Source organism: Zootermopsis nevadensis, unplaced genomic scaffold (genome assembly GCF_977971745.1).
Source record: "Zootermopsis nevadensis isolate Lab colony 2312 unplaced genomic scaffold, Znev_1.0 Znev_ptg000037l, whole genome shotgun sequence".
NCBI classification, from domain to species: Eukaryota; Metazoa; Arthropoda; class Insecta; order Blattodea; family Termopsidae; genus Zootermopsis; species Zootermopsis nevadensis.
The window spans coordinates 3,229,126-3,373,304 of record NW_028259169.1 but is presented as its reverse complement, the minus strand read 5'-3'; the positions used below and the strand labels follow the sequence as shown (position 1 = coordinate 3,373,304).

The 144,179-nt window shown below is 36.4% G+C and overlaps 1 protein-coding gene and 2 long non-coding RNA genes across 28 annotated transcripts; 1 reads left to right on the top strand and 2 right to left on the bottom strand.

Moving 5' to 3' along the window:
• Positions 1–54,563: 54,563 nt before the first annotated feature.
• On the bottom strand, positions 54,564–119,173 carry LOC147871833 (uncharacterized). Of its 25 annotated transcripts, none has more exons than XR_015538251.1 (24): positions 119,020–119,159; positions 116,174–116,333; positions 115,589–115,908; positions 114,061–114,191; positions 112,342–112,539; positions 109,821–109,921; positions 107,488–107,647; positions 106,903–107,222; positions 105,375–105,505; positions 103,656–103,853; positions 101,135–101,235; positions 98,802–98,961; positions 98,217–98,536; positions 96,700–96,830; positions 94,981–95,178; positions 92,460–92,560; positions 90,123–90,286; positions 89,538–89,857; positions 88,021–88,151; positions 86,302–86,499; positions 83,781–83,881; positions 80,692–80,810; positions 77,923–78,131; positions 54,564–59,461 (listed from the first exon to the last, which is right to left on the bottom strand). XR_015538251.1 is itself a non-coding variant. In XM_087359991.1 (23 exons), exons 19-23 carry the CDS (start codon positions 88,032–88,034, stop codon positions 78,027–78,029), a joined length of 537 nt encoding a protein of 178 aa, XP_087216117.1. In that variant the 5' UTR covers positions 88,035–88,151; positions 89,538–89,857; positions 90,123–90,286; positions 92,460–92,560; positions 94,981–95,178; positions 96,700–96,830; positions 98,217–98,536; positions 98,802–98,961; positions 101,135–101,235; positions 103,656–103,853; positions 105,375–105,505; positions 106,903–107,222; positions 107,488–107,647; positions 109,821–109,921; positions 112,342–112,539; positions 114,061–114,191; positions 115,589–115,908; positions 116,174–116,333; positions 119,035–119,173; the 3' UTR covers positions 72,154–78,026. The 25 variants fall into 25 exon arrangements, 18 of the variants coding, with proteins under 18 accessions (XP_087216117.1, XP_087216114.1, XP_087216121.1 ...); XR_015538252.1 differs by having other exon boundaries at positions 77,936–78,131; XR_015538248.1 differs by lacking the exon at positions 54,564–59,461 and adding an exon at positions 72,154–76,841.
• LOC147871834 (uncharacterized) lies at positions 80,746–81,536 on the top strand. The gene is made up of 2 exons (XR_015538257.1): positions 80,746–80,847; positions 81,395–81,536. It is a non-coding gene; the product is annotated as an uncharacterized LOC147871834 (long non-coding RNA).
• Positions 119,174–122,622: 3,449 nt separating the features above from the next.
• On the bottom strand, positions 122,623–126,715 carry LOC147871832 (uncharacterized). 2 transcript variants are annotated; one of them, XR_015538256.1, is made up of 3 exons: positions 126,574–126,715; positions 125,232–125,371; positions 122,623–123,180 (listed from the first exon to the last, which is right to left on the bottom strand). It is a non-coding gene; the product is annotated as an uncharacterized LOC147871832 (long non-coding RNA). The 2 variants fall into 2 exon arrangements; XR_015538255.1 differs by lacking the exon at positions 122,623–123,180 and having other exon boundaries at positions 124,352–125,371.
• Positions 126,716–144,179: the final 17,464 nt, after the last annotated feature.

Sequence of the window (144,179 nt, the reverse complement as noted above, 5' to 3'; positions counted from 1 at the left end):
TCAAGTACATTTTATTCATTACTAAATTAAATGTTCTATTAGCAGTACAGGCGCTGTGCAACAAGCAGACCAAATGGGATCTGATAGGTGACCGGATCGGTTTCCAGTGTCCGTCCGCAGTGACACGGAAAGCTCTTTACTCTTGTGTAAATCGCTGAAAACGGAATTCCTGTTCCCGCTTCCATCATGTGTCACGACATGAAACCTCTCTTGGTGCAATCAATCAGCTTCGGTCAGTAAGAGAGCTGGAAAGGCAACGAGAGGAGACCTGAAGACGCCTTCCTGCCCTCCTTTCGTGCTTACCGCTTTTGTTTCTACCGTCATATCATCAATTTTGGTTTAGCAGAACAGAAACGCCGACCTACGTAACTTCCGAAAATGAAAGCGAAAACTGAAGTTTCTTACACTAAGTAAACAGAACTACAAGAATTACAAATATTTGGCTGAAACGATAACCGTAGACAAACAGCCTCCTATCTACAGCGTGTGTCGCATGATGTTTGCCAGGTGGTAAAGAATCCAGTACGTGGTTACTTTGTGCCACACTACTCCTTTACGTCTTTAAAGGTTTTGATGCGATTTGACATTACGACAGTCATGGGAAATGCTGTTCGTCAAATCGACGGTAAATAAGAAACTTAACTAAAATATATGAGATTTAATTGGTAGAGAGTAGTGTGAGAATTTACATGTACGATTATTCAATTACATTTAGGTCACAGAGTGTTCATAAAGTTGACTTGCTGAGAGAGTAAAATGTGAAGACCAAATATTGAATTTGCTCTATCTCACTCGATCTGCGCTTGGCGCAAAGTCATGTGTGTGTGCACACGGGAGAATATAAGTAGCAAGACGTGGGATACATGACTAATATAATCCACCATACTTACTTCAGGACTTTATTAGAACTTATAAAGTGCATATTTACAACAGTAGATATTCTTTTCCCCACTTAATGGTACCTGCACCTTGTCGTGGTGGTGGGGCTTGAGTACCTCAGTGGCCCCAAGAGCTACTGGTAGGGCCTCCCTAGCCAGATTGGTCGAGGGGGACAGGTCAGACTAAAACAGGTACCGTGGTCCTCCAGGTTGGGGGTTGTCACAAGGCTGACAACCTTGCACCGTAAAAAGGAAGATGTTTCGAAACCTCAATCAAAGCCTCGGACAGACGGACCTAACAGGAGAGGAGAATTGAGGAGGCCATGGTCCGAATACGGACCGGAGAGCCATAGAAGAAGAAGAAGAAGAAGAAGATATTATTTTCAACATGAAACATATTTCAAAGCGGCACAACAAAACTACAATGGAACAGCTCCTACAAAACTAATTTCAATAGACATACAAGTCTCTGTTAAGGAAATTAGTTTTCTTGTCTCATATAATCCATACACTTCACTAATAAAAATATAATACCAGTTCCCTACAATAGGAGCTTTTATAAACAATCGAAACATATATTAACACATTTACTCCCAGACTAGTCAGGTGGCCCTGACTGATCAAAGTTTTGATAATGTGCTGCTTGGTCAGGACTGACGAACACCTCATGAGACGGTGATAGATGAGCGTGGAAGAACGGTGGAATGATGATCTTCAGTGGAAAACCGAAGAATTCGAGAGGAACCTGCCCCAGTGCCACTTCGTCCAACACGAATCTCGCTTACAACCAAATGAGACTGAATCCTGGTATTTGCGACAACAAGCCAGCGTCAAACTGCCTGATATGTTTATGGTGAAGTAACCAGCTGAAGAGATTGCTGGAAAGGTATGAAACCTGAAGTAATTAAATTGTGTATTTCTTAATTTGTATTGCAAATAACGTGCAGTCGCTTATTACAAAACAACAAGACGGTTCAAGCTTTTTTTATCTGTGAGATAAAGCAATGTATCTCACGTTCCAGCAGGGGAGTACATGTACTTCTGGTTCAGAATCCCTGGCCGGAATTGCAGTTAATGACCTTGATATAAGCTGCCTTTTCCGGATATCTGTAGCACTTATTTCTGTCAGATCTACTTACTGCAGCCACATCGTTGGCTTCCCAAAGCCTTGCTCTGTGGTCAGATTCCCATGGGAGAACGGTCAGCCTGTCAGGGCATTTTCTTTTGCAAGGCTCACAGACTTCTTGGCTATCTATGGCCTCTTGAAAGGTTTCACTTTGCCTTCTGCTGCGATACAAACCAACGAAGTAAAGGTAAAGAGAACACGGACCGCCACTAGACATTCATGTTACTTCCTCAGAGCGGAACATTCACAGTTTCAGAAGGTGCAGAGAGCTAGAAGGAGACCCGACTTTGAATACTGAAAACTGAAACTGAAATAAAGCAATATATTTTGAAGACTCTTTGTCAAGTGTCATTTATTCAGTCCTCTTTCTGGCTTGTATATTGCGTTGGAACTATTCTAATGAAGAGATATGTCAGAGATTAAGACGCATGACTTCTATTCCGATTCTCATCTCAATTTCTCGTGGATATATCGTGGCTTACCTCAGAATCCGAAGGTGAATACCATGATAGTACTTAGAAACAGGACACGACGACACCCTTCTGGATTCTTGCCTAATATAGTTAATGAATAAATGTCTATCTCATTCGACGCACTGTAACCTACTGAGATGAATCAGCGCCATTCTTTAATCTATGAATTAATAAAATCCAAGCAAATATCAGAATAGCATGGACTACAGTCCCTGAGAAGTTAAAAATAATGCAGGTAGCTATAAACTTTCGTGTGTTTTATGGAAAATGCATAATCTTTTGCGTGTTCACTGAGTATACAGAATATTTATTTACGTTTCGTTCTAATATCGTATTACCAACGCCTCGGTCTCCCAAGGGGTCTTTACTCATCAGATATTCCGTCTCTAATTTTGTGCAAACTTCTCATCTCTTTTAGGCTTTGTGGTTTAATATTTGCTGTTATCAACAAAGATAAGGCTGCTTGCCATCTGCGTCGCTTCTGTTTTAATACTTTATGTAGCATGAACGCAATTTTATTAATCCTAGACCCTGGCTGTGTGCGTGATCCATAGCCTTGGTACAACATGGCCTGCAGCGATCTCTACAGGAGACCGCCGCAACACGCACCCTTCTCATCCCTGGAAAATTTTAAAACACTTTCGAACCCAGCCACGGTGCTAGGAATATCATCAGCCTTCAGGGGGCGTTTTACTAACTCCTCCTTGCTACTGTTCATGACTCAGGACTGTCCAAATTCTAGACAAAACAAATCTAACTGACTGAAGAATCATCATTAATATCTGTATTAATCGGTGAGATGGGAAATACATACAAAATTTTAGCCTGTAAACCTAAAGAGAAGTCACTACCTGGAAAGATAAGGCGTAAAAGGGAAGATAATATTAAAAAAGAAGGCGTGAATGTGTGTGTGCATTTGGGTTCCAACAGACCAATGGGAACTCTTTTTTTACCGTTGAGTCGCCCTGATGATGGAGGAAATAATTCACTTCAGAAAAGTCGATAAAATTCTACCAGACTGCTACTACGAAACTTTCCAGAAGACAGCCATCTTCTCAATGTATCTTCCTTTTTCCTAGTAGTGATAATAAAAGGACGTGATATGAATACAGGGAGTGACCAAGTATTTTCTGAAGGCTTAAGTATTAAAAGCCCAGTGGTAACTATATGTATCTTCAGTTTAACATCAGTAACGCTCCATTTTTACCTGCCGACTGTATTTATTGATTTTGCGTAATTTTAAGAAAAATGCCTGTTATTTCTGTAAGTAGCATTAACCAATTGATCGTTATAACTGAGACGTGTTGCGTTGCGTTTGCAAGAATTAAACTTCTAAATATTGCTTGGACAAGCTTCAGCTTCAAAAGCTAAATTAATAGATATTGTCTCTTTAGTAAATTGAAATTAAACAAAGAAGTTATATATACATTTTAATAATTCTGAGAAGTCAGCTTTTTTGTTTAATGTTAATTCAGTTTTATTTTTCTTTGTTATTCTGCGTTGTAAAGTACTGCAGCGAATGTAAAATCAAACAAGGACATTTTTTGAGGGGCTGTTTTGTAATAAAACGACTAGACGAAATTATTACGCCCTTTTGCAGAGAAATCTGACACGAATGCAAAGTTTGATACGTCGCCGTCTGGTACTAAAGACAAAATGTAATTGATAAAAGAATTTGTAGGCGGTCCGCGTTGAATTCCATCCTGAAGTGCAAGCGATTCAGAAAGGTTTGAAAACGACTGTTGTAGGTAGACATCGTTCCAAGTTCTTAACTAAACGGCTCTGAGTAGAGGTAAGCTACCGACGTCTTGTCATATTACTGTATCCGCATGCTTTATTTCTCTACGTAATGTAAACGCATAAACCAACACCGGAACTCGGTGTTAGAGAAAATGCACTCCCTTAAAATGTATAATGAAAGTAGACAACGGTTCGAGTATGCCTAATTACATTAGGAATAAAAGCATTATAATATTACATTTACTTTAAAACCCTTTAAAAGGCAAGGTCTTTAACCCTTTTCTGCACTGCAGATGAGTCGTAATTTGAGTTTGTGCAAGTTCACGGTGCTATAGCACTGTAGTAAAACATTACTCATCACGTCTCTCTGAGTAAGAATCTATGTTGAAATGTACATGAAATGACACAACCGTACACCATGAGACAGGTACTTAAGTAATAGTCCTATTTGATAAGGAGTAAACAAATCAAAAATAATTAGTACGAATGAGAGAGATGTGAAGTACATAAACATTTTGATCGCAATTCCTTCACAGACGACAACACATGGTTGATGCCAGGAACATATTAAAATGTATCTTAAGCATAAGTTGAGAAAGTGGATTGGATTTATCTGGCTCCGAATAGTGACGAGTAGGTGGATCTTTTGAAGCCGGTAATGATTTCCAGGATCCATAAAAGGCGGAGAATTTCTCGAGGAGATGAGCGACTGTAAGCTAACAAGAAACACTGTGCTTCATGAAAATAATTTGTACTTGATGAGAGCACAAGGGAGCAAAGCAACATCTTATTCATAACGGCGAAACAGTCCACCATATGCAAAACTGCAAACAAATGTGTTATACAAAAATTACATAAATCAAATAGTCAGAATATATTAATATATTTTCTGTATGCTGAGTGCTAAACTTTGAATATTTTCCAAGGCAAGCAACTACATATTCCACTAAGGCAAGCCGACGAAATGAAACAGTGCTCAGTTCTGAACGTAGCTTTTGACTAACCGGTGCATTCCTGACACTGTTAAGATGGACAGAAGGGTGGGTGGGTGGGGGGGCTGATGTATCCGTCAAGAACTGCGGCTGGAGGAAGCGAATGGTAGGAGTCCGACATAGCAACTTGAACTCTGCTCTCGGTATTCTCCATCTTCAGCATACGAGGTGCGATCGGAAAGTTTCAAGACTGCGCCTATAAAAACCCGTACACTTATCTCAGGTATTAAATTCTTCCATCACCCTCGAAGTAGTTCCTCTGGGAGTGAACACAACGATCCCAGCGCCGCTGCCAAGCCTGGAAGCATCCCTGGAAATCTTTCTTTGTCAGCCTGTCAAGCACCATCTGCGATTCTGCCTGAATCTCTTCTATCGTCTCAAATCTCCTTCCCTTTAGCTGAATTTTCATCTTTGGGAAGAGGAAGAAGTCACACGGAGCTAAGAAGGGTGCGGGATGACGGCCATGGTGTTTGAGGCCAAAAACTGCCGAACTTAGAGGGCGGTGTGAGCTGGCGCGTTGTCATGATGCGTCGCATGTGGAGTTCTTCCTTTAGAATCAGCTGACAGGTCCCATAGCCTATCCCAACAATGTCGCACAAGTCGTTGATGGTACGACGTCGATCTTCGTGAATGGCCTGCCGAATCTTCGTAACATTTTCGGGCGTTGTGCTCGAAGATGGTCGTCCAGAACGCTCGTCATCATCGACAGAGGTTCGGCCATTTTTAAAACGTGAATGCCACACAAAAGTTTGTGCGGACTCCCCAAATGCTTGCTTTAGCATTTCATAGGTTTCCGTAGCCGTTTTGGCGAGTCTTTGGCAAGAGATTCAGGCAGAATCGCAGATGGTGCTTGACAGGCTGACAAAGAAAGATTTCCAGGGATGCTTCCAGGCTTGGCAGCGGCGCTGGGATCATTGTGTTCACTCCCAGGGGAACTACTTCGAGGCTGATGGATGAATTTAATACCTGAGATAAGTGTACGGGTTTTTATACGCGCAGTCTGGAAACCTTCCGATCGCACCTCGTAAGTTAAGAACGTCTGCATACCAAAGACAAACCCTAGAAATCTAAGCTTAGCTAAATGATTATCTCACTAACTAATTTTAACTAGCCAAGTATCTAACGTGCTGACTAATGTCTGACTATGCGTGTGTGTAAGCGTGCATGCATGTATGTTTATGTTTCTACCCTGATGATCGAAACAGCAAGCACCTCTGATACTCCTCCGAACTTCTACCAGACAACGCTGTGCAAGATCTCAGAAGACAATCACCTTCAAACTTTATGTTGTAACAGGTTATTTAGCTGTTTTCTATAAAACCTTTACCTGAGAGTGTTTTATCCAACCATTCATAGCTCTAATGCTATAAGCTAGGAAACTGCTTCCTGTAATCTCATTACCAAAAGCTTCATACACACAGCAAAGTGTACAGTGTCATAAATTTTATCGTACTTCACGATTACTTTCAGTTTTTACAACACTATTCACTTTTATGAGAAAGGAAAGAAAAACTTCAAGAAATGTAGTGGATATCGTCACTTTGTTTCATAAAATTGGTTTCATGTTCTTGGAGATGTAACATCCTCGCCATTCGATACTGCGACACTGACAGTATGACCAGCCCCGGAAAATATGTGAAGTAAGATCCCACATCAACCCGTGCTCTTGGGAAAAAGTATCCTCCCCTTCTGATAAGCCACATTTTCTCTCTTCTGCTGGCCATCTGTTTTTCAGTCACAGTGTTGCCAATATTAAAGCGACTAAGTAGTGATTTGTGTAATAACACGCCGAGCGAAATTGTTCACAGTGGGAAAACAAAAAATACTGTGCTAAGAGTAGGTACAATAGTAATTCAGTGCGTAGTGAAACCATCGTTTGTATAATGTGTGAGACGTACATGAGTTCGACGTATGTCTAATGATAATGATAACGAGGATGATATTAATATTCAATTAAATTATTTTATTTAAGTGTTTGCCAACAGCAAGAAGCCAATAACAGGCAAACACTGGTATATATTATCAGTGTTTGCCTGTTATTGGCTTCTTGCTGTTGGCAAACACGTAAATAAAATAATTTATAATAATAATGAAATAATAAAGAAAAATTCTACAAAACGAGATTAATTAAACTTATACATGAACAGTATTAAATATAACAGCCAAATACAGGGAACCCCAAAAAGAAACAATATTATACAAAGCAAAATAAATGAAGAAATATAAATAAAAACAAATAATCCACCTAGGGAACACAATTGTAAAACGTTAAAGAAATACAAAAAACAGATAACCAAGCTAGATCATCTATAATAATAAATATAATAATAATAACATATATACCCTAAGCTGATATTAGCCAACATCTATGCTTCTGTTGAATAGTAATTCAATTCAGTTGTTTATTCTTTGTGCGTTGACTCAACTGTCGTAAGGAAAATTACAGAAACAACACGAAATAAAAAAAAATCCAAGTGAGATTACGTAACTGTGCTGTAATATAAATGAAAACGCACAGAAGTAACTAGCAGACAGAAAATTACAGTAAAGGAATATGATTTAGCGAAACAAATTTGTTCCCGACTATGTCAAGAAAATATATAATTTTGATGCTAATAATACTTATAACGATGATTATCATCACAGCAGTCTAATAAGAATAGCAGCATCATATGATTCGTGCTGAAGCGGGCCACCAACAAGTTTGTAATATTTTTATTCTCAATGAATTCTGGTTTCTCTGCATTTTCATAGAGACGTAGAAGCCAAACAGTTTGTAGAAGAAACCACGTATTTTTCCACCACGTTTCTGCTTGTCTGCATTTTTTACACAACTGAAGTGCTGAGAGCAAGAAATGTATGTGTTAACAGAATTTGTATTGTACATAGTCTCTTTTTCCATGCACAGATAAGATACGATTGGATCATTATTTCTTCACTTCACTCCACTCCAATTTCTTTTTCCAACTCACACAACATCTGCATGAAAACATGGAATTTTAAAGAAGGACAAGATGGCTTTCGTAGAACACATTTTAATATGCGAGTAAATTAAAAAACATTGGAAAAACAGAGCGTATTTAGTTTGGCCGTAATTGACCACACTGAACAGCCATCAGATTTTATTTACCCGATTTGTTTTTCCCGATTAAAAGAAAACTTAAAGTAACTTCGTTATTCTAAAGCTAAGGTTGATCGAAGTTCTAGGAAAAGACAAGAGTTTGTCGACTGTCCGTTCCGGTCATCTCAGATCCTTCGTGCAGGTATAATTAAAAAGAATGTGTCGGATAATTCCTTTCAAAAGCTAAATTACCTTTACTCCGAGAGCAGCCAAGTGTCGAGTCAGATATTAAACCCCTAACTTAGAACCGCGTTTACGGCAAAGTGCTAACGTGCTGCTTAGTCAGGGTTATAACACACATCACGAGGCGGTGATAAATGGGCGTAGGAAATCCGAAGAACTCGGAGAAAAACCTGCTTCATGACACTTTGCCTACCACGAATCTTATGGAATAATTTTGAATATTAAACCACAACATTATAGAGGCAAATAGAGCTTATGGGCAGGTCATAACTAATGAACTGACCTAGTTTTACCAACTTCGACTATTGTTACATTCCAAATTGAGATCATTTTGACGCCGTATTTTTAACTCTTAACTTCAATGTTTCAAAGCACCATCTCTGAACGTTTAATATGACTCAGACTAGGAATATTAATAGCAGGCTAATGCATCTATTATCATACGTATTGCTAAGGAAAAGCCAATCTAAATTTTGTTGGCAATGATGCACTACCATAAGGTAGTTTGTCCATTGACTTTTTATTTTAACAAAAAATCAAAATTGGAAAGTCTGTACGTTTCTGTTATGGGCCCTGTCGTCGTCTTTAAGCAAGACGGTAACTACTCAGCAGTGACCTATAGATAAAGCTCTTCCTACAGGCAAAGTCATTCATACATACGTAAATAAATACATACACGTATTTATACATTTCATACACGCACAATAATATATACATAAATGCTACTATATACAGCATGTACAGCCAAAATCTCACTTATATTTTCTACGTTAATTCTACTATTAGTGAGAAATACATAATGTTTCACTCAATCCTCCCTTATAATGCACAAGGAGGATATATTTGTGTTGTCATAGAAACAGTGTTGTGGCTTTGCTAAACTTTTCCAATGTTTTGTGCCCTGGCAAACAATGAAGTCCGCGTCTTGGAGGTCACTATTGATCCTCCTGTGTAGATGACGAATGACCATAATTAAGAGAAAGAGCCATCCATATTTCTGAGCTTAGAAAGAAGTCTGAGGTGATAAGTGTTCAGTAGATTCTACCTAAGCCAGAAATTTCTCTTAGTCATCCCGTAGGATATTTCACACTGCGCAGCCATCTTAATCTTTCGACAAATAATAACAGGTCCGTTTTCATCAAAAATTTTCAGCGAGATGCTCACATTAACACCGAAGTCCACGGAGAAGAGGATTTTTTTGAGAAGCTGACAGTCGCTCAGCGAGTGAAGATCTCCTCGCTATCAGATTCAGTAGAAAATTTCAACTTGAATACAAAACTTCCAAGCAAGATGGTGAAGAAGATATGCCTCCACGTTCCTCTTACGGACTATCTATTCTACTGATTAAAGTAAATATAGTCAGAAACCACTCAATCAGAATAAAAGCTCCCATGCAAAAGCTTCTTTTGTCATTCACCGATTAGACCCAAGTCTGTTCCGAATTCATGGAAATGTTTCGAATCGCCTGCCAATAAATCTACATACTTCTAATATTTTAAAAAATACAAGTTTTGGGTATCTGTCATCGCCCATTGTATTTGAAAAGCCTGACTATAATAGTAATCTCCTCTTACATTTGTTGAGAAAATATTCTGGCTCCTTTTTATTATTTCAGCTTCAAATTTTGCCGAATCCGGTATATAATTAAAAATTTAAATTTCTTTGCTTGGATTTTAATAATAGCCTTTTTGTTTTAACAAAGATTTTACATATAAAGGTGCTGACACTATTATAACTTTATAAATGTTAAGCCTGTTTCTTCCCTTACTTCTTTCTATGTTCTGTTTATTACAGTCCTTGATGTCTATGTATAGTATTTTAATGTTTGCTTTATAGTCAGCTTTGTATGAAACGTATTCTTAAGAGTCCATCTACCGGGTTGGTCATAGAATTATATTGGTTTAAAATCCGCTTTATAACTGATGTTCTTAATTCCTGGTTATGAATCCATCAATATTTTTTCCCCAAAAGAATTCAGCTTTGGTACTGTTTTAGTCAGTATTGACTTCCGGTGTGGAATGTTCCGAATACATAACTCTTGTACTCGAAGAAAATGATACAAAATGACGAACAGTTTATAAATATTAAACCCAAAAGAACAATAAATATTACTTATTCAGATGCTGAGGAACTGTAGCGACTTCTATATTTAGAGATGCTGTGTGTAATAGTAACAATATTGTCGGTATCTGCAATGTGCTTGAAACAAAGCATTTCGGATATACAAGAGATTTATTTATTTCCATGCAGATTACGTTAAAATGCGCATTAAATAAAAAGCAAATGTAAATAAAGCAGTCAACTGGAAGGGGCATGTGTACATTTACGAAGAAAAAAATTTCCATTAGTTTTGATTGCATAAAATTACACAAAATATGACGTACATGAAATAATGTCCTACTATAAATGGGCCTGCATTACGAATCACCGTCTGCTACTTGTTACAGTTCAGAGTGTTTCTACTGGACAAATTTTACACTGATTTTGCAAGAAATATTTAAACAAAAGACTGGTTAGCAGTACTGTTTCGTACTTCTGAGGTCCCAGGTTCAAATATATCTGCCGAGACAGTTATCTCGACAGAACTTGTAATGGTTCCCATCAAATGCAGTGATCGGACTTCAAAATAGGACTCTGCTCCATGAAGTTTGTAGAAGTAAAGTAAACATCACGAATTTTCTCGTTATGTAATTGTTTCTATCTGTCGGATAGTTAATCTCTTTCGTGCATAAAGTTTGTCACAAGTTAAAAGCACAGTCAGTAATGGTCTACTAAAAACGTTGCTAGTAACTGTGACACAATGAGTGAGAAGGGGAGTACATTTCGAAATACGTTAAAGAGTCTCTCGTAATTACAAAAATGACGGTACACAGGATGGAACTTAATGGCCATACGGAGAAGAGAGGTAAACACAGATAACTGTTTTAAAACGAGACAGTAAAATAACACGAAAACACAAAGACGAGTAACATTACGGGAATGAAGCCACAGAACCCGAAGTTCTGAGTTCAGAACGACAGGGAAAGAGGAAATTACAATGAGGACATCCAAGTGGAGAGAGGAAGCTACGTGAAGTGTAAAATGAAAGAATTCTAGAATGACAATGCCTTGACATCGTAAAACGCTGCTTGTCGTTTAGAGCTTGTTGGGTATTCATTTTTATTAATTAAAGCTTCAAATAGGTAATGGAAAAGACACTATAAACAATCCCGCCAAAATGTGTTGAAATCGTGCTGCTACTAAAGTGGCTAGTGACGAAATTGATCATTAGGCTAATTAACGACGATGCTTTACCTACAGAGATTTTAAAGCTTTAATGGAACAGAAAGATGGTCATGGAGGATGATTAGGCAAATACCTGGAAATACCTTAACATGGAATTCGTATGGAGGGACTGAGGAAAACTACGAAAGATCTCAGAATTGTAACACGGCGACTTTCTGATCATGACGCAGCACAGCGGTCGCTTAATGGAATGAATATTGAACGCTACGCAGGTGACTCTATCGGGCTTTTACAAGTATAGAAAAAAATATTTCATAATGAAATAAATGAAAACAGACTGTACCTAAAGAACTGAACACGCATGCACACAGTCATCCACAAATTAGAATTTTTCGTCATCGGCAGAATCTACTTCAATAAACTGAAATTTAATTTGTTATATGTCCAGATCATATTAAAAAGTCCATGGTATGGAGACAATTTGGATGATAGATTTAATGTGATAAATCTAGAGAGGTAGAAGAATTGTAGAGGGGCAAAGGGCCCAGGGGGAAGAGAGTTGGGCCTGCAAGTAGAAGAGAAGTAATGGATTTGAGGATGCATGGAGAAGCCCATCCAGTTGATAACACAGTGCAGAGTCAACGCGCTCCATTCTACCTCACTGCTCCGTCGACAAGTGTTTTTGCTGTAAACGGATTGGTCCAGCAACGTCCAGTGGCGTGCCACGTAGCTGCCTGGTTAAATGTTTCGTTATACTTTGTCGGAAAGTATTGAAACTACGCAAATAAATAACAAATTGCTGTCTGCTGGGAGAATAAACGTCATATTCATTCGAACATGTTTATACACATACATAAATACGTAGTCTGGAGAAATAAATCGTTCACTTCCAGTAGGCAAATCAGCTCAAGAATGTTAGATTAGGTCTAGGTATAAACAAATTAAAATAACCGCAGTAAGTGTGCATATTACCCACATAATGTATTTATTTATTTCTGAAAGGTTATCAGTGATTATGTTCCTAATAGCGTTAACAAACTGATGTTGAGGTACGTACTGAATGTTTTGGTATTATTGGAGCCAGCTTCGACTTCAAAGGATTAATTTGCATCACTTGAATTACGAGAAAATACGGATGAGTGGGAAACTCGACAGTCCTAATATTCTATTATTTTATTTCGACTGTCTTACTAAAACAAATCTTAATCTTATTCACGTTGTGTGTTATACAACATAAACGTTCGTAAATAAGATTTTTAAACGATATAGGTATAAAAATAGTTAACAAAACAAGTTCTTACAAATTAATGAAGGTGATGGGATTCAGAAAATATTTTAATATTAAAAATTCCTTTCAATTACTATGTCGCGAAAGACTTTTAGACAAAATTAAATTAGATAAATATTTGTTTTGTTTAATTTTTTAATTTTTATATGGCTGGAATTCATACTATAATTTATTTAGTACACTTATAAATTCTTTGCTTTTAAAATTATTATTCTTAGAAGACTAAATTAATATTGCTGCTGACATAATTTAACAGCCTCCAAAGATCCTCATTCCGCTTTCACAAAGACACATAGGCCTCTGTTATTGCTGCTGAATGTAAAGTGTTTTATACTGTCTGAGATTCAATTTCGTTTTATGACGTATATTAGTACGTACATATATACACACACAAGCATAGGGAATGGAATTGGGGATGAGGGGGTAAGCAGAACGTAACGTTGTTTGCAGTTCTTTACCCAGAGACTGGAAGATGCACTTAGCAACACTCCTCTTTTGATAAAACAGAATTTATTATACTTTTCAGATTCAATAGGATAGATAATACTCGAAATTTAATAAAATAAGAGACATAAAGTAAGTTGATGGAAGGATATGAAAAACTGGCACTAATTTGAGAAAGTGACTTTTGGTAGGACTAATCGATATTGTGTTGTGTTATAGCATCATATTCCTTTTATGACTTGGTACTATATCTTTATTAGCTTAACCCCCTCACACCATTAAAGGAATGGGCACTTTAGAGGCTTCACAAATTGAATGAAAGCTTCACTCTCCATAAAAAATTCAGATTTAATTTTGCCAATGAGGTTAAAATAATATTTTATGATACCTTGTATCATCTAACGTAGACATGAATTTCAGACAATTCCGCTGTCAGCTCTCCTCCTCTGTCCTCTCTGTACAACCTTCACAATGCTTCCTTTTAACAATTACGGTCTGACTATTGTATTGGCAACTCAGGCATATATCAGAGCATATAACTGTAAAACAATTATCACTAATGAGCTTGAAATTCCTTCAAGATTAACATTCTCATACTGGATTTTAAGTCGTTACCACATGCAATAACTAGAAAATTGATTTTGATGTTTGCATTCACATTCCTGCCTCTCATACTGAGGGATACGTCCTTTTTATATTACCTTAGTTTAATTCTGTTGGGTTGAAGAGTCACGGACTTATTCCCGAATAGTTACGAAATCGAACATGACCTCGGCCTACTGGTGTTATTGTCTCTCAATGTAATCCATCCGTTTCCGATACAAAGATTCCATCTACAATATACTCAACAAATAATCAAACTATGTGTAGCAGAAACCGATGAGGGACATGGAGGAACCATTAGAGTCATCGATTATGGTCGTGTACGTCTCTGTTATTTGAAACTCCAGTGAAAAGATATTAAGGAGGTACTATGCACGCCCCCATTTCATATTCCCTATAATTTGATGAAACAGATCGCCCAGAACTCACGATAAACAACAAAAATACTTTGTAAGGATTTTATTCTGGCGTCATTTTGTATTCAGAGTGAAACCAGGCACTGGAACTAAACCTTGAATCTTTTCACAGGAAGAATGAAATACCACAAGAGGTTCGACAGCAATTGTTTGCTGGGGGATAAAGGGAAGGTTTTATAAAAATATATTTCCCTTCTTGAGTGGTTATACAATGGAAACATTGTTCTCTGATCTCTTACGAGCTACAATATGGGGGCTAGCCACACATACAGAATCAGAGCACAGAAATGTGCACATTATATTTTCTATGAACTATTTCTATCAAAATCGCAACACCTCATAGTTAAAACTTGTTTAATCATTTGAAGCACGAATCTCATGTAAGCAATATTTAAAAATACAGTTTCTGCCTCAAAGAAAACAATACGTCTCCATTACAAAGATCAAATGACTAATGTTGTTCACGGAAATAATAGCTGTTTGTTCTGAGAAACATACCCATAAATAAGTTATGTAGACAAAATGCAGTTACTGGATGTTAAAGCGGGAGGTATATAATGAAGAAACAGGAGGCTCTAGGAAAACGTACGGTACTCAGGTTTCATTAAAGAAAAATGCCTTGTTTCGTATTTTCTGAACCATATAAATAGCACACAACGACAGCTACTGTACAGAACAAGGATGCATGGGACTTTTTTAGAGTTCAGTTTCTCAAATAATTAATTTGCTAAATGTCTCAAACGATAAATTCAAGTCGTACCTTTACCTCCACATGAAAACTCTTAGCATATTAATAATAAGCATGCTGTAATACAGCGGTCTAACTAAATCATCCATAACTGATGTTTTTCGTAGTTTACCCCATTTCCTACAGTAAAATGCCAGGATAGTATATCAAATCTAAAACTTCTTGACGATGGTGAAGAGTCAATTGAATAAAAATTTTCTTGGATATTATCCATCGTCTAGTAAATATAAAACGTAAAACGACGTTTCGGAGATGGGACTCTATTTCCGTCTTCAGGTTCCTACTCAGTTGGGCCCACTAGATAGAGATAATCCCTATCTCCGGAGATAGGGATTAGTGGGCCCAACTGTGTAGGAACCTGAAGACGGAGATAGAGTCCCATCTCCGAAACGTCGTTTTACGTTTTATATTTACTAGACGATGGATAATATCCAAGGAAATTTTTATTCAATTGACTCTTTACCATCGTCAAGAAGTTTTAGATTTGACAGTACTTAATGTTATATTTGTTGTATGATGAATTCTACCTCATTACAGACTGCAATGAAAAACGACAGAACGGTGTAATATAATGAAGTAAAAGGGAAAAATTAAAAATAAACGAAAGGCCCAGACATTTGATGAGAACATAAAATGTTGAATCTTGTCTGATGACATAATTGGTGTAATTTTTATGTCACAACGTGAGTTGTACTGGACAAGAAATTGGCTAAATGAATGCGACTGGATACATTACAGACGTAAAAATAATTGTAGTCCATAAAATGTATTAGCAAGCTGGCGATGATATAAAAAAGAGTATACACAGATTAAAAAGTTATAGCTTACTATCTTATTCATTAAAGTAACAACACATGTTTATGTATAATTTTGAATAGAATAATTGCATAAAGAAAACTTTTCAAAAAGTACATGCAAGAATTTATATTTCTTGAAACGCTTGTGTCTATATAGGAAACTAGCTGAAACCCTGGATCAATAGTTATACCACGTACTGATTCATTTGTGACATAATTCCCACTGCATTAATTTTTCCAAATACATGCTCAGTTTCGCAGTAATCATTTTAATAATTTCTAAAGCAAGCTGTGTGCAACACAGATATACAGCTACGTTTTGCGATCCATATTCGCACATTTTAATATGTATATTAACAATTATTCACCAGTTTCCGCTGTCAACTGGTAATCTAACTGCAGATTTTGTGAGGCAACCACCACCTAATGCTCATACGAGTGAACGAAACGTTAGCTTTTCGTCTTCACGCGAAATAAAATTCTCCACAATCACGTTTTGACAATTCAAATATGGGACCCAGAATCTGCGTATAAATCAATTTGACCGTGTGGAATGAAGAGTTGCCATATTTGGTCCTAAAATTGCATGTCAAGTACCGAGAAGTTTACGTGCGAACTGAATGCCAGAGTAACAATGTTTTCTCTGCTAACACAAATTCTAAAGATGGAACCAAACTTCCATACTGATAGGAAATTTGTGCGTTAATACGACTAAGATACGCATTCAGTTCTTAGTTTGTTTTATAATATAAACTAAATTAGTTAAGCCACTAGGAGCTGTTTCTATCTGAACACGTAAAAAGTCAAATGCACTGATACATATATATGCATAAAACCGAACACAAATACATACACACATACGCGCCTGCATGCTGATATTCATAAACATGCGTTCATATATACTTACCTATACTGTTCAGGTAAAGAAAGGAAGAATCAGGTTTGTAACTTTGCGTGTTTAATGGTGAACATCAATGTGGCGAAAGATATAACTTCGCCATCCGGTCCGATGCATTGCTCTCCTCCAGCACGGCGTGTTACTTCAGTGCCTGTTTTATAAACATGACATTAAAATACACTCTGTGGTATTTGCTTCAGCATGGGAGGGATACGAAGGTTTCTTATGGCTATAATTATTTTAATCTTAAACACGACTAGGAAATGTCCATGCTCTTGATCAAACACTCTTAAAAACAAGTTTACAGCAAGATAAATCAAGTATCTGTGCTGAATGAATAAATAAAAAAAAAAGCGAACTTATGGATCAATTAACGCAATGGAACAGAATTATTTTTGAGAAGCTATTTTTCTGTCAACCTGTCAAGAAATTCCCCATATCATTTCGAGATATCAAACCAGGGCCTCAAATCACAGCCACTCGAGAGGCAATAACAGAGAGTGGTTCTCACAGAACACTAAGGCCCCTGTAAATCGGAAATGAAGTAGAAACTAACTAACTAATTAACCAGATGGCTTACCGAATCCGAAGGTTCATCACCGAATTAACCAAAGCCCTCCACAGGTACTGAATAAAAACACGTGGCTGCTATCAGAATATCCATTACCTGCTCATAAAGAAATGTATTTAGCTAAATATCAATCATCTTCTAAATTTTCCACTTCTTATCACAGAAACTTACTCAGAAACTATATTTTTTGTTATCGGACGTAACGTTAATGAAACCATGTTTCCACGTAATTTCAAAGATACTGAAAAAAATACTTTTTAATATCGTGTTAAAGAATTATTAAAGTATCGAAAATGACACATAAATTATTTTATAAACAGCCTTCGGAACAGAATCATGATCTTAACACAGGTTAAAAGCCTATCAATTCTATGTGGAATTAACTTGAAATTAGCCATTTAACATCGTCATTTTACATGTAGAAAGTACATAGTGTTGAGATGGAACATTAATATAAATAATAAACAGGTAAAGAATTGGAAAAAGTTGGCTGTGTTCAATTTCCAAATGTCTTCCCGACTTTAGCCTGGACGTTTTAGAAAATCCATTAGGAACATGAGTAAGAATAAACAATTATTTGCTCAGAATATGCAAAGGCGGATTACAAACCACTGCACAGTAACTTCTGTACCAAAGTACTCATAATATTTTTATATAAAACTTACTATAAGTTATCTTACTTTTGAAATCTCTCAAATATAAACGTTACCGATCTCAAACTTTGTAGAATGAAACATTGAATAGCAATGCAAATAATTTTTTTTTAACGTGGATTGAAATTGCAGGTAAACCAATTTTTATTAGGCGGGATGACGAAGGTTCCTTGCTTTTTTTATGAAGGATGATATTGTGTTTGTCTCCAGATATACGACCGAAGTAGTAAAATTTAATATCTGCAATACCGGAAGACATTTCAATTCTACAGGACACTGACGGAGGAAACGGTTATAATGTTTAATGGCAGCTGACGTTTGCTGTATCGTAAATGCTGTAACATTCTGATTGATTCAGACGTTTAATTTTGGTTTATGTAAAAAAAATTTATCACTACATTTTGCGCTTGAAGGAACTATGAGTAGCATTTCGTGAAATTCTTGCTATTATACATTTCAGAATACTTATCTTCCTGTTTTTCCTTCCCACGTAATTAGTTTGTTGTAATTTATTTAAAGACGCTATCATAAAGTGAGACTATATTCTTCCGAATGAAAGGCTGATTAATGAACAACTGATTTGAAAGGATGCGGATGGAAGAGATTATGACCTAATCATAAGATCATATTCAGTAAATTGCCTGGAAAGGCAAGGCGAGGCGAGACATTTGGAATGGGAGACTATGTTAGCGACCTACTTACACTTTTCGGAAATCAATTTTTTTTTTAATTAAAGTTTCTGGTTCAAGATATTATCTTGAAAACAAAATATATTTAAACCTACAACTTTCTGAGATCTCAGGTATTCACGTCTTTGAAGAGGATTGTGATTTCCTGCTTTATGACTCCGTATAAGGTGGTTACTAACGTTACGGAGAAACAACTGCAACCATCTTCAGGTTATAAATCACAAGATGGAAACTTTGGTAAGCAACTACAAGACTACACGGCTACATAACCTACAAGATCACAATCTGATAATCTCTCCCTGCGAAATGTTTCTTCCTAGATTATTGTATCTTTTAAACTTTTCTTTTTAACTAACGTTTTTAGTTTATGTTCTAAACTTGTTTGCCAACGAAGGGAGAACAATCTTGGATGGTAATTAAGCCGCACATTTAGTAACGTGGTCTTCAAAAGCTTTGTTGGAAGTGGGGCGAAGTTCTTTCGCTGCCCCTACTTCGCCCAGCACACACTAAATCACGGCACGGGGAAATGACTGTGTAACACTTCATCTGCAGCAAGTAGCACGCCTTAAAATCCACTGCGTCAAGACAGGAGACGTTCATAGTCGAAATGTCGCTGTAACGATTAGCATTTCGGTTTTGCGTTTTAAGTGCCCTGTGTTCCAATGTTGCCATGGTCACCGGCTAATGCGACTGAGATTTTTCGTCGTGTTTCTCAGATCAACAAATCAAATGCTGGGATAGTAGCTTGAAGTAAGCCAATAATTTTTCTCTTCACATATTTCCTAATTAATAATATATCGACGCTACTAACCTTTGAAGAGTGACAGAGCGCCGTTAAAGAAATCGAGAATCAGTTGTATGTGAGAGGTCACAATTCGAATGTGGTCGGATGTCTGCTATCGTGCTTTTCCTCAGTCAGATAATTGCTGGGACAAATACTAGAGTGGCCACATCAAGGATCTTGAACTGGTCTGGATCATATATCACACTCAGGGAAATAAAAACATGTTATAAAATTTTCGTCAAGGAAATAACTACTTGGATGACATAGGCACAGATAGGACGGCAATGTTACAATGCATTTTAAAGTAGTAGGATGTGAGGGTTTGTGCTGGATTCAACTGGCTCAGGATGAGGACCGGTGTCTAGCTGTTGTAGAAGCTGTAACGAACCATCGGATACCATAAAACGGAGTAAATTTCGTGACTGACTAAACAACGATTAGCGTCTCAAAAAGGACTGTACCTCATTAAATTAGTCCGTTGCGTAATTTTGAACATTGATCGTACTGACAGTCCAATTATTTCTTAAAATCTTGCACTTCATGTATAAACGCACTACGCAAAGTAATTCTGGCGTATGGAAGAGACATGATCTGGTTACGTTTTGTGTATGTGTATATCATTATACTAACACAGGCATCATTAAGCCTACAAATATACCTGTGACTACTATTATATTTCACGTGGGTAGAACAAAATTGTGTGTTTTGTTTTACTCCATAGACCTTTATACTTTTCTGGGATTATGCACACAGATTGTTCATTATAAATAACTAATTATGATTTATTATATTTAATATGTGATTGTGTAACTCATACATCAGAAAGCCATCGCTTGTAGTCTTATTTAAACAGTTCGATCTTAATATTTTATGAAAATACCATACAGAACGATGTTTGAACACCTCTATCCTACATCAAATATGACGTAACATACATCAAAGATATATGCATCAGCATTCGCCATATCCCTGCCCCCCAAAATCTACATATTTCGTACATAATTTATTAGTAGTTTATTATCAACATATCATCATAACACATTTCATAATGATTCATGTTATCGGAGCCAAAGTAAGAATACATTTCGAGGGGAACGTGTTGTTCCGTTTCATCCTAACTAAATAACTGCATGGGGCACAGTCCTACTTTAAACACTAGTGGTAGCTTAGCTAGTCAAAACATTTTTTTTATGGAACCCTAAGATTTATTACCGGTAGAATTTTAGGTTCTCAAGGCTGTCTTCTGGTTGTAGTGCCGTGCAGTCTTTTTCAACACATCGCCCTGATGATGGAGGCAGTAAGGACCTCTATAACGTCGGTAAACTTCTATCAGACTACAAGGCGATATAACCCAAGAGAAAGCCATCTTTAGGTGAATCCAGTGCATATTTTCTCAACCAATTTAAGATCCCTTTTCACATTATCCCCATATTTACCCTGAGGTCGCCAATTTTTTTTCTTCAGATTTTACCGTCTAAAGTTCAGTACATATTTCACAGCTCTCCTATACGTGCTTCATGCACTTAAAATTAATGGCCAAAGATGAAGCTGACCACTCACATCTATCCATTACAAAGTTTAAGAATGAATTTTACCCTCACGATGTAGGGACGGCTTTAATATTATCATTAAAGTTATTTCAAGACTACAGACTGCTATTTTGTTGAGTGTGGCGAGAATTTGGGCATCACACAACCAAGCAGTAAAATGAAACGTTGGTATACTCCCAGAAGCGAACTCCTTAATTAAATCTATGAAGCTTAATTACATGTTTCATTTCGATGCATGAAAAGCACTGGATGATCCGACTTCATGCCCTACATGGAAGGGGCGGGGAAATGCTGGTGTGCAGAGAGCGAATCAAGAGCACGTGTATATTTAATAATACCACAGGCCATGTGAGATTTCTTACTTTCAACTGTTAAGTACTAGAACTAACAATTCAAAACTGTGCTGTTAATTTCACAGGCACCGAAACACTAGCCAGCATATTAACCTCTGTGTTCTCTTCATTGTACTGCAAGGATCGAACAGTAAATTCCAGGACATTGTTTTTCACTGTTGTACTTGGAATGGAATGACCAGACTTGGTATATACTCTATTACATAGGGTACGTCCGATAATGTATGGGAGAGTATGAACTTTAATATTATTACATTGCTTCATTACTGTTAAAGATAATAATGTAGCAGGATAACGCTATATCATTAAATTCTTCAGTTACATGCAAATCTCTAAATATTCTGTCTGTGTTTGGAAACAACCTTTTATCCGTAAAATAAAATTTTATTATATTTACCCTTTTCCTGCCCCTTGCTATGACATCTTATACGGTTTAATGCACAGATCGATCTATTTTTTATTTACGTATCTTATCGTAATGCAGCGACATATTAATAAACAATAATATTAAGGTTTTTCAATGTCACATAAGCCTATTTATGTTGTTAGAACCTGAATTTTATAATAATTAAAAACAGTTAAGCTTTAGTTTCTTGTAGAACAACTTTCGTATGTCAGTTACGAAGTAAAAGTCTATTTCATTTTTCACTTTTCATTAAGTTTATTAAATATGTACTGTGCGTAGGAAAATAATATAACATACAACTAGTTACAAACATGACCTAAGAACTTATTAAAAATTGTATTAAAATACGCAAGAAACTCTGTAAAAAAAGGGCAAAACACTGAGAATGTGTCCGTAAGTAAAAAAAATCTCACAAATGTTTCGCATAGTTTCACTTTCTAGTTCTATTTTAAAACATTTCTTCTACTCCACATGCAGTCAACAAGGCCTACTAATTGGCTCAGAAATGTCAGAGATACGGAACATAATAAAGAGCCTGTTCTTTATGAGGAATGTTATCTTTTCATCAGAAATAAGATGACTCTATTAGATTTCTTTGAGTTACACCCATCTTCTTGCATGCTAAGTTTATTACGCAGGAAAGTCTAATAAAGGCTCAGTCATGTGTCGGCTCGCTGTTTACTGCCATTCTAAGAGCAGAAACTCATTTACTTATGAATGCGTTTATTGGTTGAATTTACACTAAACTCATGCAACGAGTTCTGCATCTTTCACAGACTAACAAAAGGCCTATCCTGATGGTCCAAGAACTCGCAGCACGAATGGGAGATATAAGACATCTACCCAGAATGATAGTCTAAAATCTTAAAGAGAGAAGACCACTAAAATTGCATTAAAATTGATCATAAATGAAAATGAATTAAAGATGCGAATTGCATTCATAAGGTTCAGTACAGGCCCCAGAGGACTGTTGTAACAACAAGCATTCGAAGGACATAACTTAATTAAAATGGTTCTAGAAAATCTGATTTTACCCAGCAGATCAATTCCACTACTTTGACGTAATGCCAAGTTTCATAGGTCTATCTTCTCATAAAAATCGCAACCTGACTATATTCTGAGTCATACAAATCCATTCTGCATAACAAGATATCTATCGCAGATCAATTTTTATATTAACAACCCATTTAAGTGCAGACTCTCATGTTGCCTCTCCTCCTGTGGCTTTCACACCAAAGTTTTGTACGCTTCTATCATTTTCGTCAAAAATACCCAACCCCTCACATTCTCCCAAATTTGGTCATGTCAGTAGTTAAACAGCCGGTAGAGAATACAACTTATGAAGGAACTAATTATACAGTTTTCATCCTCTTACATTCTTCTCTTACGTTCAAATATCGTTGTCAGTATTATCTTACAAATAATGTACACAAATTCAGTATGATAAATTATTGATTAATTATTTATTAACTAATCTGTTTTAACTGCATAGGGTTTATTGTCAAATAAGGTAAATATAATAGGAAATAATTCCTCTTTTAGTGATACACACAAAGTGAACTACTTTCTTCCGAGACCAGCCAAATGTGGGGACAGAGTTCAAGAATGAAGCTTAAATAACATCGTTAAACAGGCTAAGAAGCAACCCTTAATGTCTACAGTTATACAGAATAAAAGGCAGTCATTGATTTCGAACGAGAGACAGAAATACAATTTTGTGATATAAGAAGAAATTCTAGTTTCAGTTTTTTACAGAATAATCAATGCTTAGAAGTTAAACTGTGAGACATATCGAGTACAGCTGAAGTAGTATTATCCGGTGTTTCACTTGGAGATATACTTTATTACGATGCTCCGCGACACAAATGATAATGTATAATCTGAACCATCGATTTGGTTCGATTATAATCTAAAAATATCGGAATTTAATCACTAACTGACTTACTGTGTCATCACAGGAGAAGTGGAATCAGTTTTGAAGTCTGAAAACCCGAGTTTCCTGCAGACTATCGGGACTGAATTTCTATTCCTTGCTTGTGCAGTTCACAAGTCGCTAGTGTCCTGTTTCAGCATTATCCTTCAGTTCGACCTCTGATTCTACACAGGAAGTTAAGACACCTTCCTACACTACAAGCCAAGTCAAATATTAGCTTTCGCTTCAACCGAACCCTCCCTTCGTCGTTTGTTGACTTGTATCTGTTTTTGAGTCTACGTGGGATAGTGTTTGGAAACTAAAGGTAAATACCCTTCTTACTACAACATGGTTCCTTCATTTGCCTCATTTTCTTCACAGTTCTGCAATAGAAAAGCCAGTCTGGATACCACTGTCTGATACAAGCGACCTCAGCCCTTTAAGATCTGAGTTACATACACCCTATCATATGGACTCACGGGCTGACGGGTTATAATTGAGGTCAATTCATTGTCAGCGCAGACAAAGCAAACAAGTATGATAGCATTCATAACAAAGTGCAGTGCACATGGTAAATTATATTAATATCGAGTAACAATTATACAAAACAAGTTTGTGATAAAATGTTCACGGGTTAAAGCATCCTTAACAGATCTATGTTTTCGTAATGCAAATTACGTTGTTCATACGGATATTTGCCGTCCCGCAGCAATCTATTTGATTACCACTTTGGATCTATGATTCGTTTTAAATGTATGTGGGTATTGTGTTCAAGTGCAGAATTACAGAGAACAGTAAACCGTTTTTATGGCAATTCGAAGAACGAAAAATGACTAAAAAATACCGCAACTCTTTTCTACAGTACGAGAATTAAAATTTGCTTTATTGTTGAGAAAACGAGAAAACATACCTGACTGCTGTATTAGAAAATTCTTTCAGGATTTAAAACTACATATGCCGTAGGTAACGACAAAGGAATTTCCAGTTGTACTTTAAATCTCTCTTAGTTAGTCTTTGAGACAGAAAGAAATTGTCACTGGAATTTTGAACCCACATTCCTGAACAAGGAATCTGGTTCATTACGGATTTTTCTGGAGTCTCTTTCCTATTATTTCGAAATCAAAATTTTTATTTTGTGTGTGTGTCTAGAGATAGCCTGGTAAGCCGCGTCAAATTTAAATGATAGGCTAAGTTACAATAAAAAATATGGAAGGAATTTGAATTTATACTTTTCACATATGTTATTAGTTAAAGAGGATAAGATGGATCGAGCAGCGGGCATAGGGGAGACGCATACAAAATTTTGGTTGTTAATTCTGAAGGGAAGAGACCATTCGGAAGATCTAAGCGTACATGAGAGAATGCTATTAAAACGGAACTAAGGAAAATAGAGTTTGATGGGTGTATATCAGATTTATATGCCTCAGGATAGGGGCCGGTAGCGGTATCTTGTGAAGACTGTAATGGTCTTTCAGGTTAAATACAAAGCGGAAAATTTATTGACTAGCTGAGCGCACTATTAGCTGCTCCAAAAGGACTCTGCTGGATGAAGTTAGTTAGTTAAGAGGAACTGATAATAAATATTTTAAAATAAAGCTAGGAATAAGTGTCTGGAACGATAAAACAATCTGGAATAATATATTTAAACTACTTTGTCTAATTAGGAGCATATTAATTTCATGTAACGTACGGTACCTTTCAGTTCTCCAGCTTTGTTTCACACCGAGGAATTAGGGACTATAAATCGAGATGTAGAAGATTTGAGGGACGCGTAGAACGAAAAGTGTACCAGAAAGTAGACACACGATTTTGGCTGGAAAACTTGTGGAAGAGGAGGACATTATAACACCTATGTAAGATCATCGACTACTTGGTAATTGTAAAGTACAGAATAAGTGGCACAAATAGGGGGAGGGAGGGGGGATAGAAAAATGCACACAAAGCTGTACTCGGAAAATCTGAAAAGAGGAGGCGACTTGTGAGATTTAGGCGCAGGAAATACAACACACATTACACAAGCCGTTGTTGAACTTGGACCATATATTCTGAGGGCCATTAACATCAGAATGTCTGTAAATTTACACTGTGTACTCTGTCAGACTGAAGCTTAGACACGCTTCTTAGTTTGCATACTTCGCTTCGTTCAGTTTGTTTAATCCATCATATTTATCGACTGCAAAATCGCAAGTGTGGGAGAAAGGTTCTGCAGAAACATTCTATATATTACAGGATATTAAAAGAAAAGATAGTTAAAAAGTAATTCGTAAAGTCTTAGAAGGATTTCAAATACAATTTTGCGGAAACAAATAAGAGAAGAACATAAAATCTAATACTGAAACTCACAATTTTCTAATCGCTGTAGCTTGAATTCAAGTAGTGGATACATTCACCTGCTGCCTCTTACGTAATCTACTCATTCTATCAGTACACATAATTGACAGCTTGAAACAACAGTGGATGGAAAGAGAGAAACTGGTTATGGACAGTAACGAGGCGATATATATCTGAGGTAGTATTTCCTACAAATACATTTGTGAGGTGCTAATTAGGTTAATAATAAGGAGTACGCCCATTGACCAACGAAAGAACTGACGATTTTCGTTGAATAAAGATCTTTTACAAAGAAAATAGTGAAGTTTCCAACTAAATAACTTGTCATTTATGCGTCATTGAACCGAAGGTTTAAATAATTACAAACATTAACTTGTCACGGGAATCCCTTTTATAATGCTGATACCTTGCACTGGCAGTGACAAATGACTGTGAACCAACGTGGAAGGATGGGAATTTTTGTTTTCATGATTATTGCTATTAAAGGGCAAAGATTCTCCGAAACTTTAAAACAACGTCAAGAAGAAGTATGGAGGATTATCGATAAAGTTTCGAGCATTCTTAAAACCAGGCACAAGTGAGTCGTCTGCTTCGTATCTGGCCACTTTACACTCGGAGAAAAAAGCCATAGTCAAAATTTTGTACGCATTTCTTTTCTGAAATTATTGTTACGAAAGAGAAGCTTACACACTTTACACCACCAAAGGATTTAGGATATTGAGATGTATTCATTTTTTCGAATGTTGCGTAAGTTGTCATGAAATTTCAGACAGTCGGTGAATTGCACAGTCTTCCACCATTTGTAGTTCCAGCAGAATGCGATTATAATGGTATACATGAAGACACTACAAGTTCTTTCGAGAAAAATAAAGAAAAACGAGAAAGGAGGGAAACAGCCTGTGGCTTTTTAACTGTAGTCTTACTCGTGTTTTTAACTTGCTTGCCTGTTTCCTCCGTCGGTCGCTGAGCAATAGTCTTGCCTTGTTGCATAATATCTGATGTGTCTTTTTTTCTTCTTCTAAGCTTCTTTAAAAACCATCTTATTTTCGTAATTTGCTTTAGTACTGGTAAAAAATGTAGCCTTTTGTTGCACAACAACACAGCGTTTCTGAGACAGCGGTTATATAACCCAACGTTGTCGCAATAAAACCAAGCGCTGAACGCCTTTAATACTCAAGTGTGCAACTGGGGATGTTAAAAATAGACTGCTCAAAATACTCCTGTGTAATCTTATATCCATTATTTACCTATAGTTTAAAAAGATTATTAACTCTAGGCGGACTAATAAAATATTTGATATTTTAGGTTCTCATGGCGGCGAGTTTGAAGATGGCTGTCTTCTGTTTTTATTTGCTCCATGATGACAGGATGATGGAAGCAGCAAGTATCTCTGAAACGTCTGTAAACTTCTACCGGACTATAAGGTGCAACAAAACAGAATGAATCCATCTTAATAAAACTTTTCGTTTGCTGAAGAACGAAAGTTCACTGAATGTTGTGGAATTACGAGATTACGTATAAATAAATCAGAAGATTGTCAGCAGTGTTATTCCAGTGAAATCCGGCAAATTATTACATCTTATACCAGTCTTCATTGCTTGATCATTCCTTACGTTTCGTTGAATATCACAGAAGAATTATATTTCTTAAGCCTAATATCTTCAACGGGACTCGAGCCCAGGACGAGTTTTCGAGGTTATGTCACTTGACACTTAATCTCCTCGTTGAAGGGAACAGCTTTGGCCTTGGCACCGTTCTTTTATCTTGCTTAGTTTCCAAACTATATAAATCATATTTACCGGGATTCGAACTCAGGACATTTTAGGAATTTTGACATTGAAATCTTTTCATGGTTTTATGGCAAAAGCACGCCAGTTTCTGGTCTGAAGGAGCAAGCAGACTGAGTTTGGTTGAAATCGGCCTATCCGCTCTCTAACTATAAACGAACTAGCATACAAACACAATTGAAATTTAATATAAAAAGATTTACGGGTCTTTGATTCTGCGCTGTCGTATAGGACTGCACACGGTTTCATTAGAAACACCATTTATACACCACGTAGGTGCACGCGATGTTCATATCGTACGATGTACATCTTATATATAATAGGACACTGTTTATGATTACGCGTGCATTTTACACATGACTGCCCAAGTTCTCAATTAAGATGCAAGATGGCAAAACATTTTATTTTACAAGTGTTGCTACATTTAGGCAGGCGGAGTTTTAAGATGCTTTTAAAGAAGATAAAGATACGAAAGGGAGAAACAATATTAAAACACGGAATTTTAGTAAATTTTTTGTGTTTCCTATTGTACGTAGGTCCATACGATGTATATATTTATGAATATTTGCCCTTCACGTAAATTTTTTCTGTTTATTGCACTCCGACAACTAGTTTGATGTACCTCCATGGTGACAGAAGGCTTCTGCTCTGCGCTATAACATCTGATCTCAACGACGAAACACAAACAGATCACGGAAGTAGGGGGAGAAATACAAAAATGTTACAGGAAACTAGCAGATGATCATCAGACTCTCCGCGAAAGAAAAGAAGCAGACTTGATGACAGTTTGTTTGGATATGCGCAGGTGATTCAAGTAACGACGTCGTGATGATAAAGTCACCAGTAGAACACTCATGTCTACTGATGGCATCTTCGAAAGAGGCCAAAATCTTTTGCGTTTCCGTGTCCTGCACAAAAACCTGACATTAAATATAACTCCCCACAGAACTCTCAATGGAGCAGAGTAATTTTTGAGAACCTCAGATGTTAAAGATCTTCCCAACCCTTTATGGAGACAAAATGTTCATTACCGTGATCACAAAACACTGCTACTAGTCAGTATAATAAGCGATCTGAAGCACCACGTCACAAAAACGCACAGGGGGAATGGAGGCAAATTGAACGAATTCTTATTTTCGTGTTAGAGGACATTTGGGGACAAATATCACGCTCCGGTATTTTGATATCCGTAGAAGCAGATCCCTGCTCACTTTAATAATAATAAATAATTCAATTCAATTATTTATTATTAGTGTGCTATATCAACAGCCAGAAGGCAGATTACACATACAGGACAAGAGATTAGCATACGAAAACAATAATAAATATAGAAGGTAATAACAAGCAGAATGTAAAATAATAATAATAATCCATTATGAGGATCAGGGACATGCAAATACAAATATGCTTGAAATTTCCTCTATTATTTGCTAGGCAAAAGCAGAGAGTGGCGAGAAATGGTTGCTTGTCTCGACCGATATGTATTCATGGGTTACTGTGTGCAATGCCTCCCCATTCTGCATCTTATCTGTTGGATCAACATACAAAGTTCATTTCCCATCTGCAATTCATTATTACAGTGCTGTGTGGTAGGAGAGGAGAAACCACTAAAACGCAAATAGACACCAGAATGGTTTTCCGTTGGATGACAAACGTGGTAATTGGTAGGAAGAGGGTCCTTTTCTTGGCATAAGTGCAAATATGCTGTTCTAAAAATATCTTCACATTTATGAGCCATAATGCTGTGAAACAGAAGATGTTCTCGTCTGATGTTGTGATTCGTCTCAACGACTACAAAGCCACGTCCATTCTTATGGGTCTGTGGGCATGTTTGCTGCAGCCATAAGAATGCTCGCAAAATAGCTTCTATTTCTATACTGAAAATTTACGTAATCATTACTAATAGTGGGCAACCAGGCCACATAACAGATGAATCAATACCTTTCTGAAATTTAGAATAACAATACAAAATAATAGAAATGAAGCAAAACATTATTCCAACAGAAAAGTACACGTGTTGTTAACCTAGGTACTAAACGAAGTTAAGGGGCCAGGTTCAAGCTCCGATCGCTTTAACATGAAGAAAGTACCCACGGTAGCCATTGAAAATGTTCCGGATAGTTTAGGATAATGATGATGATGATGATGATAATAATAATAATAACTGATAAAATAATATAATGACCTGTGTTCGTCACGCTCGACTGTTTGAGTGTGCCGTTCCAGCAATGTGGAAATATTTGAAATTTCGTTCTGACGACGGCAACTCTGGAAGTAAGAAATGAAAGTGAAGGTATAGTGGCACATGTGGTATGGTATGGCAAGAGTCTGAAGTCAGGAGGACTGTTTTGTGTTGATGCATTTGGCAGTCACGGTGAAGATTTTTTTCACATTTAGTTTACTTTGTAAAATATTATAAATTTTGTCTTTCAGTGTGATTTGCAAAGATCATGTTGCAATGAAATGTATTACTGTTCAGAATAAGAAAGTTTCATTCAAGTCAATTTTGACGAATCATACAACGTTAGTATTAATAATAACGATAAATATAAAAAATAATAATAATAATGTAAAATTCTGGAGGATTTAAATTAGATGCGAAGATTAAATTTCGTAATTACCTTAGCTAATGGGAGCATCTGATACTAAATCTATTCTAAAGAATAAACTTAGGAAATGTGAACTCAGTACTGTGTAGAAAACTTCCCGATGGCAAACATTCTGGTAAGAATGAAGGAGCAGTGCTGTGATATAGTTGGTTCAAGTCTTGTAAGACTGCTTTGATGTCAACTCCGCAGTAGAAATCCCTTTACATGAAATACAGAGGAAAAAAGTGTGCTAGCGTGTGGTTTCTATATTTGTCGTCGTACAGGGAAATCTGAGATGTACTTTAAATACGTACAAATATTTTACTTCTCTGTACGAATTATACGTTCGACAGAGCTAAAATTATAGGCCTCTGGGTTTCTCATGTTTCGCTGGTCACAAAGATTTTTCCTTTTCTTGGGGAAAATCAAATAGAAAAGATTATTTGGAAAGTATTCTTTTTGGATCGTGTTCTATGGCAATATGAAAGCAGAGAAATAAAACCGGGTTAAAGTTATTTCTGACGTAAGCATGCAAAGCGAAGTCTGAAATGTGCCCTTCAGTTTCAAAGACAGAACTACTACACTCAAAAGGAAATTTTCATGTGTTTCTCTACTTCTTATCCTTATTCTTCAGAATTACAATAACTGTCATTTGCAGTACATTAACATATAAGCAAAATTTGTTGCGAAAATTTCCTTAAGGAAAATAAATTTCTTACGAATGTACTTGAACACTGACTCGACCATAAGAACTGCGATAAATGGATCGATATGACATGAACGAAATGAAACAGAAACACACACAACATATTAACATTTAGTTTCGGGCGACGGAGAAAGTGGTCCTCGTACAATTATACTAACTTCCAAATTTCTACGGATTTCAAGTTGTCACTGCGGTGAGTGTGGTAGAAGTTTACTGGTGTTTCAGAGATACTTCCTGCCTCCATCATCAGGCTCTGAAATGTTGGTATACTTCTACAACACTACAAGGCGCTAAAGACCAACATAGATTGGACAGACACATTGTATCAAATAAAACTGAAATTCATCGAGTAATTTTGACTATAAATCATGCAGACAGACGGACGGTCACATCATGCATTTACTTCTGGTAAGTTGTAGAAAAAGAGTCAATTTACAGGCAGGAACATTGCATCACTCCAGATCTAACATTCATACTGATGCAGTGTGTTTAGACACTCGTGGCACAAAAACAGAAATTACATATTTTTTTAGAATGGAAGCAATGTTAAATATCAGTTCACTTTGACTGTTCATGTCGATTGTCACTGACACTGTAAAGTCGTAAGATTTGAGGTTTTCACAGTTGTAAGTATAAAGATTTCTGTCTCCTGGGTTGTTGAGCTGTGTAGTCTGGTCGATCGCCCTGATGACGGAAGCAGTATGACCTGTGAAACGTTGGTTAACATCGACCAGACTACACAGCGTTAACAACCCAAAAAACAGAAATCTTCATATTCATCGCCCTGATGATGGAGGCAGTATGACCTCTGAAACGTTGGTTAACATCGACCAGACTACACAGCGCAACAACCCAGAAGACAGAAATCTTCAAACTCATCGCCCTGATGATGGAGGCAGTATGACCTCTGAAACGTTGGTAAACATCGACCGGACTACACAGTGCAACAACCCAGAAGACAGAAATCTTCAAACTCATCGCCCTGATGATGGAGGCAGTATGACCTCTGAAACGTTGGTAAACATCGACCAGACTACACAGCGCAACAACCCAGAAGACAGAAATCTTCACACTGTAAAGTTACTTACTCACTATATATTACGCAATAAAATTGAACGCAATTTTTCAATATATGTATTTTGGCTTTGTATTTGCTTTTATTTTAGATCGCAGAAGAGACACAGAAAACAGTTACAATTTTTAACAAAAAATGGTGTTATTAAAACACTGAAAATATTATGAAATTTAAAACCTATCATTAGAAATGACCGCAATATTAATCACAGATTTAATATAAATAAATGCAATGGAAAAATCCTGAATGTAGATGGGGTTTAGGAACATGCAAGTATGTCTCTGATGATGTTTTTGATGGTGATCATATGTTGCACGGACATAACGCGAGTCAAGTTTCAATCAACTCTGAACAGAAAGAAAAGTCTGGCGCAGTGTGTTTAGTCTACAGAGAGATAGAGTACTGAAGCTGGAGTCAGAGCAACAAACAGAAATCTACAATACTGACTGGAAGAATTATCCGCGTTGATGTGTCCAATATTTGTCTCTCCAGCTGCAAGAAGAATGAATTCTCATATCACACAACCAAGAGTTGCATCGTCGTTGTAGCTCTTTATTCGATTCTAGGATGGTACCTTATGCCCTTTTAGGAACAAATACACCGCACATTCTATTGTTTTTCACGCTTATGTAACTTTATAACTACAATGCATTGACAAAAGCACTCAGATAGTCAAGAATGTGCCTGCTTCAAAAGAACGTGAATGTTCATCGCAGTGTTGACATAAGCCAGCAATCCGATCATTGTAGTTACGTTTTAATCTTAGTGTTCATGTGGAAGAGTCGAATGAAAGTCGATACCGGAGACAATGCAGATTTAATCCTTTGAAATCCCTATTGTCAAATGATGTTAATAAGACGGCCCGCGAACGCCTGAGTTGGGAGAAACGTGTTACTGAATATAGGGCCATGAAGTCCTGTTTGTTTGTAAATCCTCGAAAAATAATCAACGTTTGTTGAGGTAATTCGAATTTTGAATGTAAAATGTCAACTTAATTATCGCAAAGCTTGGGATGTCACTTCGTCACATTATATTTTGAACAAGGAAAGGATTCTGGAAATCTTCCACGTTAGTTCCCGGACACTGCGTGTATATACTTGGCCTTGTATGTTTATTATTTTACTGCAACCCGTGAAACTTTGTATCAAGACAGATAATAATCACAATTTTTATAGTTTAAATATTAAATGTGGCGACTACGCACAATTTTGAGGTTAAGGCTGTCAACCTGAACTTACTAAAAATCAATAGCTGTTGATAGTATGTATTTATATGAATAATTTAGCTTGCATATTCAAATACATATCGTTAGCTTTATCCATTTTATACACATTGAAGGAAAGAACTTGATGTACATTCTTCCTACTTAAACACTCCATGGGACAAAGTCACCAGTTAATCATGAAATTTCTTGCCTTTAATGGGACCAAAATGTTCATTGTCGTGTTCACAAGGGCCAGCCATTGGTTGATATTCTACGTAAGATGAATCTAGTATACATCATCACACTCGTCTTCCATAATATATATTTTACATTATAACTGAATCCTTCTATCTATGCTTATGTCTCCCAACTGGTCTCTTCCCTTCAGGTTTATCGGATAAGTCCAGAAATGAAGTAATATTGATACATTAATCCTGTTTTAGGGGGAGGATTATAAGACTACAAATGAATCAATGTATCAAAAAATACTTTGACTATAACAATACTTTATGAAATAACAATATAAATGAATGAGCAGTATTAATTGGGGAAAGGAAGAAGAAAGACAAAAAAATATTGTTATAAAATTCAACTGAACAGGTATTTTCGGGTCACTTGATGTACTCTGCGATTTTTTTTTTTTTGCGATTTATAAATGCACAGATTTCGCTAGTCCAATTAGCACTGTCACAAAGCGGGGACAACGGAGCAAACATTGGGCACAGAGATGTGTTCGTTATGCTATTGTTTCAGACTTGTATGTAAAAGGACTAACATTTGAATGTAACATATTTTAAGCTACTATCACATTAACGACTGCAATTAAGCGTAATTGGATTCGGCCTCCTCATTAACAGTAAATGATAAAAGTCAGACAAATTTAGTTTACATTTGGATCCAACAGGGAGAATAAAAGAGACAAAAGTAGACAGGTGAGTGAGCTACGGAAAGCTGTAGTATAGAGACACAAAGTAACGGAAAATACGAGGTTCTGAGAGCAGACAAGAGATGACGAAGAGAGACTCCACAATAAAGAGTTGGCTTTCTTTCATGAGAAACTCAGGTAGTATTATTTTTCTGTGGTTCTTCGTCAATTACACCTTCCTAACTTAACCTTAGAGTTTACACTTTTATTTGGCTTAGATGGTTGGATCGCACTGAAATGAAGCAGAGTGTGGACTGGTCTGAGTGAAAGGATGTAGAATAAAGCGGTCTTTGCCTATTTTAAGGCAAATTTTTAATGTGTGGTTTAAGGCAGTGATATTCAAGCTTTTTTGTTCGCTTACCCCCAGATATAATTTATCTTCAACTTTTTACTCCCAAAGTTGTTGGTGTATAATTCAAGTTATACAGAGTATACAATCCGCATCTAAAATAAATTAAATTACTGATTATTCAGTGTTTATCATAAAATAATATTTCTTTTTTAAATTTCACGTACCCCCTAAGATGTCTTCGCGTACCCCCAGATATAATTTCTCTTCAACTTTTTACCCCCAAAGTTGTTGGTGTATAATTCAAGTTATACATAGTATATAAATCTAAAATAAATTAAATTACTGATTATTCAGTGTTTATCATAAAATAATATTTCTTTTTTAAATTTCACGTACCCCCTAAGATGTCTTCGCGTACCCCCAGATATAATTTCTCTTCAACTTTTTACCCCCAAAGTTGTTGGTGTATAATTCAAGTTATACATAGTATATAAATCTAAAATAAATTAAATTACTGATTATTCAGTGTTTATCATAAAATAATATTTCTTTTTTAAATTTCACGTACCCCCTAAGATATCTTCGCGTACCCCCAGTTGAATACCACTGGTTTAAGGTACTGAGGAAAACAACTAAATGCTCTTAATAAGTTTATCTGGCTTCAAGACCGAGATTAGAGGTCGGGTTTCCCGCATAGGAAGCTAGGCGATCTGTCAATGGATGCGAGCAACACCAGCTGGAGAAGAATAATGCTTCGTATCGTTCATTTTGATTTATTGTTATAGTCCCCGTATCGTTCTGCCTGTCAATACAACAATTTCAATAGACGGGATCAGTACATAAGCAGATGGAACGGAAGCATTACTTTTCAGAACGAAACAAAAGTAGAGGAAAATCATGAACACCGACCATTACTTTGCTACATACTTCTGTGTACGACGATGGAAGTATTTGTTGTGTATACGATTGTTTTACGACGCTGAAACAGCTGCTGAAGCTATGCACAGTCGAATGAGGTACACTAGAATAATAGCGAAGAATGACAAAACAAGTAAGAACCAGTTGCCTATTTTACTACGGCACTGAACCAAATTTGACAGGAAGGAATAAGGAAAACCTCGAAAGTCATTAGTTACAACACATTTTTAACCAGTTTCGAAATGAGTACATCTTACGTACGTGAAATAGCTTATTTGTAGAAAACAGCTTTACTGAAAGACAAACTGTCGAAATTAATGCTATCGTTAACAACTTTAAACATCTATATAATACTAACAAAATTCTATTCCTACCTTATAAAATACGCTTTCATTACAATTGATCAATTGACTAATATTATTTATTGAAATAATCGCTGTTTGTTCTTCGAATCTTAAGAAATCTATATGCAAATACAATATGTGGGCAAAAACTGCAGATTTATCAAATGTTAGGGTATTCAGAACATACAGTTACGTCTTGAGAGATAGGAAACACGATCAATAGACCCCAGCAGACGACATCACCTTCAAGAAAGCAAACTAACCAACCAATGAATGAACAATTCACTTTTATTATTTCAGGAATAGGAAACATATTAAAAGCAGAATTCTAGGTAAAATAAATGAGATCGTTCCTAACAGTAGGATGAATAATACGTCCATTTTGGCATTCCTAAGAAGGATCTGAAGAAAATCATGGATATTTCTCAGGGATTCGATATGGCAGTTCTCGAAAAGGGTGCGTTGTATTATATACTGTGTCATTTGGGTCGGCGCAGTCCATGAAAAACCTTGATGCCATCTCGTGCGCCTTGCAGCTGTCATTTGTCCATGTTCATCTTGAACATAACCTTGCTTGCTCTGTTTTTGTGCATCACAGGCGAGTGTTGCAAGCTGCGATAGTAAAAATCACTTACAGGCCTATCTGGTGTTGAAACGGTCGTTACAAATTGTGTACCAGTTTCATGTAGGCCGAGATAAGACGAGCGAATGGAATATATCACGACTGTGCCTTAGTGGCGCGTGCTTCCTCCAAGATCTGTTACTGCTGAGGGCAACGTATGGACCCGATAGAGAGAAGTTTGGGTGGGGGGGTGGGGGGTGTGTGTGAAGGGAACTGTATAACGAGGAGCTTCATAATGTGTACGAAAGCATCATAAAATCAAGGAGGTACACATGGGAGAACATTGTAGCACGTATGTGGGAAATTATATAATAAATTAACAAAACTAACCAACTCCATGGAGCATATTTCTGCTTTAGACACTGATAGTAGACCTACGCTCAGCATGTCAATAAATTTCTTGCCTTGTGTGGAAACGGAAGGGTCATTACTATTTTCGCAAGAGCCCACCACATTTCGCTATTCAGAACCAAATATATCCAAGCTACACTCCTTCGCCTTTCTCATCCGGATGCAATTTAATATTCTTCAAACCTACTCCTAGGTCTTCCCAGTGGTCTATTCCCTTCAAGATTTAAAACCAAAATCTTGTAATCATTTCTCAGAGAGAAGGGCCACTTGAGAAGTCTAAGATTCGATGAAAGAACAACAGTGAAAGGGGATATTAAAATAAATCTTTAGATTTCATAAAAAGAGGATAATTTGACTCTCATTAGTCGTTCTGAGAGTCAAATTATCTGTTCCATAGAACTAGTTATGAGGCAAATAATTTTATCACTTTGATTTCTTTGAACAGACTATAGGCCTATGCTCTCCATGTTACAAATGTCTTACATGGAAGTCATATGCCTTAATGTATTCAGTACATATCCATGTTTACGTGTCTGAGAAATTTGATGATGATTTGAGTTTTACGTAAAGTGAACCAATACTGTTCGAAACTACAGCCTACAATTCTGTTTACCCTCACTAACCGCTGCTTCGGGGCCAGTTTTATAGTCTGGTTTTAGAATACGCGAAGCTGTAAATAAGCGACATTAGTTTCACTTTAAACAATGCTGAAAATAATGTTGATGTGTCACTTCGCAAGTAAAATTTACAGCCCAGTGAGAGTGATTAATCTTCCTTAAATTTCGCCTGTTTATCATTTGTTGTTGTGAGGCAATTTATTTAAACCATCTTCAAGTTGTGTTTGCTGATTCCGGACGAGATTGAAATTTAACAATCATATTTTACCTATATCATCACATTACATCAAGATAAGAACGCGCTGTCTGCCTGCAATTGTCTTCTCGCTGTACACGCGCTTGCTTTGCGTTATCGGACATCTCTACCTGCCAGTACCAAGTTTCAGCTTACATACCATGTAGTTAAAACCCTTTGTCTCCCCAATTGGAAGAACAACGATCGAATCTAGTCATCGTTCAACCTGTCCTCTTGTTTCATGTTCACTCTGCGTCTTCCTCGGGAAGATTTCGCAAACACGACCATCGTGACACGACACTCTTCCATCAACTGCTGGTGGCAATCGAGAGAGTACGAAGGTGGAAGGTAACGAAAGGTTAATGTCTGTTGACCTCCGCATGCAAAGGATTCGCTGATTGTGTTTCTTTTTTCAGTTTATGGTCTTATGTACTCAGTGCCTTGAAGTTGATGTGTTTAAAACTTTGCATCCCACTCGTATGTGTTATCTGCTTTAAGAGTTATTAACATTACATTTTGGTATTTATGGGTTTTGTATTATTCTTATTGTAAACAGCATTGAGCAATTTACCATTGTAATGGAGAAGTGTTTTCTTTGTGGTACGGACTGAATTCTTAAATGTTATGTACACGAGCTGTGGCTTCGAAGGAATAACGAACGAATGATTATTAAAGATGTTAGTGAGTTCATTAGGTCCACTCTCCTATCAGAATTCTTGTATCATTTCTTTTTTTCCCCTCTAATTGTCCACTCGTACATTATTCTTTACCTTGTTTCTGTGATTCACCAACAAATTCCTTCTTTATTTATTCCCTTATACTTCTTTATTTCTACAAGTGGCATACTATCGCATATTCAGTTACTACGATACTGGCGTGGGTGGAACCTAGGGTAAGCATTGAACCTACATATATCCCTTTGAAACATAATAGAGAAAAAACATGTTATAATATTTATATATACCTTATGAAAGCAGGTTGCAAAAAAGCTGTTAATGCCGTCAGTAGACACAATTAAAAAAATGGGCGCATTCGTAGTCTTGTTACTTCCCCCCCTCCCCCCCACCACATCTTAAAGGAATAGCAAAGGAACAAATTAAGTTTGTGATCCGTTATTCTGTAACTTGCTACCGATCTTGGAAATAACTTCTTCTATTCTTTTCATTGGCTAGTTTTGTTTGTAACGATCAAATTCAGATTCATGTAGCCCTTAAAGTTTAATATTCTTATAATTCCATACAATTTTAGCAAGGTTGTTTTTGGAATTTCTACAGTGCAGTGAACTTCATTGCTTGACACATCCGTTCAATGTCATTCCGTGTTATTTTAAAACAACTGCATCTCAAATAACATGTACTGCTTTATACCATGTCCGCTAATCACAATTTATAATTTCTTAAAGCATTTCATTGCTTTATTCTAAACAAAATTATTTATATTTTTGAGGCAAAATTTTCATGTTGTTTTAATTTGCTATACTATGCCATTTATAAATTGTTCTCTGCAAAGCTCTACTGTATAACCAACTGAATGAAATATGTACTAATGCCATTTAAGTAGAAGTGTTTAGATAATTCTGACTGTCGTTTTCTAACAGCTTCATCAATATATATTAAGAAGAACAGGTGAAAGACATAATCCCTGTCTGACATCTTGATTTATTGATGCTATTTTATCGCTTTATTTATTTTTTATTCTTATTCTCAGCGTTAGCATCTTCGGTAAGTTCCTATTAGCCCGATAAGAACGAGTTTAACTTTGTTAAGTAGCCTACTGGACTAGCACGGAACAGGAATGAAATTCCTTTGGGTACGGTACTGGCACTGGTTTAGAATGTGACGAGATAAATGAACAGTCAGTGCTATTGCACTCATATGATTGATGGGGGTGAAATATGGGAGTGGATAATATCACGTCCGTAAACTATGTACAGAGAAGTATTTGAAGATCTTTTTAATATCTAACGGGAAAGAACACATCTCTAGCTAATCCTGTAATAATAATACAGGCATTATCCTTATATTTAACAGACAAAATTGTATAGTATTTATACGTCAGTAACCAATATACATGAAACTAACCATTAACCAACTTCAACTACGTATTAAAACGGTGTATTTGTAAATAAAACAAAAGTTGAAAAGTGTACCGGAGGAAAATTATTTAAAATGATATCTTTACAACTTTTCACCTCTGACTGATATTGTATTTCAATTTTTTAATACTAATATTATTTAAATAGTTGCTGAATAGTGTATGTAAACGTGGAGAATTTACGAACAAAATTAGTAGTGTAAAATCAGGCTCTGTTTAATTAAGTATTTAACAGCTGTCCAGGAGGGATAGATTAGCGGTTCTCAAGTCGTGGCCCGTCTCTTTGCTTCATACGGCCCGCATACATTCTCTGATACTGTATCATTGCGCAAGCTGAAAAATAGTAAATAATCAGTTTTACGTGGATAATTAATAAACATGAAATCAACACATTTGTTAAGGTAAACTGAATAATATGTGACCCCGTTTGCGGTAAGAATTTATAAATAAATTGCTCTGAGGTTTTAATAAACTGTCATTTACAAATCGGTAGTGCGCGATGAGACAAAAAAACAGTGCGTGTCCCCTGAGGGATTCAACAGGTACAGATTCCCGATAGAAGCCAGACATTTTATTTGCTTCCTATTTTATGTAATTTATTGCCGATACAAATTTATTATTCCATATACAGGATCATTTTGCTATGCAGATAGCGATCATTATTGCTTAAAAATATTGAACTGCCTATCGAATAACGTATGTAAACCATGAGAGAATCTGAATGAAAGGCTAAAACGAGAATCAGGCTTTAATAATGACCAAAATTGACTCAAGTGTAGAACTACGAGAGTGTTTAAACTGCAGTTAAACATTAATCGTTCCCTTGAATTTTATTAACAATAAAGAGAAAAAATATTTTCAGTATAACAGGCGGGTTTTTTTTTGTTATATCAGGTATATCAACACACTTTCTGGCGTCCTCTCAACACTCTACTTCATCAACTCCTTCTTGGTAATTTTGCTAATGTTACTGATGTTTACGTTTATTTATTCCAATTACAAATCCACAGTTACAAAGCTAACAGATCCGAAGAGCGTGCTGTAAACTTATAAATTACTTTTCCCTTTTTTGTCAGTGTTTTAAATGAAAGCCGTAGTAGACCTTAATGAAAGGCAAAACAAACCACTAAGAACCGATGCTTATCCAGTTTCATCCACAACCAATCCTCACTTGCAATTTCACAAAGATCCATCTTAATCCTGTTCTCCAATGGCCTTCTCGGTTTCCCAAGTGGATTCCCCGCAAAGTTCTGTATGCACCCCTCTCCTCCCCTGTCCTATCAAAGCCACACCGTCATCCCATCAGTCTCTTAAAATTTACTGTATCGAGAATAACAATTAACGAAGTTACTTGTACTGTAATATCGTAAATATGATCACTTAATTCGTCCTTCTTAAGTCTAAATATTTCTCAAATAAATTACGTGTGTATATATTGTGGTCGTCTGGGTTGCGACATCGTATACAGGGTATACACAAAAGAATGGTGCGGTTTCAAAAGTGCCCACTATTGAAACCGCACCATTCTTTTGTGTAGGCAGTGTATAATTTTGTAATTTGATACCAGAATTTCAGAGAAAAGTATCGTATCCATGTTCAGCACCCTGAAGACCATAACCGACATATTCACAGGTCAAACAACCTCATATCTCACGCTTTTACTTTGCGTCGAGCCCTCAAACAAACCAAAATTAAAATAGCACCACAACTAACGGTGTAGACTATTCAATTTCAAATTTCGTCGAAATCTGTTCAGAAGTCTCATGTGATCTTTAGGTACGCGTATGTGATTGAAATAACGATGTACTCTGACGACGTCACAGGCACTGGGAAGGGAAACCATCGCTTTTCAAGTAGGCCCATTACGTCTGATGCCCTAGAAGTCTACGTGCTTGGACAGTCTGGCCATAAAGCTCACGGGAAGCGCTTGCTTTGGCACTCTACAGCGAACGAAATGTTTGTTGGACATTTAGATACCGCACATCAATCAGTGTCTTAGTGAAATGGACCGAGTTCGCTCCTGACTTCCAACATTGTGGCCTGTCTTTCCCTCTCGGTATTGTTTCCCAACATTTATTGCACTGAAAGTGTTTGAAACAGGTCACGAACTTATAAATCTACCCCAATAATAAATTATGTGAATTAATCATTCTCAATATTACATTTTGTATGATGCAGATGAATTTGCCAAGAAAACTGTTCGATACTCCACTTAATTCCCACGAAAAGTCAACTAACTTCCAAGAAAAACAGCAAACACACTCTGATATTGGTTTCATATACAGAAGGCAGTATTAAGGTGAATATTTTAGAACTGCAATTTTTATAATGGGTTTTCCGCTGTCTTATAAATTATCTTAGTACAATAATAACATAATCTGTCGCTTATAGGTAAAACACAGGAACTCATAAAACCGATTTCTTTTTATGTCTTTAACGATACTTATTTATTTATAAAGGATAGGTAGCTTGCAAGAGTTGAGATAAGAAGGTAGTCAGCCATTACTAGGAAGGTAATATTAAGATGGTATGGAAGTGTGGACCGAATTAACTTTGCTGTGGAAAGGGGGCAATGCCTGGTTTTTTAAAAATAACAATAAAATTTCGAGTTCTGTGAAAGGTGGGTAATTTCGTGACTAGCTTAGCGACTAATAGATTTTAAAGGACTCTTCTTCATGGAGTTAAACTTCATGTAACTGAGAAATTTATTTCCCGAGCTCACATGTATCGTTCTGCGTGGGAATACGTTCCAAGGAAAGATCTTTTGCTCCTCTTGTAATGTCACGATTCTCAGAGTTAATGTCTGTCTGTCCATTTCGCTACGTTTATTCATCTACTTCCATTACGTCTGATTGTGTACTTGAAGCAGACGTTATAGGGCAAAGGCGCCGATAATAATGATGTTATCTTTATCGTCCTGCGCATTCAGTCAGCGCCGTGTTGCGAATTATTTGCGTGCCAAATCGTGATTCCCTCACTTTCTCACTTCACGGGCGTGTAGCGTGTGCTGCAAAGCGCCTTCCATCCGACCACCCAGTCACAGTGGGATGACGAGAATAACGCAAACGAAAAGTTAATCATCGCTTTTGTCACTTTCGTGAAGCTGTAAGCACACACTTTATTTTCCTTTGTGTGTTACTACACAGTGGAAGAGGAAAGAGACGGGTTTTCGACCTGACTCATGTGGCCTGCATCAGAAACGTATTCCGTGAGGAACCTGGTTTCAGTCCCGACTGCGATATCATACCACGATATTTATTAATTTTTTTAAAAAAAAATGTCTAGACAGTATATTTAAATATGCCACGACCATGATTTACGAAACAAAATAACCAAGTTTCGTATTTACAAATATTCTTCGGACAAAATGGATTTAGCGCGGAAACGGTTATAATGTAACCTTAGTCCAGGTCAGCCATGCCCGGCGGCAGGAGCGTGTACGTATATCTTCTGCCAGAGTCCACTGTGCCCTTAAGGTGCTTATATTAACAGTTTTACACCTAATTTACGCCGCGTAGAATCTACAGTATGTCTTTCTCACTGTAAAGTATTCAACAAGTAAGGCTATTGTAGAAATTTTGCATGTGCCACTGTTGCACAGATATCCATTGTCTTGAGTTATGACTCATAAATGCACAAATTGTAGACGTCAGCGAGAAATAAACTTCATGCCCAGTTTAAAAACCCCACAGCAGATTTAATGTTACTCATTATATGCAGAAGGAAGCATATATAAAAATATTTACAGAATTATTGCTCTGAAGTTTAATTTACGTGTTTTGTTTGGATCTCATTTTATATTCAAGCCAATTTGTTTGTTCTAGAACGAAAATTCCTGCAGAAATTATTTACAGATTTTTATGCACAATTCCAGTCGCTCACATTTTCTCCAAAGACCTTGTATGTAACAACCAAGAAGACTGTTTTACGTAAAAATATAAGATTGGAAATTCTAAGACCTACACGGCTGTAGAATTAGAAAGGGGCTAAAGAAAACTGCACAATGAGAAGCCTCTTAATTTTGAACTCTTTGCCAAATATTATTTGGGTGATAAAATCAAGGATGAGATAAGGATACGGTGTGAAGGACAGATGTCGGCCATCTTGTAGACTTGTGTTCTGGAAGCAGTCGGTTAGAATTTTGGCCGTTCACCTATCTATTCTGATAATTTTTCGTGATTCTTCTCAGTATTTCTAAGTGAACGCCGAGATTGTGCCTTTCAAACTGTTTACCTACTCAACATCTATCGGCATCTTCCCGTGTGATACATGCTGTGTTACTAGAACCCAAACAATAACATTTGAGTTTGAAAACAAGGTAGTCAGGCTAAAATTTTTTGTCGTCTTCATCAGTCCCCCAATAAAATTCTATGATACCAACTTAAAAAAAATGTCTGCGAAGTTTCCTTTCACATCCTTTTAAATTCGCCATTCGCGACAAACCTTCCATATTGAGCATCTATTTGAATATTATAAGAATAATGTACGTCTTTTAATAGCCTAGGAACCAGTCAACTTTTTAACGAATGACAGCCTCGTGTGCTACTTAAATTTATTTAAAATCCGGCAACGCTGGACACCAGCGAAGACAATAAGCAATTTAGACAGGAGGTAAACTACAGCTGGAGGGAAGTTTTATTCGTGACGGGGACATTCAACCTTAACATTGGGTGTCAGTCTCATTACGCATTTAGAACTGTAACTGTAACGAGTTGAACCTGAGGTTGACTTCACTCTTTAATTTCGTAGAATAAGGCATGTGCATTACTTACAGGAAGACAGAAATAAGACGCAATCATTCTGTACCAGAAACGTTTACTGTTAATGATATTTTAATTTTGCAATACGACAAATTTAAACGAATATATCCCACTATAGTCATTTATAATCTAAACCTCAGAATAAAGTGAGTTATGAAGCAATTGTTGAGTTTTCATTGTAAAATTGAGTGTGATGAAAAGCAATGAGTTTCTTTTATTGAATACTATTTAAAACACAGTTTAAAAGCTAAAAATGCATTTATGGACAAAATTCGAAATCTTGAACTCTCCAACCATATTAATAATTAATTTTATTATGAGTTTGCAAGGGACTGGGTGTATCACCCCCTCAGTATGGTACATCATCTAGTCCAGTGGTATTCAACCTGGGGTACGCGAACCCCCGGTGGTACAATAAGACATCTTAGGAGGTATGTGAAATTTAAAAAATATATATATATTATTTTATGATAAACACTGAATAATCAGTAATATAATTTATTTTTTATTTTGGATAAATGCAGTCCAAACACTCATATAGGCCTACTATTAAACTCCTCTTTATGAAAATTTTCCACACTCCTATTAAGTCATTTTGTACTTAAACTGTTGTAACAATAAAAGTTAAGCTGGGTTTCGTCTTATTTCAGTCAAACTATAGGTTAAAGCTTACAAGCTTACAATGAGTGGAGTTTCGAGTGAAGAATATGTTTGCGTTGACTGACGGACATAACATGGAATAGGAAAACACGTAATTACTTGTTACCCAATCTTCACTCCTTTGGAGCGTCAATGACCTTCTGAGAGTAACACTAGAGCGAAGTAGCCCAGCATTCGGCAGAGAAGACGACAATGATTCTGAGTACACTGACACGTTCAATGGCATCGTGGATTCACGGATAAATGGATTATAGGTTATTTAACAACGCTGCATAATCCGAAGAATTTGCTTAGCGTCGAATGATAAGAGGAAAAATTGAAAGGACTATAAAAAATATGGTGATTTGTTTGAATGTAACGTTCATATATCGATATTATACTGGAGCGACTGAAGAGAATTACGGAATCTACAATCAAGACAGTTGATGGTCCGGTCGAGATTAAAACAGGGCATTCCCCGATTTCAAGTTAAACGCGTTACCACTTGAGCGAATTTAATTGGTAACATTCAACTGGCAAAGGAAAATTAATTTTCTTATAACAAAGATAATGTTATTTTAATTTAAGTTTTAAATAAAACTAAAAGAATAGTTTATATATGTCTAAATCATGTATCAAGACAATACCGTATCACCCATCTATAATGAAATTAAGAGTGCTTTACAGGCTGTAGTACAATCAGGGGCAAGAGGAAAGAATCGAAAGTGAAGACTTACACGAGGTTGGTCAATTATTGGTTCTTAGCAATTTCACAGGACAGGAGATTTAATTAATTGTTCCGAAGAAATGACGTGCTGCAAGATATGCTTGTGGAGATGGATTTGAAAGAAGAGGACACGAAGGAAGATAAATGTGATAAACACAAACCTTGAAGGAGAGACAGAAAGAGATTTATTTATAGAAATGATGAAATTATTAAAGGTAGAAAGGAGGAATGTGAGAAGAAAAAGCGAGTTGAAAACTAGAAAGAGGGAGAGAGTAAGAATTAAAAACAAACACAAAGAGAGAGAAATAGAAAAAAAAATAGGTAAAAACAAATAAAGAACAGAAGAAATTGATATTACATGCTTCGTGTGAGTAGACTGTAACAGAATTAGGCGGTATTTTAATTATCCTATCTACTGAATTAATATTAATAGATTTTCTGCTGTTCATCTAGTCGTGTACTTTCATAACATTTTACTCTGAACTGTACTTACTTCGACCCACGTTTAGAAGTTATTATTCATAAATGCAGAAACCTTCAAATTTTAGCACCGATACGTTTCTGAAGGGACTTAAGGTCCATTGGAAACAAATGAAGTCTGAGTTGGTACAAAGCGCGCAGAGAGGAAGTAGGGACAGAAGACCTTGTCGGATGGGAAATTAATAAACCAGAAAGGAACTGAATAGAACTATAAGAGGGAATATGAAATGAGGAAAAGATAATCCATATATCAACACGAGACGTTATAAGAAGAAGAAGAAGAATTGTTCTGACTATGTAGCGAAAGCAGATTAATATGACAGAATGCTATTCAAACAAGGTTAACGAAGCGAAAAATCAATTGTTCCCGGGCGATTATCCATTAAACTAGAACAGCGTGACGAATTTGTTTTGCCAGAAGAAAAGCAGGTTATAAAATATACATATCCATACCAGCGGGTCGGTGGTAGTAAGGAATCAGATACCAGCATTCCACTGTTTTGAAGACGTGGCGTGACTCAGTGCAAACCGGACAGATTCTATTTAGACCAGTCTTACACAGCGAACAACGCGCCTGGTTCTTGACCAGCTGTCCAGCCATATTATGGATGATTATTAAAAATTATCTGAGAATCACCATTGCATACCAAAAGTGGAAAGAGATACTTTGCTACATGCAGGACTATATTGTAGATGCGATTTACCCAATATTTGTCCTAACAGACAAAATCATGGCGCTCCCTTAATCAAACAATCTCCGTCTGTTATGTTCTTGATCACTCAGGTTTATTTTACGGTCACGTTTTTATGACCACTAAACTGATAACTGTAGAGATCGGTTTCTATAGAAGGCAATTATCGACCCTTCCAATCTTGGTCGATCTCTTCACAGCTCATAAAATCTGTATCGGGCATCTTCTATTATTGACAAAATATTGAATAATATTTGGTAAGCACTTATTTATATAACCTCTCTGAATAAGTTTTACTGAACATAACAGGACCGCAGATTTTATCTGTGTGGTATTAAGTACCTTTTCCGGATCAGATGTCATATAAAGACCTCAAGTTTATTGCTATTATTATTTTTTCAATTGAGGTTTAGCAAATTTATTATAACCGTTATATGTATATACATAGCATTTTCTGAACATGAAATGTTTATAAGACATTATCTTCTATAAAGGAACAAACAATTTATGAAAGTTGTAATTATAAATAAGTGTTCATCATTTTGAGAAGTTAGAAAACGTATAAACATACCATTACAATTCTGATTTTTTCACAAAAAAGTACCCTTTGACTTTTGTAAATGGCCGGTTAAATTTACTGGGTGGTAAATTAAACTCTGAAAATACTAAACTTTTAAAAGCTTCGTTAAATGACAGAAGAAACAATCACGCCTGCAGTGTACTCAGGAACTTTGCTTTGTTTGCTAATTTATTGATGGACGCCATATTAACTGGATAGGTTATAAATCTAATCAAAAAAACATGACAAACTGGTCATAAATAATGAGTCGATGGGTATTTAGAAGGCGGCACCGCGTTGCTTAGCAACTCAAAGAATAATTGAAAGTAACATATCAAATGCTTAGTATGATAGTGAAGTCGCTGCACTCAGTTGAGTTTTATGTTATCAGGAAATGGAGGTATACCTCCAGGCATTCTTAAACTAGCGAAAGGTGTAGCGCGCGTTATTCGAAATTCGTTCAATACTTTTGCAGATGAAACATATGGACAGACGAACATGTAATCCCTCCACATCATGCTTTAATTTTACATACTTTATGTAAAAATCGCAAGCCAGATAGTAATAAATATTTCAAGAATGAGAACATTTGAACAACGTTTATGCATCGAGATATCAACATCAAGGTTACAGAGCTACACAGACTACGAATACAAAATTAAAATTGCTTGCAAAGAACACTTTTTGAAACTATTTACTGTACAGAAAATATCTTTCCTCTGTGGTCACACACTTGTGTTATGTTTCAGTGTTAAATGCGTTGTTTGGATCGGGCAGGAAAGACACTTCGTGTGTAGGCACAAGTCGTGACCTGCGTAAAGACAGCATTGAAACGAAATAAGATAAAAAGTGAGGGAAGATGAACGATTGATGTAACTGAATGGAAGCTATGTGGAACGGAAGAGAAGTAAATCAGACGGAACCAAGAGATGCTGCGATGCTGATACTGTGAGGCGTGATCCTTATGAAGTTACATGATACAACAAAATAGAGGTGAAGGCATGGGATTCGTCTCACTGAACAGGTACAAATTAACATTTACGAATTAGACAGGCATAGAGTTTAATATATTAACATGGCTTGCTGCATCCATCATTAGGGCAATCGCGCTGATGATGGAAAATACCTATCAAATGTCGGTAAACTTCTACCAGACTACACGGCATCTACAACCCAGAAGACAGACATCTTCAGACTCTCCACCGCAAAACCTCAAATACCTTCACTAAAAGTTACTCGTCATTTAAGCTGGATCTCTGCGAAGTGAAACCAGAGTCTAACCGCCTGAGCTATGACTCGGTTATTTCATGAAAATAAGGCAATGTGGCGGAATCTCACATGCACAGATAACGTGCACTTTTTTACTGTGCTTGGTTTCTCCCAAATGTCAACCCATCAAGATACTGACTTTCGTTTCTATTTATCAATAAATTAATCAACCAAACAATCAGTTGTTCAGCAAATCACCATTTCTCTCATACAATTTATAATCCACGTTTGACTTCAATACTCATTTTTTAGGTTTATAACTTTCTAATGCATTGGATAAGATTAAATTCTTTTGTTAATTAGATTACATCTTATAGACGCAGACCCTGAGGCTTCGAAAACTTTGCGCAACATTCTTTAATGTAATGTAAAGTTGTAGACAGTGTTCATTAGTCATTTCGATGTTGACATTCTTTTAAAGACATTCAGTTTACGTAACAACCCATGTTCAGTTTACAATATCATTACTGCTTCATTACCATTTTCTGATTAAGTGAAGATTCACGTTTGACAGCGTAGGACTACGCCCCAACACCCAAGTATTGTGGTTTATCTCAATCCTTCCTCATTCCATCATCAGCCTAATTGTCCTTCGCCTTCATTAATCACAGCTTCAGTAGCAATAGGATGCTCTTCTGAGATGATTCTCTCCATAACGTTTCAAATAGCATAGATAAAGCAGAGGAAACAAAGATGTCAGATTTACATAATTACAATCAGATTGGTGACGCAAACTTGGGTGGTTAAAATAAGCAATCATATATAATACATTGTGTAGTCTGGTAGATATTGGCCGACGTTTCAGAATAGTTTACTGCCTCTATCACGATGGAGCCATATGAGCTTGTAACTCAGTAGACTTATCCATTATTCTGCCTGTGAACTTCACTGTGTACGAAACATACCGAAACGTATTTACATTTCATACAAGTGTCTATAAAACGTTACCAACACAACAACAAATCATACGACTGAATATTCAATTACTCGCCAACACATACTAAATAACACGCTAAGCTGCAATAGCACAGGTAACGAGCAGTGCAATTACTCTGAAGATAATTGGCATCGATGTTTCTGTGTCTATAACTAGAAATAAATACAAGCACGTGTGAATGGTCAATCACTATAGAAACCAATAATGTAAATGCTAGAAAGATGAAGATACATGAAGTTTAATTATATATTGCACATTAAAATGAATAATTAGCTCCTCGCCAGTGTAGGGAATGCCCCTTAGTACCAAGTGCTTAGGCTTGGTTGAACACCAGAACTTTCATTGATGCTGTCAGGAACAAGTATATCGACGCCTCTGGTGGGATCTGAATCCCGGTCTTTCATGTTGTATTATTCTCACATTTTAGTGTATTCGATAAACGAATATCATCCACCGTTCTCCTCATTAAATTCACAGAGAGGTTTGCAATTTTCTGTTTTTATATCTCGTCCACGTAACGTCCAAGTTTCAACAGAAATTTTGTCCAAGTTTTGAATATTTCAATACTAACAAACTGGATAACAACTGTGCTACAGGTTAGTATAGGACATGTGGAGTTGAAATCGAAGTGATTTTTATGACAGTGTACACAAGTACGACTCCACTGTAGAATCTTAATTGCCATTTGTGGATCACATTGCAGTGGTGTTATTAGGGGAATGGAAAATATCAAGGGTTTTTCACAGTACAATAATTTGAATGATATACTTTAATCGATTATTGAGCTTTAAATACTTTCAGAAGTTGGAGAACGAATCTGTAACTATCGAAGATTAAACTTCATTTGAGATGATACATTCTTATATGAATATGAAAGTGCAGTTGAACTTGAACCTCTTAAACTGTTTCTATTTAACTTCATCTGTCTGAATCAATGGCTCCCGAACACGATGAAAAGTGATCCAAATTAATAAAGGTGAAGATGTTGAACCGTGGATTCTCGTAGAAATTGGCCGACGTTTCAGAGGCATTGTCCCGGCATCTGCCTGGAAAATAACGAAATATTTCAATCAGCACAGCCAGTATTTAAGCTGATAGTTGACCCCAGGACCTCCCGTGCACGAAAGAGGAGTGCTAACAACTCAGTCGCGATGTTTGCTATTAGCAGACATAATACAAATTTTAACTAAATTCTCAATAAATCTTGTCATTGTAAGGACAAATCAGGTCGCATTGTGACCCTTTCAACTTAAAAGACAAATAATGTGCAAAGTAAATTCGTTGATAGATAATTTTAATAACGACATTTCAGCCTTAGGATGGATTGCGCTACTGAATGGGTCACACACCAAAGGGACAAAGCCTGAGTTACTGAGGGCTGAAACAAAGGACAGAGGTGGTACAATAGAGGCTTCTGAACAATACGAATGGAAGGCATTCGGCAGAGGAAAATTTGACACCGGACAATAGTTGACATGAATGCTTCTTTGTGGGACAGGCCGGCAGAAATGTCTGTTATTGTTGCTGTTATTATTATCATTATTATTATTGAAGGGGCAGGATACAAAGTAGTGGTTTCAGGAGTTTATAGCCTAGGCGTTCAATAGGATATATATAGTATTTATTTATAGTTCAAGAGCTAGAACATGTTACTTTTCTGCATTTACAGAAATTTTATGGAGCTCATTATGTGCTATAAATTGTTTTTATGTGAAAAGTGATACTTTAATTCAAAATATCTTCATGCAAAACAATTTAGTTCAATGAAAGTGGGCTAACAAATTCCTTCCTAAAGAGCTAAAAATCAAGATAGTCAACAAATCTCCCACCTTTCATAATAAAAGGTTACTTAAGCAACATATTAATATTATCCTCCCAGCTGCTCTGGCAGATACAAATGATGTCATCCTTTTGGGTTTCTGACAAATACTGCAAACGCATTTTTCATCTCTTGATTTACAATTAATGCTACATAACCCCCATTTCAACCTACTTGACTTGATAACTCTAAAAATATTTCGTAAAGAATATACATTATGAAGCTTCTCATTGCGTAATTTTGCCTCCATATTCCTCTGGCTATAACACAGGCCTACCAAAACAAACTTCATGAATATTTAGCAGCTCAGCACTGCGTGATATTAATTTTGCTAGCAGCGTTGGAGTAGCCTAAATGCAGTATTACGGTCCAGGACTTAAATAAAGGTTAGCAGCCTGGATTCTATCAAAAGAGACTACAGGTCTGCCTTATGCATGCCAGTTTTACGAGTTTTATTAGTGATAAGAGGGCTTCGATACTTTATATACGGGGTTGTTGTGCATGAAAGGAAATAAGTAGATCAAGTTTGATATTTGGAAGCTCAGAAGGCGAAGAACGGATTTGAGTAAAGATGACGCTCTCTATATAGAGGGAATGAGGATGTCTTTTACGTATTTTTCTAAAACGTTTCGTGACGAGGAAGAAGAAAGAATTTTTTGAGTATAAAATAGATTATTGTTAAAGATGAGGTTGTTTATAACAAAATGATAAAATGCTCTAAGGTAACAGAATTGAGAAATACAGAATAATACTTTTATAACGCTGGATATAAGTGAGAATTGGAAGGGAAACGGTAGATTTTTATTCTCAGAAATAATATTTGTTCACTAGAACAGAAATTGTGAATTATTTCCCGCGATAAATTTTAAACATAAACTGTTTCGATTATTGTTATTGTGAAGTATATGTTTAATTCCGTTGACAAAATTTTGTCTTTTCTATACTACATCCTTATAATTTGTAGTCAATATCCCATAGTGGACAATTCAATGCTACTCCTGCCGTAATAATAAACCACGCAACATAACACCTATAATACCTCTATCATCAGCTACACATACCGGATATATTGACCTTTATCCATGATTACAGATAAGGTCGCACACTAAACCCCATTCACTACCAATTTATTTTGGGATTTAGAATTTTTTCTCTTTATTTTTTATAAAATTGTACACAGAGAAGATTAGCCGCTTGTTCTGGTGTTGTTGTTAGCAACATGTGCTGCCATGGTGCAGCTGGGTTGATGCGGTGGTTTTGTAACTAAAATCGATGCCTTGCCCCATAATACTGGACAACATACCGCGCACAGATTTCGCCGCTGTGTAATCTCCTGATGTTGTGTTAGCGCCGTTACCTGAGTTTTCCACAGACGTGACCTATATGTAGTTATATGAAACCCAGTAGCTTGGTTTCTAAGGATATATTAGGTGTAGGAACAGCGAACAGTGACGTAGTCTATTGCAGTAAGCCTCCTAGCCAAATATTAGGTCATCTTCAGGATTTGGATTCTCTGCAGGTTTTCATACTATCAAAATTTTACAACTTTTTATTTTTTATATGAACAATTTATTTTATATTCTATGAGACAGTAGTCATTACACTACCCTAATATTCAAAAGATCCCAGTTCCATTTCAATCGCAACAACGAATCTTAAAATAAATAATACTGTTACTGTCACGATAACAGCCAATCAGGTTTTCATGTGACTACAATGATAACCAATCAGTTTCGATCACAAGACGAACCAGCTACAGAAGTGATGTGCATTATTACCTAGCACTGCGTAATTAATGTGAAAAGGAACCAAACTCTCTGACAAACAAAAATGAAAAGTGAAAACTTTCATACCGAGCCATATATATTCTTCCTTTCACTACTGTGTCCTCACTGAGGCAACATGTTCTGACAGTTTCATGTCCCTCGAGGTGCTATCGCTCGCTGGCAGACAGCCCATACAGAATTAACTCAATTTTCTTATTATAGTGTAAAGGATTCAGCTACGGCTTTGTACTGAACAGAATATAGGGCCACTGGACTACAGATGGAACCATCTTGAATGAAAGAAATCTCTGATCTATTCTATTTCATAGATTTATTTCCAAAGAAATCTGGAAATAATGCCCTGGAAGAGAACATAATTGTGAAAGGAACTTTCTATCCCTGATGTAGCTGCACTCCATCTATTTCCTTTCTAGACCGGAATTTAAAAGTTTCGATATTTTGTCTGAGGGCGTTCATTGATTGAGCCCACTTGGAAGAACGTCGATACTATTTCTTGACTATCTCAAGTAATTAACTAACTTTTCCATCTTTTATGTAACCTGAAACTGCTTCGCCATATTCATAAATGCCGGCCATTGGTCCCTGTAAAGAGCCAAATTAATATTGTCCACAACCTCACACCATGTTCTTTTAAGATCTGTTTTTATATTGTCATCCCATCTACTCCTAGGTCTTTCAAGCCCCTTGCCTTCAAATTAAAGAACATAACAGACAAGAGATCGAGTATCAACTACTGTATGAAATACGTGCTATCAGTCTTTTACCTAGCTCAAAGATCATAAAAATAATTTATCGCATTGCAGATACAGTGGAATTCATTCTGTAACGTTTTTAAGAACGCAGGAAGAAACTATATTATTTCCTCTGACACAAGTTTTGTTGGAAGTAGGAAATATTTTTCGTTGACTGAAGTTTTTTATTTACCATCTGCTGCAAACAGTGAAAACATAATGCATTCCATAGTAAATTACATTTTATTTTCGTTCTCAATTACATAACCAAAGGTTGAGAAAGCGTTAATTGCACGAGATGTGCAATTTTTTATTATTATGTCGTAGCCCTGAAATAACTTTTAATTAGAACTCTAAATTCCCAGAATTGTATTTAACAATGAATATTATCTGCAGCCATTTTAAATTGTGTAGTTGAAAGTGATTCTAAATAAAGGAAACATTCTTTAATAAAACAACACTACAACTAATACAAAACATAAGGCAAGGTAACAATCAGTGCATGTATTGTCAGAAACCTTTCAAAAATCATATGAAATTTGTTGATCTTCTGGGTTGGAGAGAGACTAGGCCTAGGCAGGATGGGATACTGATATTAAGATAAAACTTCATGAAGTAGATCCGGAGGATGTCAATTGATTCATGTGAATCAACACAGGAAACAGTGGCAGGCTCTGAAAATGCAGGCGGAATGTTCCTCTGAAATGATGGTATCTACCCACAAGTTTACATTACGTTACACCCCCAGAAGACCAAAATGAACACTTTCAGAAAGCAGTTTTGACAGTTGTAAATTGGCTGGAAAATTAGTAATTTCCTGCGCAATCTATTTATGCCTAATCTTCGTTAGGAGATTCTTTTTTTGGGTTTATGCATAAACCGAACAACTACACTGATTCTACTGACTCGTACTTCAATATCCGATAAAAGCGGTCCTCTAAATTTTTACCGCACGTAATCCGTCAACACACACAAAGAGATTACCGTTCACTTTGCTCTTGGATGACACACATTATCTGCAGGTGAAAACTTTATCTTCTTAAGCATAACGTATTATGATGTCATGGTTGGAAATCGCACACACCTACGTTCGTCCGAAATGTTGGTATCTACCTAAAGCCGAAATGGCGTCAACCCATGGGATCTGTATAGATCTATTAGCATAATGTCACAAGGTTGTAAATAGTTATTAAGATTGCCTTAACATAATGGTCATCGTTTGTTGCTTGGGAAGTAAGCCCGTAAGACATTAAACTGTTGAAGTTTTGTGTTTACGTGTTCTTGCTATCTCTACTGTGTATTTTATAAGATTTAATTAAGAAACAAACTCATTGTCAAAATAATTCATATAAAGAGAAAATTATAAAAGAGAAATTATGACAATAGGTCAATGTGATACACGTTGCGTCGGACTTACGTATTCTGAGAGTTATCGCTTCTATGAGTTATGTTTCCCCATCATTATCCTCGTAAAAAACTTTTAGTTTTTAAAATGAGAGTCAACAGTAACTGAATGCAATAAATTTAAACACGAATACCAGCAGAGAACGTAAACATCTGTACGGTTAGAGCAGTTAGACAAATCACCAATAGAACTGGTGTTTGAAGTATGAGGAGAAATATTTGTAATGAGTAGTAATGAGTTCTGGGAACTTACGACAACTTCTCTTCAGCGATCTGCTGAATGTTTGAGACAATGGTCAATTTATTATACCAGTGGAATGTAGAACACTGATTATTGTCAGGAATGTATTTATTGCGCACAAAGTTTACGTAGTTGTCTTCAGTCGCGCCTTCTCTTTAGCAGCTTTCATTTCCACCACGTATGCTACATGTCCAACTCATCACAATTCCTTGATTTAATCGCAGCAAACATATTATGGAAACAGAACAAATTATGAAGTTTCTCAGTTATTTTATTTTTCCATCACAATGCTACTTCCTGTTTCTCAGTCAGCACTTTTTTTATTGTATCAGATGCTGTGATCCACATCTTGGAATGTTTTATTTTGTTTCTGTTTACTGTCTCTCTTTATAACACGGATCGACTCTTAACCTTCCACCCCTTCCATTTATCACGTCAAGTCAAAATGAAAGACACACACACGCAAGGAGAAACAAAGATAGAACAAAGGGAACAAAACAACAACTAACAAAAAGTATTTACTTCCAAACCTAACATGTATCTGATGCCTTCGGAGAGACCAACCGTTCAACCAAGAAGAAATCCAATACCGTGAGACAGTGGACAGTTCTGTCGTTCTGAAATCTGCCGGTGAGAGGGCGAAAGAGAATGAAAGGTTGTAGAAGAAATGAAATTGATTTTTCTTCATTCTGTCTTCATCTTTTTTTATTATTTTCTGCACTTTAAAACCTTGCCGAGACATTTCTTTCATTACAACACCCATCACGTAGTGCACCAAAAATGGTTCACTCTGAGAGTGCCTCACAAACTTCACCCTTCACCCTACATTCCACTCACTGTAGGAGGATACTTTTTGTTCAGGACCCGTCAACTCTTTTGAGCGCGATGCTGAATGTGACGGCGATTCCAAATGTTTGGCGTCGTACTAATTCCCTATTGCTTCTTTCAGTAGCCCCTTATTCGAAGACACAGAATATGGCCCAAGTCGTCCTGTCATTGCCTTTTGTTTAACATTTACTGTTTACCACATACGAATTCATATCCTTTGCGAAAATACATCTATGCTTGAAATAAAACATCTGAATTACGAGTACATAGGATTTGTGAATTTCAAGGCGAGTACAATCAATAAAATATTCTCGAGCAATCAGCCGCGTTAACTGGTTACAGTAATAAACCGACGTTTCGTTAACCAACTCTGTTCTGATGCGACTGGATACCTCGGAAATCGCTTGGCGACAGAGTATTCTTTCAGACTGACAAAGAAGTAGAAACTTTCTTTACGTTCAAAGTAATTTTTATACAAAAATTTCTTATTATTCTTCTCGATAGAGCAATAGTTTCTTTATTTCACTGCAAAACCACTGAATGTTGTTTAATCCTGATGCTGCTTGTCTCTCTGCTGTGTACCTAGCAACCGTAGAGAAGCGGTGTGTAATCAGAGAGAAGAGAGAATGGTCTTTACTTTTCAAACACGGAGCAGGTACTCTTGGTAGGTTGCTGAATTCGTTACTAGCCATGATTACAGAGAGCAGGCGAGCTCTAATCTGTCCTAATTGCTAATTATGCAAATCAAGGGGGAGGAAGAGACCTGGAGCATTTCTCTCCTTCATCCATTCCAGTTATTCGTGCCCTGCGTCTAATTCTCTCCCCTTCGTGATAGACTAAAGCCGGTAATTGGTATTTCCTTTACTACAGAACTTACTGATCTACTACTTATGACTGGTTCAGGAATGTATTTTGTGGAATACCGAATCTGGAGTTAAACTGCTTTATGGCTTATAATTGAACATTAAATTATAGCTTTACATCTTACATATCAGTTCAGAGACGTTTCAGGTAAAGTGTTTAAATAAAGTGGCTAAAAGCTAAAACCCACCTGTTGAAAATGTACTATAACTTTGTTTTATGTTCAAAGTTCATTAAATATTTTAAGAAACACGCAAAAAAATTTGAGGGTGAGAATTATTCGTAATAATATAATTGTTTGAAATATCTTAATATCAGGCTGAATGAGATAATTAGTGTTGTTAAGAGGACACAGAGGGCTGGACCTGTAGATCGGACGGAGAGGTAATAAATGCTTACTCATATTTAGTATATAAAACTTCTGGAAAGTGGCTTCTTGGAAGACAGTAAGTTATCTTGACGGAATATAAGTACTAGACCATGTAACGAAAGAATACTGATTGTTAGTCATATTTAAGAGATAATTAAGCTGAAGTTTCTAACTATGGCAAAAATTCTCATAATTCGACAAGCTAGCTGCCTAGCCGCATCAATTATATTTGTTGTATTTCTTTAAATATATGTCAAATTAAAATGCCTGAAAATGTGCGACCTTGGCGACCTGGAGAAATTGGCGACTTATGTTTTGTCATGTCGGGTATGGTTAGATATAATTAGGATTACAAGAGGCTTGGTAAGACTTGATCAGGCTTAGTTAAAATTGGTCATGTTCGGTCATGTTTGGTCTAGTTTGGTCCGATTATTTTGGTTTGGTTTTTGATGCATTAAGTTAGATAAGGTCAAGGCAGGTTGTGTTGCAATATTGCATAGGCTACTTTACGACTTGCGACTTTATTAACAGCGACGTTTTTAATGACTTTGGCGGCCTGACGATATTGGAGACCTAGTCGTCTTGGTGAAATTGCGACCTTCGCGATCTGGTGAATTTAGGGACTTTTACGACCCGCCAAACTTGTTGCAATTTCTTTTGTACGGTTTCCTTACCGAAATTACAAAACCAGCGTTGTTCGTGATTGCAAAACAAGAAGAGATGAACATTATTAACAAAGAAGTATAATCCGTCTAGTCCCTCAGCGTGAAAATCCTGAGTAACACCTCTGGTGGGAAAAGGAAGAAAAACGCGATACAGGAAAAGACGACGCACTTGCTGGATGAAGGTGAGAGGGGTGTGCTGAAGAAGAGGATAAAGTATAAAGAGATCGGTGACAGCAATGTAGGAGCAGAGGAAAGGGAAATGAATAATCGGATCCCATTTTCTGTGTGACGCCAGCCGCGTCCCTCCTACCAATCCGTTCCTTACTTATTTCTACCGACAGTGGCGGATTTGTAGAGTAGGCTACTTTTGGAAGTGGGTGAAAGTAGCGTCTATTGTTTCTGTCTGGATGCAAGCCACTGAAAGCGTCGTGGTTTATTCGATTGACAATGATTTGAAGAGCTGCATTACTATTACATGTCTCACAAGGACACAGTGAATGGAATACAACCAGGTTCATTGAATAAAGCTATTACATAATACACGTAAGCTCACTGCGTCCTTCAAAAAAATGTAAAAAAATTCGTAAATATAGTAAACGTAAAAAGCAGTCCCCCTACACGGCACGTAGGTCGTTTTGGGGGGGAGTGGAGGTGCAGCTCCTACTCATTCTTGACCTCGGCACTAGGTGGGGGTGAGTGGTCAGCATCAGGTACAATGAGAACCACTGAAACTCCAATATTTGTGAAATACACCTGAAAGCAGACCATATATAACATATTAATGGTATAATAAATCAGTTGCTACAAAACATCATCAAAATATTCTTGTCATTAAATATCTCAAGAACCAATATCTTTCACACACTAAAAAATGTATTAGTAAAGCTATGAATTTGAAATACCAAATGGTAGAAGGATGTATATTAGAAAATGCCTTAGCACCATGATATGGGAGATTCATCGAGGTGACGTTAAATACTTCCTTAATCTCGATACATGAAGCAGAAATGATTGGATCCACTCCTCAACAGCTTTTCTCCCCGGATAAAAAGTCCGTGACCCCACTTGTTGCAAAGGACACAGAATTGTTCCGGGATGATTGATACCGAAGAGCAAAATTCGAACCCCATTCTTCCAGTTCGTAGCTTTAGACTTTATCAGTATCCGTCGAATGTCTGTCTGTACGCGGATAGGACGAGAATAATCTTTGCCCTCACCGGGAAAGTAGCTTAGTAATGGCTGAGCTACCCTGAATCTCGATTATATTGATATCTGGAAAAGATAATCAGCCAAAGCTTAGTTTTTGGAGACCCCCAATTTCGAAACTCAGCACAGACATTTACACAGGCAAAAACCGCTTTCATTCATATCCTTTACAAACCATAATTTTCTGTCATCCTATCATTTGATTCAAAACGCTACATAAAAGAACTCAGTAAAATAAACAAAGATATAGGGAATACCACAATGACGCTTTGACTGTTCACGAATTTCCATAAGAATAATTATTCAGTCATTCAGTATTTAAAATATGCTTTGTTTTCTGTCAAGTTACATTACAACTGCTGTAAAAAATACAATAACAAAAAATACAGCGCCATAAAATGTTCTTAGTTTGGAACATAAATTTCCGGTAGAAGGAAGCCGGTAATCGGCTTTCCAACTCCCTAAGTCTATACGTATTTTCACACATTAAAGTTATATATATATATAGAGTGTTACGGAAAACACCTACTTTGCAGTGAGTCAGTTTTACATACACAATTTTAGTGATTTAATTTAATCTCCGATAGAGCCAACATTCTGAACAAAGCCACCAGAAAATAAAATTGTTTTTGTATTTAAATTATTTGTTATGTTTTCTAATACTGTAGTGGTTGTTTTGGGAACGGTATATTAATAGAGATCTCATGAATCTATACAGGGTTGTGACTATGTTCCATTAATTACATCACATTTATTTTGCACCTAGTCCATATTATGATATATTTAATATAAGACAACGTGCCGTATTAAGATTTTATTCTACTCCAGTCTTTAAGATTTGGCGTAGACCTTACTGCCTAAGGGGAAAAACAGCTGAATAATATAAAACGGATCTTACAATGTGATGCTTGAAGTTGTGGATTAAATTAATCTGATTTAGAATATCATGGATTAGCAGATAATGAACCTTCTGGATTATAAAACATATCCTTGACCAGATATACAATTATCTTTCAAAACTGGCTCTGTTTCATGAAGTTGGTTAGCAAAAATTGTATTCAGATTATATTACTGCAATGCTTACATTTTAGAATCCACCACTGAATTCTTTACTGACGTTTACCTCGCTTTGCTACGCATACATGAATGGAAATAAAAGATAAAGTGGAAGAAACATTCTATTATTTGTTTGATATGAAATAAACGGCAAACGATCATCACGACAAAAGAGAAAAGACGACTTCATACTGAGTACCTTCTAGTCTTTTTACTGTTATCGAAAAGTTTCACAAGAACTCTCGGAACGGAAATCACGTTGCAGGTGACGGAAAAATTAAATCTTCAAAAACAGAGATGGGGAAAGTTCATCTTTGACGAAATAAACACCGAGAAACAATGATTTCAAAAGTAAGATATCAGTCAGAAACAGAAGCGGTAAATAAGCATCAGATAAATAAACATTAATATTAAGAGCAAGGCTAAATCAAAATCAGAAAGAGTTTCGAAGTTTTGAAGGCGGTGGAAATACTGCATCATCTGTGACATTGTGTAAGTGGTTACAAACGTATCGGAGGAACGTATCGCCTACATGTGCAGGGTATAAGTGATACCTCCCTCAAGATAACAAGGCGTTGTGATCCAGAAAATCACATGCCATAAAATTGAAATAGCCAGACAAAAATTAATGTAGGGCTGTCATACCGAATTTGAACGTGATGTTATGTTATTCCGATGCTGTGACCAGCAGGCGGACGAACGTGAATAATGTAATAGCCTGTGTCATGTTCAATTTTAGTTTTGAAACAAACATATAAGCCGTAATTTTATTGCAGAGTTCAAATGTAGCTGCAGAGAACTTGGAAATACATGACTCCTTTGGTTTACTGACTGAACAGTCTCTTTTAGGTCGAATATTATTAAAATACATGGTACGCAGTATTTACACAGTCGTTCATAATACAATTCTTCAAATTTTTAGTTTATTTTCTTACGCTTGCTAAAATGAATATGTTTATAACACAGAATGAAAATTACTTGAAATAAAGCGATCATAAGTAGTTCAAGGATCCGGTCAGGAAAGCTAGCAATGGCTGGGTTTCGTCGTCACCCAATATCTGGTTGGATGATCATTCACCTCTGCTTAGGCATGTGAACGTGAGGCCAGCAGTCAAGCTAGTCGGCTTTGACTCTCTGGTGCTGTTACCCCACGGATTTAATTTTTAAGTAGTTCAAGGAAATATTAAGGCATTTTATTGGTGCGTCTGAGGAAGATAAAAAAGGTCCCACTAGGATATACGAGGTGCGATCGGAAAGTTTATAGACTGCGCGTATAAAAACACGTACACTTATCTCAGGTATTAAATTAATCCATCACCCTCGAAGTAGTTCCCCTGGGAGTGAACACAACGATCCCAGCGCCGCTGCCAAGCCTGGAAGCATCCCTGGAAATCTTTCTTTGTCAGCCTGTCAAGCACCATCTGCGATTCTGCCTGAATATCTTCTATCGTCTCAAATCTCCTTCCCTTTAGCTGAATTTTTATCTTTGGGAAGAGGTAGAAGTCACACGGAGCTTGGAAAGGAAGTTGGGGTCGGTTCTTGCAAGATCTTTGAGCTCCTGACAAACGATAAGTCGATTCTGCTTCTGGTCTTCAGACAGGATGCGTCGCATGTGGAGTTCTTCCTTTAGAATCAGCTGACAGGTCCCATAGCCTATCCCAACAATGTCGCACAAGTCGTTGATGGTACGACGTCGATCTTCGTGAATGGCCTGCCGAATCTTCGTAACATTTTCTTGGCGTTGTGCTCGAAGATGGTCGTCCAGAACGCTCGTCATCATCGACAGAGGTTCGGCCATTTTTAAAACGTGAATGCCACACAAAGGTTTGTGCACGACCCATTGCGGACTCCCCAAATGCTTGCTTTAGCATTTCATAGGTTTCCGTAGCCGTTTTGGCGAGTCTTTGGCAAAATTTGATGCACACGCCATTCCGAAATCGCAGGAGGGTCGGTGTAATGCACTACCAAAACGCCCGTAACTAAGAAACAAATGCTAATTCGATGATGCCGGCTGGCACACTGATTCACTATGAATGTAGGCCGCACCCCCTAGCGGCAGAAGCTCGTACTACATCCGGTTCGCCCTCTATTGACACAGTCTTGAAACTTTCCGATCGCACCTCGTAGACCTCCTACTAAAAATCCAATTCGGCACTTTGCAAATACTAAGCAATAAATTTAACCTCCGGTCCTCCACGTCAGAATCATATCGAAATCTTCTCAATTTTAAAATCGTATATACTTAAGTAATTCAATCAGATGTGAAGTTTTCACGGAGAGAAAAAGTTGGCGAGTCGCCTCTTCCACCATAAAGATGGAGGTAATACGTTCCTCTGACATATTGGTAACCACGTACAGGACCCCAAGGCTTCAGAACCCAGAACACTATAATCGATAATTCCGTCAGTGTCTTCTACGTATATTACAACATGACAAACGTGATCATAAAACTAGTATTACAATTATACAACACAGTTTCTAGTAGCCATACTTTCTTTGATATATTTAAGATCGTAATGGCGGCCTTTGAAGTTTTATTTGCAGCACTCCACATTTAAAGGTGGAAGGAGGACGTCGAAACTTAACAGGGCTGGTTTCGCTCTTCCCCCCATAACATCGTGATTCTCACACTTTATTGAGCAGATGACAAAGAGCACGTTAGAAATCCCTTCCTGCATAAATCCAACACCCTCTTAGATCCTATATTTCAAAGCAATAAAGCCGAGATAGAAGTGGCAAGATATTGTGAAAGATAGTAACCTTCCTTGTGGATCTTTACGAGATATAAAAATTTGCATGATCTTATGATTCAATAATGGGAAGAAATCTGGTACTCTTATTGTAAAATTACCATATTTCAGATTTCACTCGTTTTCAGAGGTTCTATATTATAGAGATATCTACAGCATCAGTACTAAAGGAGAAATGGTGTAGATGCCTTACTAAACTTTGCGGTCGTGTGTGGTTAAAACTGCTGCTTTGTGTTCTGGAAGTCTCGGGATAAAACATCGCCCAGAGTAGTTGCTTGGTGCTGTATGATTTCAGACTGTTCACAAGAATTAAAGTTCCACTTAAAAGGGTATTTATTATATTATATTATATTATATTATATTATTATTATTTAGTGTTCTGTCTGACGACAGGTCCATATGAACAGGATCCTTCCATCCTTTTCTCGGACTGGGACCTGCTCATATACGTTCTTGGCAGATGATCCAGAAGTGGTTTGCCATTGCCTTCTTCTGTGTGTGAATGGAGTAATTGTTAGGATGCCACGGAGAAACCGGGGAAGAAGCCCCCGGAGGAAAACTCCGTGTTGCCTAGACCACGGCTTTGCCCAACACAAGTTATAAATTCGGGCACCACCGGGAATCGAACCCGAGACCCCAGGATTACAAGGCCAGCGTTATAATATATAATATTAATAAATCCAGGAACTATGTTTGGAGCAGAAAATAATATTGGGAAGAAGAATCACAGAGAAGACTAAATAGTATTTGTGATAACTGTTATGCCAGTCGCAAATACATGAAAATGAACGTATACCGTTGGAAAGTTTACAACGTATGACAGCTCAAACAAAATTAATTCCATGGGGCATAGTCCTCATTGAGAAGCTATTAGTACGTCCAGATATTCAAGAAACACCTTAAAGGTTTGTTAACGTGTTCATAACAACCCACCACCTGGCTCTGTCCTGAACCAGTTGGCCTTTGTGTTCAGTAAAGCGGGACTTACTGAATGCACCTCATGTATTGAACACAATTCAGGTTTCTACAATCTGGGCGTGGTTAAATTCCTTAAATAGGCCTGTAAATAAGCACGTGTTCAAATAACTAACAATACAAGTATTTTTAATTGTTGTATTTTACAAAATCATTTCTAGATACTGTCAGAATAAGACACTAATAAACTGTCTCGCTGATTTATTAAAGCCAGTGATTGAACTGTACAGTTATTCTGTAGCTGATGAACCCAACATACAGACTTATGTTTTTAACAGTCAGATTTATATCAACAAGTGTCCATGTAATAATTCATTTCTGTCATCCGTTAAAGATTAAGACCATATTTTTCTTGTTTTCTTTTGCTCATTCGTACATGGACCAACATACTGAATGTCAGATTTCAATCTACTCCTCTATATTTCAAAACCTCACAGTTCGTCTGTCAGTCTGTCTGTACACATGCATTACCACTCAACATTCGAAAAAACATCTCAATTTCTCTATTACAAGCACCCCCTTGCTAAATTATTAAAAGATCTTTTTTTGGAATCCAGCATAAAATTTAATCAAAATTGGGTTAATTCTCGAGTTATTTGTTTATTTGTATAAAACAATACGATTTCAATAGCGTGCCGCTATATTTCGAAGGCGCTAAAAAGATTGGTTTATGAATAAAAACCTTAATAGAAGAATGTTGACTCCTATGAGCAAAATACATGTGTCTAGATTACGTAGCATTAAAACACCGTTCAAAAAACTAATAAGCTTGAACCCTTAAGCAAGTTTCACCCTTTTGCGAAGCAGTTAAAACAAAATAACTCTTAGCGAAAACATGAAAACAAAAAATGATATATAAACCATTACACATGCAGAGAAGAACAATTAGTCACGTCCAGACGAAAGGGGCAAGCAGGAAAACAGGAACGTTGAATATTTATTCCTTTGTTGGTCAGCTGGACGCACACAGTACCACCCCCAGAGAAAAACTAATGTCCGTTAAAAAAAGACTTAACAAACCGTTAACGCTGAGTTATCCTGGCAACTGCAGAACAAAAACTAGCAGTCAGAGTTTTCTCGCTTGATTAACAGAATATAACAGCTGACAGGATGACGACCTGGCCGAACAATGTGACATGGTAAATAGGGACTTCTGGTGGTCTAACGGATTCGCCAACTCTGGTCTTGCTGTGCGGTAGTAGAAAGTCATGTACCTCCATCACTAACATCCTAGTAACTCATTTTGTTTTTTTATACAGTAACTGCTTGGAACACAGTATGATGTTTATTCCATGGAAGAATAGCGCATCTGTTCAGTTTCAAGAAACACTGTCGACCGATTCCTAGGATTTTATCGTAACACAGAAAACGAAGTAATAATTATTGAATATCAGTAGATTACTGCGGTATGATTATTACTTACAGTTCTTCCCCCCCCCCCCCCTAAAATATCTGCCTCACCGTGTCAACGCACAATGAACATGTATTAAACCGTGCCTGGAAATATTTAACTGAATTAAAGTGACTCAAGACAGGCTCCCATGGCGAGCACCTTTGGCCACGGTAATGAATCTTTATGTTTCACAAATGCGGGGGAAATTATGGACTATATAAAAAGAAATTAAAATTTCAAGAAATCTATGTCGAGAGCATAGAATGACTATTTGATTATCTGAACATTGGGAGAATATGGTTTTCTGATCAGGTCATTTTGCTTACATGAATAGCAACTACCTTAGCTGCAATAAAGCGGGAAGAAGGTTCATTACCGTGTTCACAACAGCCATCCACTGGATCCTGTGCTGAGCCAGATAAATCCAGTCCACATCATCATATCTTAACCCATTAACTTTCGTCTCATTATTTTCCCCCCTCCCCCCACTAACTCCTAGGACTCTCACGTATTTCAGACTTTTGGCCGAAATGCTTCTCTCCTCTTCTCGTTTCTTCTCTTCTGTTTGGCAAGATTTGGCTTCAGTCTCCGTAAACATGTTTTCACGCTTAATTAACTTTATAATGGAATTCTGTATTGTCAGTTCAATTTTCTAAGACAGTGCTACTGTTCAGCACAAAGAAGTTTTATTCTCGTCGATTCTGACGGATAAATAATACGATGGTAATAGTTATAAGAACAAATTTCGCTCTGAAAGCAAAGTCTTCCTACATTTAAGCGTGAGAATTACGCTAAAATATTTACTATGTATGTAGGAGACATTCCTGCTTCCTGAAAACAACAGTTCGTCCTTTGCTTTGCTTATAACAGCGTAGGGACGCCGGATTTAGGGTTAAAACCTTTGAGCCTGTGGATTAAACTACCAGATGGAACAAGACCGACAAAGAAAGAATGAGACAGACAGTGGCATGACTACGTACAGGACTTTCTTTACATCTCCTAAGATTATTCAATCTCAAAGAATTTTTTTTTTTACTTTTCCTCTAATATAAGAAATATCTCTTGGTCTTTTCTTTTCTGTTCTGGGACCTTTACATCAGCTTCGATACACTCCGCAATGTAGAATGTCAATAGAACTCACTCGGCGCCATTAATATCGAATGCGACCTCCCACACAAAAGAAACGAAAAACAGGAAAAGATGAACAAAAGAAATCAACGTAATAGGAGACTCAACGTAGTTTTCCGTATTCTTTCTCTCTTCCGGACTTCACCTTTATGTTTGTTTCCTCATTTTTGCTATCGTCTCACGCTTTGCACCAGAATTTAACATCTCAGTCTGCCTCATCATATTCTCGGACTGATGACCGAAATCTTTGACCCTACAAACTTCTCGCTGGACCTAACGTATCATGACGATAAAAGTGTACATACCAAGCATATACAGGACGTTTTATTTTAAACGCAAACCTAACTACTACACACGAACATCATCGCGCACAAAACCACGAAACCAATGGCAATACTAATTATTGCAGTCGTATCCCGTTGTTAAAACCGATACTCTACTTTAATTCGCCGTGATATCAGCTGTTTTATTGCTAGGAAAAATGTTGTCTTATTAGACACTCGTCAGGATACGCAATGCTAAATGCTTCACAAAAGAAACAATGCATTTCGATACGAATTAATTTTAGAGAACGAGCAGACGTTCTGCTTGTCAATACACCAAGCTGACCCTTGTACAACTTCTGCTCAAGTGGCTTGAGAGTCGACTTAGTAACAGGAGTGACCTTGGCTTCAGTGTCACCGGGGTCGGACCTATACAGCTGAGGATTCATATTCCGTCGTTTTACTCAGTCATTCCAGGAAAATGCCGGAATATTGTCTTTCATTAGGCGAGGACCATATACTTTCCACATTATATAATTAATTAATAATCCGTCAATTAACGCTATACAATCTGATATGACAGCGTCGTTAAACAAAACTATAAATCCTCGTATATAAATAGAATACATATTTTCATAGATTAGGCAGTGGGTGTTAGCTACAAGTGGGTTGAAAAAATTCCTGACACAACAAAAGAATGAAGGGAGATCATTTTCGAATTGATGGCAGAAAAGGAAAACTTTTCTAAATAAACCGTACGTACGCAGGAGAAGAGAGAAAAGAAATAGGTTGCTGCGTTCGTTTGATGAAAGTATAAAACAAAAGAACACAGTATTCAAATATAGGAATGTGAAGAGACATCACTTATAAAAGTAAGTTTCGTAATACCTGATGGTGTATTCCACATTCCTAAACGCAGAAAGTAACAGCTTGTAGGCAACTGGATTCTGTAAAGTAGCCTGTCTCTTTTCTTTCGTGTATTAAAGAAAAATGAGTGAAGAAAGACTCTTTTTTTTTATACATTTCAAACCATAAGCAAGGGCTTCAGATATTCTCAAATGGCTCGTTTTCAAAGTATTCAGCTACAAGAACTCGTAGAAAGAAATATCACGTTATTTTTCCCATAAAATTTTAGTGTTTAATGCAATTCTTTTCTCGCACGTTCAAACCATATATTCCATAAGTGTAAAGACAAAACTACACTTGTTCATTAAGAACGAGTCAATAAAAATATGCATTAACTGGACAAGCCCCTTCTTAAAATATCGGAATTAAAATTGTTGGTTGAAATAAAACGGGGGAAACAGTCTGCAGAACGTACTGGGCACGGGGAATTAATATTTGGTAGGAGACCTGATACCATCATGTCTCATCCTCATGTTGCGAACGACCAGCAAGGGATGATCGTACAACTTGAGCGATTGGCAGAATGCTAACAACTGCTATCAGCATAACACCAACGTGTTACGTAATATTACATGGGACTTCGGACTTAGATTTATTTAAAACAACATAAGCAACGGAAATGAATGTTTAAAAATAAGGTAAGAGGGAGCGAAGTGGATTAATCTGGCTCAGGACTAGTGACATACTTTTCTAAACGCGATAGTGACCTTCGGAGTACAGAAGGGCAAAGAATTTCTTGACTAGCTGTTCTACTATTAGTTTCTCAATAAGGACTCTCTAACCATGTAGGCTCTTAGTTAATTTGTAATATTCAAACCTTTCTGTACAACTTCGGCCATTAAATTATAGAAAACAAGTTGTATATTATTATTATTCAGTGAAATCCAGTAGTACGTCAATGTTTAATGAAAGCCTAATTTATACAAAAACTTTAGTGAAATTGAATAAAACATGAAATACCGGCCGTAGAATCCAAAGGACAAGAATACACTTATCTGTCTGGTTATCTCACAGATAGATGCCATAAACGAACGACTTGGACAGAAGGCGTCTAACACGTATAAGGAAAGGCAGACTGTCTTGTTCTTACAGGAAACACGGAACGTAAGCAAGAAAGGCATCTTCCCGATGGAATGAGCTACCAGGACAGTTCTATTTCCGACTGGGATGGGGGAAGGTTAGGCCTGAAATAACACTGGCGACCGAGCCTTCTGCTTCTATATATATACATATATAAGCTACAAAGAAGGACGATCCAAAAATTCATCACCAAACTCTACCGGATTTGCAGTTGTGTACGACTTACGACATATTTATGACCTGAGCTGCCATTTCACATCCTTTTAGTTTCATACTGCAGTTACATGAAACGTTATAACAATATAAAAATTTCTATCGTAACTGAGTTCATTATTATGACAATATTAAATTTTCTACTGATGAATGCATTGTTATGACAATACATAATTCTCTACTGTAACTACATGAAATGTAACGATATTAAGTTTTCTGCCGAAACAACGTGCAGTGTTATAAAAATATTGTTTTATTCTGTAGCTGCATGTAGTATTATTACAGTATCAAACTAAATTTACTCGTATGTCGAACACCGTGTCTAGAAGATGTAGTGGCACAGCTCCACGACTTCCTTCCTTCTTTGGATAGAATTAAATTACCAGTTTGATATTAAATCTGTTTAAAACTGCGAATTAAGCCCCGAATATTAAACGGATAGGTGGTTTCTAGACCTTATAATTTGTATGGTCGTGATGGGTGGTGAAGACCGTGACTTTTGGGACTTTTCGTATTAATTTCCCAAGAAGGACTCTTCTCAAAGGACTTAGCTAGCTAGTTAACTGGGCTGTTAACTCTGCATCCAAAAGTTCTTATAATTATCTTCGTATAATTTTTTGTTTATGTGAGAAAAATACTTCAATCAAAAGCGAAGTCGCAGACATAGACACAGAAATAGAATTTGTATTATTAGTCATTTTAATTATATATAGGCCCGCAACTGAATACGACGGACTATGCATGGTATATATTTATGTTTATGTATCGTACCGCACGTGTTCAAACATAACCTATTTTTGGACGTTCGTAGAAAATAAAGCAAATAATGATATTGGCCTCCACGTGGACGCAGTTAGAAAACGTCAAAGCGGATATTCTGCCTAAAGCCTCTCTAACAAACGCCGATGTTTTCCGTCGATTACATGGCAGCGTTGCAGGACCAGACCTTCAATACCAAGAATTTCTTTTGGTTGGAAACTTTTTGAAAGCTGTATGTCTGGCGTTAAACTGAACGAGTATTTTGTTTAACAGGTAACAGAATTGATCAGTCTTTGGCCAAGTATTTTTAATATCATAATTTAAATTAAGTTTGTTTTGATGTATCGGAACATAATTTGTCCTTGTATTTCACTAAATATTTACCATTCAAATAAGCATATTTTAAGAGAACCATATTTTTGTCACAAACCAATTCTTTTAAGAAAAATGTTATGTTATAGCATCAGAAAATGCAAATACCATTACGAAATTTTCCCAACATTACTGTGCAGCGTACGTTCAATATCAAATTTCACTGAAATAATTCAGTAGTTTCTGGAATGAAGCAAGCGGACAGACGGATACGACCTTTTCATAAGAAGTTACTTTTATTAACTTAGTGAAGGAAAACTGTAAGTTATCGTTACATATAATGTCGAAGTGACCCAAATTGCAGCATGAAGGCGTGATCATGAAGTCAGTATTGATTGTTCTGTGTTCCATTCTCTGTAGAATGCAACATACTTGCCGGGGATATGGAAGCTGGAAAATGTTTTGTTTGTTCAGGAAGAAAAATTGACAGTGCAAAAGGATTCATTTGTCTCAGTTTGTTAAACCTTTCAATTGTGTTCTTTAAGAGAGACTATTGAAGTCTAGCGGGCAACGCGAGCGAATTTTATGGGTTGAATGATAACTAAAGTCACAATATCTGTCAACATAAGTCAGAGTCATTTCTCATAGGAATCTCTGTTTTTTCTGTACACAGATTATATAATGAGAACGCATTATGGTAAAGTTCAACCGAATGTTTAGTGACAAATTTCGTTTTGGTCATTATCGATTGAAATGAAATCCCAAGAAACCAGTTGACATGTTACGTGACGCATTTCCGTTTGATAGAAATAAGTAATGTACAACCGAAGACAGGCATCTGAAGCTCTGTGTGTAAATGGAGTATAAAGAGACAGATTGTGTATAAACATACGTATGTTATACAAAGTAATCATGAACCTTTCTCCAGCAAAACACGTTTCTTATCAGCAGAATATCACAGAAAAACTAACAGTGTTTATAATCTTCAGCGTTTTACAGTATAAGATTTATTATGTGAGAAATAATTGCAACAGATTTAGGTCATTAATTGAATTAAATATACGGATTAATAGCTAATCGGACACTGATAGTAAATTAATAATAGCAAAATCAGTGATTTGTTTCTGTACATTTTCATGCTTACTTTAAATTGTCCACATATAAATACGAACTTCCGCAACCTTGCAGAGTTTGTAATTAAAAACATGTCTCATATGTAAACTATAAGCATGTGTGTGTGCTTAAAGAAAACTTTAATAGCAAAGTTTATGATTGGTTAGGTTCCATTCCTCTTCATACTTCATGGCGCTGTGCTTACAATGAAACAGCAATAGGTTAGGTTAGATTAGTAGCTTGTAAACAAGACTGAATAAAACACAGAGGAAATAAAGCGAGTAAACGATGTAGAAACAACAGAATTCTTTTATTATTTAAGTTAACCTGTGCATTACGCCAGCAATACAAACATTTGGAAGCTAACAAATGTATCGAGTCGAGGTAAATTAGATCGGAATTACTAGTAACAACCATTCTAGGCCTAATGTGTATTTTGTCGATGTGGACGTTATAGAACAGTAAACTTTAATAATAAAAGGCGAACATATGATGTCGAGTTTATGTGTTGCGTTACTAACACACCGTTTTGGTTCCTATGACAAAAAAGTGTTGAATGATTCAAAAGCTTCCAGTCAAAATATTGCCCACAATATTTTTAGTCCTGAAACAACTGGGAAATTGAATTAATTATAATGAAGTTAACTCACTCCATTTGCATGACGAATGTAACACAGGTCACTCTGTGTATGATAGTATCTTATAGTTCATGTCAGAATGTAGTATATAATTGAAGGGAAGAGAGCAATAGTGGGCTAAGCCACAAAATTGGAAGAATAAAAGAAATGTATTCATAGTATCGTCCCATATACTTATATAGAGGCAGGCTAAGTTACATGCTGTTTGGTTTCTTCAAATTCGTGGCTTACATAACATTAATAAGTGAAATTAAGGAACCACGTTTAAATTCATCTATGTTTTCCTCAGTTTTAATAATGTGCATGTTAGCCCATTCTTGTTCTTAGATATAGAGTTGTTGTCACGTGTATTTAACTTTTGACAGTGTTATTTAACAACGGCTTGTCAAAAAATCACAACACGTTTCTTGAAATTATAACTGTGATAAATATTCAGCACACCAAAATTTCTCGTAAGCGGCTATAGACGTCTTTACCATTTTTGAATCTTTTTCTTCACTGTGTTTGGATACTGAAAATCCCGTTTTAAAGTTCCAAAATTATACTAGCGTTTTAATAAATTCTATATGTTCTTTTATTAGAGAATTATATATGTACGTGTATATAGGATAATATTAAACAGGTTCTTACAATATGGTGTGAACTGGATTAATTGGCTCAGAATAGAAGCCGGCCTGTTGTAAACACAGTAACTAGTTTTATCGTTTCGTTAGTGAAAGGGAATTTGTTTTCTAGCTGAGCGACTATCAAGTTTCTTAGGATCTTGCTACATGCATTTGCTAGAATTTGATGTGAGAAGACAGAAACGTTGTGTAAGGCTTTCCACATAAGACCGAAACAAATCTAATCAGTGACAAGTCTGCACAAAATTAATGCAGATAGATGTAATAACCACACTTCAAATTTCAGCAGTAACAAGTTTATGAACTATGTAAAAAAATTAGTTGTGTATTCTTTTATTGTAAATCAATAAAATTAGAATTTCGAATACAATTATCACTAAAGTAATATGACTTTCGATATTGTGAACCAAATGAACTGTGAATATAATGACGCTTACAGTATGAAACGAGAGGGTCTTCAAACACGAAGTAAAACCTGTATATTAAAATCACCAAGAACAAAGTTCACAATGTGATTATAAAAGTTAAAACTTTGGTGAATAATAACACAGAAGTGTGGAAGGGGGCAGAAGAATAACAAGACATGAAGGACTAACACGTCAAGCAGATATTAGAATATAAAGTAGAAACAAACGCAACAAAGGTATCTTAATATAACTCTCTTGAAGTCGTGGAAAACTGTAACTTTCATTTACACTTCAAACAACTTATTTCCATAAGGACAACAAGCAATTAGAAAAGGGATTCTCTGACAACATATCGAAAAGATTTCACTTTGTAAGAACTAATGCTGATCCCGCGATGGTCTAGAACAGATGAAGTATGGTTTTGAGGACTGGAATTCCGTCAGAAATTGTATTAATCCTACTAATCTATTTGTTTGTAACGTAATAAAAGTGAAAAATGTCAAGTAGCATGTAACACGTTTTCGGAAATGCGTACAAAATTTGTTCGGGAAACCTGAAAATAAAAGAGATCACTCAGCTGGCTATACGTAGACAGAATAAGGGTCTATTTATATAGGAACGTAAAGACAACGACACGAGCCCTTGCCGATTTTTCAGAAAATATTATTCAACGTTTTTTAATGCAATTGTTTATATTGACTCCGAGCTCGTCCGTTCCACGAACGAGTCTCGCCCAACTTACGTCTCCAACGATATTTTTCCTAAAACAGTTCCATTGAAAAACGTTGAATAATATTTTCTGAAAAATCGGCAAGGGCTCGTGTCGCTATCTTTACGTTCCTATAAAAATAGACCTTGATATTTTTAAAATGGTTGTTCAAAGACACGATTGAAATCGTGGATTGGGTTATTCTAGCTCAGAACACGTTAATGAACCCTCAAGTTTCGTGAATCATGGGAAATATCTTGATCAGCTGAGCAACTGTCTGCTTTTAATATCGAATTTTCTTGACAGTTTTATGAAAAGTTACCTTGAAAGAACGCAGGAACTAGTCCGCCCTTCATGACTGAAGTACACCATAAAACAACCCTGAACTTAAAACAAGCAGCTAAATTTGCATCACCGTCTTTATTTCTGTAGAGATGTTGTTCATGTGAAATGTTGGGCCACAGTTATTTAGTCACTCTCATAGAATGGGGATGCTAACCCTAGTTTAACGTTAGACGCAGGTGTGGGTGGAAGAAGGGTGAGAAGGGAGGAAATCTAGACAATTGCCTCGTTGTGGAACAGCACAGTAGTCAGAGCAGTGCTTGTGGGAGAAACAAAATGCCGACTGGTTGATGTCAGAGTGCAGGAACTGACTCATTACAATAAATGATCGGATTAGCTCGTGGTGCAGTTGCTATGTCGCATGCCTTCTCCTTCCACACTACACGAGTTGGAATAAACTTCTCAGTTTGAGAACTCGGCAACTCTGTCATTGCAGTAAATAGTTAACCAAACAATTTTCATACTTCCAGAATTACTAATTTCGATATTAATTTAACTCGTCTGACTTCAGACAATTTAAGAGGATTTAAGAGTTCGAGCAAGAGTTGAAACATGTACACACATCGTACAAATGTGTAACTCGCTATTTTGCATGCGTTTTTGGATAAAAGGTATTTTTATTTTTGCTGATACAGACTTGAACGAGGCAATTAAATAGTTTCATTACATTTTATGTCTCAGTCATTTGACTAATGTACCCTTAATCAAATTTAACTTATTTACGTCAACAACATACTTTATCTACCTAGGTTGTTATATTCAATATGGGCCAAAAAGTGGACTAACTGCCAAATTATCATGATTTTGACGATGGTGCCACATCTTTTATCCTTCATACGACGTAATACTTACAAGGCAAATTAATCCTAGAGTTAACATTACGCTGATTCACGTGACATTTCTAATGAAATTCACTTCAAATACCAGTGTCAATGATTTCTGATAATATTCTTTAAGCAACTTATTTATTGCATCTGTGACATAACATCTGTTTCGTATTGAAACTAAGTATTTTCTCCAACAGCAGAAAGATAGACGAACGCCGAAGTGAATGGTATGTTTTCAAAGTTATTTGTATCACGTTATCAGAAATGTTCCAAGTAAAACCTAAATATTATTGACTTCCATATTTTGTCTTGAGTTGTTGTTCTTTTCTTTCGAGATAATCGATAAATTAGATTTAAGCTTCGTGTAACTAAATTCACGAAGCAGAATTCCTACTTAAGAACATAAGAGTCGCTCAACTAGCCAAGAAATTCCTGCCTTCTGTTAACAGTAACTTATAAACTAAAAATGAACTGTGAAATTTAAAATAAGAAATTTTGTAATTGTGGATAAAAGTAAGAAAAACGAGTTAATGTTTCGGGCACAAATTTCGAAAATACATCTTCAATTGCTCTGTACGATTGGTTATGGAGTGCACTTTTCCATCCTTGTAAATTGATACTGTTTTTTTCTAACAAGCTCCCTTGAAAGAGTAGGCGTAAGTAATTTATGAGGACGTCTTCAGATAAATTATTCTTACAAAAATAAAAGCACTGGATGAACTTCAACAAACGACAAAAGCAAAACAAATTTGCTTGTACACTTCTTTGTTAGCAGTGTTTTATCTGTTCTCTTCCACACTCCATATTCATGTGTAGTTTCGTACGTATACTGAACTTTATAAAATACTGCCTCCTCCCACGTCGTACGTAATTCACAATAACCACACCATTTACGCTACGAAACAAATAACTGAGAAGACACTTTTTAACGTAACATTATAGAAACAAGGCAGTATAGAACCTCATGACTTACGTGGATTAGTTAGGGCACGTACCGAATGTGATGTCCACGATTAATATTAATGCAAAGAGCAAAACATTGTTATAGACATACAATTGCATTTTCTAAAAATATTCTTCATATTAAAATCCACTGTGCCAGTCATTTACCATCAGCTGGCTGAATTTTCTTGCTAAAACTTTGTGTAACCCTGGAACTGGGAAATTTAAGGCTATTAGAAACCAATGTCTGCCGCTGTGAAAGAGAACTGTTTCGCTGTGTAGTCGAATCCTCTCGTTAGATACTATATAATCTTAGCTATTGAAAATATTAATAATTTGTAGGTACAAGTATCTTTTATACAATTATTAAGTACCTTTGAGAAAAATTTAATGTCTCTAGTGGAAGTTTTGAAGCTGTGTCCAGGTACTGAATAAGTTTCTACAGAAGCAGCAGCCTGCTCTGGATTCAGTTCCACCACCAAGGGATTGGCCTCAACAGAAGAATCATTTGAGATATTAACGTCGTATAAATTTTTTTTACACGATATAAACAGAATTTAAAAATTTATTTTTAAAAAAACAACGACTGTTTGTGTAATATCATATTCGTTTCGAGGAACGAAATAACTCGAAGTAACTCTTACTATTACAGTTTAAATAATTAAGAAAAGTCCTCACGAAACACTGTTTTCTTTCGGACAACATTTCAACGTGAGATTGAAAAAAAAAGTATTTCCAATTTGATATCTGAGATTTTGGATGTCATAAGAATATGGAACGCTATCCTCTGGATTACATTACAGAGCAGTCTACGTTAGGTTACCAATGTTCAGAGATAGAAGGCAATCGTCGTGCTAACGTAGCTTTATTACATTTTAAGTCACACCATACTCATTTATTGAAACGAATTTATCAATAACGTCGTAATCATTTTTCTATGCATTGCCAACAAAACAGCGCATGACAATTTGCATGTGTTTTTAGGATTTATGTGGTGGTACACTGGTAAAGAGAATTACTGTGGAATGACATTTCATCCGACACGTCGTGCCACTTTCCACCCAAAGGAGACTGAGTGGTGTTGGCCATTTATAAACCTTAGTGACATTCTTATTTTCTCGGACCCTTATAAATGATCGGTGACTAGAAACAGAAATTTCAAAGAAAAAGGAAAACAGACAGGGAATTTCTTTATTAGTTCAGAAAACTGTTAGCTTCTCAAGAAGCCCTTTGCTCCGTAGCAGTGAGACGTGCGTCATCTTCACAAGTGGATAATTACATGAGAATTTCTATTACGAAAGTAATTTGCTGGTAATGGAGCATCAAGAAGATAAACTCCAGGTCCATAAGTCACCTTCTAATTCAGTTATTTTTAATAGTTTCACGCACGTTATACAAAAATATTAATTTTCGACAAAAATATTCCTCTCATATACACAAAAAATACTTGGGACAGGTTAATTTCAGTCTCACACAATAATTTTAAGTAATAAATACCTAATATTATGCAAGCCTGGAAGTAAGGTGGAGAAAAGTGGTAAATTTCCAGATTAATTTCAGTGAATTACTTACGTATGTAACTTACAGCCTTGGTACTTCAGAAATTCCTGTAAACGCTCTCTGTCCTCTTTCTTCTCCATGTCAGTCAGTAAATCATACGGCCCCTCCTATTATCATTATTCAGTGTTCTGTCTTACGACTGGTCCATTGCTCTGCCCAAAAAGAGCTCTCCAGTTTTCCCTATTCTCAGCTTCTCGTTTAAATTCCTGGAACTTCATCTCCTGTACAGCAGCAAAATTATTTATTTAGTTCATTCATTCATTTCATTAGGATTTAAAAGCTGAGACTAGATATAATAAAAAATGATATATTTTTTCTGTCCGTGTAGCAAATGAATATCTTGAATTTAGGTTTATTCTACGGTGATAAATATATTTGCAGAACAGGTTGAACAAAGATCTTGAATCTCTCGCATAATGCCTAAAATTTTATTTAAAGTCTTTTATTTCGAGACTTGTCGGAACAAAAGTTTCAAAGCTAATTTACACTAGTGGCTTTACGTGCAAGTTGCATCCTCAAAATTATAATTTGGATAGTAATTTTGAAAACACAGTCACAGTGCATTCCTGTTGGATATTTCTGATTCTCAGTTTATTTCTCAGCTGTACAGGTTATGGGATAATGAGTACCTATAACGAGTTGAGGAGGAGGAGGATATGGAAGAAAGCAAATGTGGCCGATTTTAAGGCAACTGTCACAGGATTCAACTGGAAGGACTACAGAACTTCAAGAAAATATAAATACGTAAGAACAGTCTGACCTCAGGCATTTAAACCCAGAATCTTCAAACACAAATATAAATAAAAGTACCAAATACTTAACAGTATTTGATTTATGATTTACGGAGTAAGATATTAAATATATAACATTTAATACTGCGACAGTTAGTAAATAAAACAGTTATAGTAAGAGACAACTACAGTTCTAAGTTTGAAAAAAAAGTTAATGAAATACTAAGATTTCCATGTATCTGTGTCAATTCAGAAAAAATAATATCAAGTTATGGTAGGCGACATACAGAAAAATTACATTCTTTTATGTCCAAGAAGAACAAATTTTTAATAAAAATAATGAAATGAGATGATAATGTTGCGTCATATTGTGTTGAGATATATACTTGTTCAATTTTATCAGTCTAAACACAATAAAATATTATTATTAAATATTAAAATATTATTACAATTAACATTTAAATATTTAAAATATATTAAAATGATGCTCTCAATCTAAATCGAGCATTTCAATGGAGAGCATCATTTTAATATATTTTAAATATTTAAATGTTAATTGTAATAATATTTTAATATTTAATAATAATATTTTATTGTGTTTAGACTGATAAAATTGAACAAGTAAAAATAAGGAACTCAAGTTTATCAATGTTTCAAGCCACTACTTTACTGTCCACATCTTTCTCCGACATACTGGTATCTCAAATTATTACATCTTCGTAAACCGCCTGTGAATACGATGGCTCTTGGTGGTCGGGAGTTTAAATTCATGAAGCCTCGTGGACCAAATTCAAATTTATTCTGGCATCACAGAAAAGATTTCTGCTGCACTGAGGATAACAATATCCAGGCAGATAAGACGTAAAATATTACCAAGCTTATTATCCCAGATTGAGAAGAAACATAGGAGTAATATTCCTATTAATCAGATATTAACAAACCTTAAATGGAACCTAACGAGGTGAATATATATTTAGAGACAGAATCATTTCACAGTAGAGTAAGAGTGTGATGATGAATTGTAAGTATATTGTTTACCATATGCGTGCAAGCTGTCAACCTTCATTATTTTCCCATCAGACTGCGCCCTGTCTTCCGTTGTTTTCTTAATTAAATTTTTGAGATGATAAACTTGCGTCATATTGTGATAAATATATATTTGTTTAAATCTTGTCCGTCTAATAACAATAAATTCTTATGAAATATTAAAATATTACAATAATTAACATTGAAAAATGATGGTCTAATGTAAATCGAATATTTCAATAAAGAACATCATTTGATATATTTTAAATATTTTAAATGTTAATTATTGTAATATATTAATATTTAATAAGAATTTATTGTGATTAGACGGACAAGATTTAAAATATATATTTATTATATCACAATATGACGCAACTTTACCATCTCATTTTATTTATTGTTATGGTTTGATGCTAACAAAATTGAAGAAAGTGTTTTCAATTTATTGATCTGTCGTGATAAGATTACAATACAAAATATTTTATTCTCTTGTAAAATGCGGTCATTAAAATAGTCTGACTTAAATGGAAACTGATATGGCACAACAATTTATTACGAAATCATGAAACGTCAAACTCGATAAAACTTCGTTCGTCCATTATCGAGCTATTTCATGTGGAATGAATAACGCACGGCTTAGACGCACATAACACCACATAATTTGCCAAGAAAGATTAAAAGAAACCCCATGAACCTGGTCTCCAGGCTCAGATTTGAATGTAGGATCTCCCAAACATGAAGCAGGAATCATATTTGGCTGTGATACTTAATAATTCCTTGTTACGTCATCTCTCTCAGGTTTACATAATCCCCTCAGAACTTCATTTTTGGTATGTTCTTCCTTCACTGATATAAAGCAACAGTTAAGTAATGTGTAGGTAAAATATTTTAAGTACCAGTAGAGTTGACCGCACGTAAAGTTAATAAATGAAGGTGCCGAAAGCTCGTAAGACCTTAAATGCTCGTCAGTCAAACTCTTTGCATACCTGAACCTCAACTCATTTTCTCGAAACACCTTATTTACCTGGCCACCATTTCTTTCTCCTTCAAAGATGCGGCCCCTACGTTGCTGGCAGCAGTTGCCGCAGAGACGAAGTAATTTCTGTGAGTGCCAAAATATTTTTCCATCGATGGGAGCACTACCTGTAAAAGAAGATGAACAATTTATATTTATGAGATGGTAAAGTTGCGTCATATCGTGATATAATAAATATATATTTTAAATCTTCTTATTAAATATTAAAATATTTAAAATTTATCAAATGATGTTCTTTATCGAAATATTCGATTTACATTAGACCATCATTTTTTCCACGACATGTTTCAGTTCCTAAAAGAACTATCTTCAGGTGAATATAATTATATAAAGATTCAAATTAATAATAACTTAAATACAATTTCTATATATTATTTTAGCGTACATTTTTATCAGACATTTTTCTGTCCGTGTAGCACCTGAATATCTTGAATTTAGGTTTATTCTACGGTGATAAATATATTTGCAGAACAGGTTGAACAAAGATCTTGAATCTCTCGCATAACGCCTAAAATTGTATTTTAAAGTCTTTTATTTCGAGACTTGTCGGAACAAAAGTTTCAAGGCTAATTTACACTAGTGGCTTTACGTGCAAGTTGCATCCTCAAAATTATAATTTGGATAGTAATTTTGAAAACAGAGTCACAGTGCATTCCTGTTGGATATTTCTGATTCTCAGTTTATTTCTCAGCTGTACAGGTTATGGGATAATGAGTACCTATAACGAGTTGAGGAGGAGGAGGATATGGAAGAAAGCGAATGTGGCCGATTTTAAGGCAACTGTCACAGGATTCAACTGGAAGGACTACAGAACTTCAAGAAAATATAAATACGAAAGAACAGTCTGACCTCAGGCATTTAAACCCAGAATCTTCAAACACAAATATAAATAAAAGTACCAAATACTTAACAGTATTTGATTTATGATTTACGGAGTAAGATATTAAATATATAACATTTAATACTGCGACAGGTAGTAAATAAATTAGTTATAGTAGGAGACAATTACAGTTCTAAGTTTGAAAAAAAGTTAACGAAATACTAAGATTTCTATGTATCTGTGTCAAATTCAGAAAAAATTACATGAAGTTATGGTAGGCGACATACAGAAAATTACATTCTTTTATGTCCAAGAAGAACAAATTTTTAATAAAAATAAGGAAATGAGATTATAATGTTGCGTCATATTGTGTTGAGATATATACTTGTTCAATTTTATCAGTCTAAACACAATAAAATATTATTATTAAATATTAAAATATTATTACAATTAACATCTAAATATTAAAAATATATTAAAATGATGCTCTCCATCTAAATCGAGCATTTCGATGGAGAGCGTCATTTTAATAAGTTTTAAATATTTAAATGTTAATTGTAATAATATTTTAATATTTAATAATAATATTTTATTGTGTTTAGACTGATAAAATTGAACAAGTAAAAATAAGGAACTCAAGTTTATCAATGTTTCAAGCCACTACTTTACTGTCCACATCTTTCTCCGACATACTGGTATCTCAAATTATTACATCTTCGTAAACCGCCTGTGAATACGATGGCTCTTGGTGGTCGGGAGTTTAAATTCATGAAGCCTCGTGGACCAAATTCAAATTTATTCTGGCATCACAGAAAAGATTTCTGCTGCACTGAGGATAACAATATCCAGGCAGATAAGACGTAAAATATTACCAAGCTTATTATCCCAGATTGAGGAGAAACATAGGAGTAATATTCCTATTAATCAGATATTAACAAACCTTAAATGGAACCTAACGAGGTGAATATATATTTAGAGACAGAATTATTTCGCAGTAGAGTAAGAGTGTGATGATGAATCGTAAGTATATTGTTTACCATATGCGTGCAAGCTGTCAACCTTCATTATTTTCCCATCAGACTGCGCCCTGTCTTCCGTTGTTTTCTTAATTAAATTTTTGAGATGATAAAGTTGCGTCATATTGTGATAAATATATATTTGTTTAAATCTTTGTCCGTCTAATCACAATTTAAAATTTAAACACGGCAATACTTCCAGATAGTTGGAACTCTCAATTCTGGCTGATACAAAAACATTCATCCACAAAAAGTTCATATTAAACACGACGTACATATATAGAACAACTTCGAATATGTTATTAAAATGGAATCTGGAAGAGAACATCATTGATATATGATAAACATCTGACTAAAATACAATAATATATAAAAAAAGTTGCATTTTTAGAAATTATGTTCAAGTTTATATAATTTTAATTTTATACACCTGAAGATAATTCATCTAAGAACTGAAACACGTCGTGAGAAAAAAATGATGTTCTAGTGTAAATCGAATGTTTCGATAGAGAACATCATATGGTATTTTAAATATTTTAAATTTTAAATTGCGATTAGACGGACAAGATTTAAACAAATATAATTAAATTTTGTCAAAATTCTTACAAGAAATCCATCCAGATAAATTCTGGCCTAGTGTACCACTGAAATAGGTTTCTTTTATTTATTTAAGACCATATTAAACACTCCAATGTGATAAGAGTTCATTTCAGATATCAAATCATCATGGAAAATGTGGGCATTTCTGTATCGTGAATTGACAGGAAAAGATCAAAAGTTATTCATACAGCTAACTCAGTCTAGAAATAACTTCACAGACCCTGCGTCGAGGCACGAACAGTCAGGTCGTACAACACGACTACAAAACTGAGGGTTCGGGGCTAAAGAAACCTGAAATAACTGAAAATAAATGTAAAGTAGTTACGTATATAAAGACAGATTTTTACAAAAACTCTACGTTCAGGTAAATGGGTTCATTCTCAAGAACAGAGCTTTCATTTGACATTCTAAGCTTAAAAATGCAATAAATACACTGTATTTTGTAACAAGGATCACTTTATATACACGCGCGTAGACCACGGGAATTTAGATGTCGTACCTAAAACATTAATGGTTTAGTTGTATGCTAGTGGCCAGCTCGAACGCACATAAGCCATAATGCAAGGCCAAGAAAGGTTAATATTTAAATGCTCTCTCTTCCCAGCTTTTATCTCAAATTATTATACACATACAAAAATTACCTTTCTGAAACGATTCATCCCAAGTCCCTGGATCAATCGTGATCAGCGACTTAACAACATCCTCAACCAGCAACGAACGGTCCACCAGTTTCAGCGAGGGCCTGAAATAACATCGAACATTTTCATCAGTACACGCACGGCTCTTTATAAAGAATAAATCGAACCAAACCATTCAACAAATGCCCAAGTTTATACAATTTATACGCAGTAGTCTCTTGTAACTGGTCCCACAAAAACTATCCTTAATCGCCCTGATGACGGAGGCAGTATGACCTCCGAAACGTTGGTTAACATCGACCAGACTACACGGCGCAACAACCCAGAAGACAGAAATCTTTATCTTTAATTGAATTTATTGAATACGTAAATATTCGACTTAGAAGCAATCTGATTGGCCATATGATACAAACATATCATTTATTAAAATTTTTATCATTAATATAAAAATGGGACCCTGTGGAACCAAGGGATCACTGTACTTGTATTCAAACATGCAGTTTAAGAAATATTTTATCCAATTTGTTGCTTTAATCCAAACAGGATTCAACTGTAACTGCGAGAATAAGAACCAATCACATCACAGACTTCAATAAATTCGAATCCCAATATCAAAAAAAATGTAATCCTGATTCAGCATTATAAAGTTTTTACGTGCACGTGTGTGTACGTATTTTCTCTTTTTTCACAGAGTACAACAAGTTTAACAACATTTTATTAGCAAAACAGAATTCTAATAATATTTTCTATTCTTCTTACAATAATTTAAAAATGTACGTCTGTCATATTCATCTGTGGTCTTAACTGATTCTGTTTTTAGGCAGCGCAGATTATGGTCCATTGCAGGATCTTCATATAATTCCTTTAACTCTGGACCCAACGGGACGATATATTCATTTTTACAAACCTCCCCGAAAGACAAAATCATTACTTGAGGTGATTACCTAAAACTCAAAATTTAATTAACATATACTACAGTAACTTATGAATATACAATCAAATTAGGCCAAACAGATGAACACAAAATTTTTAAGACTCGACACTGACAAAATAAGAATCGTATGGAAAAACACAAGACTAGTAAAAGATTAGCAAAGTTATGTTTTATAATTATGCGCTGTGCTGCTTCCAATTCCTATTTGCACACTTAACACAACGAAATGTCTACAAAGTCAAACTACAGAAGTAAGATTCTACTGCTGTGGGGTCTGTGAATTCTCTTCCATCTTGTGTTCGGATTTCTTGTCGTAAATATCTGAAGAAGATTTGTAGGTCTGAAGTACGTAAAAATACGTAAGGAGGATAAAGCACCATGTCAGAACTGATATAAAATTTACAGATGAGAATTAAAATTCATTTTAATTACAGCAGAATGGGATTCAATGAATTTAAGACAAGCACGCAAAAAACATTACGCAACACTTAAAAATGGATAATCTGAATAACGACGAGAAGAATCTGTTTACGTAAACTATTATAAAATACAGTTTAAAATTATAAATTTAATTATGGCACTAATATCGTATAAGTATTAGGATGAGCAAAGCAGCAAGAACTACTCGCATCGCCGTAGCATGTGATTCCAAGTGAAGCAGATCATAGAAACCCTGTCGCAAGGGCCCTGACATATAATAGTTGTTTCTGGTCCACATGGAGACAGAGGGCGTGAGCTGCACGATAATTGGACTGGTAGCGGAGCGCGGCGTACAAAGTGAGAGTGTGGGCGTGAGAACCGTAAGACAAAAGCCTCTTAGGAAATTCTATTATATTCCAGTGGTATTAATCAGCCGAGGCAAATATTTCGGAAACGCGTACACTACAATATTTATACTCAGATTCTCTACATACGAAACTGTAATCCTGTCACCTTTGAAATGAAACAGCAATGAGCTCTCTAGCCAAATAAGACTCTTATTTGCTACAGATTTCTGGGTTACGCTGGGCGAACTATTACGTTTTTCCTCGAGGTACAGGTTATAATTTGAAAGGCGATCATCCCATAATCAATTATGCTGCAAGGGGCTTTAGTATTTCATCCATTCTGTTAACCTGCCAGAATATCATCTCCAGTGCGTAAGTTCCTTCAACCGCAGTAACAGGCTCTAAAATTAATGACACCAGATTCACTTACTAAATTGTGGGTTGTGAAAGATAAAGCAGTCTTTTTTTTTAAATTCGACGTCTTTCAGATTGTCATTTCTTGAGAGACAAATTTAGAAAATGTTTTCTTTGGGGTATTTTCAAACTATTAGACTAAACATTTTGTAAAACTAAAAGTAAAGCTAAACTGCTACGGGCCACGTAGGTGCTTGGGGGGGAGAGGAGGTGTAGCTCCCACTCGTTCTCAACTCAGGCACTAGACGGAGGCAAGTAGTCAGTGTCACGACCTGGCCGCGCCTTACTCCTGGGGAAAGGACCCCTGGTACCCATTATCTGTCATAGTATCGAATGTGAACAGAAAGGAAGATCGTGTGTGTCCTGCATCATGAATATTTATCGTCCGTCACGAGGTGTTCACATTTACCTCAGCATTCGTTCCGTCTCAATTAATTCCAAAATATCGATGCGTCTGTCTTCTTCTGGAATGTGAAGTGCCGACACGGACACAGCGTCTTCACACAGCGTACTCCAACCACGAATGTCTGACAGCTTCGGGGCGTGCACTTGCAGAGATTGATTGGGTACTCGTGCCCACTGATGAGGTTTTAAGTCTTGGTGGAAACTTAAAAAAAGAGAGAAACAATGATTTATTAAAAATAAGCATGTGGTCACAAAAGTTCTGGCCGACGGACACATGTTCTGAAGGAACTGTATAAAAATAAGACCTGAAAGTGACTGATTACATTCATTATTTTGCTTTGGTAAATAATAATGTTTTGCAGACTTTTATGTCAGAATATAGAAAATTAAAATAATTTAACGCATTTAGCCAGGTTTAAAAAAATATTGGATGACGTATCTGTTAAATATCACATTTGTAGTTACAGAAAATCCTGTCCATCTCCTCAGTATGTATTAAAGTAACAACACACAATACATATAATAATAATGAAGGAATCTGAAAAATGCCCTACAATCTAGATTATATAAATAAATTATGCAAATGTTAGTGCAAAATTCTGTACTTGGTTTTGTTCTGTAACTAAATTTCTGTCTGCATCTCTTTACAGTGCCGACTCATTTTATGCAGCATATCACTTGAAATAGAAGACTAATCGAAAACCTGTACATGCAGCAAAAAGTCAAAGTGAGACTGGACTCAGGAGACACCAACAGCATTGAGATAGGTAGAGGTGTAAGACAGGGATGCTGCTTTTTAACCTGTACGGGGAATGACTTGCCAAGGAAGCTCTGGAGGGAACAGGAGACTTCAAAATTGGAGGAAGAGTGATAAAGACTGTAAAGTATACAGACGAATTAGTAGTATTGGCAAAGGAAGAGGAGGAATTACAGAACATGATGGACAAGTTAGTGGAGACAGGTAGAGAGTATGGAATGGAAATCAACATTGAAAAATCAAAGGTAATGAGGATAGCACCGAGAGCAGAACCATTGAACGTTGTAATTGGAAACCAACAGATGGAGAATGTGGAGCATTTCAAGTACTTCGGAAGCATAGTCATGACGGACGCCCTATGCACCAAGAAAGTAAAAGCAAGGATAGCCATGGCCAAGGCAGCTTTCGTCAAGAAGAGGATACTTCTCACTAGCAAGTTGGGCTTGGAGATGAAGAAGAAACTAGTGAAGTGTTACGTATGGAGCAGAGACTTGGACACTCAAGAAGAAGGAACAGAAATACCTGGAGAGTTTTGAAATGTGGTGTTGGAGAAGAATAGAGAAGATCAGGTGGACGGATCGAGTGACCAACGAAGAAGTATTGAGGAGAGTCAACGAGCAAAGATTACACGAAGGAAAGCCAACTGGCTGGGACATATTATGAGAAGGAATGGGTTACTGAGTGACATCATCGAAGGCCAGGTTGAAGGAAAGCGAGGGCTGGGAAGAAGACTGATACAGCCAACCGACGACCTTAAACAAGGAAAAAAGATGACGTTCCAGGAATTAAAGCGAGAAGCCGAGAATAGGGACAACTGGAGAGCTCTGTTTGGGCAGAGCAATGGACCTGTCGTAAGACAGAACACTGAATAATAATAATAATCACTTGAAATTGGTAATGTGACTTAAAACTTGATACCTCTTAAAAGCAACTAGTGTATATAGACCTAACCTAACCTAACCTAACCTGTGGTATAACATGCCTCTCAGAGTTCTGAAGCAGTGCAGCTGAAAGTGGCAGGGTGGTTGATGTCCTACCCAACTCTATCTGCAACACTTCCTTGCTCGTTGCTGCCACAAAGATGTTTCAGGTTCCATCTATCAAAACAACGTAGGAGAAGAGAAGTTTACACAGTACGTTCACATTTCCCACTAAACACATCAATAAATTCACAATATCTTTCAGAATATGAATCTAATATACGCGTAACATTCCTTCCAATTATAAGAATTCTTGTGAACAATATCTTGAGAAACTTTCGAAGTTACAAAGTACAATTTCCTGATCAATGCGTATTTTACTTCAGCGTCCTGTATGGGTTTTTAAGAGACGTACGCTGTTTTATCAAAACACATGCACATCATAGCATAACACTGTCGGTTTTAAATTGGTCCAGTTGGAGATACACAGATTTATTAAATATTTCAATTTCCCTCAAAAAAACATAATTTATTTCTGCTGCAATCTTGGCAACCTCACCGGGACACCATTTTGTTTGTGGACGTCTCACCCCAAACCACATAATAAGGGAGAAAAATACTGTAAAGGGACCAACATTTTATAATTTTTATACTACGCTAGAAAACACTACACGTCGGAACATTAAAGAAGTATCATACGCCAAACAATTTCATTACCAAGAGAAATAAAATCCTTCTTTCTCTACATAAAGCTAGATTTTGATAATTTCAGATTAGATTATGAGAATGAGCAATTTCCAATCATAATTTTAAAAATACTTATACTTTGCCCAAATTTTCTTAAAATAAACTCTACTGAAATAATAAATGTCCTTATTCGTTATGGAAATGAAGGGAAATCGTAAGCGTGAAACTGTAATACGTCAAGGATCTATTTTGTTGTTATTAATCGTTAAAAACAAACTTTCTGTTAATACTGTCACATTCCCCGTGATGCCCCTTTGCCTGATGAATCATGAGTCACTTCATCGTAGAGTTCGTCAGCACGGACCACGTAGCAACTCTGACGATCGATGCTATCGTAACAAAACTTAATAGTTTGCTTTCAAATTTCATAATTTCAAAGCTAAAAAGTATTAATACCAGTGAACAACGAGGAGGAGTCTTGTGAACGAGGTAACGAATCCCACCTCATACGTTTGTAACGCAGCCAAGATGGCATTACTGGTTGTGGGGAAATTAGAGGGTATAAAGTTGGTATGGCTTCTAATTGCATGAGAGACATACCAAATTTAGTGATAACACAAAATGAATCTAAAATAATTAGTGGGATGTACACATGTGAACTAAAACCGTGTAATAATAACATAAGACCACCTTTCCTTACAAAAAAGAAAAGCATTCCAATGTTTCTAAATTCAAAAGACTATAAACTTAATTACGTATACGTAACAGCTCAGTTTCAATTGGAATAAACTTAAATAGTTTCTTGTAACGTTACGTAAGCCATCGCTATTGCAGAACGTGGCAAGAAAATTAGAACACAGAGGATTACGTTGTCACCTTTCAATAATTCTGTCATCGTCATCCACAATCATAACAGAAGCCTTGCGGACACTACTCTGATTGAAATCCTTGCTGAAGAAGTGATACTGCGTTGTTACCCAGCCCACGTACACATGAGTCGGGTCCTGTCCAGGGAAGATCCTTACACCACAGAAGTACTCGTTGATGAGTCGAATATCTCGTTGCCAATAGATTCCGCTCCTGAGACAGCTGGGACAGACATTACTTTTGGACTTCTGTCTGGGATGGCAGGTGGAATAATTCTCGAGTCCATCCGAAAGCAATCTGTTTACTCGTTAATTAATTTATATTTATTACTGAAATAAAATTAGCAGAATATGAAGTAACGCACAACTGAATAAGAGGGCAGCTTAGCCCCCCAACTGCAGAATACCAAAAGAATTAGAGACAGTACATGAGAAATTTTATACACAGAGGAACAAAAGTCATATCAAAATTAAACACCGTCTGTAACAAGCCCTGAAGATGGATAAGGAAGCCAAAACATAACCTTTTATTAAATAGAAGTCGAATGGATATTTCATGTACCTCTTATTACAACCTTATTGTATAGAAGCTCACCTGCGAGACCCTCGCTCGTGGTGTCCGCACATGTAGTCTACTAGTGCGGCCCATGCCAACTGGTTTTCTCTCAGGACTGACATCTCCATCCATCCATCCATCCATCTGGAGTTCTTCCCTTCTTCAGACGACCATTGCTTGAATCACGTTTACGAGAGAAGAATCTATGATAAAATTTATATTTTAAAATAATTCGACAGTTCCAATTACATGTCAATTCTACTTTCAGCTCTTATGTCCATGACTTTGTCCTTCCTATCGAAAAGCAACGACAAGATTCAGAAATATTGGTGGCCGAGAAATAGACATCCTGAACCGAATAAACTTGTCAATGTTGCTCTTGAAGTACCTGCTACATAGGTCACAGTCAAGACAGGTTATTCTACGAGATGTTCTAACTGTGAGATGTTGCAAAATGTGCGACAGAAAGCAGTAGACAGACACGGATCGAGGACGAGTCCGGCAGAGACATAGTGAGGCATTCGCCGAGGTTGGCATGCATCCCTTGGTGAGAGTTTTGAAAAAAAAATTCAAAATTTTTCGAAAAATCAAAAAACGATGGAAATTGTCTGAAAAGCTCACAACACCCAAAAATTTTGAAATTTTTGAAAGTGGAATTTTTCAAAATTTCTTGGTTTTGTGCGCTTTTTGGACAATTTCCAGCGTTTTTTGATTTTTTACATTTTTTTTCAAAATTTTTCGAAAAATCAAAAATGTTTCAAGCCATTAAATTCCAGCCACTACTTTACTGTCCACATCTTTCTCCGACATACTGGTATCTCAAATTATTATATCTTCGTAAACCGCCTGTGAGTACGATGGCTATTGGTGGTCGGGAGTTTAAATTCATGAAGCCTCGTGGGCCAAATTCAAATTTATTCTGGCATCACAGAAAAGATTTCTGCTGCACTGAGGATAACAATATCCAGGCAGATAAGACGTAAAATATTACCAAGCTTATTATCCCAGATTGAGAAGAAACATAGGAGTAATATTCCTATTAATCAGATATTAACAAACCTTAAATGGAACCTTACGAGGTGAATATATATTTAGAGACAGAATTATTTCACAGTAGAGTAAGAGTGTGATGATGAATCGTAAGTATATTGTTTACCATATGCGTGCAAGCTGTCAACCTTCATTATTTTCCCATCAGACTGCGCCCTGTCTTCCGTTGTTTTCTTAATTAAATTTTTGAGATGATAAACTTGCGTCATATTGTGATAAATATATATTTGTTTAAATCTCGTCCGTCTAATCACAATTTAAAATTTAAACACGGCAATACTTCCAGATAGTTGGAACTCTCAATTCTGGCTGATACAAAAACATTCACCCACACAAAAAGTCATATTAAACACGACGTACATATATAGAACAACTTCGAATATGTTATTAAAATGGAATCTGGAAGAGAACATCATTGATATATGATAAACATCTGACTAAAATACAATAATATATAAAAAAAGTTGCATTTTTAGAAATTATGTTCAAGTTTATATAATTTTAATTTTATACACCTGAAGATAATTCATCTAAGAACTGAAACACGTCGTGAGAAAAAAATGATGTTCTAGTGTAAATCGAATGTTTCGATAGAGAACATCATATGGTATTTTAAATATTTTAAATTTTAAATTGCGATTAGACGGACAAGATTTAAACAAATATAATTAAATTTTGTCAAAATTCTTACAAGAAATCCATCCAGATAAATTCTGGCCTAGTGTACCACTGAAATAGGTTTCTTTTATTTATTTAAGACCATATTAAACACTCCAATGTGATAAGAGTTCATTTCAGATATCAAATCATCATGGAAAATGTGGGCATTTCTGTATCGTGAATTGACAGGAAAAGATCAAAAGTTATTCATACAGCTAACTCAGTCTAGAAATAACTTCACAGACCCTGCGTCGAGGCACGAACAGTCAGGTCGTACAACACGACTACAAAACTGAGGGTTCGGGGCTAAAGAAACCTGAAATAACTGAAAATAAATGTAAAGTAGTTACGTATATAAAGACAGATTTTTACAAAAACTCTACGTTCAGGTAAATGGGTTCATTCTCAAGAACAGAGCTTTCATTTGACATTCTAAGCTTAAAAATGCAATAAATACACTGTATTTTGTAACAAGGATCACTTTATATACACGCGCGTAGACCACGGGAATTTAGATGTCGTACCTAAAACATTAATGGTTTAGTTGTATGCTAGTGGCCAGCTCGAACGCACATAAGCCATAATGCAAGGCCAAGAAAGGTTAATATTTAAATGCTCTCTCTTCCCAGCTTTTATCTCAAATTATTATACACATACAAAAATTACCTTTCTGAAACGATTCATCCCAAGTCCCTGGATCAATCGTGATCAGCGACTTAACAACATCCTCAACCAGCAACGAACGGTCCACCAGTTTCAGCGAGGGCCTGAAATAACATCGAACATTTTCATCAGTACACGCACGGCTCTTTATAAAGAATAAATCGAACCAAACCATTCAACAAATGCCCAAGTTTATACAATTTATACGCAGTAGTCTCTTGTAACTGGTCCCACAAAAACTATCCTTAATCGCCCTGATGACGGAGGCAGTATGACCTCCGAAACGTTGGTTAACATCGACCAGACTACACGGCGCAACAACCCAGAAGACGGAAATCTTTATCTTTAATTGAATTTATTGAATACGTAAATATTCGACTTAGAAGCAATCTGATTGGCCATATGATACAAACATATCATTTATTAAAATTTTTATCATTAATATAAAAATGGGACCCTGTGGAACCAAGGGATCACTGTACTTGTATTCAAACATGCAGTTTAAGAAATATTTTATCCAATTTGTTGCTTTAATCCAAACAGGATTCAACTGTAACTGCGAGAATAAGAACCAATCACATCACAGACTTCAATAAATTCGAATCCCAATATCAAAAAAAATGTAATCCTGATTCAGCATTATAAAGTTTTTACGTGCACGTGTGTGTACGTATTTTCTCTTTTTTCACAGAGTACAACAAGTTTAACAACATTTTATTAGCAAAACAGAATTCTAATAATATTTTCTATTCTTCTTACAATAATTTAAAAATGTACGTCTGTCATATTCATCTGTGGTCTTAACTGATTCTGTTTTTAGGCAGCGCAGATTATGGTCCATTGCAGGATCTTCATATAATTCCTTTAACTCTGGACCCAACGGGACGATATATTCATTTTTACAAACCTCCCCGAAAGACAAAATCATTACTTGAGGTGATTACCTAAAACTCAAAATTTAATTAACATATACTACAGTAACTTATGAATATACAATCAAATTAGGCCAAACAGATGAACACAAAATTTTTAAGACTCGACACTGACAAAATAAGAATCGTATGGAAAAACACAAGACTAGTAAAAGATTAGCAAAGTTATGTTTTATAATTATGCGCTGTGCTGCTTCCAATTCCTATTTGCACACTTAACACAACGAAATGTCTACAAAGTCAAACTACAGAAGTAAGATTCTACTGCTGTGGGGTCTGTGAATTCTCTTCCATCTTGTGTTCGGATTTCTCGTCGTAAATATCTGAAGAAGATTTGTAGGTCTGAAGTACGTAAAAATACGTAAGGAGGATAAAGCACCATGTCAGAACTGATATAAAATTTACAGATGAGAATTAAAATTCATTTTAATTACAGCAGAATGGGATTCAATGAATTTAAGACAAGCACGCAAAAAACATTACGCAACACTTAAAAATGGATAATCTGAATAACGACGAGAAGAATCTGTTTACGTAAACTATTATAAAATACAGTTTAAAATTATAAATTTAATTATGGCACTAATATCGTATAAGTATTAGGATGAGCAAAGCAGCAAGAACTACTCGCATCGCCGTAGCATGTGATTCCAAGTGAAGCAGATCATAGAAACCCTGTCGCAAGGGCCCTGACATATAATAGTTGTTTCTGGTCCACATGGAGACAGAGGGCGTGAGCTGCACGATAATTGGACTGGTAGCGGAGCGCGGCGTACAAAGTGAGAGTGTGGGCGTGAGAACCGTAAGACAAAAGCCTCTTAGGAAATTCTATTATATTCCAGTGGTATTAATCAGCCGAGGCAAATATTTCGGAAACGCGTACACTACAATATTTATACTCAGATTCTCTACATACGAAACTGTAATCCTGTCACCTTTGAAATGAAACTGCAATGAGCTCTCTAGCCAAATAAGACTCTTATTTGCTACAGATTTCTGGGTTACGCTGGGCGAACTATTACGTTTTTCCTCGAGGTACAGGTTATAATTTGAAAGGCGATCATCCCATAATCAATTATGCTGCAAGGGGCTTTAGTATTTCATCCATTCTGTTAACCTGCCAGAATATCATCTCCAGTGCGTAAGTTCCTTCAACCGCAGTAACAGGCTCTAAAATTAATGACACCAGATTCACTTACTAAATTGTGGGTTGTGAAAGATAAAGCAGTCTTTTTTTTTAAATTCGACGTCTTTCAGATTGTCATTTCTTGAGAGACAAATTTAGAAAATGTTTTCTTTGGGGTATTTTCAAACTATTAGACTAAACATTTTGTAAAACTAAAAGTAAAGCTAAACTGCTACGGGCCACGTAGGTGCTTGGGGGGGAGAGGAGGTGTAGCTCCCACTCGTTCTCAACTCAGGCACTAGACGGAGGCAAGTAGTCAGTGTCACGACCTGGCCGCGCCTTACTCCTGGGGAAAGGACCCCTGGTACCCATTATCTGTCATAGTATCGAATGTGAACAGAAAGGAAGATCGTGTGTGTCCTGCATCATGAATATTTATCGTCCGTCACGAGGTGTTCACATTTACCTCAGCATTCGTTCCGTCTCAATTAATTCCAAAATATCGATGCGTCTGTCTTCTTCTGGAATGTGAAGTGCCCACACGGACACAGCGTCTTCACACAGCGTACTCCAACCACGAATGTCTGACAGCTTCGGGGCGTGCACTTGCAGAGATTGATTGGGTACTCGTGCCCACTGATGAGGTTTTAAGTCTTGGTGGAAACTTAAAAAAAGAGAGAAACAATGATTTATTAAAAATAAGCATGTGGTCACAAAAGTTCTGGCCGACGGACACATGTTCTGAAGGAACTGTATAAAAATAAGACCTGAAAGTGACTGATTACATTCATTATTTTGCTTTGGTAAATAATAATGTTTTGCAGACTTTTATGTCAGAATATAGAAAATTAAAATAATTTAACGCATTTAGCCAGGTTTAAAAAAATATTGGATGACGTATCTGTTAAATATCACATTTGTAGTTACAGAAAATCCTGTCCATCTCCTCAGTATGTATTAAAGTAACAACACACAAAACATATAATAATAATGAAGGAATCTGAAAAATGCCCTACAATCTAGATTATATAAATAAATTATGCAAATGTTAGTGCAAAATTCTGTACTTGGTTTTGTTCTGTAACTAAATTTCTGTCTGCATCTCTTTACAGTGCCGACTCATTTTATGCAGCATATCACTTGAAATAGAAGACTAATCGAAAACCTGTACATGCAGCAAAAAGTCAAAGTGAGACTGGACTCAGGAGACACCAACAGCATTGAGATAGGTAGAGGTGTAAGACAGGGATGCTGCTTTTTAACCTGTACGGGGAATGACTTGCCAAGGAAGCTCTGGAGGGAACAGGAGACTTCAAAATTGGAGGAAGAGTGATAAAGACTGTAAAGTATACAGACGAATTAGTAGTACTGGCAAAGGAAGAGGAGGAATTACAGAACATGATGGACAAGTTAGTGGAGACAGGTAGAGAGTATGGAATGGAAATCAACATTGAAAAATCAAAGGTAATGAGGATAGCACCGAGAGCAGAACCATTGAACGTTGTAATTGGAAACCAACAGATGGAGAATGTGGAGCATTTCAAGTACTTCGGAAGCATAGTCACGACGGACGCCCTATGCACCAAGGAAGTAAAAGCAAGGATAGCCATGGCCAAGGCAGCTTTCGTCAAGAAGAGGATACTTCTCACTAGCAAGTTGGGCTTGGAGATGAAGAAGAAACTAGTGAAGTGTTACGTATGGAGCAGAGACTTGGACACTCAAGAAGAAGGAACAGAAATACCTGGAGAGTTTTGAAATGTGGTGTTGGAGAAGAATAGAGAAGATCAGGTGGACGGATCGAGTGACCAACGAAGAAGTATTGAGGAGAGTCAACGAGCAAAGATTACACGAAGGAAAGCCAACTGGCTGGGACATATTATGAGAAGGAATGGGTTACTGAGTGACATCATCGAAGGCCAGGTTGAAGGAAAGCGAGGGCTGGGAAGAAGACTGATACAGCCAACCGACGACCTTAAACAAGGAAAAAAGATGACGTTCCAGGAATTAAAGCGAGAAGCCGAGAATAGGGACAACTGGAGAGCTCTGTTTGGGCAGAGCAATGGACCTGTCGTAAGACAGAACACTGAATAATAATAATAATCACTTGAAATTGGTAATGTGACTTAAAACTTGATACCTCTTAAAAGCAACTAGTGTATATAGACCTAACCTAACCTAACCTAACCTGTGGTATAACATGCCTCTCAGAGTTCTGAAGCAGTGCAGCTGAAAGTGGCAGGGTGGTTGATGTCCTACCCAACTCTATCTGCAACACTTCCTTGCTCGTTGCTGCCACAAAGATGTTTCAGGTTCCATCTATCAAAACAACGTAGGAGAAGAGAAGTTTACACAGTACGTTCACATTTCCCACTAAACACATCAATAAATTCACAATATCTTTCAGAATATGAATCTAATATACGCGTAACATTCCTTCCAATTATAAGAATTCTTGTGAACAATATCTTGAGAAACTTTCGAAGTTACAAAGTACAATTTCCTGATCAATGCGTATTTTACTTCAGCGTCCTGTATGGGTTTTTAAGAGACGTACGCTGTTTTATCAAAACACATGCACATCATAGCATAACACTGTCGGTTTTAAATTGGTCCAGTTGGAGATACACAGATTTATTAAATATTTCAATTTCCCTCAAAAAAACATAATTTATTTCTGCTGCAATCTTGGCAACCTCACCGGGACACCATTTTGTTTGTGGACGTCTCACCCCAAACCACATAATAAGGGAGAAAAATACTGTAAAGGGACCAACATTTTATAATTTTTATACTACGCTAGAAAACACTACACGTCGGAACATTAAAGAAGTATCATACGCCAAACAATTTCATTACCAAGAGAAATAAAATCCTTCTTTCTCTACATAAAGCTAGATTTTGATAATTTCAGATTAGATTATGAGAATGAGCAATTTCCAATCATAATTTTAAAAATACTTATACTTTGCCCAAATTTTCTTAAAATAAACTCTACTGAAATAATAAATGTCCTTATTCGTTATGGAAATGAAGGGAAATCGTAAGCGTGAAACTGTAATACGTCAAGGATCTATTTTGTTGTTATTAATCGTTAAAAACAAACTTTCTGTTAATACTGTCACATTCCCCGTGATGCCCCTTTGCCTGATGAATCATGAGTCACTTCATCGTAGAGTTCGTCAGCACGGACCACGTAGCAACTCTGACGATCGATGCTATCGTAACAAAACTTAATAGTTTGCTTTCAAATTTCATAATTTCAAAGCTAAAAAGTATTAATACCAGTGAACAACGAGGAGGAGTCTTGTGAACGAGGTAACGAATCCCACCTCATACGTTTGTAACGCAGCCAAGATGGCATTACTGGTTGTGGGGAAATTAGAGGGTATAAAGTTGGTATGGCTTCTAATTGCATGAGAGACATACCAAATTTAGTGATAACACAAAATGAATCTAAAATAATTAGTGGGATGTACACATGTGAACTAAAACCGTGTAATAATAACATAAGACCACCTTTCCTTACAAAAAAGAAAAGCATTCCAATGTTTCTAAATTCAAAAGACTATAAACTTAATTACGTATACGTAACAGCTCAGTTTCAATTGGAATAAACTTAAATAGTTTCTTGTAACGTTACGTAAGCCATCGCTATTGCAGAACGTGGCAAGAAAATTAGAACACAGAGGATTACGTTGTCACCTTTCAATAATTCTGTCATCGTCATCCACAATCATAACAGAAGCCTTGCGGACACTACTCTGATTGAAATCCTTGCTGAAGAAGTGATACTGCGTTGTTACCCAGCCCACGTACACATGAGTCGGGTCCTGTCCAGGGAAGATCCTTACACCACAGAAGTACTCGTTGATGAGTCGAATATCTCGTTGCCAATAGATTCCGCTCCTGAGACAGCTGGGACAGACATTACTTTTGGACTTCTGTCTGGGATGGCAGGTGGAATAATTCTCGAGTCCATCCGAAAGCAATCTGTTTACTCGTTAATTAATTTATATTTATTACTGAAATAAAATTAGCAGAATATGAAGTAACGCACAACTGAATAAGAGGGCAGCTTAGCCCCCCAACTGCAGAATACCAAAAGAATTAGAGACAGTACATGAGAAATTTTATACACAGAGGAACAAAAGTCATATCAAAATTAAACACCGTCTGTAACAAGCCCTGAAGATGGATAAGGAAGCCAAAACATAACCTTTTATTAAATAGAAGTCGAATGGATATTTCATGTACCTCTTATTACAACCTTATTGTATAGAAGCTCACCTGCGAGACCCTCGCTCGTGGTGTCCGCACATGTAGTCTACTAGTGCGGCCCATGCCAACTGGTTTTCTCTCAGGACTGACATCTCCATCCATCCATCCATCTGGAGTTCTTCCCTTCTTCAGACGACCATTGCTTGAATCACGTTTACGAGAGAAGAATCTATGATAAAATTTATATTTTAAAATAATTCGACAGTTCCAATTACATGTCAATTCTACTTTCAGCTCTTATGTCCATGACTTTGTCCTTCCTATCGAAAAGCAACGACAAGATTCAGAAATATTGGTGGCCGAGAAATAGACATCCTGAACCGAATAAACTTGTCAATGTTGCTCTTGAAGTACCTGCTACATAGGTCACAGTCAAGACAGGTTATTCTACGAGATGTTCTAACTGTGAGATGTTGCAAAATGTGCGACAGAAAGCAGTAGACAGACACGGATCGAGGACGAGTCCGGCAGAGACATAGTGAGGCATTCGCCGAGGTTGGCATGCATCCCTTGGTGAGAGTTTTGAAAAAAAAATTCAAAATTTTTCGAAAAATCAAAAAACGATGGAAATTGTCTGAAAAGCTCACAACACCCAAAAATTTTGAAATTTTTGAAAGTGGAATTTTTCAAAATTTCTTGGTTTTGTGCGCTTTTTGGACAATTTCCAGCGTTTTTTGATTTTTTACATTTTTTTTCAAAATTTTTCGAAAAATCAAAAATGTTTCAAGCCATTAAATTCCAGCCACTACTTTACTGTCCACATCTTTCTCCGACATACTGGTATCTCAAATTATTATATCTTCGTAAACCGCCTGTGAGTACGATGGCTATTGGTGGTCGGGAGTTTAAATTCATGAAGCCTCGTGGGCCAAATTCAAATTTATTCTGGCATCACAGAAAAGATTTCTGCTGCACTGAGGATAACAATATCCAGGCAGATAAGACGTAAAATATTACCAAGCTTATTATCCCAGATTGAGAAGAAACATAGGAGTAATATTCCTATTAATCAGATATTAACAAACCTTAAATGGAACCTTACGAGGTGAATATATATTTAGAGACAGAATTATTTCACAGTAGAGTAAGAGTGTGATGATGAATCGTAAGTATATTGTTTACCATATGCGTGCAAGCTGTCAACCTTCATTATTTTCCCATCAGACTGCGCCCTGTCTTCCGTTGTTTTCTTAATTAAATTTTTGAGATGATAAACTTGCGTCATATTGTGATAAATATATATTTGTTTAAATCTCGTCCGTCTAATCACAATTTAAAATTTAAACACGGCAATACTTCCAGATAGTTGGAACTCTCAATTCTGGCTGATACAAAAACATTCACCCACACAAAAAGTCATATTAAACACGACGTACATATATAGAACAACTTCGAATATGTTATTAAAATGGAATCTGGAAGAGAACATCATTGATATATGATAAACATCTGACTAAAATACAATAATATATAAAAAAAGTTGCATTTTTAGAAATTATGTTCAAGTTTATATAATTTTAATTTTATACACCTGAAGATAATTCATCTAAGAACTGAAACACGTCGTGAGAAAAAAATGATGTTCTAGTGTAAATCGAATGTTTCGATAGAGAACATCATATGGTATTTTAAATATTTTAAATTTTAAATTGCGATTAGACGGACAAGATTTAAACAAATATAATTAAATTTTGTCAAAATTCTTACAAGAAATCCATCCAGATAAATTCTGGCCTAGTGTACCACTGAAATAGGTTTCTTTTATTTATTTAAGACCATATTAAACACTCCAATGTGATAAGAGTTCATTTCAGATATCAAATCATCATGGAAAATGTGGGCATTTCTGTATCGTGAATTGACAGGAAAAGATCAAAAGTTATTCATACAGCTAACTCAGTCTAGAAATAACTTCACAGACCCTGCGTCGAGGCACGAACAGTCAGGTCGTACAACACGACTACAAAACTGAGGGTACGGGGCTAAAGAAACCTGAAATAACTGAAAATAAATGTAAAGTAGTTACGTATATAAAGACAGATTTTTACAAAAACTCTACGTTCAGGTAAATGGGTTCATTCTCAAGAACAGAGCTTTCATTTGACATTCTAAGCTTAAAAATGCAATAAATACACTGTATTTTGTAACAAGGATCACTTTATATACACGCGCGTAGACCACGGGAATTTAGATGTCGTACCTAAAACATTAATGGTTTAGTTGTATGCTAGTGGCCAGCTCGAACGCACATAAGCCATAATGCAAGGCCAAGAAAGGTTAATATTTAAATGCTCTCTCTTCCCAGCTTTTATCTCAAATTATTATACACATACAAAAATTACCTTTCTGAAACGATTCATCCCAAGTCCCTGGATCAATCGTGATCAGCGACTTAACAACATCCTCAACCAGCAACGAACGGTCCACCAGTTTCAGCGAGGGCCTGAAATAACATCGAACATTTTCATCAGTACACGCACGGCTCTTTATAAAGAATAAATCGAACCAAACCATTCAACAAATGCCCAAGTTTATACAATTTATACGCAGTAGTCTCTTGTAACTGGTCCCACAAAAACTATCCTTAATCGCCCTGATGACGGAGACAGTACGACCTCCGAAACGTTGCTTAACATCGACCAGACTACACGGCGCAACAACCCAGAAGACGGAAATCTTTATCTTTAATTGAATTTATTGAATACGTAAATATTCGACTTAGAAGCAATCTGATTGGCCATATGATACAAACATATCATTTATTAAATTTTTTATCATTAATATAAAAATGGGACCCTGTGGAACCAAGGGATCACTGTACTTGTATTCAAACATGCAGTTTAAGAAATATTTTATCCAATTTGTTGCTTTAATCCAAACAGGATTCAACTGTAACTGCGAGAATAAGAACCAATCACATCACAGACTTCAATAAATTCGAATCCCAATATCAAAAAAAATGTAATCCTGATTCAGCATTATAAAGTTTTTACGTGCACGTGTGTGTACGTATTTTCTCTTTTTTCACAGAGTACAACAAGTTTAACAACATTTTATTAGCAAAACAGAATTCTAATAATATTTTCTATTCTTCTTACAATAATTTAAAAATGTACGTCTGTCATATTCATCTGTGGTCTTAACTGATTCTGTTTTTAGGCAGCGCAGATTATGGTCCATTGCAGGATCTTCATATAATTCCTTTAACTCTGGACCCAACGGGACGATATATTCATTTTTACAAACCTCCCCGAAAGACAAAATCATTACTTGAGGTGATTACCTAAAACTCAAAATTTAATTAACATATACTACAGTAACTTATGAATATACAATCAAATTAGGCCAAACAGATGAACACAAAATTTTTAAGACTCGACACTGACAAAATAAGAATCGTATGGAAAAACACAAGACTAGTAAAAGATTAGCAAAGTTATGTTTTATAATTATGCGCTGTGCTGCTTCCAATTCCTATTTGCACACTTAACACAACGAAATGTCTACAAAGTCAAACTACAGAAGTAAGATTCTACTGCTGTGGGGTCTGTGAATTCTCTTCCATCTTGTGTTCGGATTTCTCGTCGTAAATATCTGAAGAAGATTTGTAGGTCTGAAGTACGTAAAAATACGTAAGGAGGATAAAGCACCATGTCAGAACTGATATAAAATTTACAGATGAGAATTAAAATTCATTTTAATTACAGCAGAATGGGATTCAATGAATTTAAGACAAGCACGCAAAAAACATTACGCAACACTTAAAAATGGATAATCTGAATAACGACGAGAAGAATCTGTTTACGTAAACTATTATAAAATACAGTTTAAAATTATAAATTTAATTATGGCACTAATATCGTATAAGTATTAGGATGAGCAAAGCAGCAAGAACTACTCGCATCGCCGTAGCATGTGATTCCAAGTGAAGCAGATCATAGAAACCCTGTCGCAAGGGCCCTGACATATAATAGTTGTTTCTGGTCCACATGGAGACAGAGGGCGTGAGCTGCACGATAATTGGACTGGTAGCGGAGCGCGGCGTACAAAGTGAGAGTGTGGGCGTGAGAACCGTAAGACAAAAGCCTCTTAGGAAATTCTATTATATTCCAGTGGTATTAATCAGCCGAGGCAAATATTTCGGAAACGCGTACACTACAATATTTATACTCAGATTCTCTACATACGAAACTGTAATCCTGTCACCTTTGAAATGAAACTGCAATGAGCTCTCTAGCCAAATAAGACTCTTATTTGCTACAGATTTCTGGGTTACGCTGGGCGAACTATTACGTTTTTCCTCGAGGTACAGGTTATAATTTGAAAGGCGATCATCCCATAATCAATTATGCTGCAAGGGGCTTTAGTATTTCATCCATTCTGTTAACCTGCCAGAATATCATCTCCAGTGCGTAAGTTCCTTCAACCGCAGTAACAGGCTCTAAAATTAATGACACCAGATTCACTTACTAAATTGTGGGTTGTGAAAGATAAAGCAGTCTTTTTTTTTAAATTCGACGTCTTTCAGATTGTCATTTCTTGAGAGACAAATTTAGAAAATGTTTTCTTTGGGGTATTTTCAAACTATTAGACTAAACATTTTGTAAAACTAAAAGTAAAGCTAAACTGCTACGGGCCACGTAGGTGCTTGGGGGGGAGAGGAGGTGTAGCTCCCACTCGTTCTCAACTCAGGCACTAGACGGAGGCAAGTAGTCAGTGTCACGACCTGGCCGCGCCTTACTCCTGGGGAAAGGACCCCTGGTACCCATTATCTGTCATAGTATCGAATGTGAACAGAAAGGAAGATCGTGTGTGTCCTGCATCATGAATATTTATCGTCCGTCACGAGGTGTTCACATTTACCTCAGCATTCGTTCCGTCTCAATTAATTCCAAAATATCGATGCGTCTGTCTTCTTCTGGAATGTGAAGTGCCCACACGGACACAGCGTCTTCACACAGCGTACTCCAACCACGAATGTCTGACAGCTTCGGGGCGTGCACTTGCAGAGATTGATTGGGTACTCGTGCCCACTGATGAGGTTTTAAGTCTTGGTGGAAACTTAAAAAAAGAGAGAAACAATGATTTATTAAAAATAAGCATGTGGTCACAAAAGTTCTGGCCGACGGACACATGTTCTGAAGGAACTGTATAAAAATAAGACCTGAAAGTGACTGATTACATTCATTATTTTGCTTTGGTAAATAATAATGTTTTGCAGACTTTTATGTCAGAATATAGAAAATTAAAATAATTTAACGCATTTAGCCAGGTTTAAAAAAATATTGGATGACGTATCTGTTAAATATCACATTTGTAGTTACAGAAAATCCTGTCCATCTCCTCAGTATGTATTAAAGTAACAACACACAATACATATAATAATAATGAAGGAATCTGAAAAATGCCCTACAATCTAGATTATATAAATAAATTATGCAAATGTTAGTGCAAAATTCTGTACTTGGTTTTGTTCTGTAACTAAATTTCTGTCTGCATCTCTTTACAGTGCCGACTCATTTTATGCAGCATATCACTTGAAATAGAAGACTAATCGAAAACCTGTACATGCAGCAAAAAGTCAAAGTGAGACTGGACTCAGGAGACACCAACAGCATTGAGATAGGTAGAGGTGTAAGACAGGGATGCTGCTTTTTAACCTGTACGGGGAATGACTTGCCAAGGAAGCTCTGGAGGGAACAGGAGACTTCAAAATTGGAGGAAGAGTGATAAAGACTGTAAAGTATACAGACGAATTAGTAGTATTGGCAAAGGAAGAGGAGGAATTACAGAACATGATGGACAAGTTAGTGGAGACAGGTAGAGAGTATGGAATGGAAATCAACATTGAAAAATCAAAGGTAATGAGGATAGCACCGAGAGCAGAACCATTGAACGTTGTAATTGGAAACCAACAGATGGAGAATGTGGAGCATTTCAAGTACTTCGGAAGCATAGTCACGACGGACGCCCTATGCACCAAGGAAGTAAAAGCAAGGATAGCCATGGCCAAGGCAGCTTTCGTCAAGAAGAGGATACTTCTCACTAGCAAGTTGGGCTTGGAGATGAAGAAGAAACTAGTGAAGTGTTACGTATGGAGCAGAGACTTGGACACTCAGGAAGAAGGAACAGAAATACCTGGAGAGTTTTGAAATGTGGTGTTGGAGAAGAATAGAGAAGATCAGGTGGACGGATCGAGTGACCAACGAAGAAGTATTGAGGAGAGTCAACGAGCAAAGATTACACGAAGGAAAGCCAACTGGCTGGGACATATTATGAGAAGGAATGGGTTACTGAGTGACATCATCGAAGGCCAGGTTGAAGGAAAGCGAGGGCTGGGAAGAAGACTGATACAGCCAACCGACGACCTTAAACAAGGAAAAAAGATGACGTTCCAGGAATTAAAGCGAGAAGCCGAGAATAGGGACAACTGGAGAGCTCTGTTTGGGCAGAGCAATGGACCTGTCGTAAGACAGAACACTGAATAATAATAATAATCACTTGAAATTGGTAATGTGACTTAAAACTTGATACCTCTTAAAAGCAACTAGTGTATATAGACCTAACCTAACCTAACCTAACCTGTGGTATAACATGCCTCTCAGAGTTCTGAAGCAGTGCAGCTGAAAGTGGCAGGGTGGTTGATGTCCTACCCAACTCTATCTGCAACACTTCCTTGCTCGTTGCTGCCACAAAGATGTTTCAGGTACCATCTATCAAAACAACGTAGGAGAAGAGAAGTTTACACAGTACGTTCACATTTCCCACTAAACACATCAATAAATTCACAATATCTTTCAGAATATGAATCTAATAATAGCATAACATACGCGTAACATTCCTTCCAATTATAAGAATTCTTGTGAACAATATCTTGAGAAACGTTCGAAGTTACAAAGTACAATTTCCTGATCAATGCGTATTTTACTTCAGCGTCCTGTATGGGTTTTTAAGAGACGTACGCTGTTTTATCAAAACACATGCACATCATAGCATAACACTGTCGGTTTTAAATTGGTCCAGTTGGAGATACACAGATTTATTAAATATTTCAATTTCCCTCAAAAAAACATAATTTATTTCTGCTGCAATCTTGGCAACCTCACCGGGACACCATTTTGTTTGTGGACGTCTCACCCCAAACCGCATAATAAGGGAGAAAAATACTGTAAAGGGACCAACATTTTATAATTTTTATACTACGCTAGAAAACACTACACGTCGGAACATTAAAGAAGTATCATACGCCAAACAATTTCATTACCAAGAGAAATAAAATCCTTCTTTCTCTACATAAAGCTAGATTTTGATAATTTCAGATTAGATTATGAGAATGAGCAATTTCCAATCATAATTTTAAAAATACTTATACTTTGCCCAAATTTTCTTAAAATAAACTCTACTGAAATAATAAATGTCCTTATTCGTTATGGAAATGAAGGGAAATCGTAAGCGTGAAACTGTAATACGTCAAGGATCTATTTTGTTGTTATTAATCGTTAAAAACAAACTTTCTGTTAATACTGTCACATTCCCCGTGATGCCCCTTTGCCTGATGAATCATGAGTCACTTCATCGTAGAGTTCGTCAGCACGGACCACGTAGCAACTCTGACGATCGATGCTATCGTAACAAAACTTAATAGTTTGCTTTCAAATTTCATAATTTCAAAGCTAAAAAGTATTAATACCAGTGAACAACGAGGAGGAGTCTTGTGAACGAGGTAACGAATCCCACCTCATACGTTTGTAACGCAGCCAAGATGGCATTACTGGTTGTGGGGAAATTAGAGGGTATAAAGTTGGTATGGCTTCTAATTGCATGAGAGACATACCAAATTTAGTGATAACACAAAATGAATCTAAAATAATTAGTGGGATGTACACATGTGAACTAAAACCGTGTAATAATAACATAAGACCACCTTTCCTTACAAAAAAGAAAAGCATTCCAATGTTTCTAAATTCAAAAGACTATAAACTTAATTACGTATACGTAACAGCTCAGTTTCAATTGGAATAAACTTAAATAGTTTCTTGTAACGTTACGTAAGCCATCGCTATTGCAGAACGTGGCAAGAAAATTAGAACACAGAGGATTACGTTGTCACCTTTCAATAATTCTGTCATCGTCATCCACAATCATAACAGAAGCCTTGCAGACACTACTCTGATTGAAATCCTTGCTGAAGAAGTGATACTGCGTTGTTACCCAGCCCACGTACACATGAGTCGGGTCCTGTCCAGGGAAGATCCTTACACCACAGAAGTACTCGTTGATGAGTCGAATATCTCGTTGCCAATAGATTCCGCTCCTGAGACAGCTGGGACAGACATTACTTTTGGACTTCTGTCTGGGATGGCAGGTGGAATAATTCTCGAGTCCATCCGAAAGCAATCTGTTTACTCGTTAATTAATTTATATTTATTACTGAAATAAAATTAGCAGAATATGAAGTAACGCACAACTGAATAAGAGGGCAGCTTAGCCCCCCAACTGCAGAATACCAAAAGAATTAAAGACAGTACATGAGAAATTTTATACACAGAGGAACAAAAGTCATATCAAAATTAAACACCGTCTGTAACAAGCCCTGAAGATGGATAAGGAAGCCAAAACATAACCTTTTATTAAATAGAAGTCGAATGGATATTTCATGTACCTCTTATTACAACCTTATTGTATAGAAGCTCACCTGCGAGACCCTCGCTCGTGGTGTCCGCACATGTAGTCTACTAGTGCGGCCCATGCCAACTGGTTTTCTCTCAGGACTGACATCTCCATCCATCCATCCATCTGGAGTTCTTCCCTTCTTCAGACGACCATTGCTTGAATCACGTTTACGAGAGAAGAATCTATGATAAAATTTATATTTTAAAATAATTCGACAGTTCCAATTACATGTCAATTCTACTTTCAGCTCTTATGTCCATGACTTTGTCCTTCCTATCGAAAAGCAACGACAAGATTCAGAAATATTGGTGGCCGAGAAATAGACATCCTGAACCGAATAAACTTGTCAATGTTGCTCTTGAAGTACCTGCTACATAGGTCACAGTCAAGACAGGTTATTCTACGAGATGTTCTAACTGTGAGATGTTGCAAAATGTGCGACAGAAAGCAGTAGACAGACACGGATCGAGGACGAGTCCGGCAGAGACATAGTGAGGCATTCGCCGAGGTTGGCATGCATCCCTTGGTGAGAGTTTTGAAAAAAAAATTCAAAATTTTTCGAAAAATCAAAAAACGATGGAAATTGTCTGAAAAGCTCACAACACCCAAAAATTTTGAAATTTTTGAAAGTGGAATTTTTCAAAATTTCTTGGTTTTGTGCGCTTTTTGGACAATTTCCAGCGTTTTTTGATTTTTTACATTTTTTTTCAAAATTTTTCGAAAAATCAAAAATGTTTCAAGCCATTAAATTCCAGCCACTACTTTACTGTCCACATCTTTCTCCGACATACTGGTATCTCAAATTATTATATCTTCGTAAACCGCCTGTGAGTACGATGGCTATTGGTGGTCGGGAGTTTAAATTCATGAAGCCTCGTGGGCCAAATTCAAATTTATTCTGGCATCACAGAAAAGATTTCTGCTGCACTGAGGATAACAATATCCAGGCAGATAAGACGTAAAATATTACCAAGCTTATTATCCCAGATTGAGAAGAAACATAGGAGTAATATTCCTATTAATCAGATATTAACAAACCTTAAATGGAACCTTACGAGGTGAATATATATTTAGAGACAGAATTATTTCACAGTAGAGTAAGAGTGTGATGATGAATCGTAAGTATATTGTTTACCATATGCGTGCAAGCTGTCAACCTTCATTATTTTCCCATCAGACTGCGCCCTGTCTTCCGTTGTTTTCTTAATTAAATTTTTGAGATGATAAACTTGCGTCATATTGTGATAAATATATATTTGTTTAAATCTCGTCCGTCTAATCACAATTTAAAATTTAAACACGGCAATACTTCCAGATAGTTGGAACTCTCAATTCTGGCTGATACAAAAACATTCACCCACACAAAAAGTCATATTAAACACGACGTACATATATAGAACAACTTCGAATATGTTATTAAAATGGAATCTGGAAGAGAACATCATTGATATATGATAAACATCTGACTAAAATACAATAATATATAAAAAAAGTTGCATTTTTAGAAATTATGTTCAAGTTTATATAATTTTAATTTTATACACCTGAAGATAATTCATCTAAGAACTGAAACACGTCGTGAGAAAAAAATGATGTTCTAGTGTAAATCGAATGTTTCGATAGAGAACATCATATGGTATTTTAAATATTTTAAATTTTAAATTGCGATTAGACGGACAAGATTTAAACAAATATAATTAAATTTTGTCAAAATTCTTACAAGAAATCCATCCAGATAAATTCTGGCCTAGTGTACCACTGAAATAGGTTTCTTTTATTTATTTAAGACCATATTAAACACTCCAATGTGATAAGAGTTCATTTCAGATATCAAATCATCATGGAAAATGTGGGCATTTCTGTATCGTGAATTGACAGGAAAAGATCAAAAGTTATTCATACAGCTAACTCAGTCTAGAAATAACTTCACAGACCCTGCGTCGAGGCACGAACAGTCAGGTCGTACAACACGACTACAAAACTGAGGGTTCGGGGCTAAAGAAACCTGAAATAACTGAAAATAAATGTAAAGTAGTTACGTATATAAAGACAGATTTTTACAAAAACTCTACGTTCAGGTAAATGGGTTCATTCTCAAGAACAGAGCTTTCATTTGACATTCTAAGCTTAAAAATGCAATAAATACACTGTATTTTGTAACAAGGATCACTTTATATACACGCGCGTAGACCACGGGAATTTAGATGTCGTACCTAAAACATTAATGGTTTAGTTGTATGCTAGTGGCCAGCTCGAACGCACATAAGCCATAATGCAAGGCCAAGAAAGGTTAATATTTAAATGCTCTCTCTTCCCAGCTTTTATCTCAAATTATTATACACATACAAAAATTACCTTTCTGAAACGATTCATCCCAAGTCCCTGGATCAATCGTGATCAGCGACTTAACAACATCCTCAACCAGCAACGAACGGTCCACCAGTTTCAGCGAGGGCCTGAAATAACATCGAACATTTTCATCAGTACACGCACGGCTCTTTATAAAGAATAAATCGAACCAAACCATTCAACAAATGCCCAAGTTTATACAATTTATACGCAGTAGTCTCTTGTAACTGGTCCCACAAAAACTATCCTTAATCGCCCTGATGACGGAGGCAGTATGACCTCCGAAACGTTGGTTAACATCGACCAGACTACACGGCGCAACAACCCAGAAGACAGAAATCTTTATCTTTAATTGAATTTATTGAATACGTAAATATTCGACTTAGAAGCAATCTGATTGGCCATATGATACAAACATATCATTTATTAAAATTTTTATCATTAATATAAAAATGGGACCCTGTGGAACCAAGGGATCACTGTACTTGTATTCAAACATGCAGTTTAAGAAATATTTTATCCAATTTGTTGCTTTAATCCAAACAGGATTCAACTGTAACTGCGAGAATAAGAACCAATCACATCACAGACTTCAATAAATTCGAATCCCAATATCAAAAAAAATGTAATCCTGATTCAGCATTATAAAGTTTTTACGTGCACGTGTGTGTACGTATTTTCTCTTTTTTCACAGAGTACAACAAGTTTAACAACATTTTATTAGCAAAACAGAATTCTAATAATATTTTCTATTCTTCTTACAATAATTTAAAAATGTACGTCTGTCATATTCATCTGTGGTCTTAACTGATTCTGTTTTTAGGCAGCGCAGATTATGGTCCATTGCAGGATCTTCATATAATTCCTTTAACTCTGGACCCAACGGGACGATATATTCATTTTTACAAACCTCCCCGAAAGACAAAATCATTACTTGAGGTGATTACCTAAAACTCAAAATTTAATTAACATATACTACAGTAACTTATGAATATACAATCAAATTAGGCCAAACAGATGAACACAAAATTTTTAAGACTCGACACTGACAAAATAAGAATCGTATGGAAAAACACAAGACTAGTAAAAGATTAGCAAAGTTATGTTTTATAATTATGCGCTGTGCTGCTTCCAATTCCTATTTGCACACTTAACACAACGAAATGTCTACAAAGTCAAACTACAGAAGTAAGATTCTACTGCTGTGGGGTCTGTGAATTCTCTTCCATCTTGTGTTCGGATTTCTCGTCGTAAATATCTGAAGAAGATTTGTAGGTCTGAAGTACGTAAAAATACGTAAGGAGGATAAAGCACCATGTCAGAACTGATATAAAATTTACAGATGAGAATTAAAATTCATTTTAATTACAGCAGAATGGGATTCAATGAATTTAAGACAAGCACGCAAAAAACATTACGCAACACTTAAAAATGGATAATCTGAATAACGACGAGAAGAATCTGTTTACGTAAACTATTATAAAATACAGTTTAAAATTATAAATTTAATTATGGCACTAATATCGTATAAGTATTAGGATGAGCAAAGCAGCAAGAACTACTCGCATCGCCGTAGCATGTGATTCCAAGTGAAGCAGATCATAGAAACCCTGTCGCAAGGGCCCTGACATATAATAGTTGTTTCTGGTCCACATGGAGACAGAGGGCGTGAGCTGCACGATAATTGGACTGGTAGCGGAGCGCGGCGTACAAAGTGAGAGTGTGGGCGTGAGAACCGTAAGACAAAAGCCTCTTAGGAAATTCTATTATATTCCAGTGGTATTAATCAGCCGAGGCAAATATTTCGGAAACGCGTACACTACAATATTTATACTCAGATTCTCTACATACGAAACTGTAATCCTGTCACCTTTGAAATGAAACTGCAATGAGCTCTCTAGCCAAATAAGACTCTTATTTGCTACAGATTTCTGGGTTACGCTGGGCGAACTATTACGTTTTTCCTCGAGGTACAGGTTATAATTTGAAAGGCGATCATCCCATAATCAATTATGCTGCAAGGGGCTTTAGTATTTCATCCATTCTGTTAACCTGCCAGAATATCATCTCCAGTGCGTAAGTTCCTTCAACCGCAGTAACAGGCTCTAAAATTAATGACACCAGATTCACTTACTAAATTGTGGGTTGCGAAAGATAAAGCAGTCTTTTTTTTTAAATTCGACGTCTTTCAGATTGTCATTTCTTGAGAGACAAATTTAGAAAATGTTTTCTTTGGGGTATTTTCAAACTATTAGACTAAACATTTTGTAAAACTAAAAGTAAAGCTAAACTGCTACGGGCCACGTAGGTGCTTGGGGGGGAGAGGAGGTGTAGCTCCCACTCGTTCTCAACTCAGGCACTAGACGGAGGCAAGTAGTCAGTGTCACGACCTGGCCGCGCCTTACTCCTGGGGAAAGGACCCCTGGTACCCATTATCTGTCATAGTATCGAATGTGAACAGAAAGGAAGATCGTGTGTGTCCTGCATCATGAATATTTATCGTCCGTCACGAGGTGTTCACATTTACCTCAGCATTCGTTCCGTCTCAATTAATTCCAAAATATCGATGCGTCTGTCTTCTTCTGGAATGTGAAGTGCCGACACGGACACAGCGTCTTCACACAGCGTACTCCAACCACGAATGTCTGACAGCTTCGGGGCGTGCACTTGCAGAGATTGATTGGGTACTCGTGCCCACTGATGAGGTTTTAAGTCTTGGTGGAAACTTAAAAAAAGAGAGAAACAATGATTTATTAAAAATAAGCATGTGGTCACAAAAGTTCTGGCCGACGGACACATGTTCTGAAGGAACTGTATAAAAATAAGACCTGAAAGTGACTGATTACATTCATTATTTTGCTTTGGTAAATAATAATGTTTTGCAGACTTTTATGTCAGAATATAGAAAATTAAAATAATTTAACGCATTTAGCCAGGTTTAAAAAAATATTGGATGACGTATCTGTTAAATATCACATTTGTAGTTACAGAAAATCCTGTCCATCTCCTCAGTATGTATTAAAGTAACAACACACAAAACATATAATAATAATGAAGGAATCTGAAAAATGCCCTACAATCTAGATTATATAAATAAATTATGCAAATGTTAGTGCAAAATTCTGTACTTGGTTTTGTTCTGTAACTAAATTTCTGTCTGCATCTCTTTACAGTGCCGACTCATTTTATGCAGCATATCACTTGAAATAGAAGACTAATCGAAAACCTGTACATGCAGCAAAAAGTCAAAGTGAGACTGGACTCAGGAGACACCAACAGCATTGAGATAGGTAGAGGTGTAAGACAGGGATGCTGCTTTTTAACCTGTACGGGGAATGACTTGCCAAGGAAGCTCTGGAGGGAACAGGAGACTTCAAAATTGGAGGAAGAGTGATAAAGACTGTAAAGTATACAGACGAATTAGTAGTATTGGCAAAGGAAGAGGAGGAATTACAGAACATGATGGACAAGTTAGTGGAGACAGGTAGAGAGTATGGAATGGAAATCAACATTGAAAAATCAAAGGTAATGAGGATAGCACCGAGAGCAGAACCATTGAACGTTGTAATTGGAAACCAACAGATGGAGAATGTGGAGCATTTCAAGTACTTCGGAAGCATAGTCACGACGGACGCCCTATGCACCAAGGAAGTAAAAGCAAGGATAGCCATGGCCAAGGCAGCTTTCGTCAAGAAGAGGATACTTCTCACTAGCAAGTTGGGCTTGGAGATGAAGAAGAAACTAGTGAAGTGTTACGTATGGAGCAGAGACTTGGACACTCAGGAAGAAGGAACAGAAATACCTGGAGAGTTTTGAAATGTGGTGTTGGAGAAGAATAGAGAAGATCAGGTGGACGGATCGAGTGACCAACGAAGAAGTATTGAGGAGAGTCAACGAGCAAAGATTACACGAAGGAAAGCCAACTGGCTGGGACATATTATGAGAAGGAATGGGTTACTGAGTGACATCATCGAAGGCCAGGTTGAAGGAAAGCGAGGGCTGGGAAGAAGACTGATACAGCCAACCGACGACCTTAAACAAGGAAAAAAGATGACGTTCCAGGAATTAAAGCGAGAAGCCGAGAATAGGGACAACTGGAGAGCTCTGTTTGGGCAGAGCAATGGACCTGTCGTAAGACAGAACACTGAATAATAATAATAATCACTTGAAATTGGTAATGTGACTTAAAACTTGATACCTCTTAAAAGCAACTAGTGTATATAGACCTAACCTAACCTAACCTAACCTGTGGTATAACATGCCTCTCAGAGTTCTGAAGCAGTGCAGCTGAAAGTGGCAGGGTGGTTGATGTCCTACCCAACTCTATCTGCAACACTTCCTTGCTCGTTGCTGCCACAAAGATGTTTCAGGTACCATCTATCAAAACAACGTAGGAGAAGAGAAGTTTACACAGTACGTTCACATTTCCCACTAAACACATCAATAAATTCACAATATCTTTCAGAATATGAATCTAATAATAGCATAACATACGCGTAACATTCCTTCCAATTATAAGAATTCTTGTGAACAATATCTTGAGAAACGTTCGAAGTTACAAAGTACAATTTCCTGATCAATGCGTATTTTACTTCAGCGTCCTGTATGGGTTTTTAAGAGACGTACGCTGTTTTATCAAAACACATGCACATCATAGCATAACACTGTCGGTTTTAAATTGGTCCAGTTGGAGATACACAGATTTATTAAATATTTCAATTTCCCTCAAAAAAACATAATTTATTTCTGCTGCAATCTTGGCAACCTCACCGGGACACCATTTTGTTTGTGGACGTCTCACCCCAAACCGCATAATAAGGGAGAAAAATACTGTAAAGGGACCAACATTTTATAATTTTTATACTACGCTAGAAAACACTACACGTCGGAACATTAAAGAAGTATCATACGCCAAACAATTTCATTACCAAGAGAAATAAAATCCTTCTTTCTCTACATAAAGCTAGATTTTGATAATTTCAGATTAGATTATGAGAATGAGCAATTTCCAATCATAATTTTAAAAATACTTATACTTTGCCCAAATTTTCTTAAAATAAACTCTACTGAAATAATAAATGTCCTTATTCGTTATGGAAATGAAGGGAAATCGTAAGCGTGAAACTGTAATACGTCAAGGATCTATTTTGTTGTTATTAATCGTTAAAAACAAACTTTCTGTTAATACTGTCACATTCCCTGTGATGCCCCTTTGCCTGATGAATCATGAGTCACTTCATCGTAGAGTTCGTCAGCACGGACCACGTAGCAACTCTGACGATCGATGCTATCGTAACAAAACTTAATAGTTTGCTTTCAAATTTCATAATTTCAAAGCTAAAAAGTATTAATACCAGTGAACAACGAGGAGGAGTCTTGTGAACGAGGTAACGAATCCCACCTCATACGTTTGTAACGCAGCCAAGATGGCATTACTGGTTGTGGGGAAATTAGAGGGTATAAAGTTGGTATGGCTTCTAATTGCATGAGAGACATACCAAATTTAGTGATAACACAAAATGAATCTAAAATAATTAGTGGGATGTACACATGTGAACTAAAACCGTGTAATAATAACATAAGACCACCTTTCCTTACAAAAAAGAAAAGCATTCCAATGTTTCTAAATTCAAAAGACTATAAACTTAATTACGTATGCGTAACAGCTCAGTTTTAATTGGAATAAACTTAAATAGTTACTTGTAACGTTACGTAAGCCATCGCTATTGCAGAACGTGGCAAGAAAATTAGAACACAGAGGATTATGTTGTCACCTTTCAATAATTCTGTCATCGTCATCCACAATCATAACAGAAGCCTTGCGGACACTACTCTGATTGAAATCCTTGCTGAAGAAGTGATACTGCGTTGTTACCCAGCCCACGTACACATGAGTCGGGTCCTGTCCAGGGAAGATCCTTACACCACAGAAGTACTCGTTGATGAGTCGAATATCTCGTTGCCAATAGATTCCGCTCCTGAGACAGCTGGGACAGACATTACTTTTGGACTTCTGTCTGGGATGGCAGGTGGAATAATTCTCGAGTCCATCCGAAAGCAATCTGTTTACTCGTTAATTCATTTATATTTATTACTGAAATAAAATTAGCAGAATATGAAGTAACGCACAACTGAATAAGAGGGCAGCTTAGCCCCCCAACTGCAGAATACCAAAAGAATTAGAGACAGTACATGAGAAATTTTATACACAGAGGAACAAAAGTCATATCAAAATTAAACACCGTCTGTAACAAGCCCTGAAGATGGATAAGGAAGCCAAAACATAACCTTTTATTAAATAGAAGTCGAATGGATATTTCATGTACCTCTTATTACAACCTTATTGTATAGAAGCTCACCTGCGAGACCCTCGCTCGTGGTGTCCGCACATGTAGTCTACTAGTGCGGCCCATGCCAACTGGTTTTCTCTCAGGACTGACATCTCTATCCATCCATCCATCTGGAGTTCTTCCCTTCTTCAGACGACCATTGCTTGAATCACGTTCACGAGAGAAGAATCTATGATAAAATTTATATTTTAAAATAATTTGACAGTTCCAATTACATGTCAATTCTACTTTCAGCTCTTATTTCCATGACTTTGTCCTTCCTATCGAAAAGCAATGACAAGATTCAGAAATATTGGTGGACAAGAAATAGACATCCTGAACCGAATAAACTTGTCAATGTTGCTCTCGAAGTACCTGCTACATAGGTCACAGTCAAGACAGGTTATTCTACGAGATGTTCTAACTGTGAAATGTTGCAAAATGTGCGACAGAAAGCAGTAGAGAGACACGGATCGAGGACGAGTCCGGCAGAGACATAGTGAGGCATTCGCCGAGGTTGGCATGCATCCCTTGGTGAGAGTTCTGAAAAAAATTTCAAAATTTTCGAAAAATCAAGAAACGATGGTAATTGTCTGAAAAGCGCAAAAAACCCAAAATTTTTGAAAAAAATTTGAAAGTGGAATTTTTCAAAAAATTTTGGTTTTGTGCGTTTTTTGATTTTTTAAAAAATTTAAAATTTTTAAAAATTTTCGAAAAATCAAAAAACGATGGAAATTGTCTGAAAAGCGCACAAAACCCAAAAATTTTGAAATTTTTGAAAAAATTTTGAAAGTGGAATTTTTCAAAAATTTTCGGTTTTGTGCGCTCTTTGGACAATTTCCAGCGTTTTTTGATTTTTCGAAAATTTTGAAGAAATTTCAATTTTTTTTTCAAATTTCACCCCACCTGATGCCATGCAGGACAGATCGCCGTCGGACTGTGTCTGATGTACTGTGACTCTAACAAACGCGGTCTGTGCCTCACACGGTCTCTATAAGCCGAGATGCTGGATGCAACACGTAAGGCAGATACCGAGACGGGCATGGCAGGGCACAGGTGATAATTCACTGACTTCTCACCAGTGAAGCTCACGGTCATGCCCAGGGCAGCCTATATGGGATTTGTGGGGGACAAATTTGCATTCGGACTTGTTTTTCCCTGAGTTTTCCAGTTTTTACCTGCAAATATCATTTCACTGACGCTCCATTTTCATTCATGTATCATCTGGGGGTGGCCAATGGTCCAGTTAATAGCCACAGTCCCACAGAGAGACAGTCATGTCATTGTACAATATTCCCAGCTATCATATAAACAATGTTTAATGTGAACCAAATTATTTCTCTGAGAATATTTTAAGCATTCTCTTAATGTTTAATAGCACGTTTTAGTAACAATATAACATTTAATTATTGTGGGCTTCTAACACACTTTCATGCAAATTATGACAATGACTGCCATCTTCATTGCCATGAAAAACTCAAATCTCAGGCACAAATTATTATTATTCTCTATAAAATAAGCAATGTATTGTGTTGTAGGTATAGCATACTTGAAAACATGCATAATCTATGGCAGCAAAATTCACGTGTTCCATTAACGAATTACGTTGCTTTTGTGCACCCATTAGACCATACGTGTCAATGACATTCAGTACTAAAACATGTTTCAAATAAACAAAATATAATTATATAATTATTTTCTAACAATTTAGGTCCCCTTTCTGGACAATGTAACTGCATGGATGCAGGGAGCATTGATAGTATTTTGGAGATTCTTAACATCTCCAACTCCAAACTAAAGCTACTTCCTCAAGACGCTCGTTGATACAGCACAGCCTAGATTTCAGATTCTCATGGTATTAAAGATGTGGAATGCAGTCATCTGGTTATAAAATCTTATAGCCTTACAGGGGTTCAGAGGAACATAGCACCTCCACCTTCTGAGCAGAAATGTGTATGAATTCCATCTTTAACAAGTGATATGCTCCCCTGGGACATTATTAATTACTTATAAGACTACACGGTGTCACAACCCAGAAGACTTACATTACAAGTACATCCAACAGTGGAAACCGGTCTGTTCAATTCAAACCGTAAGCAGTTACTTTGTCTTAAAGACGTTACATCACCACAAAAGAAGATCAGATTAAGAACGAACTGCCACGAGAGCTTGAACCGACTTCCCTACTTTCAAAACAGTCAAACCTCGTACACCGTTGTAAAACCCAGATGAAAAAGGACAAAACACATTTGTTTAACAAAGAACAGAAACCTATTATGGTAAATAAGTAACAATTTCGCATATGAAATATCACCAAAATTTGAACAGTTCTTATTAAGAGCCAAATAACAATAAAAGATTTGAAAAACAGGAATCAACAAAAGCAATAATATCAATGGTTAAACATTTTTTAAAATGCATCAGTCAAATATTATTAATTTATGTTGTGTGCAGTAACTACGTAAATAAAAACAAATTTTTTAAAATAAATTCAATTAGTTACAAATAATATTTTTTATATAAAATGACCACATCGGTTCTCTTAACGTCATAAAGCATATAAATTAAAATTTTTCAATCTTTCGGCCTATGACCGTGCCACACCGGAAATACGATTGATATTAAACGTGCGACAAAAGGCAGTTCCACGTTCTTCAAATTAAAACATGTCTTTATGTGCTCGTACTGTTCTGAGACATCACGTCATCAAAGTAATATAATATAATTTCATTTTGAGTTACAACAAATACTTTTCTATCAGATAATATATGCAGTAAGCGCGAAATTCAGTCGACTGCCTTTGCAAATGCACATGTAATTTAACCACGTTTAATAACAAATTCTTAATTATTTTCAGAACAACCACGAATACCTACCTCGTTCTAACGTACCATTCATTTGTGCATTTTCCAGTTTGTCGTATGTGACGTTCCGTGAGAGCGAGCCTCTCCTCGGACGTCCGGACGGTTTATGCTTCAGTTTGCTTGCAGAAGGTTCTGGTGATGGTCCATTCATTATAAGTTCATCTGCTTCAACACAGCATCTTCTGAATAACCACGCTGGACGCCTAATAGAAACAGACTTGAAGTAAGCCAAGACTCTCTTAACTACAGGGTTATTACACAAGACCATATGGATAGTTCTGAAGCCACGAGTGCGTCATTAAACTCGTTACAAAGAAACGAAGGTCTTATTAATGGACAAGGCGAGTGCTGCAACCTGTATCCTGCACTGGTAACTACTGACAAGTGTGAAGACAGTTTCTTATTCCCAGCAAATCACTCCTTGATTTGTATTTATAAAATGATTTCATTTATGACTTCTCAGCTCTATAAAGAAACAAGTGTTGATGAGATTTCACTCCTTGGTTTTCCTTCTTTGTCACTTTTCACACACTCAGTTCAATGTAATTTCTCTAGAACAGCATTTTCAGCCCAATGCGGCCATCATCAGGTTCAATTCCCCGCATTGGGGATCATATCCATCGATTAATGTGATTCGTAGCATATAAATCACATCCTGTGTCAGTTGTTTCAAAAGGCAGTTTGATTATTAGTCATCAAAATACAACAGAAATGGTCACAGAAGATCTACTGTAAAATGACTTACGAGACATCGCTCTGTAGCTACAGAAATCAAAATAAGGTCATCGCCGACTCTCACTTTCTCACCCAAACTTGAAATTAGCTTATTATTAGTATTCATATGCTGACATAACACAATTTGATTCATCAAATGATCTACTAAATCATTACAGCATTTCCTTAGTCTTCATTTGAAACAATTAAGAATAACTCCAGCAGCTACTGTGACATGATATATAACCAAGTTTTATTATACAATAAAATCCTCTCGAACTATCCACAAGCGTGGAGATGACTTAAGGAAGAACAAGAAAATGTAACTGACTCCTAGGTTGCTTTTATGGTACAGGTATAACATTGTAAAAATGTTAAAATATTGAAAAGAACAGAACTGGCAAGACTGTATAATGTATATTTCTACTATGGTAAATACAACTATATTTCTCAATATTTTCCTTATGCTTCCATAATCAGGGCAATGAGTGATCATCAGTTATGGATCACAACACTTAAACATTTATTTAATTTATAAATTCTATTACCTTTATCATTCGTAACTGAACCCCTTCATCTGTTTGTGGGCCACCGAAACATACACATAAGATATTTTCCTGGAGTAGCTGAAACAGGAATATTTCCAGCTTAATGTCCATAAGCTATGAGTTTCTGAAATGAATAAGTTTGATTTACAAATGTATGTAGCATGAGAATAAAATCTGTACTTTGCAAAACACGCAAGTTACGTACCTGAAGACAATCTGCTCTGACATGCCAATTCAAATGGAAGAAAGTATTTCTCTGCTGTAATGATATTGGCTTCATCATTCTTTGGTAATGGCAAGGCAGATGATGGATTAGGGGCATCCTGACCTGCACCTTTCAGTTCGTTTCGTATCTACAATGTAAGGTTATGACAATTAATCAGGAAAATTAACCAAGATTAAGAGCTACTACAATTAATGAAAACTTGACATAAAGATATCAACTATTCAATTACATGCAATGCAAAACTACTTACAGTATAACCGCCACTTACTGTGTTCAATCAAAGTATTTTTAAATAAATTTTGTTAATATAATTCGAAACAGAACGAGCAACTTACCAAGCACGTTTCAACCGGGAGTGGTGCTACCACTTTATATCTTGGTCGCTGAGTATCGTCTCTAGAGCCCTCACAATAAACATTTCTTTGGTTTAAAAGTCCTTTGCATCGTTACCTAAAAGAATAACAATAACATTCTTCAAATGTAACGTACTAAATAATATGAATCACTTTACGACGACATTATTCTAATCAATAAAGACAGGCAGCCATTTTGAACGGAACTAATATCGTAGTGAAATTTGAAACTATTGTTCCTTAATTCGGCAACTATTCTCAATATCACACTGATGGAATTTAAGTACTGTAACATGTATGTTTTTCATAATGTGAAAACATATGTCTTAATAACACGCTTTATTATACGGTCAGATTGTCGATTTACTTTCATTACCAACATTCAAGCATGGAAGTTCCTTTTATTTTAACTAATGTTTCAAAGCAACTCTTTCACAAACTAAACATTTTCTAGCAGTTATAGGCAAAGTGGAATATCTGAAATTCATATAACTCAATATGTTGTCTTGCGATATTTCACTTAGTGAGACATTATCCCTAAAGTATATATGCTTTCGTTTACCACGTTGGTCACAGTGGATGGTGACCTTACGTACGAAATAAACATTCATGTTTTAAGTGTTAATTCTATAAATGATTATACATATCATTGTATAATATATAGTTACGTATGTACAGGATGAATTACATCTTGTGTGAGGTACACGAAATCTGTCCTGGAACTGGAATTTTTTGTAACAGAATTGGCAGTACTACATAAAGTTTGCATGTGTTGACAAAATATGTCTTAGAATATTACAGTGAAATTTATTGTGTTATAGTTTGAATTTAAAACACAGAACGTATTGGTTATTGTAGGTTGTACTGGAGACATGAACATTGCATAGGTCAGGAACAGAGGTGAAGGAAAAGCTTTCACCTTTTCAACTTAAGTTATGCTAGTTGTGGTTTGTTACCTTCCCCTTAAAGTTATTATGACAATTTCCAGTGTTATGAAACCTTACTTCGAAGCTTTTATGACCAAATTCTGCCTTAAGTGAACTGTCTTTCTGTTGGGTTTTATTCTAAATAAATCAAGTTATTTATTTGCTACCTTGTGACTGAATTCCCTACTGACTCATTTAGAATTGTAAACTGTGAATACTACAAATAAATTTGTCGTCCTTAATTTTACAAGAAGCCCAGAGGAGAAAGCTGTTCCAGTTGTGAAAGTTATTGCAACTCCAGAGATAAAATCAACCGAAGAGTCTGGGATTGTCCCAGAAAATGTATCCAAATCAAAGACGACGAATGAAGTCAAGGGGGAAGGTAAGTTCTCTTCCTTTAAATTATTTAAATTTGTTCTGTAGCATAAGAATTTAATATTTCGTTACTGCCTCAGGGTATTTATATGCTAAGTCTGTAGCAGAAGCTGTGTGACTTCAATATAGAGATAGAATTTTCATTGTGGGTTTATTTGAGTCGCTATTACAAGTACATTGTTTGGTCATGCAAGGGGCCACTCATTTAAAGTTACAGTGCCATAATTTTATGTTGAAAGTAGAATATTTCAAGGCTTTAATGACAATTCAGTACTAATGAATAATGAATTGGACAGATGGATGAGGTATGCAAGTCTCAGTTAGGATAACCAGTCTCAGACCAAGATCTGGACCTTGGACCTCCCAAATTTGAAGCACGATTGCTAATCACTTGGCTTGCAATTTTTGTATCCATTATATATGGGATTTAAATAAGAGAGATTTGAAGGAAGTGGTTTTCAAAAGATCAGATATTGTAATAAATAAAATGTCTTTATTTTAGAACTCTGAAACTATTTGGGGAGACAGAATAAACTGTGTTAATTGTGCCCTCATCTTCTGTTAAAAGTTATTGTAATTTAAAAGTGTGCAAGGACTTATGAAGTATTACCTGGCCTATATTTCATGTTATGAGTTGACACATTTTAGTCTAGAATTTTGTTTTTGACAGTAATCTTTCTTCTGGTGTCAGTTTACATAAACTCTTGATTGACACATTTCAGAATTTTAAAAAAAAAAAAAAAAATATACAGACTTTTAATTCCATAATTATAATTTCTAATGTCAATTTATAATACATAACCCTAAAATATGAGGAGAGATGGAGACTTCCAGTTTCCCCAGAAATGATAAACACAAGCCTTAACAAGGTGAAAGCCTTCAAACTTCAATTTAGTTCAGTGTTTTGTACAGGAGTTAACTCTATTTAGATTTGATATGGGAGTTTACTGTTAAAATATATTGTTGTTGGTAACCTTTGGTTTCCAAACTGAAAGATGCCATTGGCTGATGAGCTGAGTCACTTATTCTCTCTGGAAATGAAAAAAAACGACAAATGACTGTCTGGATCAAATCAGGAGCCAGGTGGTTCCATCAATTTCCAGTGTACAGCATGTGGAAATATTTACAAATACAGGCGAAGTCTTTTGAGACACGTAAGACTGGAATGTGGAAAGGAACCTCTGTTTCAGTGTCCAGGCTGCCGCCCTGCGGTTTAAACATAGAAATCATTTAACTACTACAAAACATAGCAAATTAAATTCATAATTGTGTGCAACAACCAAGACTTAGTATATTTTGAATGTAAATTTAAATCATGTGAAGATATATATTTCTGTTTTTTTGTGATGTATGCTTGTATTGTTCTGATGACAGTGTGTTCCTGTTATAAATGTTTTTGATTCGTCATATTTTAAACTCTCTTATTGCCAAGCTGCATATTTTTTAAAAAAAACAACTGAGATGCTTTTTTAAAATTTCATAACGATCACAAGAGACCTTTATGATTTATGAAACAGAACATCGCACACCAAAAAATATATTGTGTGATAGTGTAATTTATTAAACGAAACACACACATATTTTTTTAAAATTAAATAATAAATAACAGAAAAGTAATTTTTAAGCATTAGTCATATAGGAGGCTTACAGAATCTGTCACACTGGTAGGAAAATGGGAGAATACATTGTATAAACTTAATTGTACGTGGACCGTCATCTTATCATTTACAAAGATTATCGATGGTATTAAACTTGTGTGTTACAAATGTTGTACCTTTGAAAGAAATTCTCATTATTCTTACACGAAATAATTTTATTTTCCAGTTACTCATCCATAAATCCATCGAGACGCTGTGATTACCAGGTTATAGAAATATGCGTAAGAAGACTTTGGTATATGTTACGTAGTCATCGCAGATGTTTAATCGTGTCTCACCGTAACACGAAGGCAACTATCCCATTGTGAAAGAAATCACTGACCAGTCATTTGCGCTCCTTTAGTTATCCGATGAGACGGAAATAACTTTGGTGGTTCAGAAGCTTCGACTCCGAGACACCCTCACACATTATCACTGGAAGCCTTTTGTTATATATAGTTATTATTTCTGTCAAGTAGAATGCTGTTTTCTTACGCATATTGATGGTTATAAGAGTTAATGTAGTGTATTATGTTGTAGACGTCTGGTCGTATTACAAAAAGGATAACGTTCACAAATGGTTTATTTTTATGTTGGATACAAGATTTTTTTTTTAAAAAATATGTACCTTCAGTTACGCCATGATCGCTTCCATGGACGTCTCGTCAAATTCTTTGTTCATTAATAATTTTATCATTTGGTGTTATAGTCTGAGATTCTGACAGTGTTTTAAGTAAGTGAGAAAATATGGAAATGCCTTCAGTTTTCTCTGTTCTCAGTGGCTTCCTTCACTAAGTTATTTAATATTTTTTTTGTTTATTTAATGATTCTTTGTCAGTTGTGAAGATTATATTGACAATGTTTAGTGAGAATTGGCAGAATGATTAAGAGGAATGAAATAAGTTTACATAATTGTATTTGTTATGTGTACTGAAACACCATTTTGCAAGGAACTTGCAGTTTTTCTGAAGAACTTACTGCCTTCCTCTCCAGACTGGAATACATTTTCACTAGTGTGCTTTAGGTGTACTCCCAATACACCAGATGAGTTTTCTAATAATACTTTAATTTCGGTGTTAACAAATTATTTCCTTAAAGTAAATTTAATCATAGTATTGAAGTGAGATATATATTTCTTGTAGATATATTGAAGAGGAGATTTTTACTTCCCAAGAATTACAGAACGTCTGCTGGAAGGCTAATAGTATGAGACGTATGAACTACGGACGAAATGTGGGTGAAGATTTGCTTTATCTGGCTTTCTCACTAATTTTTTTTCATTCTTAAGAGTTATTTTATCGTGCGAACAGACGACGGAAGTTTCACCACTTATCGGAATACAAAAATAGAACATTTTGCTGACAGAACTATTCCATTGTGTGTTACAGAATTGAAAGAAAGCAAACTTCAGCAGTTGTAGTAATCAGAATTCTGACAGAGAGTACCTCAGGGCTGCTGATGGTCAGGAGGTGATATATCATGGCAGACGAGGCATTTCGGCGTATGACGTGGCGAGAGTTACCGATACGAGAAGAACATGGTGAGGCATATTCTCAGTTCCAGTGTCCGCATCGCCCACATCAAACTAAACACAAAAGCAGCATCCAAATGTCTCCGATTAAAGCCCATTAGAAGAGATACAGGTAAGTTGATGCGTACAAACACATACTCATGCATGGATGCATGAGTATGTTCTGTTACTTATTGAAGAATTGAGTTAGCTTCCTCTTGAGTATATGTCATACGGAGACAGATAATATGAAAGGTATATAGAGAGTTACTATTGGGAACAATAATTTATGTAGGATCAGTTCATGGTACGCCTGCATCATATTTTGTCAGTCAGTTTTGGCATTGGGTTTCATTTAAGGTTCTTATGGTGATGGCTGTCTTCTGGGATATTGTGTGGTAGATATTGATCAAAATATCAGAAGAGTTTACTGCCTCCATAACAAAAGCCCTGTTGAAGGAGGCTCTAAGCCCTTCTGTCAGTTTCTACTCAACTCAGAAGACAGCCATATCAAATTTTGATATTTGCAGAGTTTGGTTCATTTAGGCGTTTCTTTATTCAAGGCCTTGAATTAATATATTTAAGTCCTTAGATTCAGTTTAATAAAACTTTGAAAAAAAATGCCACTTCTGTTATAGGTGTCCTGAAAACTCACAATATTTTCATAAGCTCTGATTTTAAGAAACTCGTCGTTAACCTTTGTCAGACACACATCATGGCTTTTGCAGTAGTATATTGTTAAACCATGAACTGCGTAGCTCAACTCTGACTGGCAGCCTCAAATTATTGACGTTTAAATCCCCTGTTACTATATCGAAAAAGATTGCGTGCGCTACCAGAGGTGTTGTCCGAGCCTAACTGATGCATTCCTAAATTTATGTAGTGAATATGCTATATGTAAAGGAATAACAGTTTTGTGATTGTGATTTCGTTCCATTTCTTGTCTTACCCAAGTTTTCTATTAAAGCGTGATTTTAATTAATTTGAATAATTTGTAAATATTATAAATGTATTGTGTGTGATGTTTTATTGTAGCTGGTGGGTTGCATTGAGATTTTTGCTGGGCTCGTGTTGCACATAACTGTACTAGTTTTTTTATAGGTTAATTTGATCTGCGTCATTTCATTCATCTTAATGTTGATCCTTTTTCTTTGGAAATACAGCCTTCATCTACGTAATACAACCACTCAGAATCAGGAACTGCAGTTAACTTGAGAATATTAGAAATGGTTACTGAATTTCTAAAAAAAACTGTCATATGTCCTAAGTCTACTTACTAAATTACCAGTTGCTGATGTAAGGAGTTTGTTAGCAAGGGAAAGGTTAATTTTCTACATCAGTAAAATAACTGATGACTTTTTGAGAAGACTTCTTCTCCACAGTTACTGAGTAGAGTTTTAGTTCCATCCAGATGTGTCCAGTACGTAAAAGTGCACATAACTCAAAAAAAAACACCGTGAAACTGAACACTCATTTTGGCTTAGTGTTATATAAATACCGCATTTAATTCCAAACAATTAAATGGTAAATCCTGTAAGAACTATAATGGTCTTTTAATTTTATTTATTTGATTATTTTCAGCAGAGACTAGAGCAGAAACCGTCACGAATAAAATATTCAGCAATCCCGTTGCTGCTGATGGCTTTACAATTTGTGGAGTGGTATTTCAGGTAGCATTTCAAACAACAGTGCAATGGAGTGTGCTTCGACGTAGATCTACTTCAGACCCGTGATCGGTAGATGGCAGCAGAGTCTGTTACAGTACGCAAAGAATGATCATCGAATATCCCTCATTCTCCCGCGATCCCGGGATTTGTTCGCTGCTTTTCAGATGTTGCCATCCCTGCGTACGAGATAATGGCGTAAGTATTGTGTATATCTTCTGTCCACTGCATTTCTTCTGTCATATATTGCGAGAGCGTGCAAGTTAATGTTATGTTATTTGAGCGTGTGATGAATTTATGTGTGTCATCTTTCCCTTGTGTGGAGGACGTAAAGTAAGAACTAATTCGATTGCGTTGAAGGTCGGCTTAGTTGGCCAATTGATAATGATGTAGAGTGCCTCTATAGGAAAAATTACGTCTGTGACTTGCTTGTGGAAATGCTGTAGCTGATAATTTGTAGTTGTGTAAGAACTTGCTGCAATGAACAAAGTAAAAGTAAGTAGGTAGAGTGACAGGATGCAATAATGGTGATGTGGCACACTTCATTCTTACTGGGATTCTTAGTGACAAGGTATCTGGTGTTCATAAGATGCCTCATAAGGCCATTAGGAAGACCTCAGTCCCTCGTGCGTCTAGTTGCTCTCCGAGGATGTGTACAGTTATAATTTTGGTGTGAATGCCTTGTCTGTATCAAAGAGGAGTTTGAGATCAGAGGATTAATACTGAAGAGGATGTGCTTAATGGCAACTGCCTTGTGAACTGTATCTCCCCTCTTTTATGCATATATCGTGGAGTAATATTACCAAGAGATGGCAGACAAAGTTATCTGAATATTAGTGTTTCAGAAGAGCAGTTGTGTGTGTGATGGGGAACCAGCTTAGGTGGAGTTGGAGATGTGAAGAACCAGACAGAATGAAGCACCTGGAATGTTTGTGACTTGGATAAGGAAATGCAATATTCAGGTATGTTAGAGAGTAGAGTTTATTTACATTCCATAGATCCTTATTAGGACTAAACTAAAGGATGTTGTTAATTGATGAACTTGCAGGCACTGTAAAGCAACAGACTGGAGATGCTGATGTTGCAGCTGTAACTAAAGGAATTGAGACATTAAAGATCCCAAATAGGACAGGTTGTGGGACTAAAGGAAGAAAAACTGGACTTGTCAACGCTTCGGAACAAAATTGCCATTCATTATGATGTGGAATTTAAACCTTCACCATTTCCAAAGAGGCTTTTGAGGTGTGTATAGCCCCATTATATTTTGCATACGATATGTACAGGTAAACTTTGTATGATTTTTTTATGGGATAAAGAATAATAAATATGTTAACATTAGTTTCAAAATGGTTTTATTTGGTTTTACAATAATTCACTCTGATTTGCATTTTTTGGTAACTGGTAAGATTTTAATTGTAAATATTTCAGTGTACTGTTGTCTTTTTCAATTATTTTACCCACAAATCTAAGAACTAAATCAGTTTTGAAGATACGTTGCATGTGAAAATGTGTGCGCTATAATACTAATACGTTTGAATCCAGCAAATACTGAACTTTTCTGCCTTCGTAGACTTTGGACGTCCATGGATATTTGTGTAGCTAGCAGCAAAAATGAATTTCTTACCTGTTGTCTATCTTCTTTAGGTCAGTCTGAATAATATTAAAACTTTTAATGACTTCCGTGTAAAAAGACCTTTTGCTACTCTGATAACTCAGAATAATGTGATGTTAATTTTCTCACATTAATTTGTATGTCGTTGTTAATAAGTAGGAGGCTAAATGTTTATGTTTTGTGTTTATACAATTTGGTAAAATCAATGCATTGCTTATATACTTACAGGTAGATTTTGATTAATCGGGTGTTGAGGAGGATATTTGGGCCTAGGAGAGAAGACAATGGGGCGTGGAGAAAACTGCACAATGACGAGCTTAAAAATCTGTACTGCTCCCCCAGTATTGTCAGGGTGATTAAGTCGAGAAGATTGAGATGGGCGGGGCATGTAGCGCGCATGGATGGGACAAGGTGTGCACCGGGTATTGGTTGGGAAACCTGAAGGAAAGAGACCGCTGGGGAGACCTAGACATAGATGGGAGGATAATCTCAGGCAGGATCTATGGGAGATAGGAGTTGAAGGAGAATGGATTTTGTTGGCCCAGGACAGGGTCCAGTGGAAGGCTTTGGTTAATTCGGTGATGAACCTTCGGGTTCGGTAAGCCATCTAGTTAGTTAGTTAGTTAGATTTTGATTACAGTTTGTTATTGTCAGTGTTGGTAAAATTCAATACAATTTTAAGAGCTAGCCGAGATTTTAGGGACCAAACGTAATGTGGTTGCCATGTGTTGCTGCATTTAACAGTACATTGCAATCAGGTCTTTTCTCATTGTGATTATGAATTAATGACTGCTGCCTCCATTATAGCATTATTTGTAGATGAATGTTGACATCGAGGATGTATTAATTGGTACAGCTCTTCTCTGGTTTAAGAGTATTACTGAATGTAATTGCACATTATGTATGAAGCTTCATTCTTTAGGTTTCAAAATCCTAAATTTTTGTTTCTGTAACAATACATGCTCTGGTCCAGTGGTTTTGAAATTGCGGGTCAGAATGAATTGTGAGGGTGCCTTGAAAGGGTCGCAAGCTTAACCTTTTCCTCACTGATTGTTGCATTTGTAACCACACTTGGAGGATACAATCAGGATCTTTGGTTAGCGTATGAACTGTAGTGATCTGATAAGAACAGTTCCATTATTTAATAAAACTATTAATAAGGTAGTATATTTGCGTCATATTGTGAATTAGGTTAATATTTTCTGTCAAATCACAATTTTAATAAGATAATAAAATATAAAATATTTAAAATATCATTTCACGTTCCGCATCGAATGATCGATTTACAAATTGGAACGTCTCTTACGACATGTTTCGGTTATATTTAACCGTCCTCAGGTATAAATTAGATTGGTAAATCTAAAACTCGAATTACAATCATTTACAATGTTATGCAGTTTATTGAAAATGTTATTATCAGATTACTCTTATATATTAGAACGAAGGTATTGTTTTTTATATGGCGTGGTTCATCTGATGTTCAATATTAGTCGGTGATGAGTTGATAGAGACATGACGTGTCTAGCGGAAGACTTCTAGAAGTATTACTGTGTCGGGTCGAGGTTTAATACTGAATAGGATGTGCTGAATGGCAACTGCCTTGTGAACTGTATCTCCCCTCTTTTATGCATATATCGTGGAGTAATATTACCAAGAGATGGCAGACCAAGTTATCTGAATATTAGTGTTTCAGAAGAGCAGTTGTGTGTGTGATGGGGAACCAGCTTAGGTGGAGTTGGAGATGTGAAGAACCAGACAGAATGAAGCACCTGGAATGTTTGTGACTTGGATAAGGAAATGCAATATTCAGGTATGTTAGAGAGTAGAGTTTATTTACATTCCATAGATCCTTATTAGGACTAAACTAAAGGATGTTGTTCATTGATGAACTTGCAGGCACTGTAAAGCAACAGACTGGAGACGCTGATGTTGCAGCTGTAACTAAAGGAATTCAGACATTAAAGATCCCAAATAGGACAGGTTGTGGGACTAAAGGAAGAGAAACTGTAGTAGAAACCAACTATTTATCAATTTTTCCTGTAGTGATGTTGCTTGGAACACAATTGAAGGTGTGATAGCGCATGTAATATAAACAAAAGTTTTGTTCTCACTGTAGACAGTTTTCCACTCTAAAATGAAAAAGATGTTTCTATCAGAAAGATTCTGATGTGTTTTTATGTTCAGTAAGACAAATATAATAGGAAGCATACTGGCAGTTTTAGTTATGTAATGTGATATGATCGAAGGCCAAGTTGAAGGAAAGCGAGGACTGGGAAGAAGACTGATACAGCTAACCGACGATCTGAAAGAAGGAAAGAAGATGAAGTCCCAGGAATTAAAACGAGAAGCTGAGAATAGGGAAAACTGGAGAGCTCTTTTTGGGCAGAGCAATGGACCTGTCGTAAGACAGAACACTGAATAATAATAATAATAATAATAATAATATAGTAAAAATTTGTGTCATGGTATTAAGCTTTAGTAAGAATCCTTTACATAAGATTGAATGAAAATACACTTGTTCTAGTCACGCACAACAGAATAGTATTGCGTGCCCACTAAGCAGTGTTATAAATTTGTGTGTAACTAATTTAAAATTGAAATTTATTAGTAAACCACTGTCAGCATAAGGAATAGCTTTCTGTTTCTGTCCATGATAATGTCACGGAGGATATTTACTGACAGACTACCGACGTCCATCTTCTGGCATTCGAAAGAACAGCTTCATTATTGCTTTTCAGGTGATGTCATAGTTATCTTTAGTAATCTTCCACCTTGTCCATAAATTTGTTGGCTCTCCGGTCTGTATTCGGTCCGTGGCCTCCTCGATTCTCCTCTTCCATTCGGTCCTCTGTTAGGTCCATCTGTCCGAGGCTTTGATTGAGGTGTAGTATCTTAATTTGTAAGTATTCCTTTGAGATGGCCTCCGACATGTGTCTAGCAAATCTCGTGTGAGCTGCTTTTAGTCATATTTCTTAATATCCACTTCAGTATTATATCTCATTCTTGTTCTAACCAGGAAGTCTAAGTAATTACCTAGTTGGTGGGCGTGTGCTAGCATTAACAGAGTGACTGTGACTGGTTGTGCTTCAACTGGATATTTCTTGTTATGTTCCAGACAGGCGTTGTTACATCAATGGACAACATTGTTCCTTTTAAGTACCTGCAGTTGCCACAGACAGAGCAAGACAATACAATGGCCTTCCAACTAAGTATTCAACTATTTTCAATTGCCAGGTAATACACAGAATCTGTTACATGCAATATTGTATTCATATTGAATCAGTATATATTCATACGAAACAATCTCTACCAAAACGTACAGGGAAGAAACTACTGCTGAGCATACGGACCGAGCTTTAACACGACTTGTGTTCATGGTTCATCAATTTGATGCGTGCTCAAGGTTCTACTAGAAGGACGGTAGATTTATCACCTCCCTAAGCACTGCAGCTTACCTTATGTGATAGAGGAGTCTCAATGAGCTGTCCTCTTGCTTCTAAGCAAGCCTCGCTCCTCTTCTATGGCTCTCCGGTCCATATTCCGTCCATGGCCTCCTCAATCCTCCTCTTCCATTTGGTCCTATCCTCTGTTAGGTCTGTCTGTCCGAGGCTTTGATTGAGGTTTAACATCATCTTCCTTTTTAAAGTGCAACCCCCAACCTGGAGGACCTGAGTACCTGTCTTAGTCTGACCTCTCCCCCCTCGACCAATCTGGCTAGGGAGGCCCTACCAGCAGCTATGCTACCGCCAACATACCAAGCAAGCCTTGCGCCTTCTAAAATTATTTCTTCACACGTGATGGAGTTGCTATCTTGAAATATTAGCAGTCTCCCTTGGAATATTGCTAGTTTTCGCAAAGAACGCAAAGTACCATCTGCACAACAGACAGAACATCGCAGTCTCAAAATTTGAATGTAAGAATTTAAGAATTTTTGTAACATAATTTTGTGAGACAACAAAAACAGTCTCATGTCTTGGTAAATAGCGATACATAATATACCAAAGGTGTTTCACACGACGTTAAGAAGAATAATGTAGTTGAATGCGTGTGTCGAGATAACGGACGACACTGCATTCAGCGTTAATAATTGTATAAATATTTATAATTCAGGCTCTGAATATCCAGGTGTGCATTCTAAGCAATAAATTTGAGACAAATAATTACAAATATAATATAAATAGATTATGGATGGATACCAGTTAATATGACACTGTTGTGAGACAGTGGTGATGATGGAAGCCTGTTTGTCCTGTATACAAGGTGTATACTGTCCTGAAAAATGTAATAGAAGCTAGTTGGTTAAATTTGTGGCTCAATTCACAATCATCACAGCTATGCAATTCTTAGAGCATTGTTACATAAAATAAGACAAGCCTTTGCAATTTCCAATTGCCTCTGGAATGTGAGTTTACCCACACTCCAAGACACTTCATATTACAAAGTCAGAAAATGTCAGTGGCCTGAAGCATATTTTACTTTGTATCCATATGCAAATTTTTATTTTCATTACGAAAATTCTGATATTGTGCTCAGGAAGGCGGTTGATCGATAACTTTGAAATTAAATGTTTGTGTTGGAAATTTAATTTTAAAATAATTTTTTAACTTAACTGTACTTTTCCAGATCAAATAATAAGTCACAAAATGGTTTGAAATGATCTCAGTTCTTATTTTCTTGAATAAAGAATATTTATAAATTTAAAATGTATTTTGTTGTTCATTGATGAAATCGCAGGCACCGTAAGGCAACAGACTGGAGACGCTGATGTTGCAGCTGTAACTAAAGGAATTGAGACATTAAAGATCCCAAATAGGACAGGTTGTGGGACTAAAGGAAGAAAAACTGGACTTGTCAACGCTTCGGAACAAAATTGCCATTCATTATGATGTGGAATTTAAACCTTCACCATTTCCAAAGAGGCTTTTGAGGTGTGTATAGCCCCATTATATTTTGCATACGATATGTACAGGTAAACTTTGTATGATTTTTTTATGGGATAAAGAATAATAAATATGTTAACATTAGTTTCAAAATGGTTTTATTTGGTTTTACAATAATTCACTCTGATTTGCATTTTTTGGTAACTGGTAAGATTTTAATTGTAAATATTTCAGTGTACTGTTGTCTTTTTCAATTATTTTACCCACAAATCTAAGAACTAAATCAGTTTTGAAGATACGTTGCATGTGAAAATGTGTGCGCTATAATACTAATACGTTTGAATCCAGCAAATACTGAACTTTTCTGCCTTCGTAGACTTTGGACGTCCATGGATATTTGTGTAGCTAGCAGCAAAAATGAATTTCTTACCTGTTGTCTATCTTCTTTAGGTCAGTCTGAATAATATTAAAACTTTTAATGACTTCCGTGTAAAAAGACCTTTTGCTACTCTGATAACTCAGAATAATATGATGTTAATTTTCTCACATTAATTTGTATGTCGTTGTTAATAAGTAGGAGGCTAAATGTTTATGTTTTGTGTTTATACAATTTGGTAAAATCAATGCATTGCTTATATACTTACAGGTAGATTTTGATTAATCGGGTGTTGAGGAGGATATTTGGGCCTAGGAGAGAAGACAATGGGGCGTGGAGAAAACTGCACAATGACGAGCTTAAAAATCTGTACTGCTCCCCCAGTATTGTCAGGGTGATTAAGTCGAGAAGATTGAGATGGGCGGGGCATGTAGCGCGCATGGATGGGACAAGGTGTGCACCGGGTATTGGTTGGGAAACCTGAAGGAAAGAGACCGCTGGGGAGACCTAGACATAGATGGGAGGATAATCTCAGGCAGGATCTATGGGAGATAGGAGTTGAAGGAGAATGGATTTTGTTGGCCCAGGACAGGGTCCAGTGGAAGGCTTTGGTTAATTCGGTGATGAACCTTCGGGTTCGGTAAGCCATCTAGTTAGTTAGTTAGTTAGATTTTGATTACAGTTTGTTATTGTCAGTGTTGGTAAAATTCAATACAATTTTAAGAGCTAGCCGAGATTTTAGGGACCAAACGTAATGTGGTTGCCATGTGTTGCTGCATTTAACAGTACATTGCAATCAGGTCTTTTCTCATTGTGATTATGAATTAATGACTGCTGCCTCCATTATAGCATTATTTGTAGATGAATGTTGACATCGAGGATGTATTAATTGGTACAGCTCTTCTCTGGTTTAAGAGTATTACTGAATGTAATTGCACATTATGTATGAAGCTTCATTCTTTAGGTTTCAAAATCCTAAATTTTTGTTTCTGTAACAATACATGCTCTGGTCCAGTGGTTTTGAAATTGCGGGTCAGAATGAATTGTGAGGGTGCCTTGAAAGGGTCGCAAGCTTAACCTTTTCCTCACTGATTGTTGCATTTGTAACCACACTTGGAGGATACAATCAGGATCTTTGGTTAGCGTATGAACTGTAGTGATCTGATATGAACAGTTCCATTATTTAATAAAACTATTAATAAGGTAGTATATTTGCGTCATATTGTGAATTAGGTTAATATTTTCTGTCAAATCACAATTTTTAATAAGATAATAAAATATTTAAAATATCATTTCACGTTCCGCATCGAATGATCGATTTACAAATTGGAATGTCTCTTACGACATGTTTCGGTTATATTTAACCGTCCTCAGGTATAAATTAGATTGGTAAATCTAAAACTCGAATTACAATCATTTACAATGTTATGCAGTTTATTGAAAATGTTATTATCAGATTACTCTTATATATTAGAACGAAGGTATTGTTTTTTATATGGCGTGGTTCATCTGATGTTCAATATTAGTCGGTGATGAGTTGATAGAGACATGACGTGTCTAGCGGAAGACATCTAGAAGTATTACTGTGTCGGGTCGAGGTTTAATACTGAATAGGATGTGCTGAATGGCAACTGCCTTGTGAACTGTATCTCCCCTCTTTTATGCATATATCGTGGAGTAATATTACCAAGAGATGGCAGACCAAGTTATCTGAATATTAGTGTTTCAGAAGAGCAGTTGTGTGTGTGATGGGGAACCAGCTTAGGTGGAGTTGGAGATGTGAAGAACCAGACAGAATGAAGCACCTGGAATGTTTGTGACTTGGATAAGGAAATGCAATATTCAGGTATGTTAGAGAGTAGAGTTTATTTACATTCCATAGATCCTTATTAGGACTAAACTAAAGGATGTTGTTCATTGATGAACTTGCAGGCACTGTAAAGCAACAGACTGGAGACGCTGATGTTGCAGCTGTAACTAAAGGAATTCAGACATTAAAGATCCCAAATAGGACAGGTTGTGGGACTAAAGGAAGAGAAACTGTAGTAGAAACCAACTATTTATCAATTTTTCCTGTAGTGATGTTGCTTGGAACACAATTGAAGGTGTGATAGCGCATGTAATATAAACAAAAGTTTTGTTCTCACTGTAGACAGTTTTCCACTCTAAAATGAAAAAGATGTTTCTATCAGAAAGATTCTGATGTGTTTTTATGTTCAGTAAGACAAATATAATAGGAAGCATACTGGCAGTTTTAGTTATGTAATGTGATATGATCGAAGGCCAAGTTGAAGGAAAGCGAGGACTGGGAAGAAGACTGATACAGCTAACCGACGATCTGAAAGAAGGAAAGAAGATGAAGTCCCAGGAATTAAAACGAGAAGCTGAGAATAGGGAAAACTGGAGAGCTCTTTTTGGGCAGAGCAATGGACCTGTCGTAAGACAGAACACTGAATAATAATAATAATAATAATAATAATATAGTAAAAATTTGTGTCATGGTATTAAGCTTTAGTAAGAATCCTTTACATAAGATTGAATGAAAATACACTTGTTCTAGTCACGCACAACAGAATAGTATTGCGTGCCCACTAAGCAGTGTTATAAATTTGTGTGTAACTAATTTAAAATTGAAATTCATTAGTAAACCACTGTCAGCATAAGGAATAGCTTTCTGTTTCTGTCCATGATAATGTCACGGAGGATATTTACTGACAGACTACCGACGTCCATCTTCTGGCATTCGAAAGAACAGCTTCATTATTGCTTTTCAGGTGATGTCATAGTTATCTTTAGTAATCTTCCACCTTGTCCATAAATTTGTTGGCTCTCCGGTCTGTATTCGGTCCGTGGCCTCCTCGATTCTCCTCTTCCATTCGGTCCTCTGTTAGGTCCATCTGTCCGAGGCTTTGATTGAGGTGTAGTATCTTAATTTGTAAGTATTCCTTTGAGATGGCCTCCGACATGTGTCTAGCAAATCTCGTGTGAGCTGCTTTTAGTCATATTTCTTAATATCCACTTCAGTATTATATCTCATTCTTGTTCTAACCAGGAAGTCTAAGTAATTACCTAGTTGGTGGGCGTGTGCTAGCATTAACAGAGTGACTGTGACTGGTTGTGCTTCAACTGGATATTTCTTGTTATGTTCCAGACAGGCGTTGTTACATCAATGGACAACATTGTTCCTTTTAAGTACCTGCAGTTGCCACAGACAGAGCAAGACAATACAATGGCCTTCCAACTAAGTATTCAACTATTTTCAATTGCCAGGTAATACACAGAATCTGTTACATGCAATATTGTATTCATATTGAATCAGTATATATTCATACGAAACAATCTCTACCAAAACGTACAGGGAAGAAACTACTGCTGAGCATACGGACCGAGCTTTAACACGACTTGTGTTCATGGTTCATCAATTTGATGCGTGCTCAAGGTTCTACTAGAAGGACGGTAGATTTATCACCTCCCTAAGCACTGCAGCTTACCTTATGTGATAGAGGAGTCTCAATGAGCTGTCCTCTTGCTTCTAAGCAAGCCTCGCTCCTCTTCTATGGCTCTCCGGTCCATATTCCGTCCATGGCCTCCTCAATCCTCCTCTTCCATTTGGTCCTATCCTCTGTTAGGTCTGTCTGTCCGAGGCTTTGATTGAGGTTTAACATCATCTTCCTTTTTAAAGTGCAACCCCCAACCTGGAGGACCTGAGTACCTGTCTTAGTCTGACCTCTCCCCCCTCGACCAATCTGGCTAGGGAGGCCCTACCAGCAGCTATGCTACCGCCAACATACCAAGCAAGCCTTGCGCCTTCTAAAATTATTTCTTCACACGTGATGGAGTTGCTATCTTGAAATATTAGCAGTCTCCCTTGGAATATTGCTAGTTTTCGCAAAGAACGCAAAGTACCATCTGCACAACAGACAGAACATCGCAGTCTCAAAATTTGAATGTAAGAATTTAAGAATTTTTGTAACATAATTTTGTGAGACAACAAAAACAGTCTCATGTCTTGGTAAATAGCGATACATAAAATACCAAAGGTGTTTCACACGACGTTAAGAAGAATAATGTAGTTGAATGCGTGTGTCGAGATAACGGACGACACTGCATTCAGCGTTAATAATTGTATAAATATTTATAATTCAGGCTCTGAATATCCAGGTGTGCATTCTAAGCAATAAATTTGAGACAAATAATTACAAATATAATATAAATAGATTATGGATGGATACCAGTTAATATGACACTGTTGTGAGACAGTGGTGATGATGGAAGCCTGTTTGTCCTGTATACAAGGTGTATACTGTCCTGAAAAATGTAATAGAAGCTAGTTGGTTAAATTTGTGGCTCAATTCACAATCATCACAGCTATGCAATTCTTAGAGCATTGTTACATAAAATAAGACAAGCCTTTGCAATTTTCAATTGCCTCTGGAATGTGAGTAAAATTAATTGTTTACCCACACTCCGAGACACTTCATATTACAAAGTGAGAAAATGTCAGTGGCCTGAAGTATATTTTACTTTGTGTCCATATGCAAATTTTTATTTTCATTACAAAAATTCTGATATCGTGCTCAGGAAGGCGGTTGATCGATAACTTTGAAATTAAATTTTTGTGTTGGAAATTTAATTTTAAAATAATTTTTTAACTTAACTGTACTTTTCCAGATCAAATAATAAGTCACAAAATGGTTTGAAATGATCTCAGTTCTTATTTTCTTGAATAAAGAATATTTATGAATTTAAAATGTATTTTGTTGTTCATTGATGAAATCGCAGGCACCGTAAGGCAACAGACTGGAGACGCTGATGTTGCAGCTGTAACTAAAGGAATTGAGACATTAAAGATCCCAAATAGGACAGGTTGTGGGACTAAAGGAAGAAAAACTGGACTTGTCAACGCTTCGGAACAAAATTGCCATTCATTATGATGTGGAATTTAAACCTTCACCATTTCCAAAGAGGCTTTTGAGGTGTGTATAGCCCCATTATATTTTGCATACGATATGTACAGGTAAACTTTGTATGATTTTTTTATGGGATAAAGAATAATAATTATGTTAACATTAGTTTCAAAATGGTTTTATTTGGTTTTACAATAATTCACTCTGATTTGCATTTTTTGGTAACTGGTAAGATTTTAATTGTACATATTTCAGTGTACTGTTGTATTTTTAAATTATTTTACCCACAAATCTAAGAACTAAATCAGTTTTGAAGATACGTTGCATGTGAAAATGTGTGCGCTATAATACTAATACGTTTGAATCCAGCAAATACTGAACTTTTCTGCCTTCGTAGACTTTGGACGTCCATGGATATTTGTGTAGCTAGCAGCAAAAATGAATTTCTTACCTGTTGTCTATCTTCTTTAGGTCAGTCTGAATAATATTAAAACTTTTAATGACTTCCGTGTAAAAAGACCTTTTGCTACTCTGATAACTCAGAATAATATGATGTTAATTTTCTCACATTAATTTGTATGTCGTTGTTAATAAGTAGGAGGCTAAATGTTATGTTTTGTGTTTATACAATTTGGTAAAATCAATGCATTGCTTATATACTTACAGGTAGATTTTGATTAATCGGGTGTTGAGGAGGATATTTGGGCCTAGGAGAGAAGACAATGGGGCGTGGAGAAAACTGCACAATGACGAGCTTAAAAATCTGTACTGCTCCCCCAGTATTGTCAGGGTGATTAAGTCGAGAAGATTGAGATGGGCGGGGCATGTAGCGCGCATGGATGGGACAAGGTGTGCACCGGGTATTGGTTGGGAAACCTGAAGGAAAGAGACCGCTGGGGAGACCTAGACATAGATGGGAGGATAATCTCAGGCAGGATCTATGGGAGATAGGAGTTGAAGGAGAATGGATTTTGTTGGCCCAGGACAGGGTCCAGTGGAAGGCTTTGGTTAATTCGGTGATGAACCTTCGGGTTCGGTAAGCCATCTAGTTAGTTAGTTAGTTAGATTTTGATTACAGTTTGTTATTGTCAGTGTTGGTAAAATTCAATACAATTTTAAGAGCTAGCCGAGATTTTAGGGACCAAACGTAATGTGGTTGCCATGTGTTGCTGCATTTAACAGTACATTGCAATCAGGTCTTTTCTCATTGTGATTATGAATTAATGACTGCTGCCTCCATTATAGCATTATTTGTAGATGAATGTTGACATCGAGGATGTATTAATTGGTACAGCTCTTCTCTGGTTTAAGAGTATTACTGAATGTAATTGCACATTATGTATGAAGCTTCATTCTTTAGGTTTCAAAATCCTAAATTTTTGTTTCTGTAACAATACATGCTCTGGTCCAGTGGTTTTGAAATTGCGGGTCAGAATGAATTGTGAGGGTGCCTTGAAAGGGTCGCAAGCTTAACCTTTTCCTCACTGATTGTTGCATTTGTAACCACACTTGGAGGATACAATCAGGATCTTTGGTTAGCGTATGAACTGTAGTGATCTGATATGAACAGTTACATTATTTAATAAAAGTATTAATAAGGTAGTATATTTGCGTCATATTGTGAATTAGGTTAATATTTTCTGTCAAATCACAATTTTTAATAAGATAATAAAATATTTAAAATATCATTTCACGTTCCGCATCGAATGATTGATTTACAAATTGGAACGTCTCTTACGACATGTTTCGGTTATATTTAACCGTCCTCAGGTATAAATTAGATTGGTAAATCTAAAACTCGAATTACAATCATTTACAATGTTATGCAGTTTATTGAAAATGTTATTATCAGATTACTCTTATATATTAGAACGAAGGTATTGTTTTTTATATGGCGTGGTTCATCTGATGTTCAATATTAGTCGGTGATGAGTTGATAGAGACATGACGTGTCTAGCGGAAGACATCTAGAAGTATTACTGTGTCGGGTCGAGGTTTAATACTGAATAGGATGTGCTGAATGGCAACTGCCTTGTGAACTGTATCTCCCCTCTTTTATGCATATATCGTGGAGTAATATTACCAAGAGATGGCAGACCAAGTTATCTGAATATTAGTGTTTCAGAAGAGCAGTTGTGTGTGTGATGGGGAACCAGCTTAGGTGGAGTTGGAGATGTGAAGAACCAGACAGAATGAAGCACCTGGAATGTTTGTGACTTGGATAAGGAAATGCATTATTCAGGTATGTTAGGGAGTAGAGTTTATTTACATTCCATAGATCCTTATTAGGACTAAACTAAAGGATGTTGTTCATTGATGAACTTGCAGGCACTGTAAAGCAACAGACTGGAGACGCTGATGTTGCAGCTGTAACTAAAGGAATTCAGACATTAAAGATCCCAAATAGGACAGGTTGTGGGACTAAAGGAATGAAAACTGTAGTAGAAACCAACTATTTATCAATTTTTCCTGTAGTGATGTTGCTTGGAACACAATTGAAGGTGTGATAGCGCATGTAATATAAACAAAAGTTTTGTTCTCACTGTAGACAGTTTTCCACTCTAAAATGAAAAAGATGTTTCTATCAGAAAGATTCTGATGTGTTTTTATGTTCAGTAAGACAAATATAATAGGAAGCATACTGGCAGTTTTAGTTATGTAATGTGATATCATCGAAGGCCAAGTTGAAGGAAAGCGAGGACTGGGAAGAAGACTGATACAGCTAACCGACGATCTGAAAGAAGGAAAGAAGATGAAGTTCCAGGAATTAAAACGAGAAGCTGAGAATAGGGAAAACTGGAGAGCTCTTTTTGGGCAGAGCAATGGACCTGTCGTAAGACAGAACACTGAATAATAATAATAATAATAATAATAATATAGTAAAAATTTGTGTCATGGTATTAAGCTTTAGTAAGAATCCTTTACATAAGATTGAATGAAAATACACTTGTTCTAGTCACGCACAACAGAATAGTATTGCGTGCCCACTAAGCAGTGTTATAAATTTGTGTGTAACTAATTTAAAATTGAAATTCATTAGTAAACCACTGTCAGCATAAGGAATAGCTTTCTGTTTCTGTCCATGATAATGTCACGGAGGATATTTACTGACAGACTACCGACGTCCATCTTCTGGCATTCGAAAGAACAGCTTCATTATTGCTTTTCAGGTGATGTCATAGTTATCTTTAGTAATCTTCCACCTTGTCCATAAATTTGTTGGCTCTCCGGTCTGTATTCGGTCCGTGGCCTCCTCGATTCTCCTCTTCCATTCGGTCCTCTGTTAGGTCCATCTGTCCGAGGCTTTGATTGAGGTGTAGTATCTTAATTTGTAAGTATTCCTTTGAGATGGCCTCCGACATGTGTCTAGCAAATCTCGTGTGAGCTGCTTTTAGTCATATTTCTTAATATCCACTTCAGTATTATATCTCATTCTTGTTCTAACCAGGAAGTCTAAGTAATTACCTAGTTGGTGGGCGTGTGCTAGCATTAACAGAGTGACTGTGACTGGTTGTGCTTCAACTGGATATTTCTTGTTATGTTCCAGACAGGCGTTGTTACATCAATGGACAACATTGTTCCTTTTAAGTACCTGCAGTTGCCACAGACAGAGCAAGACAATACAATGGCCTTCCAACTAAGTATTCAACTATTTTCAATTGCCAGGTAATACACAGAATCTGTTACAAGCAATATTGTATTCATATTGAATCAGTATATATTCATACGAAACAATCTCTACCAAAACGTACAGGGAAGAAACTACTGCTGAGCATACGGACCGAGCTTTAACACGACTTGTGTTCATGGTTCATCAATTTGATGCGTGCTCAAGGTTCTACTAGAAGGACGGTAGATTTATCACCTCCCTAAGCACTGCAGCTTACCTTATGTGATAGAGGAGTCTCAATGAGCTGTCCTCTTGCTTCTAAGCAAGCCTCGCTCCTCTTCTATGGCTCTCCGGTCCATATTCCGTCCATGGCCTCCTCAATCCTCCTCTTCCATTTGGTCCTATCCTCTGTTAGGTCTGTCTGTCCGAGGCTTTGATTGAGGTTTAACATCATCTTCCTTTTTAAAGTGCAACCCCCAACCTGGAGGACCTGAGTACCTGTCTTAGTCTGACCTCTCCCCCCTCGACCAATCTGGCTAGGGAGGCCCTACCAGCAGCTATGCTACCGCCAACATACCAAGCAAGCCTTGCGCCTTCTAAAATTATTTCTTCACATGTGATGGAGTTGCTATCTTGAAATATTAGCAGTCTCCCTTGGAATATTGCTAGTTTTCGCAAAGAACGCAAAGTACCATCTGCACAACAGACAGAACATCGCAGTCTCAAAATTTGAATGTAAGAATTTAAGAATTTTTGTAACATAATTTTGTGAGACAACAAAAACAGTCTCATGTCTTGGTAAATAGCGATACATAATATACCAAAGGTGTTTCACACGACGTTAAGAAGAATAATGTAGTTGAATGCGTGTGTCGAGATAACGGACGACACTGCATTCAGCGTTAATAATTGTATAAATATTTATAATTCAGGCTCTGAATATCCAGGTGTGCATTCTAAGCAATAAATTTGAGACAAATAATTACAAATATAATATAAATAGATTATGGATGGATACCAGTTAATATGACACTGTTGTGAGACAGTGGTGATGATGGAAGCCTGTTTGTCCTGTATACAAGGTGTATACTGTCCTGAAAAATGTAATAGAAGCTAGTTGGTTAAATTTGTGGCTCAATTCACAATCATCACAGCTATGCAATTCTTAGAGCATTGTTACATAAAATAAGACAAGCCTTTGCAATTTCCAATTGCCTCTGGAATGTGAGTTTACCCACACTCCAAGACACTTCATATTACAAAGTCAGAAAATGTCAGTGGCCTGAAGCATATTTTACTTTGTATCCATATGCAAATTTTTATTTTCATTACGAAAATTCTGATATTGTGCTCAGGAAGGCGGTTGATCGATAACTTTGAAATTAAATGTTTGTGTTGGAAATTTAATTTTAAAATAATTTTTTAACTTAACTGTACTTTTCCAGATCAAATAATAAGTCACAAAATGGTTTGAAATGATCTCAGTTCTTATTTTCTTGAATAAAGAATATTTATAAATTTAAAATGTATTTTGTTGTTCATTGATGAAATCGCAGGCACCGTAAGGCAACAGACTGGAGACGCTGATGTTGCAGCTGTAACTAAAGGAATTGAGACATTAAAGATCCCAAATAGGACAGGTTGTGGGACTAAAGGAAGAAAAACTGGACTTGTCAACGCTTCGGAACAAAATTGCCATTCATTATGATGTGGAATTTAAACCTTCACCATTTCCAAAGAGGCTTTTGAGGTGTGTATAGCCCCATTATATTTTGCATACGATATGTACAGGTAAACTTTGTATGATTTTTTTATGGGATAAAGAATAATAAAT

Bases quoted from the DNA above. Each gene is read 5' to 3' on its own strand.
- LOC147871833 (XM_087359991.1), bottom strand. The intron at 83,882-86,301 runs GTAAATGTGAAC...ATGTTATTTCAG, and splicing joins GAGACGGAACGAATGCTGAG to GCCCTCGCTGAAACTGGTGG. The intron at 78,132-80,691 runs GTAAATAAGGTG...GCTGCTGTACAG, and splicing joins GAGAAAGAAATGGTGGCCAG to GAGATGAAGTTCCAGGAATT.